Below are 140,815 nucleotides of genomic sequence, written 5' to 3'. Positions count from 1 at the left end.
CACGATCAACCGAAATTGCCTTCGTAAATAGGAACCGCTGTTTATTTGCCACTTACCTCTGTCTTGTTCCGCTTAAATACTGAGGGGAAACCCGGACCATTAAGGTCAGGAGAAAGTACGCAGCGTCGCTGTGGGTGGGTGAAAATGATATTAGAGACTGGGGGAGGGGGGGCAGGAAAAAAATAAATAGAGGAAGAAAGGAGGGTGGAGAGAGGAGGAAAAACTGCCTTGCACCAACAGAGCATGAAATAAAATAAAATTAAATAAAAATCTGTTTGGTGGGTGGGGAATCTTCGTCCCAGGAAATATGGGTGGAGTTTGAGGGAGGGGAGACTTGGGGAGTTGTTTGCAAAGCCAGCCCAGGGAGACTGTAAATTCTGATTTCTGTTTTCTGGACGGATTAGAGAACGGTTCCGACCGATTCTCTTTCCTCTCGGTCACCAGGAAACGGGCCCAGGGAGGAGACAAAAGCCCAAAGCAACCATCGCCCCCACCCTAGGGGGTCTCTCCCCCTACCTCCCTGGTCTTGGATTGTCCCTGCCCCGAGGGGCTTCACACCCCGAAGCGGCCTCCTGCCTCTCCTCCAGCCCCCACCCCCTGGCGGCATTAATTGGAGGCGAGAGAAGTACCACATTTATTACCTCCCCTCCTGCTCCACACTAAATCTTGTGGCAATGCTTCTAAAAGTCAATAAAACGAGAAGGAAGATGCGATAAAATTAAGGTGGAAAGTGCGATGGGGAGAGGAAATGGGAATCTTCTTTTTAATTTAGCTTTAATTTTAATTTTTTGTCACCTCTCCAAACAGCCTCCTTGCTGCCGCAGCAGAGGGGAACTGGGGGAGGGGCCGGCCTCGCTTTTTAGAGACTGGAGAGGGCTGCACACTGGGCCGGGTCTTGGGGAGCCACGTCTTGGGGGAACCACAGCTGGGAGAGCTTGGGGTGGGGTCTGGCGCTGCCTGTTAAAACCCAATCCCCCAGAAGGAAGTGCTCTCTTCTTGGGGCGCCCAGAGCACACTGTCCAGACCTGAGGGCCTTCCTGCACCAGATTTTGCACTCCCTGAAAGTAGGATCTGTGTCTTAGGCTTCTTAGTCATTTTTTTTTAATTAAATTAAATTAAATTTATTTATGTATTTATTTGAGAAAAAGAGCATGAGCAGGGGGAAGGGCAGAGGGAGAGAGAAGCAGACTCCTCACTGAGCAGGGACACCCTCACCCCCACCCCCCCAGATGCAGGACTCTATCCCAGAACCCTAGGATCATGGCCTAGGTTAAGCCAAAAGTAGAGGCTTAACCAACTGAGCCACCCAGGAACCCCTCCCCCCTTTTAAAAGATTTTATTAGTAAGTAAAATTTGCACCCACCTGGGGTTCAAACTCACAATCCAGAGATCAAGAGTTGCAGGCTCTATGGAGTGAGCCTGCCAGGTGCCCCATCCTAGTCATCTCTTTATCCACAGTGCCAGACACAGAACAGAAATAGCAGTGATGATAATAGCTAATAGTTATTGAGCACTATTCTGCTCAATAACAGAACACAAGCCCTGTTCTAAGCACACTTTATAGTTACCATTTCATCTTATTCCTCCCATCAGTATTATGAGATACATACCATTATAATAGCCCCATTTTACAGGTGAGGTCATTTAGAATCGAGAGGTGAAGTGTCTTGCACCTGGCCACAGGGCCAATAGGACGTGAGAATGATACTCATGAAATAGATAGCAGATAGCAGATGACTCTCATTTATGGATTGGATGAATAATGGATGAAAATTGCATAAGAATTCTAACAAATTGCCGAGGATTCATAGGAGTGGTCCTGTGGTGTTCCTTTCCTTCCATCCTCAAATGATGGGGTGCGGGGGTGCCAAGCAGTGCAAAGGTAGAGGTAGATGGCTTCAGAGCTCTGGGAAGCTAAGCTTCTTGGTACTGGTGGGAAAGCCCTTGAGGTCAGGCCAACATCTATTGTCACGTACTTTCCCATTTTTAGGAAGGGTGAACTAACAGTCTCTCATCTCCATCAAACCAGAAGATGTGCTTTCCCCAGTGGCCCAAATCATGAGGCAGAGTCTGTGGCTCCACTTGTAAGCTTCTTCTCAATAACAGGACCCCTAGGCAGCAGCATTATTGACCCTCCGTCACCTGGACACCAGCCGGGTGTCTGGAAGCTTCCGAGCAGGGCCCCATGTGGCCTACTAGAGGAGGTTGGAGTTCAGAAGTGGAAGCTCTAAGGATACCAGATCTGCCAAGTATAGCTCTACAACCTACACATGAGCAAAGTCAGCCCCCTGAGGAGGCTGTACTCCTCCCAAGCCACCTAGGTGGGCAACTTCCCTATAACCCAGAGATTCACTTTCTTTCATGGGACCCCCATGTTCACTGTTCTTCAAATTCCTGAGTGGACTCACATCTGTCCTTGGTGATAGCCATCGGGAGGTGGGCAAGAGATAAAGGGCTGATTCTTCTACATACAGAGAAAGCTCAAAAGGTTTTGTAGTTTTTCCAAGACCATGTACTAACACTGGCACTGGGCCCTGTGAAGGTGCAATGAAGGATCTGGCTGTTGTCTATCAGTATGAAAAAAATATTGTATGTTTTCAGAAGATACTTTCCTCCTCCCCACTCAAGTTCTGACATGGCACTACCCCCTTCTTTGCCCACTTCCTGTTCCACAGGGACCCAGTGAGCTACTTTGCCTCATAGTATTTCCCTCCCATAGTCCTGAAGATCCCCAGCCTCTCCAACTAGAGGAGGCAGGGAAGGATATAATTCCTTTCAGATGGGCTCCTTCTTACCCAAAATATTGTTCCCCTCATTAAAAAAAAATCATATTCTCAAGGACTAATCCCATGGAGAAGTACACATGCATATTTGTAAGTCAAAAAAAAAAAAAAAAGCAAGTTACTAAATGCCATGCAGCATATAATCCAATTGTGTTTTGTTCTGTTTTATTTTTATTTTTAGATTTTATTTATTTATTCATGAAAGACACAAAGAGAGAAGTAGAGACATAGGCAGAGGGAGAAGCAGGCTCCATGCAGGGAGCCCGATATGGGACTCAATCCTGGGACTCCCGGATCATGCCCTGAGCTGAAGGCAGATGCTCAACCGCTGAGCCACCCAGGTGTCCCATAGATGCATTTTACTCTTTTTTTTTTTTTTTTTCTTAAGTAGGCTCCCTGCACAGTGTGGGGCTTGAACTCATGACCTTGAGTGTTCTGTTTCAAAAAATAGTTTATGGGGCAGCCCGGGTGGCTCAGTGGTTTAGCGCCACCTTCAGCCCAGGGTGTGATCCTGGAGACTGGGGATCAAGTCCCACGTTGGGCTTCCTGCATGGAGCCTGCTTCTCCCTCTGCCTGTGTCTCTGCCTCTCTCTCTCTCTCTCTGTGTCTCTCATGAATAAATAAATAAAATCTTAAAGAAATAGTTTATGGCAATATTTATGCATGCACAGATTAGAAGAATATACATCAAGCTATTTATACTGGTTTTTGTTTCCGTCCTTGGCATTTCTGTATTTTCCAAATTTTCTGCTGGGAACACATGTCCTTTTATATTATATAAAAGGAAATTATAAATGAATTTTAAAATTATGCCTTATTAGGTCCCATTTTTTAAAAATATTGATACCCCTTTAGCTTGCTGGCTTTGCAGACTCATAGCAGCAGCCAAGAACAGTTCACATGTGACTATGTGTGTGTGTGTGTGTGTGTCGGGGGGTCCCAACTCCCCCACCCTCTCCCAGTGACTGCTGTTCATCATAACCAGGACAATTAACCATCCCCTTATTATTCACACGTCATGATTACTAATCACCCTTATTAATATCCATGCTTTGCAAAACCAGGAGGCAGCTTGGCTCAGATGCTTGGAACTCCACAGGAATCCATTCCTGACCCCAGACGCATCCCATCCTGCTCTGTGCTTTCACTTCTCCCTGGATTGGGAAAATCTGCCCCTTCCTCATCCCTCCACAGTGACCAATGTCCTCTGCTTCCCTCCTTTGCCTGCTCATAAGAGCCTCACGCACCAGAGGTGTTCGCATCCCCGTTTGCCACCTGAACCACAAACCTCCCTTCCACTGGAAGTGAAATAAGGGTCTCTTCCTATAGTTGATCCCTTTTCTCAAATTACCCACATTGTTCATAAAATCCACACTTTACACTAAACAGATGTTATGGCTAAAGACTGAACTCTATGGTTATACCATTTAACCATGTTCAGTCTCTAAATCTTGTTACCTGTTTTGGGAAATGCATTAGTAGTTCCGTGTTAAGCCAGCTATTGATACATTGGCCATTCAGCTAATGTTAAATTTCCTGGCCAATGTTTAAGGCAGATTTATACCCTGGGTCACTTCAGCCCTTGGTTTTTAATGTGGTGGTGGCTCCGAGAAATGCCGAGATGAGCTGTGTTATTATCGGTGAAGTGGGTCCAGGCTCTGCCACATGTGCACAGAATATACACTGCACCGCCATACCAGGTCCTAAAGAGGTGGCTGTAACCTCTTCTGGGTGGAGGTGACGATGCCATAAGAGGTGGCTGCCAGTCGTCTCTGCATTAAGCACACTCTGGGTCAAGACACTAAGCACTGGTCACTATCCCAACCCTAGTTGAGAGGCAGAGCCCATGCCAGTCCTGAACCTACTCATGGAACATATGGGGGATGGTGAAAACAATGGATGTAATTTTAAAAGGTATAGCAGTTGTATCTATTAACAAGAAATTAGACACCTCTTGGGGCACCTGGGTGGCTCAATCTGTTAGACGTTTACCTTTGGCTCAGGTCATGATCCCAGGGTCCTGGAATCCAGCCCCACATCATGGTCAGGCTACCTGCTCAACGGGGAGCCTGCTTCTCCCTCTCTCTGCCCCTCTCCTTGCTTGTGCTCTCTCTCTCTCTCTCTCTCTCAAATAAATAAATAAAATATTTTTTAAAAAAAGCAATTAGGCACCTCTCACCCAATGAGAGTGACTAAAGTAATAATCCTGCAACATGATGGGACACCGTGTGGCCATTAAAATGACAAGACAGTGGGCTCGAACCCTGAAAATGTCCGTGTGTGGATGTTAGGGGAAAGCAGGAAACCCAGATGGAGGGCAGGCAGGGCATGCAGCCCCAGGGAAAGAGGCTGACACCAGAGAAGGGAAGAACTGTGTTCAAATCCAGACTTGGTTGTTAATGTTGTTCGTGAGCCGCAGTCCTTCCACTTGTAAAGGGAGACAAACACCCCGGCTCCCAGTGCGGTGAAACGGCTAAATCAGATCTCAGTGCTTAGGACCTTGCAGGTACTCATTAACACAGATGCCACTGAAGGTAATGATACCTCAGAAAGAACTGATCCGAATGTGAACATGTAGCAATTAAAGTTCTTTAGATCCTTTTGGACATGGCTTGGGAGGAGCGGCTTGAAGATTCCCCATAGAGGACTGGTGGCCCATCCAAGACCAACCAGGCTCTGGAAGAGAGAAATGTGGGCTCTCTACCCAGCCTGGGTCCCCCCACAAAGAGGACCAAAGCGACACTCCGTACCTGGGCACTAAAAATCCCAAGCTCAGGCACAAAATCATACCCACCCTGTGCAACTCAAGGGAAGCACGGGGGAGGCAAGGAGGTCTTAGGAATCCCCTGGGAATTTGCCCTGTGAATCAGAGACGCAGAGACAGAGGGAGATGGAGCCAGAAGCAGGGAGGGGAAAGAGCTCAAGCTCTCTTTTCCTTCAGCCCACGTCCTGCCTGCTGCCTGCTGTGGGCTGGGGACAGGCTCTGCCAGCCTGCTCCAGGAACAGGAAAAATAAAGCAGGCAGTTCTGCCGGGGCTCCTGCTCCTGGCGCCGCCTCGCCTCCTCCCCCCTCCTCCTCTCCCTCCTCCTCTCCCTCCTCCTCTCTCTCCTCCTCTCCCTCCTCTCTCCCCCTCCTTCCACTTCTGCTACCCAAACTCCAACCCCTTCCTTTGGCATCGTGGAAAGAATGAAGAGTGTGTGAGCCCTGTTTAATGTAAATTATCTGACATGAGTATTTCTGGCGGAGAAAAGGATTCTTCCCCCCACGTATGTGCCTTCAGGGACCCATGAAAAGTCGCGCAATATGCGGCTCTGACACCTCCAACCCAAGGCCATCCCTCCTCATTATCTAAGGACAGTTTGGGGACCACCTATCTCCAGCCTCCCCCCACCCCCCCGCCCCGCCACAATCTTCCTCCTATACCACCTTCTTTCTTGGAGGAGTGGGAATGGGATTAAGGACACACTGGGAGGCTGAGGGAGAGGAGGAAGAAGAGATTTTTAAAAACCTGTTATTCTGGAGGGAAAGGAAAAAGGAGGTGGGCTACCTTGAGAGAGCAGAGCAGATCCAGGGATTCAAAAGAACATTTCAGTAATTATCTAAATAATTCAGCCTCCTACACTCTTCCCTGTCACCTTGCACTTTTGTTTTAAGAACCCAGGAATGTGCAACAACTCTCTTTCAGTTTCATGTCACTTACACTCTGCTCTAGGAGAGCAGCCTGTTTGCAGCTTTGTGCCTGTGGCCCCAGGTTTTCCACCTGCCAGGCAGCTGGAGCCATCTGAGAAACGCTCCCTCTTTAATGAGACCGTCTTGGTCTCTCACCAGACAGAAAAGCTCTATTTTTTTCTATGCTGTCCTGGAAAGGCAGTATACTCTGGGATTTTCTGCTCACATCCTATCCCCCAACTGCAGAACACCTTGCTGGGTCCCTGTGATGCCTTTCACCTAATCGATCAGCCAATGAGCTGAGAAAAGCAGCTGGAATAGGGGGATGGGAAGCCACAAATTTGCCCAAATTCCAGTTAAGTGACCCTAACGACAAGGATGCTTGAATTCATTCTAAGGCACCTCACTTTGGTGATCTCGGGCAAGTTGTGTATCCACCATCCAGAGTGAGTCCCATTACCACTCATCCTGCCTGAAACACCCACAGCTAGTAGAGACCGGAACCCAGTCTCACTGACCTTGCAGCCCAGGCTCTCCCCACGCTGCCTCCTATAGCTCATTTCTCCAGAAACAAGGGGCCGCCCCCAATCCTAGTTCTCCCAGATGGGTGTCTCGCCTTTGGATTCTTTGCTTCTTCAGCTCCAATCCAAGCTGAACCCAGGCAAGTGCCATCACTCAGCCACCTGGGTGGGCAGGTGGGGTAGGTAGGAGTTGGGGAGCCCCAGGCACTAGTACACACTCAAAGAGGTGACAGGCACCTTCTCATCTTCGTGAGTAGCTGGGCAGCAAACATCAAAAATCTCTGGGATAGAGCCCACCACATTATTTTTCCTTGGGCTGTTCTGTAACTAGGCAGCAGGAATTTGGCCTGCCAGGGAAGGGTCCATGGAGAAAAGGATACCCACAGGGGGAGAGAGGACCCCCTGACCTCAGCAGACAGTCCTGCCCAGCTTTTAGCCCGAGTTGGGGTGGGGGAAGGGTTGATCCCATCTCAAGATCCCATTCTCTGAGATTTATTTCTTGACTTCCCTAGGCTTTTGGGGAAATGCTGCAAATTCTCAGGCTGCCTCTCATCGCCATACCTCCACCAGGGCCTCAGTTCCAGCCCTGGAATTCTAGGAACAGACGTCCTGACATGAACTGCCAGGGCTTGGCACATCCATCTGACAGCTCTACTGGCTCAGGCATCCTGCAGAACAGACAGAGCACAAATGCTGGGGGTCTTCAATACACTCACACAATTTAAATGGACCCTTCCCACGCATTCTCCCACTTGGTTTAAGCCCCACAATGGGGTCCTGTGAGGTGGGCAGGGCAGATATTATGAACCCTTTTCTTTTTTTAAAGACTTTGTTTATTCATGAAAGACACACAGAGAGAGGCAGAAACATAGGCAGAGGGAGAAGCAGGCTCCCTTCAGGGAGCCCGATGTGGGACTTGATCCTAGGACCCTGGGATCGCGCCCTAAGTCGAAGGCAGACGCTCAACCATTAAGCCACCCAGGTGCCCCATGAACCCTTTTCTTAAATGAGGAACCTCGATTTCAAGGAAGGTGAGCAACTTACTCAAGGTCACATTCTCCAGAGCTAGTGACCACAGTAACACTGACAAGATGCACAGCGGTTCCCAGTCATTAAATGCCAAGCCCTGTGCTAAGTACCTTCCACGCGCCTAACATCCACAACCATCCCAAGAGGAAGACATTTTATCTCCATTTTACAGATGATGAAACAGGGACTTAGGGATGGCTGGTGTTTGGGGGAAGCTGCCTGGAGTCAAGCCTCAAGCAGCCTGATTCCTCGGACCTTCCCCCAGGGTGCAGACTTTGTCAGCTGGGTCCTCTGAATCCCCAGCACCTACAGGCATGCCCGGCCCACATCAGGTGTCTCACTGAACATTTGCAGAATGTTTTTCCACGAATAAATCCATCCCCACTGCCCTTGCCCTTGACTTACTACTCCCAGACTGTTCTTGTCCTTTCTCCTAACACCTCGCTGGTCCCAGGCCAACCATTTGACACCTCTTTCCTGGGAGTTTAGGGTTAAGACCCCTCAACCCCCCACCAAAGTTCCCCAAAGAGGCTAGGGAATCCTACCAGCATTTGAGGATTTGTGGTTTGTCTCCATGGTTCCCCCTTGCCTCAGTTTCCCCACCTATACCAGTTAAGAGGAAGTAGGTAAGCAGAACCCTGGAAAAGAGGCCCAGAGGCAAGTCTGCCCCTTTCCTTCCTACTCCCAGGGGTTGCAGGGGTGAGGGGTAGATACCATGGAGCTGGAGCCTCAGACACAGGCAGAGTGGTGCCTGCAGGGGGAGAGGGAGACGCAGGACAGGTACTAGAGCCAGCAGGCCCTGCCCTACCATGCATATTTCCTTGCAGGGAAAATGGGAAAATCTGAGAGCAGGGGTCTCTGGAAGATGGTCTCCCGCAGGGTGAGGTTTTAAAGCCCCTCTGGAACACTGGCAGCTCCAGCTAACCAGTCAATGTCACTGAGAATTGACCAGGCCTGCAGGCAACGAGGAAGCCAAGGCGCCACTTGGGCAAATCCATGGGACCAGAAAGGTACCCCACTCTGGGCGCTCTGGGCACCTCTGTGTGTGACCTCATTCCAGCATCCTAGCAACTTGGAGAGGTACACCCATGTTGCAGAGAACGAAGCAGGGATCTGAGACTTGCCCATGGTCACAAGGACCAGGACAGAGCTCAAGGGGGACAGGAATCCAGGGGTTTGGGGCCTGGGCCAGTGGATTCCTTCAATAGTAGCTGGAGGCTCACATAGACTCACCTCCCCAGCCTCTTAATCTGGCCCCCAGGTCCAAGGGCAGGCGGCATGGGCAAGTCTCACCTCCAAAGGGCCCTGGGTTTAGAAGCCTGGGTTTTAGGGGCCAGTGAGAGGACAGCCTTCCCCGTGCCCTCACTGGCTCAAGGTCACCCACACGCCGCTGGGCTGCTCCTCCCTCACCACCCCCCTCTACCTATGTGCCTCCCTCTGCAGCCCATCTGGTCTCCCTCTGTCCCTCCCACTGCTACTGGTCCAGCCTCACTATTTGGGGCCCCAGGAATGACCTGACTGGGAGGAACAGTGCTCCCAACCCCCAGCCTGTCTTCTGACCTCTCCAGTACCTCTTCACCCAGCCTCGTCCCTGGTGTTAGGTCCAGTGTAAGGGACTTCTGCTCAGCCCACCGGCCACAGCCCAGCCAGGCTTGCAGAAGATTGACCAATATCAGAGCGCCACCTAGTGTGCCCTGTCCCCCCGCCGGCCCCTGCCGGTCGTTCACTTTGGGGGCATCGCCTCTAGGGGGTCAGGGCTGAAGAGGAAGAAGGGTTTCCAGCCCCGGACTCAATCACACAGACCAAGGGCCTCAAATCCAGACTGCTGACACTATTCCTAGCTACATTTTTGTTACCCGTCTTTGGCGAGTATTTCTAACAAGAGCCTAAAATAACGAACAGTGACTAAAAGCATCAATCAGTCGCTGTCCAAGAGGCCACATCAGGGTATGGAGACTGTGCTCCCTGCCTTGCTCAGCCTGTTTTGTTGTTCTCTATCCCTCCCTGTCCTTCCCTCTCCCTCTCTGTCTCCTTTCCAGACCTGGAAGGTCGCCTGATAAAGAGAAACAAGCACTGAGCATGGGCAGGGAGGCCAAGCAAATCTAGGTTCAAATCCTCGCTCTTTACCAGGTGTGTGACCTTGAAAAATTCACCTAAGCTTTCCGAGCCTTACTTTTCTCATCTGTAAAATAGGCTTGTGAGGAGCATCATGTAAGATAACAAACAAGATAACTGCACTCAGCAAAGTGGCAGCTTACCATAGGCTCTCTATCTGCCAATCTTGTCCTTCCTGTCCCCATCAGGGCCTCTCTTGTGACATATGCTTCCACGGCACCCTGAGCTGGGTCTCTATCACTTTCCTGCTCTCTGAGCACTGGTCACGATGCATCCTGCATCACCATGTTCTGTGGATAGGTGTCTCTCCCCACCAACTTTCTGGAAGCCCGGCCTAGTGGGGGGCCAGTGTGAGTGTGTATCTGCCAGTGGCTGAATCAAATGTTCTCAGGCCAGTGGCCACACCACATTAGAAGAGCCCATTCTCCAGCCCAGAGGCTTGACCAGGTTTCTGGCCCTGTCAAAACATTTTCTATGGACTTCCAGTTATGGAATGAATAAGTCACAGGGATGAAAGGTCCAGCATGGGGAATAGAGTCAGTGGTGTGATAATAGTGTTATGTGCTGACAGATGGTAGACACACTTGTGGTGAGCACAGCATAACATACAAGGATGTCAAATGACTGTGCCGTACACCTGAAACTAATGTAATATTGTGTGCCAACTGTACTCCAATTTAAAAACAAACAAAATTTTTTAAGAAACATTCTCTCTTCCAGAACCTCAGTCTTCTCCTCTGTCAAGTGGCATTGAAGTTCCTGACTCGCCCAGCTGTTACAGGGATTAAGGAGAGGACATTTGTGAAAGCACTTGTAAAGGTTGTAGCACACAGCAGGCCCAGAATAAGTAGAATTTGTTATTGTGATAGCTTGGGAGGCCCAGTGGGTGCTCAAAGCCATGCCGAAGGAACACGGAAGAGTCGGATTCTCTCAATTGTACAACTTCAACAAAGACATAGGGCAAGGATGCAGAAAGCAAAATGGGGAGGGTGGGAGGTGGTTAAAATTGGCAAAAATTAAAACCCAGTCAAGATCTCAGTCAACAACTTATTTAAGAGGCACCCCACAGGCCAAGGGTGATTGGGTGGGGGAGGCTTCTCCTTCTCCCCAGGGTGGGGATGGGGAACAGGCCAAGAGGGGTGGGGGATGAGGGGGCGAACAGCCTCTTTATTAACACAATTATTTTATTTGCCGAAAGGTAATCATCCTAAGTGAGGTCAAGGCGGCTGGCGCAGGAAGGCTCTGCAGGCGGCTGGCCCACGTTGCCATGGAGACGGAGCCTGAGCACTTCTAGCAGCTGCAAGGGCTGGAGGTTCCTGAGAAAGGAGCTCCCCTATTTCTCTTCTTCCCCCCAGAGAAAAGCTGAACAGGACCTACGGGGATTTGCATTCCCCTCCCAGCTCCAAGTGATAGACCTAGAGTCCTGGGGGAGGGGGGAAGTGATGTCCAGCCCAGGTTTGCAGGGAGCCCATCCCAGGGGAGAAGGGTCTCTGCATCCATCATCTCTTTTCATCCATAATCACCATGCAAAGAAAGGACTAAGCATCACCTGATCATTTCCCAGAAAGCAGTGGCTCAAAGGAGCTAGTGATCTATCCACAGACACACAACCCCTGAGGATTTACAAACTGGATTCTGAAGACTGAGGCCCTTTGCAGTTGCCTCAGAGCCAGGGGCAGGTGACAATGATGGGGAGGGAAGAGACCAGGGTCTCGATTAATCAGAAAAACTGGGGCAGAGGAAATGTTGCTACCCTAGAAGTCAGGGAAACCTGGGCTTGAGTCCCAGCTCCCTCCTCACAAGCCACTTCACCCTTGGCAAATTGGCTCCAAGCATTGGTTTATCCAAAGCTTTCTGTACCTGTGACTTACCAGTCCTGCAAGAGTAAGCAATGACCAAGACACATTTCCCTATCTGCAAAATGGGCCAAGTAAGCCTTGTGCCAGGGCCCCGGGATGGCGGTGGTGACTGGTAAGCTTGCTGCAGTGCACCACCATGAGAAGCTTGTTTTTTTAATTTTCACCCAAATCTCAAAGAGTGTTATCTGTGCAGAGCAGGGAATAAAAGACTCCCTGACCTCAAATCCTCTAGCCCTCCCTCGAGTCCAGGAGACAGCACAGCAGAGGCAGGTCCCAGGAGGATGCTGCCAATGCTGGGGTCCATTTCCCTTGTGCCCACAGCATCTACCGCCCTCTGGTGGACGAGTCTGACACAGCCACAGGGACACTGGGCAAGTCACAGAATTCTGAGGGGACTGAAGGGAGGGGAGCTGGGGGCGGGAGTGGGCAGAAGAAGGAGAGGGGAAGCGGGGAGAGAGTCCCCTTTACTAAAGGCCTGCTCAGCTCCTAGCCCTTTGCCGGAGTTCCTGGTAACTCTGGGGACCAGTGCCCTGAAGTAAACATCCCTGATCCACAAGAAGGAAATCAAGACTTGGTATGGTTAGGAACAGCCCAGGACTCCCACAGCCAGGACACAAGCTCGGGGGCTGACCTCAAAACCTCTCAGACCACAAGCAGGAAGAGAAACTAAGGCCCTGGAACACCTAGGTGGCTCAGCAGTTGAGCATCGGCCTTCTGGCCTTCCGCTCAGGGTGTGATCTCAAGGTTCTGGGATCAAGTCCCGAGTGGGGCTCCCCGCAGGGAGTCTGCTTCTAACCCTAACCCTATGCCTATGCCTCTCCTTTCTATGGGTGTCTCTTATTAATAAATAAATAAAATATTTAAAAGAAAAGAAACTAAGGCCCCCAGGAACCCATGATCCCTTCTCCCAGGAGTAGGACCACTCTGGCCCAGACACCATGGGGAAGCATTCTGGAGGCCCCTGCCGTCTTCCTGTGCCCCCTTCCAGCTGTCTTCTCTCCTAGCCACATCAAGTCCCCAGTCTCCCGTGACACACACACTCACACTCGTGCTTTTAGAGTTCTGGTGTACCGAAGACATTCACAAAGAACAGTTCACCTAATTTCCCATTTTAAGATTCACTCACCTCCTCTGCAGCTGCAATCTGGAGTCCCTGTCCTTTGCCAAATGACATGATCAAAGGCAGGAGATGAAAGGGGGATTGCTTAGGGGACGGTCCATGTACATGGCCGGCAGGCACCACCCGCCCTGGTGGATCCCAGGTGAGAGACTCGACTGTCAGGGGAACCTCTTAGCAAAAGGTGGGCAGTGGAGAGAGTTCCTCTTCTCCCAACTAGTCACACAGAGACCTCTCCCAGGGTGGGCTCATGAGGGGGACAAGGTCATCAGGTTTGAGGGAGTTTTCAGGGTCATAAGGCAGAAAGAAATAGAGACAAGGTGAGAGACAGGCAGAGGAAAGGGATGGTTCTAGCATCACAGCTGGACCTGGCAGCAATGCCCAGGGTCCTGGCCACACTCCAGCTGGGTAATAGCACCTGTGCAGCCCTAAACTTTAATCAGTGGATCTAAGGCTTGGCCACAAACAGCAGCAAGGAAGATTAGCAGAGACCTGGCAGGGAAAGAGGAGGGGGGCACGTTTGGCCAAGGAAGGGTTGTATGGATCTCTCTTGGATCAGAGTCAAGTGCTTTCAGTACCCCTTCCCAAGAGGTGTGGAGTGAAAGGCTGAGCTACATCAACAGCGAGGGAACAAATCTGACCCACTGAGGCTCAGCTAGAACCCCAAATTCAGCCCCAACTCAGTCTTCCCCAGTCCCAACAAGCTTCAGTGAGACCCCAGGATGTCGGAACAGGGGCAGCTCAAGATGTTCATGCCATGCCTAGTTGGTAGGAGGGGGTGTCTCAGCAAAGGAGCTGTGGCACCCCGTTCTCCCCTCCAGGCCAGGCTGCACAGAGGGATGGATGGAATGGGCCACATCCCCACCCCCAGTGTGCTGGGGAGAGGGTGGAAAGTAGGAGGCGACAAATGGTATCAGCTGCCCAGCATAACTTATTAGCATCCAGGCGAGATTAATCAAGCCCAGAAACCTCGAGCAGACCCCTAATTAGTTGCTGCTGATAACTATATTTGTCATGCTCTCCAATTATTCCACTGTAAATTTCAGAGTTTAATTGCACCTTGTTCTTCATTGAAGTGTCACTGTTTGCACACGCTCCCCTAATTCTTTAGCAAATTTGACAAAATTCAGCATTAAATATAGATTATCTTTAGATTTCCATAATTAACACAACCAAACTGTCTCAGGCCTAAATATTTCTCCCAGTGCCATAAATCTGGCCTGTCCCCAGAACCCAGAGAGCTGCTCCCAGCTCCCCGGCAGAGGTCTCTGGGAGAACACGCATGAACATGACAGGCCTTTCAGGGCTGGGGTAGGGGTGGTAGGTGAGGCTTCATTGAGGGCATAAACCCAAGGATCACCCTAGCCCCAAATTTACAGAAGGCTTTATCAAGGCTTCTCCCTGGGGTAGCTCAGCTGGTTCCCAGAGTTTAGAAGGCCAGTCTGGCACCATGGCTGACCTCTGGCCCTGGCAGGTGGGTTAGAGGCAAGAGAGCCAGCCTACTGCCAGCCCGAAAGTCATTTCACCTCACAAAAGCCAAAGGGCCCTTGTTTATGACTTTTTTCCCCATTAAAGCCCACCTTGGTGTTTGACATGCTAGGAACACAACCCAGACAGACAGGAATGCGCTCCATGCCACAAACCCTTCCTGGCACCCTCACTGCCAGTCTTCTCTCCAACCTACTCTCTCCAGACTCACCAGGTGAATATATATGTCCAGTCAATTCTAAACACACTCAGATGGGACTCTTAGTTCGGATTGGAGACGGAGGGCGGGGGAAAATTTATGCCCACCTCCAGCATTAGGTTGTGAATCTTTTCCATCAGCCCCCAAATTCCAAACTTAATAATGTAACAAAGTCAGCAAGGTGCCCCATTTCCAAGATGGCAAAGGGACAGTAGGGGTGAGTGGGAGAAGGCAGAGAACCCCTCCAGAGCCCTACCCAGCCCTTGGCCCCTGGTAAGAGAAATATATGTTGAGTTTATTTTATTTATTTTTTTAAAGATTTTTTACTTATTTATTAATGAGAGACACACACACAGAGAGAGAGGCAGAGACACAGGCAGAGGGAGAAGCAGGCTCCCTGCAGGGAGCTCAACAGGGGACTTGATCCCGGGTTTCCAGGATCACACCCTGGGCAGAAGGCGGCGCTAAACCGCTGAGCCACCAGGGGTATCCCATATGTTGGGTTTATCCCAAGTCAAGTCCCTGCTCCTTCCCCAAACTGGCTTTTTCATGGGCAGCATAGCATCCAGAGCTCAACTGCAACCCAAGACCACCCCCACCGCATTCATGCAAATACACACAAACTCACAGACACACACACACACAGATAAATACAGGTGCATAGAGACACACTACTGACACCCATGGACACACATACAGACACACAAAATCACATACCAACACACAACATACACACACAGAAACACATACCTGTCTGCCTAAGCCAGGGAGCAGTCAGGCAGGGAAATACTCTCTCCCCAGAAACCAGTGCCATCCCAGAGTCTTGCTGTGCCCTAGGGCCAGAGTGGGCTGGGGACTCCAGCCGACAGCACCTGCAGGCCTCGCGCCCTCCCTATGGCCTGCCAGCGCAGCACTCCTCAGTTTCCCTGAGGAAGCTATGGTGGTGGTTGAGGGGCTGAAGGTGGGAGCCGGCAGTAATATTGAGAAGCCTCAAAGTGTACTCACAGCAAATTTGGAGGAAAATCAATGGCCTTTAATGAGATTTGATTTTTCTCCATGATGGGCCGGGCTGGGGGTAACGTGGGGGAAATTTCTGGGCACAACATGGGAGATGAGCCAGGACACAGGATGCAGGACTGGGCAGCCAGAGTAAGAAGCTCCAGGCCCAGGAGCCACAGGGACAGGCAGAGACAGAAGACGAATAGATAGGATATCGGGCTGCCATCCAGCACCTCCCAGACAGGGCCCCTGGTCCGGCTTGGGTATCTGCCATGGCTGAGCTGGGTTCTGGATCCATGAGTCTGGATAGACTGCCCTCAGGCTATGAAGCGCTGGCCAAGGCCATGAACAGTGGAAGTGGTCACCAGAGGGTAAGGAGTATGTAGCCCATTTGGGGTCACTGGCTTTGAAAGATGGTGGGAGGCAATTATCTGGGATTAACCCTGGTCACTGTAGTTTACTGAGCACCTGTCAGGCTCCAAGCTCCTGTTATTGCCATTCTGTCAACCCTGTAAGAGAGGTGACAGCCCCTTGCTCAGATGAGGAAGACGAGAGTCAGAAAAGTGAAAGAAATTGCCTGAAGTCAGGCAGCTGGAGAGTGCCTCAGGCAGTACATGGATCAAGGTCTGCCAGGCTCTGCAGGCTCTGTATCATGCATTGTGCTCACAAGCAGCCCCTTGCAGAAGAGGAAGGAGCCACATCTTTCTCTCTCTTCTCTTCTCTCATCTCTTCTCTCTCTTCTCTTCCAGCCCCAGGCTCCAAGATCCTCGGGCCATCTGGGTCAGAGCTTGGGTCGAAGCTCCAGGCTGATACGAACTCAGGAAATCTCCATAGATAGACCCCAATACAAGACTTCCCCAGGCACAGAGGAAGGTACACCTGTCACCTGCAATCCTGCCCACCCCACCCCCCACCTCACTGGCTAAAGTTTTGAGTTCCCAATCCTTCCTTACTGAATCATAGAAGTAATCAGAGGCCATCAATCCAACCTTAATATCCTCTCCCTGAAGTTCCTGTGCAACATCCTACCTGAATGGTCATCTGAGTGCTTATACTCCTCCAGTGACAGGGAATTCATTACCTCTAAAGTACTCCGTTCAACCTCTGGAATCCTGTTAGATTGAGCTGCTGTCTCCCTGAGCTTCCCACTGGTTCTAGTCCTGATGTCTGAGTCACTGCCCCACCCAATGAGCTAAAGATGTTGACAGAATTGCTGACAGTGGAGAGAAGCAACCATTTTGGATGGATTCAGTGATGATTTCTTGGATTTGATACCAAAAGCACAGGCAACAAAAGAAAAAATAGATAAATGAAACTAAATCAAAATTTAAAACTTCTGGGCATTAGAGGACACCTTCAATGGAGTGAAGAAGTACTTCTCCCTCTGCCTGTGTCTCTCTCTCTCTGTGTCTCTCATGAATAAATAAATAAAATCTTTAAAAAAAGAAACAAAACATACAAGCAAAGGGAAAAAAATGAGAAAGAGGCAAATCAAGAAATAGACTATTTTTAAAAAGGTTTTATTTATTTGACAGAGGGAGAGAACAAGCAGGGGGAGCAGCAGGCAGAGAGGCAGGGAGAAGCAGGCTTCCTGCTGAGCGGAGTCTGATGTGGGGCTCCAATCCAGGACCCTGGGATCATGACCTGCGCCGAAGGTAGATGCTCAACTGAGCCCCCCAGATGCTCAAGAAACTGACTCTTAATTATAGAGAACAAACTGATGGTGACCAGAGAGGAGGGAAGTGGGGGATGGGGAGAATAGGTGATGGGAGTTAAGGAGGGCACTTGTCATGATGAACACCAGGTGATGTATGGAAATGTTGAATCCCTATATTGTACACCTGAACTTAATATAACAGTGTATATTAACTATACTGTAATTAAAAGAAAAAAAATTGGGCAAAGGACTGGAATAAACATGTCTCTAAGGATAATACACACTTGGCCAACAAACATAGGAAAATATGCTCTGTATCACTAGTCATTAAGGAAATTAAACCCACAATGAGATATCACTTCACATCCATTAAGATGACTATGCTAAAAAAAAAAAAAACAACAGAAAGTAGTAAATGTTGAGGCACCTGGGTGACTCAGTCAGGTGCCCGACTCTTGGTTTCGGCACAGGTCGTGATCTCACGGTCGTGAGATCAGGCTCCGAGCTGGGTGTGGAGCTTCCTTAAAATTCTCTCCCTACCCCTCTCTCTGTCCCTCCAACACTTGCTGTCTCTCAAAAAAAAAAAAAAAAGTAGCAAGTGTTGGCAAGGATGTGGAAAAATTGGAGCCCTTGTGTGTTGGTGGGAGGATGTAATGGTTACAGCTGCTATGGAAAACAGTTATGGAGATTCCTAAAAAATTAAAAATAGAACTACCCTATGATTCAGCAATCCCACTTTTAGATGTATATCTGAAAGAACTGAAAACACGATATCAAAGAGATATTTGTACACCCACGTTCATTGCCGCATTATTCAAGGCAAGCCAAGAGATGGAAGCCACCCAAGTGTCTATCATTCCATAAATGGATAAGTAAAATGTGATATACATACTGTGGAATATTATTCAGCCTTAAAAAGGAGCAAAACCTTGTCACATGCCACATGGATGAACCTTGAAGGCATTAGGCTAAATGAAATAAGCCAGTCATAAAAAGACAAATATTGTATGATTCCACTTATATGAGTCTCTAAAGTTGTCATGTACATAGATACATGGAAAATAGAATGGTGGGGATCCCTGGGTGGCTCAGCGGTTTAGTGCCTGCCTTCACCCCAGGGCGTGATCCTGGAGTCCCGGGATTGAGTCTCGTGTCAGGCTCCCTGCATGGAGCCTGCTTCTCCTGCCTGTGTCTCTGCCTCTCTCTCTCTCTCTCTCTCTCTCTCTCTCTCTCTCTCTGTGTGTGTGTGTGTGTGTGTGTGTCTCATGAATTAATGAATAAAATCTTAAAAAAAAAAAAAAAGAATGGTGGTTGTCAGGGCTGGGTGAGGGGAACAGGGAGTTAGAATTTGATGGGTATAGAGTTTCAGTTCAGTTTCAGATGGAGCAGCTCTGCTGCACCACAGTGTGAATAAACTTCACCATACACTTAAAAATGGTTAAGGAGCACCTGAGTGGCTCAGTTGGTTGAGCATCTGACTCTTGGTTTAGGCTCAGGTCATGATCTCAGAGTCATGAGATTGAGCCCCAATCAACTCTGCTTGGGATTCCTTCTCCCTCTCCTCCCCCTCTGCTCCTCCCCACCCCCCTCTGCTTGCCCGCACATGCGCACTCACACACACACACACTCTCTCTCTCTCTCTCTCTCAAATAAATAAAATCTTTTTAAAAAATGGTTGAGGGACACCTGGGGGTGCTCAGCAATTGAGCATCTGCCTTTGACTCAGGGCGTAATCCTGGAGTTTGGAGATCGAGTCCCACGTTGGGCTCCCTGCGTGGAGCCTGCTTCTCCTCCCTCTACCTGTGTCTCTCTGCCTGTGTCTCTCATGAATAAATAAATAAAATATTTAAGAAAATAATAAAAATAATAAATAATAAAAAAAATGGTTAAGATGGTAACCAAAAAAAAAGGGGGGGGGACAGAAAAGCAATGGTTTTGGAGGCAGACAAAACTGGGCTTGAATCCCAGCCCTGCCATTTCCTGTGTGTCCTGGGGCAAGTTGCCAAATATCTCTGAGCCTCATTGTCCTCAACTATACAACAGAGAGTGAGAGAATCTAACTGGGTTGCTGTGAGCATTAGCTCACTGGCAAAGCAGTGAAGGGCCTGGGACATTGGTGTGAAACTCTAGGCATGGAGTTGCAGAAGCAGCAGAACCATGTTCTGGAAGCTACCCTAGTAGAAGCTGCCTAGGCCTCTCAGATTGGAGTTGGGGCAGCTATCAGCCCAGGACTGACCATCCATCCCAAGCCCCAGACAGCCCCTGGCCCCATTCCTTCTCCCACCCATTCTCTCCTTTTCTCCTTATTCCTCACCTCCCCCCCACAACCACACTGGCCCCCCTGGGAGCCTAGAGCACACAAAGCATCACCCCCCACCCCCTGCCAGACAGTCTTTGCACTTACCTGATGTTTTCACTGCCCAGAATGCCCTCCAATGGCCCAGTCCCTCATTCTCTTCGGGTCTTGACTTAAAGGTCACCTTTTCAAAGAACCTCATCCTTCATGAGCCTATTTACAATGTCACCTCCCCTCAATCACTGCACTTCCATCCCTTTTTCCTGCTCTATTTCTTACATAACACATTATAGAATTTTACTTATTGATTTTTTACTTGCTTACTGCTGTATTCCCAGCTGGCACATAGTAGGTGCTCAACAAATCTTGTTAACCCACAGCATAAGCCAAGCCTTGGCCTTCTGTCTTCAGAGGCCCTCTGCCCCATCCTCTACACCCATCCTAGTGGCAGGGTCTGCAGCTTTAAGGACTCCCACTCCCTGGTCCTGGCAAGGGAGGGGGGGAGCCCCACTTCCCCTGCAGCCCCAGGCTCCCCAGCTGCCACTCCATGCAGCCTGGGCACCAATCCTGTCCATCAATATCGGCCTCCAGCAGCCACAGTTGGACGCCCACCCCAATCGATAACCAGCGGCTGCCATCGATCAGCCCCCAGGGTATCAGGAGCCGGAGGAGAGGCAAGAAGAGGGACAGACAGGTTGTGGAGACACAGCCCTAGAGAGGGAGCAGCAACAGGGAGCCCCCAGGGACAGGCAGACAGGACAGAGATCATCAGAAAACAGGCAGAGCTGAGAGAGAGGCACCAGACCCCAAAGCTAGGAAGGGCAAGGAGGCAGACACAGAGGGAGGTCCCTGAGAAAGAAGGAAGAGGCCAACAAGGAAGAGTTCTTGAAGTCCTACCATGTGCCACGGGCATCTTTTCTCGAACCTCAGCACAACCCTGGCAGAAATGTCATTGGTGCTATTTTACTTTATTTTAAATATTTTATTTATTCATGAGAGACACACGAAGAGAGGCAGAGACACAGGCAGAGGGAGAAGCAGGCTCCCCACAGGGAGCCTGATGCGGGACTCTATCCCCAGGCCCCGGGATCACGCCCTGAGCCCAAGACCAATGCTCAACCACTGAGCCACCCAAGTGTCCCACTAATGCTATTTTATAGGGAGGAAAACAAGCACAGAGGTTGAGAAACTTGACCGAAATCTGAGCCTTTATTTGGGAGCAGGGCCAGGATTTAAACCTAAATTTGGCTGTCTCTGGGAGTCCAGGCTCTTTTGCTGCATCCCACAATAGATAGCTCTGAGCCCTCTATGCTGGCCTCCCAGCCTGGGTACACCACCTAGCTGAGTGGGGAGCTGGTGGAAAGTGGCCCTCACCCCGCGCTGCTGGGATGCCCTGCTTACAGATTGTCAGGAAGGTTCAGGAGAGCTGGAGTTAGGAGAGAGCTAGGGGTACTGTGTGGGGGCAGGATTGGTGTGGTAGGGGTGTGGGGAGGGTGGCTGTGTGCAGATTTGGCTTGGCCTCCTTAGCCACAGGCATCCTAGCTGATGCTTGAGCTGGAGGCTCTCTCCTTCCAAGCCTAACTCCCCACCCTCCATCCCTGACCCCCTATAAACCCTTTTAATTGCCACAGCATGGGCTTAGGCAAGGTACTCAACCTCTCTGGGCCCCAGCTTCCTATCTATGAACCAAAGGTAATAGTGCCTATCCCAAGGTGTCATGAGGATTAAATGAGATGAAGCACGTAAAACCGTTTAGCACAAGCTAAGTATATAATGAACGTTAGTACCATCACCGTCATCCTCATCACCCTGCTCCAAGCACACGGCTTCAGGGGCCCTTCCCCGCCATAGTGAGACTGTATTAAGTACGTGTGTTGCTCTCAGGGCTGATTCAACCAAGATCCAGCCCCTTGCCATGCCTGACCCAAGGCTAGTATAGTCCCCCCATTTACGGGAAGGGCATCTGTGCGAGGCCGGGATGCACATGGGTCTCAGCAAGGCCGAAGGCTGAGATGTTCTACAGAGCATCGCCTTGCTCTCAATGAGCTCCTTTGTCTCAGAGAATCCAGAGCAGCTGTGGCTAGGACTCATTTGTGTCTTGCCTTCTCTGAAAGTGGAAGGGGATAGCCAGCTGGAATTGTGGGGCGATTTGCCCCCAGCTGACAACAGAGAAGAGGGGGAGGCAGGTAGTCTCCAAACTCAGGGCCTGCTTGCATGTTCATTTGTGATTGTTAAATACCCAGTATGTGCCTGGCCCTGGGCAGGGACCAGGGACTATAAAATGAGGAAAGAGGGACACCTGGGTGGCTCAGCGGTTGGGCGCCTGCCTTGGGCTTAGGTTGTGATCGGGGCTCTGGGATCGAGTCCCACATCAGGCTTCCTGCAAGCCTGCTTCTCCCTCTGCCTGTGTCTCTCACGAATAAATAAATAAATCTTTTTAAAAAATGAATAAATAAATAAAATGAGGAAAGCTCATTCCTGCCCCTTTCCTATAAAGGGGGGGGGGTCCTAAAGGTAGGAGGGGCTGCAGAGGCTATGGAAGCAAGGGGCTTACTGGAAGGTACCAAGCCCACCGTCTTGCTGCCCCCCTCATTTGGGAATTTGTGCCTTGGTTTCTTCTCTCTAGAGGAAACTGCTCAGCTCACTGACATTTTTTTGAGACTATGGCTCAATCACAAAAGGGGACACTTCACAGAGTCTCTCTTCTGACACCCACAAACCTCAGCAAAAAAGCCCCAAGTCTGAGAGGAAGAGGAGGTGCAGAGGTGGCAGGAGAAAGCAGGGTAGACCAAATTCAGCTGGCTGCAGGGCTGGGACAGGGAGAGGCCCAGGGCCAGCTCCTCCTTCCCGGCCCACAGCTGGTGAAGGGTGTCCTCCGAAATGAAATATTGTGACTGAGGGGGCACAGCTGGGGTGAGGGGCAGGCATTTCCATAAGAATCCTTCTTCTTTAAGTGTCTGGAGGGGAACGTGGTTTAGAAGCATCCTTCCCAGAGCCCAAGATCTAAATCTCCAAGTCCTAATTCATGGATCAGCCCCACTCCTTTTCCCAGTCTGGGGAAGAAACTGGGACAATTAACTGGGGCAGAGCTTATGCCCTTTCCTGTTTCTCTAACTGTGGCTGCTCCCCCACCCCACCCCCACCTGCAGCCAGCTAAACAAGGTTCTGCAATTTAAAAAGATAATTCAGGGAGCAGTTGTGTCTGCAAAATAACAGTGGCTGCCATTATTGAGAGCTTAGTTTTCTGGGCCCTGCGCTACCCTACCATAGGGAGGCTATCCCGGTTTTACAGAAGCAAGTGCACGTCCTAGAGAATAAGTGACTTGCCTTAGATCAAGGTAGATCAGGATTAGAACCCAAGACCATGCTGCTCACATCGAGTCACAGATTTGAAAGGAAGAAAGTGTCCAGATTGGGATGCAGTGGGGCTGAGAGACTAGAATTTACCAATGAGAGATTGAGGGGGGGTAGAGAGAAAAAGAGGCCAGTCCCAGGTACTACGTCCCCTGACCAGGCCTCCAGGACCCTGGAGTAGCAGACAGCGACAGCCTCCTGTCCAGTGGCCCCCTGTCACATAAAACCCTCTCCATGTGCATCTCAGTCCAGACCTAGGAGCAGGGCCACATTGAGCTCTGGCTGAGTAGGGGGCAGTTAGAACTTTCTGGAGCACCTCCCCCAGTAGGATGAGCTGAAGACCACCAGGGAGGTGTTAATGAAACAGGGAAGCTGTGAACAGACCCAGGAGTGATTCTAATCTGACACCTCCACCCTAGCCCCCACCAGTAATGAGCTGGGACCTGCCCTTCTCCCCAGAGAGGAGGGTGCGGGGGAGAAGAGGAAATCCTTGGGTATCTTTGTAGCCTCGGATGCCTCCTTTCTTCCTCAGCATCACCATCACCACCATCATCATTTTCACTGCAATAAAAAGCTCACATTATTAAGTACCTACTGTGTCCCTTACACTGTGCTAAGTCCATTTCCTAAATCCAATAATGAATTGTCACCACGAAGTATGTGGTAGGTACTATCCTTGTCTCCATTTTACAGGTGAAGAAACTGAGGCTCAGTTAAGTGATTGGCCTGAGGCAGACCCAATGTTTGGACCCAGGCCTGTCACACTCAGAAGTCTCCGTTCCTTTTTTTTTTTTTGGTAATAATAAATTTATTTTTTATTGGTGTCCAATTTGCCAACATACAGAATAACATCCAGTGCTCATCCCGTCAAGTGCCCCCCTCAGTGCCCGCCACCCAGTCACCCTCACCCCCCACCCTCCTCCCCTTCCACCACCCCTAGTTCGTTTCCCAGAGTTAGGAGTCTTCCATGTTCTGTCTCCCAGAAGTCTCCGTTCCTAATGCTTTTACTACCGTGCCTCATAGCATGGCCCCACCAAATTCCTCAGCAGGAAGGTAGATGGAGTGGGAATGCTCCCCCGTCTGGAGACAGGCAGAGGAGCTGGACTGTTGGGACACTGTGGGTGGGCTCACAGCACCATGCTGGGAGGCCTATACGTGTGGCCGCAGAGCTGGAGCTGGTGTGGTACAAGAAAGGCAGCAAGCCCACCCGGCATCCAGAGATTCCAGAACTAGAGAGAGAAAGGGAAGAAGAGGATCCTAGCCCTATCACTGAGCCTCATACTGTCCCTATGTGCTCTTCCGGTCTTCTTTCCATATGTGTGCAAAGAGAGTTGGGTGAGGGGACTCCAGGGAGGGACCTCCAGCTCTACCCACTGCCTGGGGAAAGGGATGGAGAGGGTCATTGGCCGCGTGTGTGTGTGTGTGTGTGTGTGTGTGTGTGTGTGTGTGTAGAGGGGGTGCTGTTAGAAGACTCCTCCCTCCTGGTCCTGGAGGGAGGGGTTGAGCAGCTCTGTGAGTGGAGTCCCATGTTTGTAAACATCATTAATCAGGGATTAGCAGATGGGCATGCTAATTGCACCTGTGGAAGTCGGAGACCTCAAGGTTGATTACATTTACAAACTGTGGGGATCCCTGGCGCCTGGCCCTGCAAGAGTGATGGGGGAGGGTCTAATTTAGGACCTCAGCCTGGGGGAGGGAGCTGGCAATTTAACCTCCTGCCAAAAAAAATTGCAGCCCCGGAGGGGGCTGGGGTGCTGGCCACAATTTAGCTATTCTGGAATACCAGCCTTCTGGGATCCTTCCCCTCTTGGCTGGGGAGCCCTGACAAAGGAGGGGCTTGCCAATGTCATTCCAACCCCCTCCCTCTCCAGCTCCCTCCAGCTGCTCTCAGAGGTAAATCGCATGTTGCAGCTGAAATAGGCCCTAGTCTATGGGGAAATTGAGGCCAGGTTGGTAGGACGGCAGAGCCCATGCCCTCAGATGCTGCAAGAACAGCTGCCATGCTCCTCCAGGACTGGGCTGAGGGCTTTACATGCATGAGCTCATTTGATCTGCACCCCGACCCTCTGAAGTGGAGGCTATTGGAAAAGTTAAGGGATCTGTCCCTATTTATACTACGAGCAAGTCTGAGTTGGAACTCAAAGCAAGGACTACTTCACGGCCAGGTCATGTTCTTAACCACCACTGCTCCTCTCTGGCTTCATTCTGACCCTGCCCTGCAGGGGATGGACCCCAACCAGCCCGCCTTCATACCCACAGCCACGGCCACCCCGGGTCCCGTGTACTCAATCATGCTTGCTGAGCAGCCTCTGTACCAGGCACTGCCCTGTGTCAGCGACCAGAGGCCACCCCAAGGAAATCCAGACTTCTCCTTCACCTTAGGCTCTCAGGTGCTTTCTCTGTGTCTTAATGCCTGGTTTGCGTCACATAATTACATACCTATGTGTGCTTGGCAGGTAATCACGGCCTCAATCCCCTTTGGTTCAAGTGATCCTGACTTCCCAGAGGCCAGACAGCCTGCTGCCCAAGGGATGAAGCAGGGAGGAGCCCCCTGTGCTTGGCTCTTAGCCCCCAGAGTGGCACTTTAGAGAGTGGCCCTCTAGATGGCCCAGACTCTTGGGATCTGGAAAAGTGATGAACACCGTGCCCAAAGCAGGGTAGATTAGGTTCCAGACACTACATGAGAGTCCGTGGGCAGGAGAACAGCCTCTGAACCCCGAGTACCCCCAACCACAGCTTCCAGGTTCCATGCTGGGTTTGGTCCTAGAGAGCAGAGCTCAATTCTGTACTGCCGCATGGAGGGAACACCAGGACATCTCAGTTAATTTCCATCAAGTCTACAAATCTGGATTCTCCAGAGACACAGAACCAACAGGTGATGTATATCCATATCCCTATCTGTATACACATGTATACACATTTGCTTATTATGAAGACTTGGCTCACGTGATTATAAGACTGGCATGTCCCAGCTCTGCAGGGTTGAGGGAGCAAGCTGGAAGCCCGGGAGAGCTGATGACACAGTTCCCATCTGAAGGCCACCAGCAGGCTCAAGACCAGAAAAGAGCCCATGTTTCGGTTCCAAAAGGCAGGAAGAATTCTTATCAGGGGAGTGTCAGTCTTCCCCCCGCCACCCCCTTCAGGCCTTTGATTGAGGCCTGCCCACACTGGAAAGGGCGCTCTCTTCCTTACTCAGTATACCAATTTAAAGTTTATTAGTGATCTATTTATTAATAATCTCTACACCCAACGTGGGGCTCGAACTTACAACCCCAAGGTCAAGAGTCACATGTTCTTCAGACTGAGCCAGCCAGGCGCCCCTCAGTCTACCAATTTAAATGTTCATCTCATCCAAAAAACACCTTCACAGAAACACTTGGAATAAGGTTTGGCCAAATAGCTGGGTATCCCATGGCCCAGGCAACTTGATACCTAAACTGAGCTGTTACAGCCACGTCTGTATTATCACATGCTAGTCCTGGGGTGCGCAACACTTAGGTTTACAGAATGTTTTTGCTGATACTCTCTTTTTATTCTTACAAATCCTTGTCGGGGAGCGGGTACTGGGGCAGGTGCTGAAGGCACTGTCCCTATTTTACAGATGAGGAGGCTGGGAAGCTATCCAGGCCAAAAGCTGTGGAGCCAGGGCTGGATGCAGCACCTTCTAAGAACCTTTAGGCACAGATGAAAGGTTAACTGGCCCAAGCTTTCAGACATGCACTCAAAAGCGTGGGTGTGGGGACACCTGGGTGGCTCAGTGGTTGAGCATCTGCCTTTGGCTCACGGTGTGATCCTGGGGTCCTGAGATCGAGTCCCGCACTGGGCTCTCCACAGGGAGCCTGCTTCTCCCTCTGCCTCTGTGTTGCTCATGAGTAAATAAATAAGATCTTAAAAAAAAAAAGCACAGGTGTGAATGATTTAGAAGCGGTTTTTTGGACATGAGAACGTGGTTTCAAAGACCAGTGATTCTCGAACCTGGTGACACAGTGGCGTCAACTGGGGAGCCCTAAGAAACATGGGACCAGTCTCCTTCCCCAGAGATTCTGATCTAATCAGCTTGATACCTCTGGGCATCTGGAATATTAAAGCTGTTACCACCACCACATACATCCTCAACCCTGATCTATGGAGTTTTATGAAAGGGTTTCTTCTTCTTTCTCTTTTAAAAAGACTTTATTTATTCATGAGAGACAGAGAGAGAGAGAGAGAGAGAGAGAGAAAGGCAGAGACACAGGCTGAGAGAGAAGCAGGCTCCTCACCAGGATCCCAGCCCCCCCGGGATCATGACCTGAGCCAAAGGCAAGACGCTCAACCGCTGAGCCACCCAGGTGTCCCTCTTCCTCTTTCTTGAGAGGAAAAACCTTTAGAGGCATCTTAGACCCTCCTAATGTCTTTCTAAATTGGCATCCCCACCAAAATTCCAAGATCAATTCATTCCAAAGAGAAAAGAGTGGTACTATTTATCGAGCACCACCGTGTGGGAGGCGCCCAGCTCACGTTGCCCTATCGTCCCACAACTTGGAAAGGTAGGATGATCCCCATTCTCCAACGAGGAGATGGGGGCTCCAGTGGGAAAGGAACCTGCCTACGATCACACAGCAATCAGGACTTGAACTTAGGTTGCTGTCCTCCAGATCCATGCTCCAGAGCAGTGCTTCCCAACTAGGGGCAATTGTCTTCCAGGGGACCTTTGGCAATGTCGGGAGGCATTTTTGGTTGTCACAACAAGGGACAGGGGTGCTACTGGCATCCAGTGGGGTAGAAGCCAGGGATGTTGCTGAACATCCTACACTGCACAGGCCAAGCCGTCACACCAGAAAGCTATCTGGCCCAGGGTGTCACTACTGAGGTCCAGAAACCTTGCTCCAGTGGTTCTCAGCCTGGGCTATGCCTCAGACTCATTTGGGGGGCTTTAAGAATCCTGATACCCAGGCTGCCCCCTGACCATTTACACCAGAGTCTCTGGGGTTGGTCCCCAGTGTTAGTTGTTTTTGAGTTTACCAGATGGTTCCAATGTGCAGCCAGGACTGCTCTAAACTACTTATACTGGGGGCTTCTGCTCCATTTGTGGGGCCCTGTGGGAGGAGGACCAAACCTATCTGGGTTGTACAGTAAACAGCAACACTCTGCTTGACCAGGACTCTGATTCATCAGTTCCTTTCTTGGAGATGCACTGACTAATGAGTGGCTGGTGAGGGGTTCTGGAGGGCCAGTGAGGTAAGAGCTGCTGGCTAATCTTTCCCTCACCTCTCTGGGGGCCACCACCAAGAATCTCCCCCAGGTGGCTGTAAAAGCTTCCAGAAGACTGTGGCTCAAAGAGCGAGGCTGCCACCTAGTGGAGAAATGGGACAGGATGGTCCAGGTGATTTTATTTGATTCTCACAAAGAGCCCTGGGGAGGGAGGTGCCAACAAGGGCTCCAAGGCCCAGAAGGATGGAGCCATGTGCTCAAGGTCCCCACTGGGACAGGGTTTGAGCCTGGATTTGCACCCATCTAGTCCACAAGAGGAACCCGGGCCTTCCTCTACATTCTCACACGGGTTCCAGAGGAACAGGACCCCTGGACTTGGCTGCCTGATTCCCTTCTTGTCTTCCAGGCAGGGCCCAGGAGCAGAGACCCTCTCTCCCAGCACATCTTAGAGATTTTTTTTTTTTTCATCTTAGAGATTATTAACAAGCTGCCCCCTCTAACTATAAGCCCAAAATTAAAATAGGAAACAGCTCTCCTCTGGTCTCTACTACAGAGCTCGCTGCACTCCAAGACAGTGGTTAAAAAACAGGGGCCTAGGGACACCTAGGCAGCTCAGTGGTTGAGCACCTGCCTACAGCTCAGGGCATGATTCAGGGTCTGAGGATTGCGTCCCATATTGGGCTCCCTGTGAAGAGCTTGTTTCTCCCCCTGTGTCTCTGTCTTTCTCCGTGTGTCTCTCACGAGTAAATAAATAAAATCTTAAAAAAAAAAAAATACCAGGGGCCTGGCTGCACACTGACGCAAGAGACTTCAGCACATTCAAGCATGTGGGTATGCATGCCCTCCGGCACACACAGCTCAGTCCAAGTCCGCTCCCATTTTGTTTCTCTCATTCTGATCCTGAGGACAGTCCGGGGTGCTGTGCCAGCCCAGGCCCTTCTGATGTGGCTGAGGGTTCCGGGGGGTCTTGGAGCAGGTGTTCCCTCTTCCTCCCCATAGGGAAATCTTTCCTCTGGCAGCAAATGGAGTGAAGAAGAATTCCTGTGCCGATAGACAAAAGGATAAGGGAAAGGGGAAGATAGAGAAGAGGAAGGACCACATGCCAGCCACGCCCTCATCCTACTGCAAGAGGACGCATTTCCCCCATCTGGCACATACACTGACGGAGACAGAGAAAGCCAGAGAAACTTGCCTGAGGTAGAAGAGCTGCATGATCAGAGGGCAGGAGGTCGGGCAATAGTAGACTCACCTGCAGCCACGGAGACATTCAAGGACTCGAGTCCAGGAGGCAGCTGCCGGCCGGGCAGGATGGTAAGGAGTAGCTGGCAGGATGCCTGCACCGCCTGGGACAGACCAGAGCCCTCGTTACCTGCAGGGCACAGAGGGAGAGGGTTAGGGATGCCCCAGCTACACATGTACATCTGGACAAGGAAAAGCAGGGATGTCTACCTACCCAGCACTAGGAGAGTAGGCTGGTCCCAGAGGAACTCCAAGCAGCTAGTGATGGGGATCTCAGAGGATGGGGACATCTCAGGCCTTGGGCAGCCCACTGTGCCAGCCACGAGCCAGCCCTGCTGGGCTTTGGCCTAAAGAGAAGAAATCCAGTTCCGGCTCACTAAACCTTCCTCGGGCAAGGAGCTGGCCTTGCCCATATAGTCAGTTACTCCCTCACTGATCCATCAATTCAGGCAATAGTTATTAAGCCCCTAGAACAGGCAGGCTCTGTCCTAGGACTTAGGACAGACAGGGCAGAGAACAAAACGGGCTAAAATCCCAGCCATCCAGCGGAAGGGTGATTGAGGAGGGTCTCACTGAGGTGAGCCTGGAGGATAGAGTATTGTGTAGGCTTTTGGGAGAAGAAGAATCTAGGGAGAGATGAGCAAGTGCAAAGGCTGAGAGGCTGCTGCTTATGCGACACGTGTGAGGAATGGTGGCCCCATGGGAAGGGAGCCACTGAGATGGAGAGGGAACAAAAAGCCACCTAAGGCAGGACCTCAAAGGCCACTGAAAGACTCTGGCTTTTATTCTGGGAGAGCTGTATATGTTTTTTTTTTTTTTTTTTTTTTTTTAAGATTTCATTTATTTATTTGAGAGAGAGAGAGAAAGAGCAAGTGTGCACACACAAGCAGGGACAGTGGCAGAGGCAGGGGGACAAGCAGACTCCCTGCTGAGCAGGTAACCCAATGCAAGGGTTGATCCCAGAACCCTGAGATCATAACCCAAGCCAAAGGCAGATGGCCAACTGACTGCACCACCCAGGCGCCCTGCAGTAAAGGCTTTGAGCAAAGAAGTAAGATGTTTCAACAGAATCACTCTGCCAGCTATGTAGAGGGCCAACAGGAGACTGGTTAGGACATTTCCACAACACTGCAGGCAAGAGATGATGGTGGCCTGCACCAGGGTGGGAGCTGCAGAGATGGTGAAGATTGCTAGGAACACAAAAATAACTTCAAGGTAAAACTGAAAGAATCTGCTGATAGGTGTGGGCCATAGGCTATGAGAGCAGGAAGAAGGATCAAGGCCACCACAGCGTTGGGCCTAAACAAAGGGATGCAGTTGCCACTGGCTGAGCTGGGTAAGTCTACACAAGGAAGTGCTCAGCTTTGGAAATGTGAAGTTTGAAATGCCCCTCAGACCACAAAAGAAGCTGTTGAATCTGGGCCTCCCGAGTAAGATCCAGGCTAGGATATACATTTGGGAGCCATCCAAGTGTAGATGGTATTTAAAGCCTTGAGACTGGATGAAACTAAGAAATGAACCCAGAATAGAGGGGGGGCGAATAGTCAGAGGAGTAGCCAAATGCAAAGCAAGACTGCCCCCTTGTGTCTAGCAAGAGAAGCACAGCCGAAGACAGAAACCTGGACCAGGAGAGGGTTTTCCTTCGGTTTACCCCTTCCTGGATATCAAAGTTGTTTGGTGGTGGTGGTTTGTCTGGGTTTTTGGTTTTTTCCTGGGTGGGGGTGGGGGGATGGGGAAGGCATAGATTAGTCCTTGCTCAGAGAGTCTTTCAAGCTGTGCCCCTACTCAGAACACATGACTCCTGCCACCCAGCTTCTCAAAGCTCAGCAAAGGTTTACTGAAAACCTACTGAGAGTGAGGCTCTGAGGTACACTAACTAGCCTCCAGGGCAAAGAGCTATGTATGCCTGGGGAAGGCACGAAGTAAAGGGAATGAAGCCAGAAAGTTTCTGACTTCAGATTCTGTTCAACTAAACCCCTTCCTAAAGGGATTTAGAAGGACGTAGGGAACGATCCTACATCCTCCTCTTCCTCCATCAGGTGGCTGCAGAGACTGGGCTTGGTTCCCTTCTGCTCCTTTCCCCACCGCCCCCCTCCACGCCGTTACCTGTAGAAAGCCGGCCAGGTCCTCGGTGGAGAACACGTCCATCACCTCCATAGCCCCTGCGCTGGCCTTGCTGACTACCGGAGTGAGCGGGCAGCTGCAAATGGCCCCATGCTCTGCATTAAGGTGGGTAAACTCAAACCCGGCGCCCTCCCCTCCGCCCCGGCTTCCAAGGGTTAAAGGTGTGAGTTCTGACGATGGGAAGCCCTGGCTGAGGGACCCCGGGTCAGGTGCTTAGAGACTCGGCTGCGCCCCAAACCAGGGCACATGGGGACTGAGGGACATCGTGCCTGTTTCTCCCGCTGGTGATGACTTTATCCACTCCGAGGAAGTGAGCAGAACGCAGCACGGCCCCAAGATTCCGGGGATCCTGGAGCCTCTCGAGGACGAGCCACAGCCGCCGGGGGTCGTCGCCCGGCCTCGCCTCTTCGACCTCAGTCCAAGGCCGAGGCTTCAGCGGGCTCACCTCCATGCACACGCCCTGGTGCACCTGATGGCGGCACAGGGCGTCCAGCTTCTGCCGTCTGGGCCGCAGAACTGGGATGTCCCGCGCCTCTGCCTCCCGGAGCAGCTCGGCCCGCTCCCCTTGCAACCCGGATCTGCCGGCCTGGAGCAGGAGCCTGGCCACCCGGCGACGGGCGGCCCGCAAGGCCAGGAGACAAGGGGACAGGCCAAACAGAAGCTCCAGTCCCCCCGAAGACCGCGAGGTCGGCGCCAGGTCATCCAGGAGCAGGCGGCTCAGCTCCTCCCCGCCCGGCCGCTGCCCACGCCGCGCCGCGTGGGAGAAATGACAGGCGAAGAGGCGACCGGGACAACGCCAGGTCGCGCCCCCAACGGCCCCGGGCAGCGACATGGCCAATGGCGCTGCAGCGCTATCAGGAGCGCTCACCCCGCTCCCGAGGCCCCAACACGGATGAGGGGGACGAGCGCCCCGGGCGCCCCGCGGACTCCCCGGACCAGCGGCCAGCCGCGGCCGCCCCTCCCCCGCCGCCCACGTGGGCCGCCCCGCTTCCGGGTTCGGGCGGCCGGCCCCGGCCCGCCCACGCACTGCGCATGCCCGGCCGCCCGCGCCCGCCCACAGCGCCCCCCGCAGGGCTGGCTGAGCCGCGGCCTTCTCTGTCGCGCCGCCGGCTGCGCCTCCCCTGCCAGCCGCTTCATTCTGCGCCCTTCCAGGTCCCAAGAGGTGTCCGGAGGCCACATTCACCCAGGCCCCGGCAAACGCCACTTTAAGGGCGTGTGTTCAACCGGGTCAGTCGTGGTGACTCCCTCCCCACATCCAGTCCACCGGCCGGTGCAGAAACTTCCGCGTCCAGCCCTTCCTCGGCACCTCCACCAGGCCCGTCGGATCCTCAGGATCCTCTGCAGGATCCCAGCAGCCACTTCCTGTCCCGCGGCGGCTCGGCTCTCTGGGCGCTGTGCCTATCCCTCACCTGCTCACAAGCCACCTGATGCGCTTGGCCCACAGGTGCTGGGCAGACTCCTTGCTCGCACTCAGACCTGCGTGATCCAGGCAGGAGCTTCCTTTGCAGCCGCATCTCACCCCCGCGCTATGTTCTGTGCTGCTGCCACAACACTGGCTGCTCATTCACTTATTCAGCCTCCCACCCTTGTATCCACTGGTGCCCTCTTTCCTGACTGGCAAACTCCTACCAATTTTCAAGACCCAACCCAAACCCACATCTGCTTTCTAAGGTAATCCACACTCCTGGAGCGATGCCCCAAATCTACCCACCTTCCCCATCACCTGGAGGAAATTCTGAGGCACAACTGCCTTGATCACAGAAAAGGAGGAAGAACCTGAAAGACACTCCCAAAGCCAAGGTAGGTTGTTGCAATTTTTCTTTTTTAATTGTCACAGTGAAATTCACTTGGGAGGCAGGCCCTAGTAGTCAGCGGCCATTGTCAGTGTGGAGTGATGACCCCAATAGGAGCCAAGAAGCCAAGCCTGGGCTGGAGAACTATGATGGGGGAAGAGAAAGGGCAATGGGGGCAGTAGGGCAGGGAGAGGAAGAAGCCTGGAGCCTTGGATAATCATTCAGATAGAAGGTGAGGGCTTCTCTCTGCCACTTCCTCCCTGAGGGACAGGGCATGGGATGCAAGAAGACAGGGAAAGCCCCCCCTCTGGCCCACAGTCCCTTCCCCAGGTCAAAAGGGAGAGACCAAAGAGAGCAAACAAACACCAAGGAGCCTAAGAAGGGGACCAAGAATGAGTTAACACGTGAAATTATCAGGTATACCACCTCCTCTCCCCAACCCACTGTTCATATTTGTGGTGGAAACAGTCTGATAAGATATAAAAACTTCAAACAAATTTTCTAGCCCCTGGTGGGATAGGGAGAGGAAACAGAATCCAGGAGTCCAGAAATCAACACCTAAAATCCAGAGGCAGGAGCCAAGCCGTGAGGGGTGGGGAGGGAAGGCAGAGGTCCCCACAGGAAGCTAGATCACCTGCTCCGTGGGCCTCATCTGGATGTCTCCGATCTGCTGGAAGGCACAAGGCTTGAGGCAGCCAGGACGTTCTTCCCACCCCCTAAGGCCTCCCTGCGGTCCTCCTCTGAGGATGGCTGGGCTCTTCCAAGGGGTGGGCAGTCAAGGCCAGACTCACCTGGACATGTGGAGGTGTACTGAGGACATAGATGACAGCCTCGGCCACATCCTCAGGCTTGAGACACTGGGGAGCACCAGAGGAAAGGGGTGAAGCGAGGGAAGAACAGACTTCCTACCTCTAACGTCCTCTCCAGCATCCTCATCCCCACCCCAGCCCTCCAGGAGGGGTGACAGGCTGGCTAGAGGGGTGCAGTCTAAAGGCCAGGGTTCCCTCTGCCTTTACATAGGGAGTAAGTGGCTCACCCCATCCCAGGGGGAGGCCCCACCTTTATGCGTTCATAGGTGGCAGCTGCCTTCTCAGGGTCCTTGTCATGGAGTTTGAAGGCGAATTGTGTTTCCACCACTTCTGGAGAGATGCACTGGACCAACAGAGACGGACTACTCAGGGGCCGAGCAGAGCCCTGCCTCCACCCTAATCAGAGGCCGAGGCTTGGGGGGACAGGATGGAGACCTGGGGCGGGGGTACTGCTTCACAGTGATGGCCCCCCAGTGTCCAGCAGCCACCTGGTCCTCCTATGGCTGCGATGCTCACAATAACACCTACCACCTTCTGAGCCCTTATCAGGTCAGTGTTTTATGACAGTGCCCCTTAAAACGTTATAACCAAGTAGGTGTCGTCGTCTCCATTTTACAAGTGCGAAGAGTGACAGTTGGAGGGGTCACATGAGCTGCCCAGGGTCACGCGGCCTCCAGGAAAGAGCCCAGAGCCCAGCTTCCAGCCATGCTTTCCCACGCTCCTTGCTTTCTCTCAGCCTCACCCACTGTGTTCCCTTCTGGTCAGCCCCCTCCCATCTCAAAGTCAAGGACCAGGCAGGGGCACGCAAGCAGCAGGAGAGCCCAGGAGCTCTGTGCCCCTCACACTCCTGGCAGCACAGCCTGGACAGTGTGCGTGTGGGGTGGGGAGGGCCTGTGCCTACCCTGTCCCCACCAGGGCCAGGCTGCATCCTCACCGTGGCTCGGATGTGGGTCTGGGCCTCCCGAAGCTCTTGCCTCAGTCCCTCTGTAAGTGCGGTGACGGCATACTTGGTAGCACTATAGAAATGGATCACGGAGTGGGGTGACACTTGGTGACCAGACATGCTGGAGGAAGGAGGAAAGGGGAAAGAAGAGTGAAGCTGCTGAGAGAGCAGCCGCGCCTCCTGCTGCACCAGCCAGCCCCACCGCCTAGATGCCACAGGAAGCCTGCTCAAGGGGACTTCTGGAGGCCATTCTAGGGGCCCACTAAGGTAGCTTTCGTGGTTCAAGCAGCTCCTGCAAGCTCTGCACTCCCCAGAAGTCCACCTAGGGGCTGGCACTTGATAACACTATTCTTTCCCTCACCACAATTGTGCCATCTGGCTGTTAACTGGGTATTAAGTCCCTATTTTACCACCAATGAAACGGATGCTCAAAAAGGTCAAATGAGCTGCAACAGATCACTCAGCTTGGTGGGAGAGTGGTGACCTGAGACGTTGCCCTCCACCACCTGCCTCACCTGCTGATGTTAATGATATGCCCATCATCCACCTTGCGTTCCTTCATGGACTGGTAGGCTTCCCGGGTGCAAATGCTGAGCGCCAGCACATTCACCTGCAGGCCAGGGAAGGCAATGGGGTGTCCCCAGCATGGGCCCATCGGAGCAGGTAATAGAGCCAAAGTACGCCCCCACACCCTGGGAGAGTGGCATTCCAAACAGTGTCCAGGTCCTACCAGAGACCAACAATGGTTCCAGCGTAACTTGCCTCCCCCTAAAACCACAAGCCCCAGGTGACAGCAGTAGTAGCTCTCCTCCCAGGGTGAAATCCCCCCCCCCCCCCGTTTCTACAAACAGGAATGGAAAACCCCCAAACCCATCCATGATCCTGGATCCTCCCTGTCTTGGCTGTCTCCTCTGCAAACAATAGAATGCCTGCCTTAGAGAACCATCTCCTTTTCTTCCCCAAACACCCTACTCCTCTCTTCTCTGGGTCAGTGTCCCTGGCCCTGCTCACTCTAAAAAAAACCTAAAAATCTTTCCTAAGATTGCTTTAAAAATCTCTCTCCTCAAGCACAGACCCTAGCCTCTCCCCACCCTTCGGAGTACTCTCTACTCCCTTCCTGTCCTCTCCCCTCCCCTGTGACTACAAGCAGAGACGGCCTGACCTTCCTTCCCCTGCTTTCCATCTACAAGACTAGGTGTGGAGACTCTTTAGAGAGTGGAGTAACTGGTCATAGGATGGCAGAGGAGCTCCCAAGCACATGGGGGTTTTCTGTCTTCCTCGGCCTCTGCCAAAGGTGGCCCCAAGTCCCCACCTTTCATGGAACAAAGGCCTGAAGAAGTATCTCAGCTCTAAAGCTCCTGCCAAGCCCCACCCTTCCCCCATGAGGATAAGCAGAGATAAAGCTTTCAGCAGGTCCTCACTCTCTCTTCCTGAGAGAAGAAACAAGACCTGCCAGGACATTAGATGTTTCTCTTTATCAGGTGTCAGAGCCAGGCATGGGGGACAGAACACTCTCGGTGTGAACCTGCCTCAGCACACATGGCAGAAGGGCACGAGAAGCTTTGAGCCCTGTTTCTGGTCCTCTCGGTAATGTATGTTTGTGAGGCAGAGAACTCAAATCTGAGGACAGATGGAGTAGGAGAAACAGGTCCCCTAGGACCAAGGGAGTTGATTCTCCTAAGTCTGGTGGTATGGGGTGGCTGGAGATGTCTCAGAAGACAATCCTAATAGGATTTTATAATGCTGAATGAAGCTGAAAGGGTCTTAAAGATTTGAGATAAGTCCCTCATTTTACAGATGAGGAAGTTGAGGTCCAGGTTTAGAGACTCACTTAACTGCAGGTGAGGACCGCAACTCAGACCTCTCAGAAAGCTTTCTGGGGATAGGGGATAGTGCTTCATTCTCATGGTTCATTGTTTCAGTGTTCATTGTTCATTTCTAGGCCCAAGCACCATTTAGGTGCCAAGTCAATTGTGGGGAAAGATGGATCCCCATGGACACACAGCTTTTAATTTCTCGGGATACTTTTATACCCTAATATTGCCCCATAATATAGTCTATAAGTTGAAAACCCATGTCCTGAAGGCTGTGTTTGGTCTATACAAAATTTTAAAACACTTTTAGTTCACTCCCAATGTGTACTGGGAGGTTTCATTCACTCCACAAATACTGAGCATCTACTGAATATCTATTATGGGCAGAGAATAAGCCAGACAAAAATCCTTGCCTTGGGAGCACCTGAGTGGCTTAGTGGTTGAGCATTTGCCTTTGGCTTGAGTTGTGATCCCAGGACTCAGGTTCTGCCCACGTTGGGCACCCTGCTCAGTGGGGAGTCTGCTTCTCCCTCTCCCTCTGCCCCTCCCTCCTGCTCATGCTCTCACTCACTCTCTCTGTCTCTCTCAAATGAATAAAAAAAATCGTTATTAAAAAAATCTTTGCCCTTGGGCAGTCCTGGTGGCCCAGGGGTTTAGCACCACCTTCAGCCCAGGGTGTGATCCTGGAGACCTGGGATCGAGTCCCGCGTCAGGCTCCCTGCATGGAGCCTGCTTCTCCCTCTGCCTGTGTCTCCGCCTCTCTCTCTCTCTCTCTCTCTCTCTCTCTGTGTGTGTGTGTCTCATGAATAAATAAAATCTTAAAAAAAAAATCCTTGCCCTTGGAGCAGAGGTTTTGGTCAATGGGAGGGGTGGGATGTCACATAAAAACCCAGGCTCTCTGCTCCTCTCAAAGAAATCATTGATCTGACCACACTGGACCCACACTGCACTAGGGTCAAGATGCTGGACTTCAGCAGCCACCCTTGTACTTGGCCGTGTGCTCCCCCATTGACAGCAGACTCCATCTGACCTACCTCACTCATTTAGGCATTTACCTGGCCCCAGGAGAGTTTGTGGCCCTGGACATCAATGATATAGGTGTGTTCACCCCAGTTAAATGTGACAAGACTGGAGCTCAAAGAGGGTGGCCGGCCACCTGCTTGAAGCCACACAGTGACTGACAGGGCTTAATGAGAATCTCATCTCCTGTCTCTTGGCTCCTTTGCTTCTGAAAGACCACATTCCCAAGCATGTAGCGTGGTACTGACACACAGGGGCATTCAATAAACAGCAGTTCTCTCCCTACCAGTCTTTCTTCCAGGAGAAAGAAATCAGCCTGGACTTTAAAAACGGCCCCTTTTGGGGGCTCAAAGGAAAGAACAGAAAAGATGTGGCCATTCATCTCACTGTGCCTTTGGTAGAGAAAGAAACAAGGGTAGAGTCAAAGTGCCCCAGGTAGGAACCCAAAGCACCCTCTGCTTTGCTGTCCTACCCCAAGCCGCACCCTGGTTCACAGAGCCCTGGCTCCCCACTCTCCTCCCAAGCCCTCCATCCAAGCCAGCAGCCCTTACGTTGAACATGTCCTTCCAGCCGCTGGTACTGCCTGAGAGCAGGGTGTCAGGCCGGGCCAAGCCAGCATTATTGATGCAGATGTCTATACCGCTATGCTGAGAGCGGACGGCCGAGAACATGGAGAGGATGTCCTCCTCGCTGGACAGGTCACATCTGTGGGGGATCAAAGTCCCAGGATAGCCTGCACTCTTACATTCGGCAGCCAGCTCCTATGGAACCCAACAGGGAGCTAACTGGGGTGAGCTGCTCACTCCCACACCTTCCCACCCAAGACAGTCTTCCTCCACTGTCACTCCTCAGAGAACTCTCTCCTTTGGTAGCCACCTTCCAGCCACGTAGATATTGGGGCTACTTGTCCTCTTTGGTCAAAATCCAGGAGATGATGAGCATTCCCTGAGTGAGGGGGGCCCAGGGGAGTTGAGATCGTCAATGGAGGAACCTCATGATAAACTCGAGTTTTTGGTTTCGAGAAGGGAAAAGGGAGCCAGGGGTCCTAGACAGTGTGGTCTCTCTTCGTTCTGCCTCTCCTCAAGCAGGAGCCCTTCTCTGCTCACAGGTAAGCTGCATCTCTCACCCCACTCCTTGTGTCCTCCACCAGTACCAGGAGTCACTGAGCTGGTTACTCAGGGATTCTCTCCTCTCCTGTTGCCTCATCCAGTCCCTACCAGAGGGCCTATGTCTGAACTGTCACCTTCCCTCCACAGAGTGCAGCCAGCTGGCTTTCAGATTGAGCCCAACTGCCAGTCTCCCCTCGCCCTACCTATAAAGACAGGTGAGGAAGTCAAGACAGATTCTTTTCCTCTGTCCCACAGTGTACTGTCCTCTACCCCTAAACTTCTCGGGTTATGATAAGACAAGTCAGGTGGCAGGTGACACCGGGCAGCCCCAATGTATCAACACGGACCTCAGGACGCTGAGGAGCCCTGAGAGAGACAGACCCGAGAAGGCAGAGCCACTGCGAGGTAGCTGTGAGGGACGCAGACATTCAGAAGCAGGAAGAAACCAAGCCATGTGGCCTCAAGGCCAGAGACTGGGCACCTGAGGCTCGTGAAGGTGACCATACATGTGTGGGAGGGAGAGCGTTATGGGGTAGGAGGTGCCCTAGAGGAAGGCCAACTTGGACACCAACTGCCCTGGCCTTGAACCCCTTCTTCCCCAAATCAAGATGGGAATAAAGGGTTGGATCAGGGGACCTAGAGATTCTTTTTCTGCTTTAACTTCCCAAGAGTTCTAAAGGTATAGTCCTCTGGGACTTCGAAAGCCCCCTTTACCCCATTTCATCTACTCACAGCCACAGGACAGGGCTTCTCTCTGTTGGAGGCCAGAACTCAAACTCTGTTTTAATATCAATAAACACAAATATGGCAGGGATCCTCCCTTCCCCTGGCATACAACTTCTCCCTTCCACCTCCAGACTCAAATCCCCACAGGAAAACCAAATTGGAGGACTTGGGGACATAGAGCTCCCTGACATTGCCTTCTCATGTCCCACCTGTCCTCATCTATCCTCAGAAATGACCTGAAATTATGTCTATCCCCTCCCAGCACAGGCATTTCCCCCTCACTAAAGGAGTCATCCTGGGGCTGGATGAGTAGCCTGAAGATCCCCGTGGAGCTCAGGGACCCCTTTCCTGGCTAGTTTGCGTTGGCAGGGGATAGTGGTGGGGAGTAGGAAGAGAAGGCAACAATGGCTTTAGAATTAAGGAATCCATGGGTCTAAACCCTGGTCTGATGGTCTAGGCTCCAAGGCTGGGGCTGGGCCCTGAGCTCCTCAGGACAGGAGAAACGGAGGGGTGGAGTAGGGCAAGGATATAGCTGGGTGACCTTGGGACTATCTAGATAGCTATAAAGTGTACCTTTGGCCAGCAGCAGGGAAGGGGACAGCCCTCCTTCGGTACACCTTCTCCCTTTGTCCCCACCCAAAGCCTCCTTATGTTGGGACTTTGACCAATGGTGAAGATAAAGCCCTGCAGCTAAGCACTAGCCCAAACCCCGAGAGTGATCTTGCCAGGAACAAATCCAAAGATGACCTATGATGGAAATTTCTCGTTGTCTTCCTTCCTGTTACAACATGGCCAACTTCATTTCATTTTACTCTGGGCTCTTGTTGCTCACATCTTGGGGCTCCAAACCCCAGGTTAAGAAAAAAATAAGAAGTTTCGGTTCCACATTGCTTTGTCTCCTCAGGGCTCACATATTCCATGCCCTATTTCACCTACTCAGTCCCACCTAGGACAGTGAAATTGGAGAAAGGTCTATCTGTAAATATCCCACTGGGGTCGGGGTTAACCCTCAAATTTGGGAGTGAGTCTCTTCTGGAAAGCTCCACTCCCACCCCAACCACATCTTCAGTCCTGGGTAAAAAAGTATCCTGATCAAAAACCTGTAGCCCCTGTTCATCTGGCTGGCCAGTCACTTCGCTTGGCTTTGTGGGCAAGGAGGTCTGGGGACTAGAGGGAGAAATCCAGTAGCCAACTTAGCCACTGAGGCCAGTAAGTTTTCTTTCCGTCTCCCTAGCTGCCTAGCTAGCCCTGATCTCTGGCTTCCCCTTTCCTCAGCCTACCTGGGCAGGTAGGTAGGCAGGGAGAAAGATGCCAAGGAGTCAGAGAACTGCAGTACACTGCAGTAGAGGCTGTCAGGAGTAGGAGCTCCTTAAAAGACGGGACTTTATAACAGGTAAGACAGAGGCCTGTCCTACTAGGCATCCATCCCTCCCCCTCTGACCCCCTTGCAAATGGCCTTAGGGTGGCGGACAGGGGAGGACAGGTTCACCCCGCCTCCCCCACCCAGACCGGACCCGGCTGGAAACGACGCCTCCCAGAACGACCCTCCCCCCGGCGGGGACTTACCTCGATGTTGCCCACGGTGCGGGCACAACCCACTACCTTCAGTCCCTGCTGGACCAGGGCCCGGGCCACGGCCGCGCCGATGCCCCCCGAAGCTCCCGTCACCAGGGCCAGCCGGTCACGCCACCGCTCCATGCCAGCCCTGGCAGTGGTCCCGAGCCGCCCGCCCACCTCGCTCCACGAGCCGGACATTTGGATCGCGGAGCCCCGCCCCGAGCCTCGCCCGAACCCGCCTCCCTTCCGCCCGGCCCCCGGCTGCGGCCCGACCCTCCGCTCCCCCGCCACCCGCCTCCTCCCAGCGGGAGGCCCGCCCTGGCCTGGCCGCCCCGCCCCCGCGCCGGCCGGCCCCGCCCCTGCCTGGCGGGAGCTGGGAAACCGCGCTTCCCGCCGCGCTGCCGGGCGTGGGGGGGCCGCGGGATGTCGCGGGCCGGGCTCCCACAGCGCCAGGGAAGCCGAGGTTTGACGGGGGGCTCGCTCCAGGCCCGAGGCCGCACGTACCCCCTCCCCGTGTTCAGTCTCCCTTCCCAATGTCCTGAGCCCTAAGGCTGGGAGGAGAAATTAAGGGCGCTTAGGTGACTCCAACGCCCCCGGTGGCTGATGGGAAGAGTTCGGCCCAGAAAAGGCTGTCTCAGCAGCGATCACCGCCTAGTTACCTTGAAGAGGCTCTTAAACCCACCTGAATCCTCGGCGTTACTAGAATGAGAAAAGTCAAAAATGGAAATACCCCCAAGTACACGTTTATTGGCCCACTGTCTCCAACGGTCCTAACCCTCCCAACTCCCATTGAAACAAATCTATCACTATGCATATCAAAGATTAAAGCAATAGCTAATATTTATTAAGCACTTACTGTGTAATAGGTACTTTTAAAGCACTTTTAATATATTAATATGCAGAGCAGCCCTATGAGATAACTACTTCCTGGTCTTCATTTTATAGATGACTATCCTGAGAAGGTGAAGCATGGTTTGGACTTCAAGCTGTCCAGTCTTAGGCCAGAGGGTGTGCTCCTAAACTGGGTTCCACTCCATTCTCCCCTTTGTCTCTTCTTGGGTTGTTGGGTTTGCTCAGAGTAGAGCTCACTTTGCTCTCTGACCACACAGGATGTTCCATCAAAGCTCTGGAAACTGCCTTCCTTACGTCTGCATTCCTAATATAACCATCCTTTCACAGAAAAAAACACCTCTGCCTAAGGAACTCCTCCACTGCAAGCAATGGTATAAGCAGTAAATGTGGCTGGTTTATTCATTCACCAAGTACCATGTTTGGCCCAGAAAGAAAGATTAAAATAAAATAAAACCAGGGATGCCTGGGGGGCTCAGTGGTTGAGCATCTGCCTTCAGCTCAGGGCATAATCTGGGGGTCCAGGAATTCAGTTCCACGCCGCTCCCTGCAGGGAGCCTGCTTCTCCCTTTGCCTTTGTCTCTCATGAATAAATAAAAATCTTAAAAAAAATAAAGCCAGCCCTTCTTTTACGGATCTCAAGAGAAAACCTGACTGCAAAGGCAGTGAAGAGAGCTTTAGGGCTGTGGGGGACCCTTAGTTATTTTTTCTGGATTCCAGGATGAAAGTGAACAAAGGTCAGAGAGACTCATTTTATCTCTGCCCCACCCATCCTTATACAACTGAGGGGGTATATCAAAGAAATGCCACCATTTATAAAAATTAAATCTAAGCTTCTGCTGTTGTCCCCGCTGAAGTCTGATTAAGTGGTAGAAAGCCCCTAAAACTCACTCCATCCTCACTCCAAAGAGGTATTGACTGTCCCACTATTTTACTGCTGCCCACCAAGTATTATCAACATGCAAACACAAAGCTCTAAGCACACGTTTACTGAACTGACTCAACCTTTTAAATGGCAGCCAAATGCTACTCCAGGGGGAATCGCTCTCCTTTGGTGCTCTCAGACAGCTTATGGAAGCAGTAAACTGTAATGCCATAGTGACTTTATTGTTGGAAACCAGACAAGGAGCATGCACTTACAGACTGCAATGTGGTTAGCCTTGGGTGCAGCCCTCCAGTCCCAGGTTTATGCGCTTGCTAGAGTACTTACTTCTCAGGCCACCCTTGGTAGAAATTCTGGTTTCATTCTTCTAGTTCGATATGAATCTCTGAATTTAAGGTGCTTTATGTTAGGTATCAGGGAATTTTTAATAACAGCAATTAACAATGTCATGAGAAAGATGCTAGCTAGCCAGTATTTAAAGGTACTGAAGCAAATTTCTTTCAAGACTGGAAACTGCTTTTCTTGGTTGTTGACTCTGGTCAAGGGAAGAATTTTGCCCTCAACGATCTGTATCTCTATCCTAACATCAACAATGGCTAAGTACCAAGTTCACAAGTGGCAAATATTAAAATACTGCCACACATTAAGTAGAAACATGTACACCAACTTTTACTATGCGTATTAATAAATATTCTTTATTTTAAATTTTGCACATTGCGCTTTAACATTACATCCAAACATTTTGCAAGTGGATGTCTACTTTGTAAAACCATATATTCAGCTCATTGTCATTTCTGTACAGAAGTATAAGTACAACATTACTTTTTGCCACTAGGTTGCTTTAGTAAGTCTCACAGGAAGAGAAACATTTAATGAAGAGAGATGGCTTAAATCATATGGCAGGCCTGCGCAGCCACGCAACTAAAGACACAAGCCTGAAGAAAGAACAAACTAATGAGGTTACCTCCACCGTCTCCCAAAACAAGAAAGAATCACATTGATTTAAGATAAAATTTTGCCATAAGTCACTAAATTAAGTTTTTTGAAAGAGAAGGCGCAGTAGTCATCTTGAGTGTTTCATTGAAAGACAGAGCTATTTTATTTATTTAATTTGCTCCAGCCGTTGTCAACCAGCCACTACAAATGGGCCTCTTGTGATCATTTAAGCGGCAGTATTTATTAAATTTCTCCTTCAGATGCTGTCGGTATTGTTCTCTATTGCTGTAGAAAGACTGGTTATTAGCCATAAATGACTGTATTTCGTCTTGTGAGATAAAGATTTCCTCATCTGAAGTACATTCAGACTCATCCTGCAAATAAAAGCAGTAGTTAAGATTATGAGTTAAACTAAGAATGCAAAATACTATGCTGATGGAGGACAACTAAAAATTAAGGCAGGTTAGCCTTTTGATTTCAATTGAGTCACAAAAGGTCTTTGATTGGACTGTTTACAGAACAAGCATCATGTCATTCTGTCTCAGAAAGTACTAAGTAAGGATATAATCCAACTCCACTCAGTTTGAAATTCTGAATCTATAATTTGTCCTAGAAGACCTGTAAGCCTGACAGAGTACCAACATGCCTTTGCCTTAAAAAAATGACTAGAGGGGAGCCCCAGTGGCGCAGCGGTTTAGCGCCGCCTGCCTGCAGCCCAGGGTGTGATCCTGGAGACCCGGGATCGAGTCCCACATCAGGCTCCCTGCATGGAGCCTGCTTCTCTCTCTGCCTTGTCTCTGCCTCTCTCTCTCTCTCTGTGTCTCTATGAGTGAATAAATAAAATCTTAAAAAAAAAAAAATGACTAGAGATGGTTATAGCTCGCTACCAAACTCTAAATAACCAGACTGATCTGGTTTTTAACTGGCTGGTCCTATGCTGAAACTTTTAGCTCTAACAAATTAAGTAAAATATAACCTTTTTAAAACTTAGGAAACTGGGGATCCCTGGGTGGCGCAGCGGTTTGGCGCCTGCCTTTGGCCCAGGGCGCGATCCTGGAGACCCGGGATCGAATCCCACATCGGGCTCCCGGTGCATGGAGCCTGCTTCTCCCTCTGCCTGTGTCTCTCTGCCTCTCTCTCTCTCTCTCTGTGACTATCATAAATAAAAATTAAAAAAAAAAAAAATTTAAAACTTAGGAAACTTAACCACCATGTAAAAAAAAAAAAATTCTAAAGGATTTGGTTCCATTAACAGCCTAACTACTATACAAAAGATATATCACCCACCTCTTTTCTTCCCCCTCCTCTAAGCTCCACACAAACTATGTACTACTGGGTTGCTTGCAATCATGCATAATTCACCTAAAGTATCAAGACTTGGGAATCAATATAAAAGATTTTCCAGGTTCAGTTATGCTCTGATCCTACATGAACCTAAAGGACAGAACCTAGAAAAGTGGGCTCTAGTTCAGATTCTACATATTTTCCTGGTCTGGAAGGCTAGCCACCATAAATTGCCACTGAGAAAGGCAGTTTGCTTACAAATAACCCTCTTCAAAGAGGCAGACTCCTGGACATAATGCTAACTCTATCCCCTTCTCCCAACTATTCTCTCCTACCTCTGAGACAAAGGAAGACAAGGAAATGTGCTCTAGAGCAATTGCATAACCCATGACTGGAAGAGCAGAAATGAAATCACCAAAAATAATGAGACTGCCCTTAATGTCCCCCAGTCCCAAGTTTAAATTCTCAAATATTGTCCCCTTCCACATCGACCCCATGAGCAATCAGTTATTCACAGTAAGATATCCTTACTTACAAGGAGTTCAACTAAGCTCTTGGCACCTTTACCGGAATCAGGACCAAATGACGGTTCTGTAGGTTCTGCAAACTGTGGTACATTTTTCCTATGCTCAAACCAAGGCAGTGGCTGCCCACCCTTTTCAGAACTGCAACAGCTTTCAGGATGTGCATCTTTGGTCTTGTCACGGTGAAACACTGTGTGCACGGTATTTCCTGAGGTCTCTCGATTACCTGGATCTGTAATACAGCTTCCAAGCTTTTGGATCTGAAACCACAGCAAAGGATATCCCAGATAAAAAGGCAGGAAATAATAGCAATTACTCTTTAAAGAAAGAAAAAAAAAAGGTCCTAATGACGTGTTAACTTTTTAGAAGGAATGCTGAATAACAGCAGCAGCTGGCAGTTAGTAGGCACTTACTACATAACAGATGCTATGTTAACTCATCAATATCACCTCATTTCATCTTCACAGAACTTAATCTGATAGGGACCATTATCTCCTTAAAAATGGAACAACGGGATGCCTCGGTGGTTCAGTGGTTGAGTGTCTGCCTTTGGCTCAGACTGTGATCCTGGGGTCTGGGGATCGAGTCCCACACATCAGGCTCACCACAGGGAGCCTGCTTCTCCCTCTGCCTAGTCTCTGCCTCCCTGTCTCTCTCAAGAATAAATAAAATCTTTAAAAACAAACAAAAACAAAAAAACCAAATGGGACAACATCAAGCAAACTGCTCAAGATTACATAGCTAATTCATTTAAAACTATTATGAAGGGACGCCTGGGTGGCTCAGTGATTAGAGCGTCTGCCTTTGGCTCAGGTCATGATCCTGGAGTCCTGGGACTGAGTCCCACATTAGGCTCCCTGCAGGGAGCCTGCTTCTCCCTCTGCCTATGTCTCTGCCTCTCTCTCTCTATCCCTAATGAATAAACAAAACTTAAAAAAAAAAAAACTATTATGAAAAATGGGGTGTAGGATCCCTGGGTGGCTCAGGGGTTGAGTGTCTGCTTTCAGCCCAGGGCGTGATCCTGGAAACCCGGGATCAAATCCCACATCAGGGTCCCTGCATGGAGCCTGCTTCTCCCTCTGCTGTGTCTCTGCCTTTCTCTCTGTCTCTCTCATGAATAAATAAAATCTTAAAAGAAAAAAAAAAAAAGAAAAAGAAAAATGGGGTGCCTGGATGATTCAGTCAGCTAAACATCTGCCTTCAGCTCAGATCATGATCCTGGGGTTCTGAGATCAGGCCCCACAGAGCTCCCTGCTTTGTAGCGAGCCTGCTTCTCCCTCTGCCCTTCACTTGCGTTTTCACTCTCTCTCAAATAAATGAATATTAAAAAAATGTATTATGAAAAGAATGAACTGGATTTATGACTCACATGGCCTGCTGGTCAAATGACTACATCAGACACACACACACATACAAGATGAGCAACCAATGGAACTGCATTCTAAAGGTACTCCTTCTCAAATAATAATAAATACTAAGAACTAAGCTGCAGACTTGCCACTCCTAAGGAAAATAGGCTGTTCTCCCCTCAACAGCAAAGATTTTAAAATTATAACATTTACATGTTCATCACATTTCAACATCTTGGCTTTCTTTTTCTTCTTTTTATTTTTTCCTTTGGTGTTGTTCTCTTCAGAATTTGCCCAACATTCAACACAGCTATCTCCATCATCCTCTTTGTCTTCACAGTGATGAACACAGGAGTCGTCACCTGCAGAAATCAATAATCTCTTATTTATGTGCTTAAATCAGCCATGTAGTAGAAATAATTGGGAGGTTTAATCTGAACCTACCGTGTTCATCATGATTACAAATGCCTTCAGTGCAGGCAACATCTGAACCCTCCCGAGAACCTGTTTCACTCCCTTCCATGCTAGATGAATATCCACAATCACTACCATTACAGTGTGGTGATAAGCCTGAAAATAAAGCAGTTGAGAGATACAATTAACATACCAATACATATATTAGTACAAAGAATGAACTGGAGACTACAGAAAAATTTCAAAATTGATAGCCTACTGAAAATAAAAAATTAAGTAATGAAAACATAATTAGGGATTTACAGTTTTTGGTTTTCATCAAATAATAACAAATCAAACACCATAAAGAAAAAGGGACTAGTGTCTTAAGTTACAGGATCTCTAAAACCTCTCACATTTTTTTTTATTTTTAAAATTTAAGTTTTTTTATTATTTATTTATTTTTAAATATTTTATTTATTTATTCACGAGACGAGAGAGAGAGAGAGAGAGAGAGGCACAGACATAGGCAGAGGGAGAAGCAGGATCCATGCATGGAGCCTGACATGGGACTCAATCCCACGTCTCCAGGATCACACCCTGGGCTGAAGGTGGTGCTAAACCACTGAGCCACCCGGGCTGCCCTTAAAGTTGTTTTTAAAAAGTAATTTCTTTCCTCAATGTGGGGCTTAAACTGACGACCCTGAGATCAAGAGTTACATTCTCTATTGACTGAGCCAGCCAGGTACCTCCAAAAACCTCTTACATCTAAAAGAAAGAATATGAGGCATCTGGGTGGTGCTGTGGGTTAAGTGTGACTCTCAGTGTAGGCTCAGGTAATGATCTCAGGGTCCTGGGATTGAGCCCTAGGTCAGGCTCTGTGCTCAGCTCAGAGTCTGCTTGAGACTGTCTCTCCCTCTCCCTCCTCCTGCTCATGTGCACATTCTCTCCCTCAAATAAATAAATACATCTTTAATAAATAAATAAGCTTGAGACAATTTAAAAAAAAAAACTGTAGAGGGAATACTTGGGTGGCTCGGTCAGTTGAGCATCCAACTCTTGGTTTCGGCTCAGGCCACAATCTCAGAATCATGAGATGGAACCCCCCACATCAAGGCCCCTATTGGGCTCTGCTCTCAGTGCATTATGTTTCAGATTCTTTCTCGCTTCCTTTCCCTCCCCCTCTGCCCCTACACTGCCCCCTCCCCCCATCTTGTTAGAGTACACTCTCTCCAAAATAAATAAATAGAATCTTTTTTTTTTTTAAAGATTTTATTTATTTATTCATAGAGACACACAGAGAGAGAGGCAGAGACACAGGCAGAGGGAGAAGCAGGCTCCATGCAGGGAGCCTGACGTGGGACTCGATTCCAGGTCTCCAGGATCACACCCCGGGCTGCAGGTGGCACTAAACCGCTGTACCACTGGGGCTGCCCAATAAATAGAATCTTAAAAAAAAAAGAAAAGGAAACTGTAGAGGCGCTTGGGTGGCTCAGTCAGTTGAGCAGCTGACTTTTTTTTTTTTTTTTTAAGATTTTATTTATTAATTCATGACAGAGAGAGAGAGAGAGAGAGAGGCAAAGACACAGGCAGAGAGAGAAGCAGGCTCCATGCAGGGAGCCCGATGTGGGACTCGATCCCAGGACTCCAGGATCACGCCCTGGGCCGAAGGCAGGTGCTAAACCCCTGAGCCACCCAGGGATCCCCTCCAAAATAAATCTTAAAATAAAAAAAGAGAGACAGAGACAGAGAAAGAGAGAGAGAGAAAAAAGAAAAAGAAAAAGAAAAAGAAAAGAAAAAGAAAAGAAAAGAAAAGAAAGAAAGAGAGAGAGAGAGAAAGAAAAAACTAAACTGTATTTGGTTACCTTTCTTTATTTTAGGGGACCCCAAGAGATTGCCGCTGCTAGGACAGGTACAGGACGTATTTTCATTGGTAACGATGACTTCTACACAACCATTACCATCTTCAGTGCTGCCACAGGCTTTGCAGCTGTTTTCTATGAAGTCTGTTTCCTTTAAAGATCAATCAATAGTAAGAGATAGTAAAAAGTCTTACCTTCAAAATGGCTACATTTTAATTTCCTTAACAGCAACCAATTAGATAGGAACTAGAAGGTTAACAAATGAAAAAATTATTCTCATGAAAGAAAATCACTAACCCACAGATCAAGACTATGACAACTAAAAAAGCAAATTAACAGTTAATGGTATCAGGAAAGTTTAGGAGAGCAGTTTTCAAAGTATAGTCTGCTGACTCCCTAAGTCAAAACTATTTTCATCAGAATACTAAGATGTGATGCCTTTTTCACTGTATTGACACTTACACTGATGGTACAAAAGCAATGGTGGGGAAAGTTGCTGGTACTTAGCACAAATCAAACCAGCAGCAATCAAAGTGCACTAACAGTCACTATATTCTTTATTTGTCAAGTACTCTTAGGAAATCAGTAGGTAGAGGCCCCTCTTAAGAATGTCTTCCATGAAGCAGTAAAAATATTTTTATTAAGTATCACCTCATGGGTAGATGCCTTTTTAATAGTCTATGTGACAAACAGGAAGTATGCTTAAAGTACTTTTGCTGCATACCAAAATACTTTGGTTGTCTCAAGGAAGAGCACTTGAGCAACTACTTGAGTTATAAGATGAACTAGATGTGTTTTTATCCCGAAACATCAATTTTGCTTGACAGAATGATAGACAAACCATGGTTATTCAGACTGGGACCCTTAAAAAGCACTTTCTCAAAAACGAAGTCAGACTATCACCTCCAAGAAAACAATGGACAGTATTTAGTATCAGTGGTAAAGTTCAAACTTTCAAAACACAATCAAAATTTTGAAAATTTCTATACATAAGCATAATGAGCTTGAAGCTTCCCAATACTTAAAGTCCTTTCTGATGAGATTAGTAGTGGTTTTAACATGATTATGTGATGTTATGTAATGAAATCATATCTGGCAAGATCTGCATAACTCAGTAAACCAGTATCTTTCAAATGACCAATGCATGATGTTACAAAATCATGCATGAGTAAAAGATCTATTCAAAGTGCAAGACTGACTAATAGATTTTAATTTAACTGAGTTATGAAAAAGTCACTGATAGGTGCCAGGTTCCACATCATAACTAATCTTTAAGATTTAAACTACCACTTGTTGAGTTGCAATGCCAAAGAATAGCCACAACTATCTGAAAAAGTTTATATTAAAATATTTCTCCCTTTTCTATTTGAGGCCAGACTTTCTTCATATGCTTCAACCAAACACCATAAGGAACTGGACTAAATGCAGAAGCAGATATGAGAATCCATCTAATTCCTTTTATTTATTTATTTTTTCATCTAATTCCTTTTAAACCAAATATTAAAAAGAGCTGCAAAACTATGAAATAATACCAACTCTTCTCACTTCTTTTTTTGGGGGGGGAGGGGGAACATTTTCCCAAAACTGTTATTCATGTTAATATATAATAGGTTTTTTTATTTTCTTAGAATTAATAATTTTTAAATTTCTCCATCTTAATTTCTAATACAGCAAATTTTAAAAAGTATAATCCACATAAACAAAAAGCACATTGGGCAATATAATTTTTAAGAACGCAAAGGAGTCCTGAGACCAAAAAGAACAGCTCTAGGTCATGCAAAGACTTAACTTTCCAAATTTGGAACTTTGATCTAATCAATGTACTAAGAACAGGTAAAAAGATAACCATTAAACAATATAAAATAAATACATGACATTAAAAATTTTGGCTTTTACCAATTTTAGTAGGAAAAAAGCCAATATACAAGCTGCAACTTCTCATATTCTGGAAAAGCACAGCAAAAATGCCAAGATCTAGCAAAAAAGCAATACTACATGAGTCGAAATTAAGAAATACTACCTTCTCTTGGCTTACTTCCTTTTCATCTGCTGCTTGTAAGGGAGTAGGAATATCACATACACATTTATTTTTTCGTCTATTCTTCCGTTTTTGGCGTTTCTTTTCTTGCTTGAGTTCTCTTACTCGTTCTTCCTCTGAAAATTCTTCACAAAGTTGTTCTAATCGGCTAATACCCTGTACTTTTTCCACAGTCATCTATTATAAAAACAAAGTTAAGAGTGAAGACTGCTCAAAACTTCATTTATTTTCCAAGGAAATTCTCATTTGCTAATTCTGTCTATCTATCTATCTATTTGGGCTCCACACAGCATGGAGCCCAACATGGGGCTTCAACTCACCACCTTGACTGAGATTGAGAGTCGGGTGTTTAACCAACTGAGTCACCCAGGTGCCCTTCATTTACTAATTTTAAATGATACCACACACAGACAGGTAATTCATGTTGCAATTTTACAGGGCATCCCCACAAAGAATCTTAAATTTTAATACTTTAAATGAAGACATCTTAAATCTACAAGAAGTGAATATACTACTAATCCCTACAGGAAAGGCAAACTTATATATACTCCTATTCCAAACCAGCAATATTCTAGTTTCAAATTTCAAAATTTTAATGCAGCAGAGTAAATACTCATTTTTTTCACACAATGAGAAGACTATTTAAACTGATTAGATGATCTAGTTTCTGAAGTCACAAACATACAAAGAGAAAAGGAAACAGAAATGTGTTCAGCAAGAACTAGTACAAATCTCCTCAGACTCCCCAGGACAATGTTTAAAGCTCATGGATGGGCTTTCATACTATTCTTAAAAGATCTGTGACCCAGTTAAAGGGTTACAACCATTCTCTAGAATGTAACAAAATGTTCACTAGCCAATATTCTATGTGTTAAGAGTGGAACCCGCCCCCCCAAAGAAAGTTACCAAATCACCAGCATTAAACTCAATACCAGCAATATAAAAAGGCTACACATCTGCAGGCAAGCTGAGCCTCATTAGAAGTTTCTACTTTTGTTCCTTATTTTGGGGGCTGCTTTTAAATTTTCATTAGATATATTTAATAGCAACATCTTGCTAAATAATCACCAACTTCAGTTTTCTACTCTGAGAAGATTTAAAAGCCAAAGCCAGCAGAATAACAAGATTAAAAAAACAGAAAAATCTACAAACTTCTAAATTCTAATTCCCCTCCCTGAATCCCCCTAAATCCATGACACCCATCAGTGGATCACAGGCCTGTGAGGCAAAATCAGACTGGTGGCTTATAGCAATATTCAGTCTAATAATGTGACTAAGCAATCTTAGACACTGAAGCAGCCCACTATTTTTACCTCAAAACTTTTTTTTTTAAAGATTTTATGTATTTATTCATGAGAGACACAGAGAGAGAGAGAGAGAGAGGAAGGCAGAGGCACAGGCAGAGGGAGAAGCAGGCTCCACACAGGGAGCCCAACGTGGGACTCGATCCTGGGACTCCGGGATCACGCCCCAGGCCAAAGGCAGGCACTAAACCGCTGGGCCACCTGGGCTGCCCATTACCTCAAAACTCTTGCGTAAAGCATCAACACCAAGATAGAAAAGCATCTGCCATGTTTGCTCTTCTGCTCGTAGTTTTTGCCAGATTCGATGCAGTCTTTCATAAAGATGAATTCCCAAGCAGGTCAGAACTTCCTCTTGAGCTATATCTATTGTCTTTGCATGCCTTTCTCTTCGCCTGTAAAGGAGAATAAATCACATAATTCCTAATACCCTTTATCAAAACAGTAAAAGACAGATTAAGACATCTGCAAGTTCAGGTTTTAAACACAATTTGCGTATCTAATAACAAGCCAATTATATATTCAAATTCAATATACATATAAACATACAAGCACACATGTACATAACCAATGAGAAATACACATGCAGGCAAAACTCAGTCCTAATATTGCTAAAAATTAGATAATTCAGGAACTGGCCCTAAAGAGATGGTTTTGTGGGGCACAGAGAAATCATATATGTGTCCAGCTCAAGGTAAACAAGGTAAGTACGACAGCTCCTTTCACCTTCCAATTGTAACAAACGCCTACTTGGTTTTTGTTTCTTTTTGGAATGGAGAAAAGTAATGCCAATGTGATTCAATCATGGACCAAAGCCTTCCAGGCTAGTTTTCAATAGAAGTATTCATAAAGTTTCCGTGATAATTCTTCATGTTCTAAATGCCTAGCATAAAGTAGGCAAATGAGAGCTGATATACAAAACAAAAAGGAAAATGGGTTCAATTTATTCTAGAACTTTCTCTGATTTTATGTGCACAATAAAGCCAAAGTTAAAATTTTAGGTTCTTATACAATCCAATAATAATAATACACACAGTTCATGAATTACTATCAGTATTTAACCCCTTGCTTCAAAGACCTTTCTTCCTATGCAAAAACCATCATTATGAACAAAATTTAAACATGGAAATGCATGGGTGGAGGGGGAAAATCCCTTCTAATCATTTTCAAATGAAAATGATAATCTATAATAATGAAGCCAAAAAAAGCCTGTCTACTTCGAGCAACAAGGAGCAGAGGGCTGAAATGAATACCACAGAAAAGTTTTTCTCTCTTTTTACTCAATTAAGTAATGCGTACTTTAAAGAAAGCAAAATCTTTACAGGCACACTTTAATTTATACATATATCACATGTACTGAGGCAAAAGATGATGGAAATAAACTTTCAGTAATAAAATGAAGCAAAGCGCTAGATAGCCCATTCTAGCAAATTACATACTCATACCCTCCTGCGAACTCTGGCTCAGCACGACCCAAGAGATGTGCAATGAAGTCTGTTTCACAGCAAACATGTATGTGCCGTTCGTGTGGACAGCACCGCAAACCTTCATAAAGTGCAGCACAGTAGCCCTTCTCTTTGCTGCAATCAAGTTCACCAATAAGGATATTGTATGCTCGGAGGACTTTATTTTTGCAATCAGTGCAAAACCTGTTGAAAAGAAAAGCTTCAAAATTAAGAACTAGCTGCATAATTATTTCACGAAACATGTTACACCGTACTAATGACATTCCTCTCCTATATGGAGTGTTAAAAAAAAAATCCTCCAAAAACACGTTTAAAACATACACATGTAAGAGAAATACAAATTTGCGGATTAGAAGAGTAGAGCTGGATCTCCATTTGCAAATGATTCTTTTTTTTTTTTTTTTGCAAATGATTCTTAAATGAGACACATGGACCCAAAAGAATGAGATGGATATATACCTGTTTGTTCACAAAATACACGTATAAAAAAAAATTTGCCAAGGACAAGCATATCTCCATTTCAAGAGCTACTTACTTGTACAAGTCCAAAATAAAACAAAAGGCTACAAACCAGTGACTCAAAGAATCCCTTCTTTCAGCCTCTGAAAATAGTTGCTATCTTCGGTCAGTAAACCTGAGTCCATACTTTGCTACAACATTTTAACATCTCATTAGCTAAACACTGGGAAGAGGGTGGGGGCAAGAAGAACAGGAAAGTGGCACATGGTAGATTTAGTTATTTCCAAAATGTCAAATTTCTTCTTCTTACAAAAAAAAAGCATGTTTTCAAACACAATCATAATATTGACAACACATACACAGAACTGTTGTCTAAACTTCAGTGGCAATAGTGTAGAAGAGGGAAAAAAAGCACAAAACAGAGTGTGAATGTAGAGGATGATGACATTTTCTTTTAGACACCAAACATTCAATTTTTAATTCAAAAATTAAAAATTGGGAAAAAAACAAAAATTAAAAATTGGGCAGTGAAAGAAAAAAAAAATAGAGCCTCATTTCTTTAGCTTTGATATCCTGAAATAAGGAAGAACTGGTCTGATAAAAAAGCCAGGCTCATAATATTAGTAACTGCCTCTCTGAGAAGATTAGCTGTGGTGGAATCAGAAAATTTTGATCTCTTTAATTTTATCTCCCTAGGTGACGTATTCTATTTCAATGGCTTCAGCCAACATGTATACCTCTCACCTCTACAGCTCTTGTTAAGTGTCTGCCCTTGCCTGGGGGACAAACCCACACTGAAAAATGGGGGACACCACAGATGTACAATAGACATGTTAAACTTTCTCTCCAAAACCAAGGGCAACACAAGTGTTCCCTTCTAAACTTAAGAACATCATTCATATAGTCACCCAGGAAGAAAACCTCAGTTAACTCCCAACTTTTTCTCTGGTCTTCTTTTAGGGGTGGAGCCAACTGGTATCAATGATTTCTTACATCTCCCTAGGCTTCTTTCCAATTTCCCCTAACCTGTTTTCAACTGCCTAAACAATTTTTTTTAATGCTTTTTTACTTCTCTGTTTGCATTCTTTCTAGCTTCAATGCATCTCTCGTAAGAAAATATTTTTTTAAAAAGACTTTATTCATTTATTTGAGAGAGAGAGAGAGACAGTAAGAGACAGCATGAGCAGGGAAGAGAGGGAGAAGCAGGCTCCCTGCTGAGCAGGTGGGCTCAATCCCAGGACCTTGAGATCATGACCTGAGCCAAAGGCAGATGCCCAACCAACTGATCCACCCAGGCACTCAGTAACAAAATAATTTTTGAAAATAAATCTGATTATCTCACTCAGCTTAAAGACCTCTCCACTATAAAGTTTCAACTTTTTATTAAGCCCTTCACGGACTTTCTTATCCCACCTCTTTCCAGCCACACGTCCCAAGACTCACCTCTCCCTCATCTTCTCCCCACTCTACCCTGTCCTGTACACACACCACACAGACAATGGACTATTGTGAACATAGCATATGTGTCCCTACTTCTAAGTCTTGTTTCTTCTGCTTTTTCTCCATCCCTCTCCACTTCTTTCTCCATTTGCCTAAATTGTGTCCATTCTTAAAGACATGCCCTTCTGCAATTGCCATACTAGAATTCAGACTTCCTCTGCGTTCCAATATTTGCATTTACACTTCTTACTGTACTTACCCTTACACTGCCACACATCAGCTGTACAAATCTTTCTAAGTACGTTTCTTGAAATGAATACTTGTTAAAATAGAGGCGCTGAGTCTCTAGGGCCATTTAGTAAGTAAGTATAGGCAATAATGTTGACTAGTAAAAATAAAATCACTGTATCACTAATGCTTCGAAAAACAAAGAAATGTACAAAAATTAACACAAAATGGACTAAAGACCTAAACATTAAGACCTGAAAGTACAGGCAGCCCGGGTGGCTCAGCGGTTTAGTGCCGCCTTCAGCCCAGGGCATGATCCTGGAGACCCGGGATCGCGTCCCATGTCAGGCTCCCTGCATGGAGCCTGCTTCTCCCTCTGCCTGTGTTTCTGCCTCTCTCTCTCCCTCTCTCTGTGTCTCTCATGAATAAATAGAAGCTTTAAAAAAAATAAAATTAAAAATAAAAAATTTTAAAAAAAGACCTGAGTACAAAACTCCTAGAAGAAAACACAGGAAGAAAAATTTCATGACACAAAACAGGTGATTTTTTGGATAGGACATCAAAAGCACAGAAAACAAAAGCAAGTAACAAATGAGACTGTATCAAACTTAAAAACTTCTGTGTAGCAAAGGAAAGAAGAGAGTGAAAGACAACCACAGAGAAAATATTTGCAAAACACATACTAGATAAGGGATTAATATCCAGAATATATGAAGAACTCCTACAACATAACAGTAACAAAAAAATTGAAAATTGGGCAAAAGACATGAATAGACATTTCTCTAAAGAAGACAGGCTAACAAATGGCTAACAAGCATATGAAAAGTTGCTCCACATCATCATCAAGGAAATGCAAATTACACATGGTACTATCTTATACTCGTTAGTATAGCCATTATCAAAAAAATAGAAAACAGCATGTGTTGGCAAAGATGTAGAGAAACTGGAACCCTTGACACTACTGTTGCTGAAACTATAAAACAGTGCTATCAATAATGGCAAACAGTATGGCATTTCCTTAAAAAATTAAAAACAGAACTACCGTATGATCCAGAAATACCATTTTTGAATATATATCCAAAGGAACTGAAAACAGGATCTCAAAGATATTTGCACATTCATGTTCATCATGGCATTATTAGAAACAACTACGACATAGGGGCAACAACCTAAATGTCCACCGACAGAGATGAGCGTGGTACACACACAAATGGACTGTTATGCAGCCTTAAAAAAGAAGGAAATTCTGCATCATATGCTACAGCATGGATGAACCCATGAGGACATTGTGTGAAGTGAAATAAGCCAGTCACAAAAAGACCAATACCGAGAATGATTCCGCATATATGAGTTATCTAAAAAAAATCAAATTCATAAAAACAGAAAACAGAACCCTGGTTGCCAGGGATTGGGAGAAGGTTAAGTAAATGGGGAATTATTGTTCAATGGATGTAGTTCCAATCATGTCAGATGAAAAATTCTAGAGATCTACTGTACAACAATGTACATATAATTAACAATACTGTAACGTTCACTTAAAAACTGTTTAAAAAGTAAATTTATGTGTTTTTTTTAACCACAATAAAAAAAAAGTCTTCCCCTTGATGGGGAGAATAGACTTATTGCAGAAATAACAAGTACTTCCATGTTTCCAGATTATAAAAGATAAGGTTATTTTTTCAGGTAAATAAATAAATAGATGTAATACAGCAGCAGTAATAAATCTTAAAATACTATCCCCTTATTTTACTGCTTTAAATCGTCATAGTTTAATGTATCTTTGTGAATAATCCTAAGTATCAAAAGCATAGATAGGGATCCCTGGGTGGCGCAGCGGTTTAGCGCCTGCCTTTGGCCCGGGGCACGATCCTGGAGGCCTGGGATCGAATCCCACGTCGGGCTCCCGGTGCATGGAGCCTGCTTCTCCCTCCCTCTCTCTCTCTGTGTGACTATCATAAATAAATAAAAATTAAAAAAAAAAAAGCATAGATAAATAGCAATTTTAAGAATAAAAGTGATTTTTTCCTGTTTTCAAAAGTAACCTTGCACAAATATTTCTTAAGGCAGAGGCTTCAGTTTCTTAACATCTTATTTCCAATAATGTACTACCATAATACTTAACTGGCTAGTGTTATCAAATCTTTACTTAATAACCCAGTGTGGAGCCCAACATGGGGCTTGAACTCACACCTGAGATCAAGACCTGAGCTGAGATCAAGAGTAGGACACTTAACAGACTGAGCCACCCTGGCGCCCCATCAAATCTTTATTATAAAGTGCTCAGAAAAGTCCACTAAATAATGTGACTGGCTTATTTCACATACCTCAAAAACTCAAACTGTACCTAAAACAATAACTAGATACATAGGAATAACAAGGACCTTGCAAATCTGGCGTGCAAAATTCCTTAATGTGCTTACTATGTGCTAGATACTGTTCTAAGTAAGTATGACTATGTATTGTCCATCCCTGTGACAAATTTAACCCTCCAATTAATTAGTACTATCAATTATTTTTAAGAAAAAAATGGAGGCACAGAAAAGTAACTTGTACAAAGTTATAAAAAAACAAAACAAAACAAAAACCAAAGTTATAATCAGTAGATTATAAAAAAGCAATCTCTCTTAATTGTACTTCTCTCTACCCTTCAGATATTTATCAAACAAACTCCACCTTCTTATAGACAAAAAATATTGCCATTCAAGTACTGGAAGTATCTAGGAACCATTACAGGAAACTCCGAAACAGTAGCTCTTACAACTAGTAATTTATCACTGCAAAAAGCTCTCTTTTGGTGGACCAATTAACATTGAATATAGGGATCAATTCATATTGAAAGAGGAAGGAATCTATAATGGACCTATCTATATAAATATATTTTGTGTCTATATAATTCCTCTTCAACAAAACTGCAAATATTTAACATATCCTCTATTCTCTTGGGTATAATCAACCAAAAAAGGCAAATAAACAAGAAAGTTTGTAACTGAAAATAGAAAAACATCTAATGAACTTAGTATGCAGGTTAAGTCATTACCTCATTCCCATATAAATACCAATCTTGATAACGCGTTTTTATATTCACGTGTTTTCTAGAAGTGTCCCCAAAGTAAGTATGTATATATGTTCCAGGTCAAAGAACAAACAACCACACACCAAATATATGATGTATTTATATTAAAAGAATACAACTCCCTCCAAGAACACCATCTCTAGATGGCTCCCTCACCAGTTTCCTTTCCTACTGCACTCTCCCTCCCTATGAATTTCCAAATGTTAATGACACTTAGAAAATTCCTTTGTAAAGTAGTATTCTGTTTTGTTTTGTTTTTTTTTTAATTTTTATTTATTTATGATAGTCACAGAGAGAGAGAGAGAGGCAGAGACACAGGCGGAGGGAGAAGCAGGCTCCATGCACCGGAAGCCCGATGTGGGATTCGATCCCGGGTCCCCAGGATCGCGCCCTGGGCCAAAGGCAGGCGCCAAACCGCTGCGCCACCCAGGGATCCCTATAAAGTAGTATTCTAAAAAGAATAATGGGGATCCCTGGGTGGCGCAGAGGTTTGGCGCCTGCCTTTGGCCCAGGGCGCGATCCTGGGGACCCGGGATCGAATCCCACATCGGGCTCCCGGTGCATGGAGCCTGCTTCTCCCTCCGCCTGTGTCTCTGCCTCTCTCTCTCTCTCTGTGACTATCATAAATAAATAAAAAAAATTTTTTTAAAAAAATAAAAATAAAAATAAAAAATAAAAAAATAAAAAGAATAATGAAGTTACTTTTTTAGTACATGAACCAGACAAATCCTATTTTTAGGTCTTGACAAACAATTATAGAAGAAATAATTTAAAATATTACTAAATGAAAGCTAATTTAAACTTGAATTTTGAAAATGACAATATGAAATGCTTCTATCATAATAACAAAGAATACTAGAATTTCCAAAGTGAATAAGTAGACTTTACTCAATTAAGTATACTTTATTGGCCTGGAACCAACAGGTAAAAATTACAAAAAGAGGAGATACTGGCTCAACTCAAGAAGGATAATACTGAGAGTCATCCCATAAAGGAACTGCTTATCCTAACATTAAGCTCTGCCTAGCACCAGGTATCAATGGCAAAAATGGAGTGCTATTATATGAAGGAGATGACAGTCAATATGGATGACTCAGAGAGTACTAGGTCACCTTCCAACTATACTGTGATGACATGACCTTTAGACTTACCTGTGTTTTCGCAGATATGTTTCTAGTGTTTCTAAAAGACAACTGGAGTCAATTAAAACTACTTCATCCCTGCATTCTTGGGACATTAGTTCCCATACGTCCATCCAACAACCTCTGCAGAAAGAAACAGGTATTAGAGAAAGAAGGAATATATAAGGGTAAAACATTAAAAAAGGCAGAGTAAATGATTGCTTGATTTTACCTGGCTGTTCCCTGGAAAGGTCCATAATGGAAAATGATCCTACACTTGCTGTCCTTCCTGTGGTCTTCACTACTTCTCTTATCTGTACTTAACTTCTCTGAACTGACACTGCTACTGCTCCCTTCACTGTAGTACAGTATAGTACAAAGCTTAGTGACACTGAGATAATCTGAAGAGATAATTTCTATAGTCTAAATTAAAATCATAAAGTATTTAATACATTTATATTAGTAGAATAAGTTTACAAATTGGTATATAATTACATATTCATTTTAATTATATTAAAATATTACTTAAACATATGCTCATATCTTTATATAAAAATATCTGTTCAACTATTAAGTTTATCTGACACAATTTAACAACATTTACATTTATCAAGATACTTATTAAGATATTAAGCATTTTATGAGCAAACCTACTTGGAATGCTTTAAAGTCAACAGGGCTAAAAAATATTTTTACCTATAAACATGGATCAATCTTCCACAAATTGAAAATTCTAACAAGTTTTGATCTACTTAATGTGGTTTTATATCTAACCCATGGCAACAAAACTGTTATCTACCTTCACATTTATAAGTAGCTAAGAAAAAAAGACACAGTTTAATCAAATCATAGTAAACAAATTTTTACATTTATTAAAACAAAGACAACACACTAAGACGAACACCTTACACAGCCTGTATCAGTAATAAGGACTATATAAATAACTTTTAGAAAACTTATTAAAAACTTCCCAGACTCTCCCTCCCCCATAGGGTTTCAAAGTACTGCTCATGCATTTTGCTTTGTTGCAGATGTGCATTCCAAGATAAATGTGTGTCTATATGCCATTTAATGATATTCTTGGTATGTCATGATTCTGAACACCTGGCTTCTGCCTGTTCTTCTGCAGTCTCACTACAATCTTAGAAATGTGTTAGTTATCTTGGATGCTTGAGATGGAGAAATCTCTGAATCTTTACTTAACCTGCTCTATATAGCTAAGTACCTATTTCTCAACTCCCTGCCACCACTACAGTTCATCTGTACAATTCAGTTCCATATTCCCTGTTACAAGAGCTCAGGTAAGGTATAGCACTCTAATTTGAAACAAAAACCTCAACTACTGCTCTGTCTTCCATGTTCTATCTTCCTACTCTCAACTCCTATATTTCCTTTTTTTCTAATTATACCTCCGTGATCTATAATCTCCTAAAACTGATGAACTCTCAAACTCAAGTTCTCACAATTGAGGAAAAAGTTCATGAAATCAGAGCTAGGGGATGATTATTGTATCATCGGAACATAAGAGCATTAATACTTTTTAAAAAATGCTACAACTCAAATCAAGATTTTATCCACAACCTCTCTAGACTGAACATTTTCATATCACTCCTTCCTTTCAAATGAAGCTTTCTGAAAAAGAAGTCTTTCCACTCCATACTTTCCCTCATAGCTTAATCCACTATGACCTTAGATTGCATTCTCTTTTCTACCCATTCTGATCTGGATTATTTCCACTCAACCACATATTTACTCATCAAGATCACCAATTATCACAGTGTTGCTATATCCACTGAACACTTCTGGGTCCATGATGACTTCAGCAGCATTAAATACAGCTGACCAGACTCCCTTGAAACACTCTTTCCCCTTGGCTTCCTCCTACCTCTCTGGCCACTCTCTCAAATTTCTCTACTGGCTTCTTTTCTACCAATTAACTGAATCCCTCAGCATTCTTCTCTCTACTCTCTCCCTGGGTAGACCTTATACACTATTCTCTAAGATAATCTTCAGTCATCAGCTACAGGCCTATAACTGTAGCCTAGATTTTTCTTCTGGATCTCAAACTTACTCCCAGGCAGCCAATAACTTGGGGTTACTTGCATGAATACAAGAACACTCTCAGGAAGGCTGACCTGGATTGTTGCCATTGAGTAGGTTGAAACCTAATCAATTGTTAACATTTCCCTAGAGAAAGTCTAAACAGCAAAAGGGAGGGAATAACAGTGGGAATATGTAAAATGGAGTGTCAAAGTATCATACGATGGCAGGGACAATCCAATGTGGAGGAGAGGGAGTCTTGGCTAAGCACACTACTCCTTGGTCTGCTATCCATATGGCTTGTGGGAATAACTGCAGCTACCTTAGGAAACAGTGCTCAAGATCAACTCATACTGATTTCCTAACTCAGCAAACAACCTTCTAAAACATTTGGCAAAAAAAAAAAAAAAAAAAAAAAAAAAAACCATTTGGCTTCCCATGTGGTGGAGCTATAGCTGAAAGGGAATGTGAAGTCTGTGGAGGTTTGTTTTTTGTTTTTAAACGGAAAGATAGGAAAACACAGTTGTATGCCAATTTAACAAAAGCAGATAATTGATAAAGCAAGTCAATGAGAACAAGAGGAGAAGGAACCTGGAGCAAAAGTAGAACTGGTCTTTGAAGGAAGGTACCAATGAGCAGATGTGTAAGATATTGAGATATGTTGCTCTTTGGTTCCACAATGAAGATTATTCATAACAAGAAAACCAGAAGGCAAATTTTTTATACTACTACTCTGTGACTTTAGCCAACAGTCATTTAGGTGAACATTACCGTCTAATGAAAAAACTAGACTGAATTTTACATTCAGAAAGTCAGAACTCTAAAGATAATGGTAAATCAGGTATGTAAAATAACAATTTTCTTTCGATATCCACTTTAATAGAGCGTTACTGAAGTGTTCTCACATTTAGGTATCATATATTTTGTGGGTTTTGTCTAGATTCTGATTCTAACAAATCCATGTAAAAAAAAAGACACTTTTAGAGATAACTAAGAAAATCCGAACTGTGTATTAGATTATTATAGTTGATTCTGTTAAGTGTTGTAATGGCACTGTCATTATGAAAGAAAATGTCCATGTATTTGGAGATAAATGTGGAAATATGTAGAAGTAAAAAAGTGGGACTTGTTTTAAAATACTTCAGCAAATTAAAAAGATGGATAAATAAAATGAATGTGATAAATCTTGATACTACTACTGAATCTGAATGAAGATATTTGGGGGGGGGCAGGGGCAGTTCTTGAATAGTCTCTCTACTTTCCTATGTGTTTGGCAGTTTTCACAAAATTTTTAAAAAATTTTGTTCCTGACTATAGGAAAACAAACTTGTTAATAGATTATTAATATACCACCACTCAGTCATTCAAGTCTTTTATCAGGAAGGAAAAGGTCTATACAATAATGGTATCAACACTACTAATTAGATATTAAAAAACTGACTTTTAAAAGTAATCCAGTATTATTTCATATCATTTCATTCTCTTTATTTTTTATTTTTTTATTTTTAAATTTTTTTTCATCTCATTCTCCTTAAAACACAAGTTACTTCTTAGAACCACTCCCCTTCAAATTCCATGGCTTTTCCTTACTACCCCCTAACCTCAAGCAATTTTGTAGGGGGGGGGCAAAGGTAACAATATGCTGGGAGATGAGGACAAAAGCAGCCTTGGGCATTGTACCACACCTAACCAGAACAAAACTGCAAATTAGTTACATAAATACACATTGCTACAACTGATCCAAGACCTTTTTTAAATCCCTGATAAATTATTAGGGAGACCTAGAGATAAGAAAAACAGGAAAAATAATTTATACATTAAAACTATTATACAGATCAAAGAATGATATCACTACTTTGAAAAACTTAATATTGTCTAAATAAATTTCCATAAAGATCTCAACTTCCTTCCTCTGAAACATATTGAATATAAGAAAAAAAAACTTCAAAAGAAAAATCAAATCTATATTGAGACACTACACAGTCTCTATGCAAAAAGGCCTCATAGAATCAGGACAGATTTATTTTAACCTATGTTATAGTGTAACTAATTAATAAAATAAAACTAGCAATGTTTTTTTTTTCTTTTTACTAAATACGATCAACATTTATAATCTTAACAATTACAAAGCATCTTGTCGATTCTACTTACCCCAAAGGTTTTGGTTTGTGCGTATCTAAGGAGTGCAACTGACATCTCTTGTTCTTTTTACTTTTTGGAATAGCATCTATCATGTCATTTAGTTTGGACCTAAACAACAACAAAAAAATCATTACAAGTTTGTTTAATATTTCTTTTTCTTTAGAATTTTCAAAATCTCTATTTACTACCTTTTAGTGTGAAGTGTAAAGTATTACAGACCTATCACCTATCTTGAAAATTTCTCATCAAACAAATTCTAACCGAGAAGAATCTGTACACCTGTCTTCTCCCATTCCATTTTCAGTCTGTCAATGTTTGAAAGAGACCTGTTCTATTCAACATACTCATTTCCCTAGACTGCATCTGTCTCATTCATCCCTATATCTGTACTACATCTAGCAGTGTGCCTGACACTCAAATATTTTATGACTGATTTGCTACCTCTCAGCCATCTTCCCCGGTTCCAACAATATCTAAATAAACACTATCCTCGGGCAGCCTGGGTGGCTCAGCAGTTTAGCACCGCCCTCAGTCCAGGGTGTGATCCTGGAGACCTGGGATCAAGTCCCATGTTGGGCTCCCTGCATGGAGCCTGCTTCTCTGCCTCTCTCTCTGTGTCTCTCATGAATAAATAAATAAAATCTTAAAATAAATAAATAAATAAATAAACTTTATCCTTGATGATGAGGAGCCATTAACAGAAATTGTATGCAAATATAGAAATGCGTACAGCTAATATCCACACCCTATATCCAATCAGCAAAGCCTGTCAACTCTAACTTTTGAATATGTCCAGAATTATATCACTTATCACCTCCACCATTACCATCCATGTCCAACTCGCCTCTCTAGCTTAACCAAGTGCAATCGTTGATCTCCCAGATGGTTTCTTTGCTTCCCACCCTTTGCCTTTACATTTTAGGCTTCACTCAGCAGCTAAAATGATCTTTTCAAAACAAAAATCACATTATGCTCTCTGTCCAAAAATCTTCCAAGGTTTTTCTCAGGCAGAGTAAAAATCCTACGTTTCTATCACCACCTCTAAACAGAAAATCCGAGGGTTTGGTCTTTAGACCCCTTCTCTTTTCCTATTTATATTTAGTCTTTGTGTGTATACATATAATTTATACATAGTTCAGATACTATATACGTGCTGATGACATGAATTTTTATCTCTAGAGCAGACCTCCTTGAACTACACCTGGATGCCCAATTGGTATCTCAAACCTTAACACATCCAAAAGCGTGTTCAGCAAAACTGCTCTTCCCATACTTACCCAACTCAATAAATGGAAACCACTGGTCTTATTCTTTAGATCCCAAATCTGAGAATCATCTTTGATGTCCTCCTCTATATCCAATCTATCCAAAATCTGAGTGGCTCATTCCTCAAAATATACCCAGGATCCAACCATTTCTTATTATCTATGACCACAATACTAGTCATCATTATCTCCTGCATGGATTATTAAATACTCTTTCTCTCCCCTTCCACTTAGTCTCAACACAGAGGTCAAAGTAAGCCAAACTTTAAGTCAGACCATGTCACCCCTCTGCTCACAACACTTCAAAATCTTCCAATCTTACTCAAAAAAAAAAAAAAAGTTCAGGATGGCACTACATAAGTAGGACTTTTATTATTCCTCTGATCTCATTTTGCTTTTTGTTTTTTTTAAAAAAGATTTTATTTATTTACTCATGAGAGACATAGAGAGAGGCAGAGACACAGGCAGAGAGAGAAGCAGGCTCTATGCAGGGAGCCTGACATGGGACTTGATCCCGGGTTTCCAGGATCAGGCCCTGGGCCGAAGGCAGCGCTAAACCTCACTGAGCCACCCGGGCTGCCCTGATCTCATCTTTTATTAGTGTTCCCTTCAATCACCTGGCTCCAGCCACATGGCTTCCCTACCGTTCTTCAAACATGCCAGGCAAATTTCAACCTCTAAACCTTTACACTTGCTCTTCCTTCTCTGCCTTCTCCCAGATATCTACAGTTTGCTTATTCACTGCAAGTCTATACTCAATGTCATTTTATCAGAGAAGCCTTCCTTGACCATCCATCCTCCATATTAATTCCACCCATCCATTCTCATCTCCCTTACTTGTAACTTACCTGAAAAATCATATATTTGTCTACTGCCTGCCTCTTTCCATATCAGAACAAAATGTATAGTCACTGGCACACAGAAGATATTCAATAAAATTACTGATTTTGAACGCAAGCTTCATCCCATCAAATTTAGTAAAAGAGCTACCACTGTCACGAAGTTTAAAAAAATTTAACAGTCATCTTCCCATTGATTAAACTTACCCATGTACATAAAATAAGGTATAAAGCTTCTTTGCATCAGTCATGCAGCTTCGAGTTACAGATAGGACTCCTTTGGGCCCTACTGTCAGGGGTTCAAGTGCGGGATTTCCAGACTCTACAAGCTGGGAAAAGAGGCGCTCCACACTGCGACGACAACCAACACATGGGACAAGCTGAGAAAGTGCACTCAATACTTCACGTGATGTCACCACCATGGCAATACTTAGATCTTGCTGCTTAAGCATGCTATGTCGCTGAGAAAGAGGGAAAGAAAAATGAAGAACAATCCTTAAGAAAGACATAAAATTTCTCTTCATTACTACTTCTGGTTCCTGTCTTTGTGTAGTAAGTACAATCTGGGCAGGGCTTACCATCTATCTATCTGCAATTGACTTAGAAAAACAAGTTGGCCTTGCTTGCACTGTACTGAGTTTACTCCACAAAGCCCTCTATTCTAGCATCTAAGGTATCAAAAACTCTGCTTAGGATGTCAGGGCTAAGCAGTACGTGCCCCAGCATAGCAAAAAGCAGCCCTGCTTCAGGAAATTTAGTGTTTGTTCAATGAGTACTAAGCTTAGTACACTCTCTTGAAATAAAAAATTTTAAACAAAGAAAAAAATAAAGATGGTATGCAGCTTTACCACGTCTTCCTCTCAATTTTTAACAACACACAATGGTTAGCTACAGGAATCAAGTTAGGATGGTGATAATATAGAGCAGCAATTCTCAACCTGGAGGTATGGACAGGTGGGTTACGGATTAGTGGGAGAGAACAAGGCCTATCTTACCTATGTAGAAGCCTGCAGTGAGTAACTAATATGGTGGTACATATGAATGTTATCTGTTGTCTATGACAAGTAGAAAAATGACTGAGAACCACAGCTGTAGAGAAATGGGCAAAACTCTAGTAAATAATTTCTATCTAGATGAAGTTATAGTTATACTACAAATAGTGTTTCCAGCTTTACAAAAAAATATGGGTAAGTAAAATACTCCCAAGAATTCTCTCACATTTACCATTAACCTTTCATTCAAAGTTTTCTACAAAAGTAGAAATAGAATTTTGAAGTAAAGTTAACAATTTACCTTCAATTATCTTGATTACATACAGGGTTTTATAAAGTATCATACTGCTTAAAAAATTAAATAAAAATCATGGAGTTCACAGTATAGTTTTTTTAGTTTTTGTTTTTTTTACTTGAACAATCTCTACAGAAGAAAACCAACAAGTTCTCAATGAAAAGCTGTATACCCTATCTTTTAAAAATAAGGAAAGATAGCTTGGTGAAATTAAAGCTGTAGGGACATGTAAAATGATAACCCCACCAAATCTCTTTTTTTAAAAAAGATTTTATTTATTTATTCACGAGAGACACAGAGAGAGAGGCAGAGATATAGGCAGAGGGAGAAGCAGGCTCCATGCAGGGAGCCCAATGTGGGACCCGATCCCGGGACCGCAGGACAGGCGCCCAACTGCTGGGCCACCCAGGAGTCCCACCACCAAATCTCTTTCACATAACAGGCACATAAATGCATTCACTGTAGCAGGGTGCCTGAGTAGCTCAGTCAGTTAAGCATCTGTCTCCGAGTTGGCCTCCCTGCTCAGTGAGAAGTCTGCTTCTCCTCCCTCTGTGCATGCTCTCTCAAATAAATAAATCTTTTTAAAAAATGTATATATTCACTGTAGCAATAGTAAAAGAAAGCAATTTCAGGGCAATCTTAAGATCTAAAGAGCCCTAGGTAAAATGAAATTAATATTTAAAGCTAAAATTTTAAATGACTCTTCAACATACACACACACACACATTTAAAACATTGATTTTTAAAAATATTACCTGAATAAACTGCTTTAGTTGTGCACCATTATTTTGATGCCCATCAAGATTTAACACATTGTCAGGAAATTCCATCACCATCTTAATATGCAAAAGAATGAAAATCAATTATTTTATTTTCTTTGAACACATGCTACAGACTATTTTATAAACCCCTAGGACAGAAATAGGTCCCTAAAGCAGGATTTGCACATCCCAGTCCCACCCCCTGTTGAAAGAAGTTAAAACTACCACCACCACCACCGTCCAAGTTATACAAGTTTCTAAAGCCAGAAATGGTATAGTCATTAGAAGCAAGGACACTGAAGTCAGGGAAACAAGAGTTCAAATCCCAGTTCCACTACTTATAATCTACATCAGAAGTCTGGGCAAGTTACTTAACCTGTTTGACTTTCAGCTTCTTCATTTGTAAACAGAGATTAAGTAATAATGTTTAATATCTCTCAGAGTAGGTTGTGAAGATTAAATTATGTTTAAAAGTGTTTGTTGCAGTGGCCCATAATATTTAATAAGTAAAATAACCTGATATTTTATATTAAACATACATACTTTTAGTTATTCCTCTTAATTATGGAATACAGTAAATTTTATATTGCAAATGGCCATATGCATATGGCTAAATATGGCAATATATGACAATATATGACATACTCAGACATCTATGAACTACTCAGAATAGTACCTGGCACATACTAAATGTTTGCTCTAATTAGGAACAAAAACAGAGCTATTTATTCAATTATCAAAATTCCCTTGGGTGCCTGGTGGCTCAGTTAAACATCTGCCTTTGGCTCGGGTCATGATCCCAGGGTCCTGGGATCAAGTCCTGCATTGGGCTTCCTGCTCAGCGGGGAGTATGCTTCTCCCTCTACCCCTTCCCCCTGCTCGTGTGCGCTCCCGCGCGCTCTCTCTCTCTCTCTCTTTCATACTCTCTGTCAGATCAATCAATACCTTAAAAAAAAAAAAATCCCTACCAGAGGAAGAGGGATATAAAATTCAAGGATGTTTCTGCATATCAGATAATAGGGAATTACTAATTAGCACATTACTGATCTGTGACACCACTGATTTTAGAAAAGTACAGTGGTTACATACCACTAGGAAAGAGCCTTTATAACTGTTAGATGTCACCAAATAAAAGAAACATTCCAATTTCAAAGATGTTAAAATGTGAGGGCAAAAACAGTATGCCCTTCAAAACAATGAAATAAAGTAACACATTTATATCTTAACTAAAAACATTGTTAAAAGTATTAAACATACTGTGCTAGGACAAACTTCTATTTCCAGATGACAAGGACCAAAAACTCCTACATACCCAAAGAGTGAAGTCATGATAAAGAGACCCATTTGAGGCAAAAACACAACACTAAAAATACCCCAACCAGTTGAATATGATCTTAAAAAAATTCCTTCTTCACTAACCGGCACCACAAAGACCTTCTTTTTTTTTAATAGAAGTGATCATTCTTTTTCCTCCACATTATAAATGACAGCTCTTATACATGCTTGCTCTAACAATAAACTAAGGACTGGACAACAAATACAAGTAATAGATCTTTCCTTGATTTGATAAGGGGGGAATACAGGATGTGTGAAGTAGAGAGAAGGAAATACCAGAATGGATAATGATGCAAATATCAACTCAACAATCTAGGACTCCACTGTATTACACAGAACCAAAAACTGCATGTACAAAATGATTCAAATGTTTCTATTTGTGTATTTTCTTAGAGAAAAAGATAATACAAGATATATTAGATGTAGCCTATCTCTGGGCAGTGAAAAGAAAAAGGACTTTTTCCATTATGTGTTCCTACCTTTCCCAAATTAATTACAATGCACATATACTATTTATGACCAGAGAAAAGTTAGTGTTCCCTGCTTCCAATTCTATACTCATTATACCATATTCAGATACATGTTTCCACCTCAAGAGTTTTTATTATTCTGGAAGTTTCTTCTTCCATACACATAGACTATTATGTCCAAATCTCATAGATTTAAGGATCAATTACCCAGTTTTCAGGTTTACTGACTTCTCTCTAGTCTTCCCTCTTATAGTCTTACTAATATCTCTAAAGACTGGTAGTAGTAATAATAAAGATATTTAGTGTAGCTTTATATATACGTGTTGTTCTAAGCACTTTCATATGTTAACCTTAACAACCTGGTCACTGGTCTGCTTTAACAAGGTGGCTCTAAATGAACTGGTGAGGATGACAGAAATAAATGGGCAAAAAATCTAATGATCCATACTGTCCATTGTCCTTATATTTAACAGTCTACTCAGATTTTTCTTAAAAATTAATAATCCCAATATTAGAAGTCCTGGTCTATGAAAACTGATAAGAGATAAAAGTAGTTAATAGTACTTTACAGTTAATTCACTTTTTTTTTTTTGTCATCACTACATGGTTTAAAACACAAAGAAATCGAACTGTCAAGTCAGAAAAAAGTGTAGGATAAACTTTTAAAGCCATTAACTCAACAGAATACTGTAAACCACTCCAAATCTACCATTTAAGCAACTACCATCTTGATTTGCATTCTCACTTGTTTGATACAAATGTATACCACTTTAGTACATATTGATTGCCACCATAAAAAAAAAATTAAGATAATTACCTATTTTTAAATTAAAGCTACCAATTTAAGGAACACTCAAAGAAAGCTTCTCATTTAACCAAATCAAGGTCTCTCCAGTCTGGTTCATAGGGGAAATCCTAAATTCTGACTCTGTGTAATAATGAATTATTTTTATTTTCAACTATGTTTTATTGTTTGAATAATTAAAGTGGAGGTCAAAGAACAAATTTAACATATTGAGACCTAACAGCTGACATTTAAAATGTATATAAATTTAATGGATAAAAACTAGGAATCATTTCTAAAAGGTACCAACAGGAGGACAGGGTTAAAAAATTTTTTTAAACTCCTCATTTCAGATCATTTGATTTTCACCTAACCAGGTGAAATGTCAAGATCAGGTCTATTACTGTGTCTTTCCTAGGTTTCACTGGCCTACATAATACTAAATTTTTTCTTGTAACTTACTCTACACCACCCTGGTTACAAACTCTGCACTCACACTAAATAATTATTCTGTCCTTGCCTTTCAAACACTTAGGACAACAGCTTTTTACCTTGCTGTTTTCTGGTCAATCATTATATACTCTTTAATGTTGAGAGAAGACAGTAAGAAAAAAGGAAAGAGGGAAGAGAAAGAAAAGGGAAACACTACTTTTCCCATTCTTTAAAACCACCTCCCTGACTTAATCTTCAGATTCTAGGTTCCCCAAAGGAAGACACTCATGTAAAGTATTTCAGGTGTGGTTTCACAGAGGACTCATTAGTGTTCTGCTTCATGATGAGGTTGCCTTTCCCTAGCCGACCAAAAATAGAACCAGTCATTGTCCTGCAGTTACTGCTTTATAAAGTTTATTGAATCCATTACCCACTTTCACTCTTAAATACCTGTCCTGGTTTCTCCTGACCACAAATAATCTGTTTTTAGCACAAGCTCTAACCAACAGTATTAAATTTGTATTTATTAAAAGTCATTGTCACTTTAGCTTTACTTTTTTACTTCATCCTCATAGCTATTTGTAACATCTATCACCTTTGGTAAAATCAATTAAACACTTAAGAGTCAAAACATTAAATACTAAATTTAACAAACGATAAACACCTAATCCCCAAGTGAATACAGTACCATTTACTATCTTTTAATGTCTCATTAAAAACCATTATCTGAGATGCCTGGGTGGCTCAGCAGTTGAGTGTCTGCCTTCGGCTCAGGGCATGATCCCAGAGTCCAGGGATCAAGTCCCGCGTCGGGCTCCCTGCAAGGAGCCTGCTTCTCCCTCTGCCTGTGTCTCTGCCTCTCTCTCTGTATCTCATGAATTAAACAAACAAACAAACAAACAAACAAAAAAAACCCACATTATCAGAGTCTCTAGTCCATTTAGATTAGTTGATTAGGAGGGTAAACTGCTTCCCAGCAATACTGTAGCAATGTGACACTATGTATCAAGAACTCTACAAAAAGGTTCTTATCCTTTGATCCAGTAACTATACTTCCAAAGCCTGAGAAAAAAATTTTAATGCAGATTTATGTGTTATTTATAATCTTATCATAGATAATCAAAAGCAGAATCACCTCTATATCCACAAAGGAGGAATGATTAAATTATGGAATGTTACAAAACAAATTATTATATGGCCAATAAAGCTGATTAAAAATGACAAGAATATTCTCAGCATTACATTTAGTGGAAAAAAAGAAAGCCAAATATAAAATGCTACAGTAAACAATACATCTCAACTCTCCACCTAAGTGTGTTTCTATGACCAGAGTTACAGCAAATGTTGCTATCTTCTTAGTTATCTCTCGGAAGTAGGATTAAGGTTAATTTTTTTTCTTTGTTATACAGTTATTTTTCAAGACTATTTTATAAAGAGTATAAATTTTGACTCTTTTAAAGAAAACTACCTACTTAAAAATTATAATTCTTCAAAAATATTTCTAAGGTAAAATATGTATTCTGCCCATTTGCTATTTTACAATTCTAGTTAATACCAAAAGTATTTTGGCCACATAGCATACCACTCTCCTAAATATTCCACCAGCTTACCTCTTTGGGATTTTCTAAAATACACCTAGATCAGCACTATACTCAAGGATTCAAACCCACTAAATTACCAAATGGGTCTTAATGTGTATTTAATATACCACATAAAAGAGGCAGCTACTTCCTCACATACAAGCTTCTCAGTTTCATTTTACAAACCCAACCTAAAATCACCAGTAGAATTAAGGCTAGAAGTTTCAACTTGTTATTAAAATGATACATTTGTAACTGAGTTGTGAAAGCTGTAACCAGACTTAACATCTAGGTGCCAACAAGATTCTAAGACAACTTGAAATAAAGACCACACAAAGTTTTTTCAATGCATTATGTATAAACCCTAAGAACAAAGACCAGACCAAATGTTAACTTCAGGGATACACTGCCATCAAATTATCAGTAAGCCAGTGCAGAGCATAAACTTCTGCTACAGGCGTCTTCCCTCCCTCTTCCAACAGGTGCTTGCTCTGCATTCTTCTTTTAAATAGTATTTGATAAAATAGTTCTGAAAGAAAGTTGTTTCCCAAAATATAATGCATCCCTGACAAGAATTTTCACTAAGCAGCACTCAATGACTATGCACAAGTTCCAAGACAAAGCAATAAATCGTCCCACTCATTACTAGTGATAAAAACCCTTCTAAAGCCAAGAAAAACTGCATCTTTTCCTAAACAGAATGCTATTTTGAGGTATTTAAATTAAATGACCCTAAATTTTATTTGCCTTGGTGACAAATTCACAATACAACATAAGCAAAACTCAACCACCAGGTTCAATCCAATCCCAACTTCTCTGGAGAAATAAGTACAATAATGTATCATAGTGCAAGGTTACATCTTTTTCTGTGGAAAGTTTTAGAAATTAAAATCCTTGTACAGAGAACAGAGTATAAAAACACTCACTGTTTTAAAGTGCTATATGACAGATGTGTCAATGCTGCACTCACAAGGTGGTTATGTGAGCGTGTTAGTGCCTTTTAAAATGTTGTAAATATTCAAATTTATGTTGATTTCCCGTTTTGATACTATACACTCAAAAGTAACCTTATGTTTAAACCCACTGGATTTTTTTAAACTTCAAAGGCATTCTGGGACAATAATCATAGAAAGTTCATACTAAATTATGTGCTCTAGAAAAGTGTTTGCGTTAGAAGTGGGAGAAAGAAAGTAACAAATCAACTCACATTAGGAGTTTTCAAATGGAGAAATGCATCATTTAATTTGACCAGAGTGCTATTATTTTTTTAACTTAAAATACAATTCCATTATACTTTTAATGTAAAAAATACAGAAATCATAACCAAGGAATACAAACACTTTCTAATGCATCAACACAAACTCTATTTACCCTATGTCAGGCCAAATCACTCTTATCTTCCTCCACACACACACACACAAAAAAAACTTTCTTTTCATGAAAAAAAAAAAAAAAGATGCTTTCACTTAAATAGTTCTAACCAATTAAGTCACCAAAAAGCTCCTCTAGTCCTTTTAAAAGTACTGCAGCTCAATCAAATCTTGAGACTGGCAAACAGAAAGGCATAGAGTGGCAGCTCTACAATGACTTGCATTTTATACAAAAATTGAAAAAACTTCAATGGATATTTGCAAAAGAAAATTCAAGAACAGAACTGCCTCTTAAAAGCAAAAAGGCAAAGGTAATACAATGAAGAGACTGAGTTACACCTATCAAAATAGGGAAACGTATAATCCAAAGCTCCAACATCATCAAAATGCAGGTTTCAAGATATTCAGAAAAGGCTAATTTCATGTCTTAAGAAATAGTGGCAAGCAACTGCACTCATTTCCTGTTCAGATTCAATTCAAATTTCTGCCATTTCCTTTCAAAGGAAATAGTACAGCAACATAGGGCAAAGGATCAGTAATGCTGTACTACCATCAACTCTAAAAAAGAAAACTACCCATAAATGGGTTTTGACACTTGAGATGAGCAATCACCTCTTTATAATGCTCTTGCACATTCACTAATTTTGCTTCATTAAAAAAAAGAAAAAAAAAGGTTAACTGTAAACTAAAAGATAACTATTGCCAAGAAAACCCATTTTGAAGAGTCATGGCCTACCAATACAATCATTTCAAAGAGTTTTAATGTACTAGGCAATATGACACTATTTACAATGAAACCAAATCATTTTTGTGGAATCTTTACTGTGCGAGAGCATGTCACTTTGCCCTAAGTAATTAAGCTTCTGTTGTGAGCTATACAGTATTGAGAGAGAAAATATACAGGTAGCAGTGCAGCTGCGACATTTCCAGATAATTAAGCCTCCCCGAAGGGTAGGTGCATTCTGTAAAGGATAGGCCCTAAACGCCCAAGATCCTTCAACCCCTCTCCGAGGCGCGTGCTTTGGCAAAAGCAGCGTCTCCTAAAGGGACAGGAGAAAGGAAGAGGGTTCAAAAAGGAAGGAAAATCTGGAGAGAGGGGCTCGAAATGCTTACGAAGCGCTGGGTTAGGGCCCCGCAAGGATTACCGTGCGACACACTGCAAAGGCGAGTTTGTGGGGCCTGCCGGAGAGAAGGCCTCGCCTAGGAGTTGCAACACACTCTTTCTCCAGTGCGCAGCGCTCGGCCTGGGGGAGGGGGAGGAGGGGAAACAGCTGCCAGGGGAGCGGCGAGCCCGGCCCGGCCCGGCCCGCTCACCGTGAGGGTGTCGTCTATGTAGAGGGGAATCTGCCTCCTCTCGAAGGGGAACTCCTCCTCCCCGTCCCTGCACACTGCCACCAGTCGCGCCATCGTCCCCGACGCTGCCGTTGCCACCGTCACCACCTCCTCCCAGCTGCCGCCGCCGCTGCTGCTCCTGCCGCTGCCGCTGCCGCCTCCTCCCAGCTCCTGCCTGCAACAGCCAAACCCCGCGAGCGTAAGCACCCGCCGCCGCGCAGCACTTTCGCCACGGGGGGGAGGGAGAGGAGCAGGAGGGCACGGGAGAGACGGGCTGCGTTTCCCATCACCCGATTCCACACGCGCTCAGCCAATCAGCGACGAGCAGCGCCGGGACCCGCCCCCTCGCGCCGCTCGCCCTCCCCAGCCCCCACCCCCGCCGGCCTCCAGTCAGGGTCCAAAGGAGAGGCGGAAGGGACCCGCCAGCCCCGGGGCTTCCCCAGCCCGTCACCGGAGTCCCAGCTCCAGGACCCCACCCACGGCCTCAGCTTCAGAGCCCACCGCCTGCTTCCCGCCGCCGGGGCGCCCTCAGCCCCCAGCTGACCCCTTCCTCCCCTTTCTTGGCGCGCCCCGCCCAGTCCGTCCCCAGGGCTGCAGTTGCCCAGCGCGACCCCGCCCCTGGGAGGGGTCGACCCCGCCTCAGCTCTGCGGAGTCTGTGAGAGGGAGGCTCAGACCCTTTCCTCACCCTTCTCGGAGGAGGCCTCTCGGTTCTGACCTTCACCGTTTTCGTGGTCGCCTCCCTGACCCCCACCTCTGCTCCCCGTTACCGGCTGACGAGGCCCGCGTCAGGGCCGGCCTGGGCGGGAGCGCGGCTCCGAACGCCGTTTCCTCTCCAGGCTCAGTCAGCCGCTCGCGCCACGGGGAGTGGGGGAGGGAGGGCGGGGGACGTGAGGAGGGTGGGGCAGGGAGGGGCCGAGAACTCCGGGCGGGGCCCCGCCTTCTCTCGCGAGACTGTAGACCGTCGCTCTCTGGTCGCCTCTTTCGAAACCCTGGTGGAGGGGGTGGGGGTGCTCCCTCGGGTATCTCGAACGCGTGACCGACCCCTCCCCCGAGTCTGGCTACCCAAATAAATCCGAGATAGGGCTGCCAGGAAGAGTGAACAGGCCCGAGCCTCCGTGGCCCTGCGGCGCGGGCCCGGGAACCGCTCTCCCGAGGTCCGGAGGGTGCAGAGCCGAGCTGACGCAGGGCCCACCTGAGGGGTCAAGGCCCTGGGAGGACTTAGGTAAGTGGGGGGGAGGTGAGGCTTTCCAAGTCAGTGGGAGCGGAAAAGCGGGAGTGAGGGAAGGGGAGACGAGCGTCTGGAGGGTGAGCGAGAAACTCGGGGCTTGGTTTCCAGGAACTTGACGCCGCTTTCCCTGAACACCCCGACTGACCGAGAGCCCGCCGCATCACCGCTTCCCCGACAGAGACTGCGTCAGGATCCCGCCCGGGGGAGCTACTGATGTGCTGACAGTTGTGCGTTGTAGTTGCTACAGTAGAGGCAGATAGAAGACGACGTGGGGAGAGGCTCGTAAACGCCCTGGCCAGAGAAACGTCTTGGGCCGGGTTAATATTAACTTAGAGACTCAGGACACGGGTTCCCCTGGGCAAAGTACTGGTACGGGCCAAAGGCCCTTCCCTTTCCTCTGTGAAGGCAAGGTACCTGGTACCTATACCCTGCGTGCCACCGTGTCCTCCTTTCCTACCTTGAAGGCTTTGGAGGGCTGCTGGAAAGCCGAAACAGTTGTTGGGAAGTATTTTGCCTATGAAAGTCTTGACGGTTGTAAGGACAAGTCCATTTGCTGCTTCTAAAACTAATCCAGATGACAGTATTTCCTGGTAGAATAGGCTAAAGCAATGATACCGGTCTTTTAAAAAGTATTTTGGTCATCACCAGAAACCTTAGAGACTCAGAACAACAAAAAACCCCATAGTGCATCTTTAGCCACATGTTGACTTATGACATTGTGTTGTCACTGTTAGGTTAGGTGACATAATAAATTGGAAGAACCATTGCTCAGTCCCAAAGGTGTGATTATCCAGTATTTATTATTCCTGTCTTTTGGCCATGTTAGGAGAGCAGAACAATGGGATCGTTAGCTTAGATCCAACAGGCATATAGGATGAGTATGCAGCTTCTGACAGGTTAGACTACAGAGCCAGACTTTGGACTTTTGAGAGAGTCTTGTGTTTTATGTATAAACACTCCTCTAAGGAAAAAAGAATACTGTGGTTTTTAAGACCTAAAGGTGCTCTTATAAAGACTATATTAATGAATGTACCTATTTTAAGTTTAAACTTCTTTTGGATTGTGGTTGGTAAAGGACATTGAAAATGACAAGCTCAACATAAAGGTGCTAATTTTAATGACTTTGGTTATTGAGTACACACTGGGTACTAGCAAAGAACAGAGTATTCACCTGGGGATTTAAATCTTAAGTTAGAAAGGGCGTTAAAACCCAGATGTAAAACAGAATGGTACTACAACAGTCTCTTTCCATCTGAGGTTACATTCCCTGATTTGGATTTGTCTTTTATTACATAATCTCTACACCCTACGTGGGGCTCAAACTCACAACCCTGGGATCAAGAGTTGTATACTCTACCAACTGAGCCAGCTAGGCACCCCTGGATTTGTCCTTTAAGTTTCCTGAGCTTGCTGCTTAGTATCTTTGGACAATGTTTCACATACCATTGATACTCAATAAAAAGATGGATAATTTGCAAGATATAAGTTGTTAGGGAGGTAAGGTGATAGTCTGGGTGCTCCAAATATAATAAAATAAATATTTGAGGAGGAATGCTTAGAAAATTATTTCACTAGAAAACAACTTTTAGAAATTGTAGCTACGTCAAGCACTCATGGTCACTATTGGTCTAGCTTCTGCCAAAACCAATACTGCTACAGCAAATATTTCATAACTAAGTATCTGCATTTAGAGAGGTTAAAGCTAATTGACAAAATGAGTTACTGCTTACCCAAAAAAAGCTACCTGTTGTCTATTTTTAAATTTTAATGTAGGCATTGTGAAAGGCAAGGTTGAAGGATTTGAGAGACCAGGAGAAAGCAACCAACCACGGAAGACCTTCTGCTGATACCTGGTAACAATTGGAGTGATGGAGAGATAATTATCAACAAAATGCTGTTCTTTTTCTTGTTCCCAGTTTGTGAGACCCAGCCACAAAACTCCAGCACAAATGAGATAGGATTATTTTCCAAGCAACCTAGATTTAAAAGAAATGAAGAGTACTGATTTATTCCTTGTGTTGTTTTCTATATTCATAGACTATACATAAACTCTTAGGAAGCAAAATAAGATTTTGTACGATTTATACATCATATTGGATATCAATGCTCAAAAATAAGATGTCATCTTCTAAACACAAGCTGTTGATACATATTGGTAGATATATACAGTTTAAATTGTGTAAAATTAAAGTCATAGGTATGAGTCACTTCCTGAAGGTCATCAATAGTCACAGACCAGATTATATTTTTCCCTTCTCTTTCCCCCTCAGTTCTCTGTCCTCAAAAATTGATAGTTGAGAGATGCCTGGTTGGCTCAGTTAGTGTAGCATGTAACTCTTGATCTCAGGACAGTGAGTTTGAGTCCCACTTTGGGTGTAGAGATTGCTTAAAATCTTAAAAAAAAAAAAAAAATTGTTGAAAAGAAAATTATCCAATTAGAATACTTTTTGTTTTCACTATAACCATGTTGTTTAGTGTGGTAGTAAAATCAGTAGCAGAATGTTCATTAAATTAAATTACCGTGGTGATCCAAACCTCCTGAGATTCTGTGAGTTTGGTTTTCTTTTTCATGAGCTGATAATGGGAAGTTTTGTTGTCTGTTAAAAATAGGGACATACTAAAAAAAAAAAGAAGAAGAAGAAAAAAAAAGACATACTTTGACCATTTAAATTTTTTTCAGAGGGGAAAAAAAAAATTTAAGGGAAAATAATGTCCACAAGTTAAAATGTAAGCCCCTTGAAGGCAGGGACTTTATTTTCTATTGTTTCTCTAGCACCTATACCTGGTATATTGGAGCTCAGTAAATCTGTGTTGAATGATCTCTTTTGTCCTGTAAACTAGAACCAAGTCAGAATGGTCTTTACTAATTCTTCTGTGCTTAATGAATACTATTTCATTAGCTTTCTCTTAAATGACTTTCATAATTGGAGATGGAAAAAACACAGAGTACGCTTTGCTCTTTTAAGTTATGATTTAGTATCCATAATTGTGACACATAAACTTGCTGAGAGATATTTAAGACCTAGTAAAGATGCAGCAGTTACCAACAAGCAGCAGCCAGTTAGACAACATGTTCTTTCAGTCATCTAATAATTTACTTTTTTAAAAATGAGAGAACAATATGTTTACAGTCCTATTGGCCCTCTGAATGTTTTAATTAGATAAGTTGTGGGGTATTAGACTATGACATAGCAAGAAAACCCATCACCTTTCCTACTCATGCTTAATTTACATGCTATAATCTTACTGGTTAAATTTCAAAATTTTTTTTAATTGAAAATAGAATTTGATTTTTGTTTTTATAGCTGTGTAACTGCTCAACATGCTGATTTCTTCAGGGAAAAAATTCCTTTCAATAATAGAGTAACTCCAAATATCATTGATTATAGTTGGCAAAAATGCCACATAACTACTAAATTAGCCAACATCAGTGTAACAAATTGAAGTAAACTAATTAGTGTAATAATCTGCCTATGTTTAACAAAGTAGGGAATAAAATAAAATAAATAAAATAAATTTTAACTAATTTAGAGGCAAATAGCAAATCCAATTTTTTTTTTTCTTAGCAAATCCAAAATTTAATGTTAGAGGAGGCTCTACCTACACTATACAAATGATCGAGTCCTTACCAAATATAAAATTAACGGGCATTCTGACCCTTGACTATTTCTGCAAAGATTTTTGCTTGAAAATGAAACACAACTAAAAATTTTAGTTGAGTAGGCACTACGTCCAGCATGAAGCCCAATGCCAGCCCAAACTTAAAACCCTGAGATCAAGATCTGAGCCCAAATCAAGAGTTGGATGCTTAACCTACTAAACCACCCAGGCACCCTTTTTTTGCCCACTTTAAACAATTTACAGGAAACATTATAATCGGAAACTAAGGATTTTGTTTTTTAAATCTTAAGATTTTGAATAGCCAATTCGAAGGTCTGCTTATAACTTTTAAAGGACTCAAATTGCCAGTAGGATATTAAACTTTAATATAGCCATCATTGTATTAAATCAGCCTACTACTTCACTTTCTCACTGGTTCTTTCCCTTTAACATGGTAGATGAGATGAGGTATGTCTGATATGGCCCCTGCCTGCCTCTCTAGCTTATTACCCACCCTCTCCCTTTTTCTGAGCTCCAGCCTTGATTTCCAGGATGTGCTATTTTCCCAACTCAGGACTTTTGCCTTGCCTCCCAGAGGATTCATTCTACCTAGAATGCTGTTTACCCCTTCCCTTACCACATTTTAACTTCTCATCCCATCCATCAGCTCTAGCTCAGAGAAATACCATTTGGGAGTGTGTGCCTGGGTGGCAAAGTCGGTTGAGTGAGACTCTTGACCTCAGCTCAGGTCTTGATCTCAACAGTCTGAGTTTGAGCCCCACCTTCCTCCCCAACCCCCATGCTGGTTGTGGAGACTACCTGGCTGGCTCAGTCTGCAGAGCATGCGACTTTTTTAAGATTTTATTTATTCATGAGAAACAGGCAGACATAGGCAGAGGGAGAAGCAGGCTCCCCCCACAGGAGTCCTAGGATCACACCTGAGCTGAAGGCAGACGCTCAACCACTGAACTACCCAGGTGCCTAAGCACGTGACTTGATCTTGGGATTATGAGTTCAAGCCCCATGTTGCAGTAGAGATTGCTTAAAAATAAATTTTTTTAAAAAATACCATTTGTGAGTAAAACTTTGACTCTACTAGATCAGTTAGTTCTTCATGACACTCTTGGTAACCTATACTTCATGACTTAACAGTTTATAATAGTTGTTCAGTGTCTGTTTCCCCACTGGATTACAAGTTCCAAGATATCAGAAAACCTGCTTATCATCCCTAGAGCACAGTGTTGGCTAAAGAAATTAGTCCCAAAGTAAAACTACTGTCTCATAATTACTAGGCATGTAAACTACGTAGTACAATTCAGTCCATTCTTTGCAGCATTTGTTTCCTGACTTAATAGTATATAAGTATTTAATTGTAAACGTTTGCTTTCTTAGTCTTTTTTAAAAGGTTAAAACTGAGCAATAAAGTGTTGACAATTTCACAATCACACTGAGAAATTTTAATGTAAATTTTATTATAAAAGTCATACAATAAAAAAATACAGAATGGTTTCTGATATAAGATGGAAAGTAAAAATCCTCCTTTCTACCATCTAATTTTTCAGTGTCACGACTCTAGTTTCTTTAAAATAGTGAAATTTAATAAATATTCTAACAAGTCACAAGGCTCTGTCTATTCTCTATTGGTTTGTTTTACATAGTGTTGAGATACATTGGAACAGTAAGCATCACTACTATTACAGAGGATTGAAACTCAATTCTATAATAATAACACTGGGTTGCCAAAAGCCCATTTTCTTCACATTTAATGCTTCTCCTCATTAAGATAATAGTTCTGTAACACAAGTACTTTGTACCTATACTGATCACCAAAATTTTATAGTCTTATCTTGCAAGTGTAACACAAATATAATTAAACAGTTGGTAAACATATAGAGATTGAGCACAATTAAGGCCCACAAAGTACTGCTGTGTAATGTATCTACCATCAGGTTGATGAGACCAGTAGTTATATTTGATAGCAAGAAAAACACTAACTGGTTTCTGTTCATAGCTGTGATTAAACAAAGACTGGGTTCCTTTCTTTCAGCTTCGGAGACTAGAGATTCTGAATGCTTTTTACTGGTAGCAGATGGCTGGACTGGTTTCCAAGAACAGGGTACGATAGCCCCTTTAGTTAGAAATTTGGCAAAACTCAAAATTATATCACCTAGTAATAAACTACTAAGAAGGATCAGGCTGGAAGCAACTATCCAAATACAAAAGGCTAAATTGGCCATTCTCCGAGATACAACTTCTACATTTACCTGAACTATGTAAAGAGATATGAAGAGGCTAATTGCTGTCAGCAGAATACAGTATGTTACTTTTATCCAGTCTTTGACATGTGATCTTTTTTTAAACATATATGACCCTGTTTGCACACCAGCCATATGAATTGCCACATACCCCAAAGTAGAGATTATTCCTTCTCGGTTGGCATTTAGTAAACCAATCCTTGTGCCACTACCATCAGTGCCATACAAAATTAACCTTTTCAATGGGGTAAAGTCCAGGGCTAGTTGGTATAACACAATAATGCTGATGGCCACAATCCAGGATTTATTTAGAGGAAAAATAATCAACAGCAATGATGTTATAAGTTTCACAACCATTAAGGTAAAGAAAAAGTTCCAGTGAACTCCATACTCCGTTAAATGTTCCTGATAGCCTATGGATTTTATAATTACTAATCGTCCTATTCCTAGGAAGACTAATGGCCAAACAGAGTACAATGACTTTGTAAGATAATAAAATCTGGACCCTTCTGCGTATTTTCTCCTAACCTCTGGACAAACCATTGCAGTCCCAAAAATAAAACCTCCTACTCCAAAATCCATTGCTCCTGTCCCATAGAGCTCAGTTTTGGCAAATCTTCTGGGAAAAAGTGGGAAGTCTACAGCCAAAATGGCAACAGCAGTAAATGCACTGTTAATTACACGGAAACAAGAGATGGCTGGAACATATTCTGATTCTAGACTGATTTTCAAGAATTTTTCAAGTATTTTCTGGACAGGTATTCTAGCATAGTAAGTTCTTCTGCAGTATATTTGATAGAATAGCCCTGCCCCAAGGATAATTACAGCAAGGTGCTCAAGGAGGACAAAAGAAGACAAAATGGTCAAAGTTGCCACCAGGGGAACTATTAAGAAAACAAAGTCAATGAATAGCCTAGTCCTCCAGGTATGTGAAGAACACAAGTACTGTGAGAGAATGATCAGGAGCCCTCTGCACAGGATACAGAATGCAGGTAAGCACAGGCCTTGGGTGACTTCTAGCACACTGGTTCCATTGTGGTTACTGACAAAAGCTTCCTTCATCTGCTTTTGAGACATTTTTTTCTTCCTGTGAAAATAAGAGCAAAAGGATGCATTGGAAAAGCAATGTTCTTTTGGAATAGACATATATATGTATGTGACCTGATTTTACTTTTTTAAAAAGAGTTTACTTGAGAGAGAGCATGTTTGGGGAGGGATACAGGGAGAAGGGAGAAACTTAACAGACTTAACAGACTCCTCAATGAACTCAGAGAGCCCAACACAAAGCTTGATTTCAAGACCCTGAGATCATGACCTGAGCTGAAACCAAGAGTCTGACACTGAGAACTGACTGCACCACCCAGGGCCCCAATTTTACTCTTATTCCTAGATTTCACAGCAGAACTTTAGCCCCTAGTGATCTCAAATCAGGGCAGAAATTAGAATTTGTGATTCCCCTTCCAAGGATCGTGGGAAGAAGCCTAACACATCAGGATAAGAATGTCAGGGCATCTGGGTGGTACACCCAGTTAAGCATCCTATTCTTGGTTTCAAGACCAGGTCTTGATCTCAGGGATCAAGCCTGAGGATCGGCTCCACGCTTAGCACAGTCTACTTGAGATTCTCCCTCACCCTCTTCTGCTGGTGCTCATTCACTCTCGCTCTCTAAAATAAATCTTTAAAATACCGTCGGGGGGGGGGGGGGGCGGGGGGAGAGGGGGGTGCCTGGGTGGCTCAGTCAATCGTCTGTCTTGAGTTCAGGTCAGGATTTTGGTGTCCTAGGATCCAGCCCCACCTCTGGCTCTCTGCGACACGGGGAGTCGGCTTCTGCCTCCTTATCTATGCTCTCTCTCGCTCTCTCTCTCAGGTAAGTAAGTAAAATCTTAACAAAAAAAAAAAAAAAAAAAGGATAAGAATGTCTTGCTAATGGTATGAAATCATTGGTTAAAAAGCTGCAGCTATTCTCAGTATAAGGCAGACTGACAAACTTAATTTGGGATATAAACCCTGAAAATGGACTCACAGAAATTCCTATTACAAAGCATAGGATATGTTATTAAAATTTTGTGATGGAAATTGAATACATTTAACTGATGACTTCAAGTCAAGTCAGAGACGGACGGGGAGAGAGATGGTAGTTAAATGCACCCTGGAGTTGGGGACCTTGGTTTGTGTGAAAAGTCCCTCTGAAGCCATTGCCTCACTAGTACAAAATACTAGTCCTCTAGGGACATCCTGAGCCCCAGGCTGCTTCCTATCTCATTCACAGCCACGCTTTCAGGTTAAGGTGTAGATGGGGCAGAATGGATGCTAGTCATGGGGGAACGCGCGGGACGGGGGAGGCGTGGGCGTATCGCACACGCTAGTGTTCGTGGTTTCAAAAGGATGTAAAACACCTCTATCATATTTCAATGTCTGAAAAGTGGCACACAGAACACTTCTGTTGGCCAGACCACAGCCGCGTGGAACAAACGAATGAATGCACGCCCGCCTGACGGCCTGTCTGGACAAGCAACAATTCCTCACGATAACAAACCGATCGTAATCGACTGGCCTTTAAAAATGACGGAGTCCTTTTCCTGACTGACACGCGCCACGGCCGCGCCGGCCCTTGCACCTCACGTGCCTCCGGTGTCCCGGCGCCCCGGCAGGCGGCCTCCTACGGGAGCCCGGCAGCGCGGCCCCCACCGCAGCCGCAGAGCCACGCGGGAGCAAGCCGCTTCCGCCTCCCGAGCCGCGCTTCCGGCCGACGTGGGGCGGCCGAGGCTTCCGGGCGGGGGCTCCGCGCGCGCGTGCGCCCCGCCCAGGGCCCGAGCTCGCTCTCCGGCCCCGCGGGCTCCCCTCCCGGCTCTTGCCTGTGGTGGGCCTGCCGCGCGCCCAGGTCCGTCAGAGGAGTCCGGAGCGGAGCGGACGCGGCCCACGCCTCACCGCCACTCTCGAGCCCACGACGAGTCTCTCAGAGTGGCGGGATCAGAGGGCCCGGCTCAGTGTTCGACCACGGCGTCCTCTACTGAAGGACGGGGCCCCGTGAGGCCTTGGCTCCCGCGCCTCTCCCCCGGAACACGGGACGCCGGCGCCTCATCCCTCTCAGCCCGGTTCGCCAAGCGCTTTGTCCCAGCTGCAGCCCCTCACTCCCACCCGGCGTCCAGAGCGGGCCACGTGCGCCCCGCGCCCAGTGCGCGCCCCGCCCCGCCCCGGGGGAGGAGCCGCGGGGCTCCGGGCCACTGTGCCGGAGCGGGTAGCCGGCCGGTGCGCCCCGCGGTCCCGGCTTCCCGTCCTGCCCGGCTCGCTCCCGCCCCTCCTCTTCCCGCCGACTCTCCCAGCCCGCCCGCCTGCCTTTTCAGTCGGGCCTGGCGGGGCCGCGCGCGCAGCGGCTCGGGCCGTGGGACCGGTGAGTGACACCCCCAGCCCAGGTCCGAAGCGCTTGGTGACCCCGAAAGGGTAGAGAGGCCGGTTTGCCGCCGGAGAACCGCCGCTGAAGACCCGGGGCATCGTCCTCTCCTTTTTCCAAAGCCCCGTTTGCCCACCCTTTCCCATTTCCTCTTTGACCGTCTCGTGTCCGCAGTGGGTAGCCCGGCGCTTGGCCCTAGCCCAGAACCCTCCACCTCTCCACCTTGCTGCAGGAGGCGCCCCGGGGTCGGGCAGAGGCCCCAGCTGGGAGGCCGAGTCCCGTCTCCTGCCCCTCCTCTCGCGCTCCTAGGGACCAGGGAAGGGGCGGCTGGCCCCGGGAAGCGTCAAGGGCAGCCGCGCCCTTGGCTGGGGTCACATCCACCTTCCTGGGAAGGGCATACCCTCGCCGTGCCAGGTGCTTCCGGAGCGGCATCCAAGCCCCAGTCCCAGCGGGCACCTCGTCCCGAGAGGGAGTCCCGGTTCCCGCCGGCAACCTGGGGGCGGGCCCCGCGGTGTTCCCAGGACCCTTACCCAGCTTTTCTCGTCTGCCCTCCCACTGTCCTCCGAACGGAGGACAAACCTGAGGCTGGGTAGGAGGAGGAGCTAGTGATCAGGTTGCCTCTTGCCTTGATCTAGTGTTTCATCTGTTCATTACCGTCTCCCTTCTGCCCACAGTGGTCACACCCTTTCCAGAAATTCCTGGCTGGTAACCCGCGAAGCTGGGGGAAAGCGAGAGCTGGGAGAACTGGAGAAGACTGCTCTAATCTGACTTGACTCTGGCTGGGAACAGACGCATCATCATAATAACCAAGATTTGCAAAGCGTTCTCTAGAGGTACTAGCCCATTTGATCCTTAACTCAGTATTTTGAGGTGTAGGTATTAGTATTCCTTTTTGCAAACGAGTAAACAGAATAAGGCTTAGAGAGCGCTTATGATCTGCCTTGGAGGAGTTGGAGCTTTGGTTTCTAACTCCACAACCTATTATGCTCCCCCTCTGATTCTGTCTCTTAAAATGAGCTTCCAGTTTTGGGAGCTTTGTTCTTCTTGACTCTCTGGGTGTCCTCTCCATGGCTGTCCCTTGGACAGCATATGGTCTGTATCTGTGGTGAATGTGGCCAACACATTCCTGATGCCCTTCTCTGTCCTTTTTCCAGTTTGTATGAATTCCCTGTCCCTGAATTCTTTCACGTGCTAGATATATTCGGAACCCCAAACAAGACTCCACCAGGGTTAATCCATTACAGACACCCTTCATCTTCATCCCTCCTTGCTAGGAAAGTGTGAGGCCTGGGAAATTCTGAGTCTTAGGGTCACTTACAGTTTTTCAGAGATTGGCCCTGGTACAGCCTCACAACACTCCGTCTCTCAGATTTTCCTCCTCTGAAATCTTTGCCTTCTTAAAGATGACACTGGACTGTTCTGATTAGTGTCCCCAAGTGGATTATCCATCCTTAGTAGTCCTTATTAGTAATAACAATATCCCTCCTCTGAGTGAATATTCAGATTTGTACTCCTTGACATCATTGACCTTCACAACCACTCCTCATGAGGTAAATTTACTATACCCATTTTCAAGATGAGGGATCAAGGTGGGCCAGGAAGGTGATGTGGCTTTCCTGTGAATAAGCTATGATTTTGCTCCCACACAGCAACCTTCTGAGAGCATCAAGAATTGACTCCAGACTCCCTGTTCCATCAATCACTGGCTATACAAAAAATAGAATATTTCTGTCTAGTAGAGAGGATAGGGCAAGAGACTTCTCTGTCTCCCAGTGTCTCCATTCTCCATGGCACATTGACTCAGAACATACGTAGCCCCACCCCAAACCCCTATAGTAAAACTGGCTCTCAAGAGCCTGGGGAGCCTCTGGAGGCCCTCCTAAAATTTTCCCCTCTTCCCTAATGCAGGAGGTAGGACCGACTTTCCCTCTCTGCTCAGGCTCGCCCTGATTCTCATTTTGGTTCCTCTTGCTTGGCGGACGGAGCAGGAGTGAGTCACCCTGAAGAAGCCCTCACCTGTTTGGCTCTTACCTTCTCTCTCATGTCATATGCTCTGAGGTGACTCATTCACATTCCTCCAGAACCGAGCCTTTTGCTGGACCCATGTTCCTGCCCGTGCTCCCATGAAGGGGTGGATAGCACTGCTTGTGCCTGTGACCCAGAACCCTGGCTGACCACATTGAAGCAGGATGCTCCAGCAGGTAAAACGTCACCCTTAGGTAACCTAGGCCCTGAAGCATCTAAGGCACTTTCCCATCTGTCACTTGGCTGAAGAAGAGTCCACTTACCCTGACCTGGAAGGAAGGGAAGGATCCCTTAAAGGTCTTTTCTCTCTTCATGTAGTCACTCCAGTGCCTTTTACCTGTCATTGAGAAGCTTTTCCTGATGCCTAATTTGAATCTTTCCTATTGGGGTCTTTAGCTCTTTTTCCTGGGATGAATATGATGAGATTGATAAGATGGGATGGGTAGGGGAATCCTTACGGCTCTTTGATGACTTCACAAGCCTGAACCAGTGAGTGAGTCCAGAGAGATGTCCCAGCCTGAACTGTTGAAGTACAGTGGAAGCTTAGGGCTTCCAAGAGGAGGTGTTCTTTGAAGATGAACCTTAAAGAATATGTAGGAATTAGCCAGGTGAAGAAGGGAAGTAAGCAGTCCAAGCAAAGAGGTCAGCCTGTGCAAAAAATATGGGTGAAGATGCCTATGCTGAAATATAGAAGTCTGATGAATGGATCATGAAGCGCATAGTGAAGGGTTGGGACATAAAACCTACCCTTACTCCAGGTGTCTGACTATCTAAAAAGGCTACTGTGGCCCCAGGCCTGTGGGATTCCAAATCACCCATCCCCTATTTGTATCATCCTTTACATGCAGCTCTCCATCCAAAGAGAATGCTAGTAGATAGGTATTTGCTGAATTTTTATTTACAAAATGTTGCTATGCACTGGGCTGAGGCAGATGTTCAAGATGGGGTGCCTGGGTGGTTCAGTTGTTTAAGCATCTACGTTCTGCTCAGGTCATGATCCCAAGGGCCTGGAATCGAACCCCACATTGGGCTCCCTGCTTTTCCCTCTTCTTCTGCCTCTGCCTCCCTTCCCCACCTCGTTCATGCAGTCTTTGTCTCGCTCTTGTTCTCAAAATAAATAAATAAAAATCTTTAAAAAAAAAAATGATACTTGCTCTTCAGGAGCTCACAATCCAGTGGAGTTCTAGGCAGGTAAGTGCCTGAGACTTATTAGGATCACCAAGTGGAAAGCCAGCCAGCCTCAAGGGAGCCCTGGTGGACAAAACTGCTTGATCATTTTCCAGACTTTTATCTTATGCAATGAGCTTGAGACTAGAGAGAAGCAGGCAGGACAATTGTCTGCTCTGGGCCTTTTTGTTTGTTTGTTTTCAGCTTTTTTTTTTCTTATTAAAAAAGCAGTAACATCCATCATAACCATACCAGCAGCTGCACTGTGTTGAGCCCTACGTAAGTAGTAGGTATTCTAAGCATTTTACATGTATAGTTTTGTTTAGTCCTCGAGCAAGTTATAGTGTTACATGTACAGTGCTACTATATCCCCATTTTGGAGATAAAACTCAGAGAGGTTATGTGACTTATTCAAGGTCACATTCACTGTAAGCAATGTAAAAAATATAAGCAAAAAAAAAAAAAAAAACATTAAAGTTACCCATAATTACACTATCTAGAGTTAAGATTTTTTAAAAATCCTATATTTTCCTAAAGATATAAATATATATTTTTAAAGATTTTACTTATTTATTCATGAGAGACACAGAGGCAGAGACATAGGCAAAGGGAGAAGGAGGTTCCCCATAGGGAGCCCAATGCGGAACTCGATCCCTGGACTCCAGGATCACGCCCTGAGCTAAAGGCAGACACTCAAGGGCTGAACCAGCCAGGTGTCCCTCCTGAAGATATATTTTTTTTTAACTATTTGAAGTTATACTTTTTTTTTATCCTGCTTTATTCTGTTGTGAGGATATACTATAAATTGTCCACCATTTGGACATATCAGTTGTTTTCAATGTTTTTTGCAATTACAAATAGCTTAATATATGGTGAATAAGAAGGTAATATTCTTATGGCCCTTCTTCTAAAAGAATTGCAGGCTTAAGAGGCATGTATGGTTTTTAGGCTTTGATATATCATTGTCTAATTAAAGAAGAGCTGTTTTGGTTTTTTTGTTTTGTTTTGTTTTTAAAGATTATATTTATTTATTCATGAGAGACAGAGAGGGGGAGGAAAAGCAGCCTTCATGCAAGGAGCCCAATGCAGGACTCGATCCTAGGACTCTGGGATCATGCCCTGAGCCAAAGGCAGATGCTCAACCACTGAACCACCCAGGCGTCCCAAAGAAGAGCTATTTTTAAAAGAATAATGATACCTAACTTAGGGTGCATATACCAGGTGCCTTCTCTAAATACTTGATGTGCTTATTAGTGTCTGAAGTTGCTGCTACCAGCATTCCCATTTTATAAGTGAGGAAAATTGAGGCATAGAGAGATTAAGTAATTTATAAAACATTGTACAACTAGTAAGTGGTAGAATCAGGATTCAAATCCAGACAATCTGCATTCAGATCTAGGCTCTTGAACATTACACTCATCTACTTCCCTGGTTGTATTAGAGCTGATCATAAAATATGGCTCAGATTGTGATTGTTCTTCCACCCAGTCCCCCAAGAGAAGAAGGATTTGCATGAATCTAACTGTGCTCTGACCTCAGCATCAGGGATGGGCCAGGGTCAAGGAGAAACCTCTTTTTTTCCCTTTGGTGCCTATTCTTAACCTCATCCAACTTCCAAACCAGGCTCCCTCTCAAGTAGACCCAGGGCAGAGGAAAATAACTAAATAGACTAAATCTAAGCCCTAAGAACCAGGTGATGAAGGTGTGGAGCTACCTCACAGCTGGTTTTTCATCACAAACTAAATGGTTTCTTTCAAAAAAGGCCCAAACCATGGTTCATCTGTGTGTGTGTGTGTGTGTGTGTGTGAGAGAGAGAAAGAGAGAAAGAGAGAAAGAGAAAGAGAAAGAGAGAGAGAGAGAGAGAGAGAGAAGTGATCGATCCCCTGTAGCAGACCTCCATGTTAGGCCCCACCCCTCCCAGTCCCAGTAGGCTGGAGCTCATTAAGAGGAGAGGGAATAGCATTTATTCATTTATTGAGTACACACTGTGTGCCAGGCACTGTGTGCTTTGTATATCTCTTATTTTTCTGTCCAGTAGTCCTGCAAACTGGTTTTATTTTCCTTTATTTACAAATAAAGAAGCTGTGGCTCAGAGAAGTTAAGTAACTTATCCAAGCTCACAGTAAATGGCAGAACTGAAATTCGAACCCACCCAGACTATGATACTAGAGCCCTGTTCTTTTTGCTATTCAGGCCCCCACCCCTACATTGCTGCCACCTGGTCTCAGTCCCAGCTTTCATGGCCCTTTCCTCATGGCCTCTTAGGTTAATGGCCACAGTTCAGGCTCTGATACCCAAGGCGGGGGATTCCTCAGAGAAGACCTGCAGGAGTTCCTGAGTGGGGAAGCCCCACTGCACCAGCTGGATGACCTCACCAAGGTGAATCCTGTGACACTGGAGACAGGTATGGGCCTCCCTTTCCTCCAGAATGCTGTCTCCAAAGCACCCGTTGGTGCCTGGCTGGCTCAGTTAGTGGAACATGCAATTCTTGATCTCGGGGCTGTGGGGTCCAACCTCACATTGGGTGTAGAGATTACTTAAAAATAAAATCTTAAAAAAAAAAAAAAAAGTGCCATCTTCAGAAGGGTGGAGGTGTGATGCGGGTAGTTCACACAGCTTCCCCTGGCCAGACCAAGGCAGGCAGGACTCCTGATCGCCAAATGGGCTGCTCCAGACCTCTGCCTGGCAGCTGCACCCAGGCTCCAGGGCAGACTTTGCTCCAGATTTGGGGCTCATCTTAATTAGATCTTGTGCCTATTCAGCAGGGAGTTGCTGGGATCTAAAGACACTTGGCTAATTGCAAAGGTAGCACAGTTAGGCCAGTGTTTGTGTGGGCAGTTGTGTCTACATGTGAGCCAGAGTTTGCTAAAGGTGCCTCTGCCTCAGTCCTGAGGTGTTTGCAGGCTCGGTACGCAGCAGACACGTTCTACACCAATGCTGGCTGCACCTTGGTGGCTCTGAACCCCTTCAAGCCCATCCCTCAGCTCTACTCAACAGCACTGATGAGAGAGTACCATGCTGCTCCTCAGCCCCAGGTAAGGCTCCGCCACTTCCTGGGCCTCAGGGCTCTGCCATATTCATCTGGGCCTTCTTGCAGCTTCCCCATCATTGTCTATTCACCAGCCATGTAGTCATTCAGAGTCTGCCGGTGCCAGGGCGACCGAAATATTTTGGACACGTGACAGCAGGTACAAAGTAAGAGTCAAATAAATATTTGTTTAACTGAGTTTGGAACCTAAAATAAGGACATAGGACAATGGATTTTTTTTTTTCTTGTTTGTGACTTTATTAAAGGGAAGGATTTACAAAGGTATATTTGTATATTTAATAAACCACTTTTTTGGGGAAAGAATAAAATAACATATGATAAGGAGTGCTCTAGAAAATTCAGCATGTGTTCCTTTCCACTGAGAGGAATGAGACAAATTCTTATGGGGTTGGAGGTGGTACAGGCAGGGAGTAGGCTAGTTGGTGTTTAAGTGCGTGATGTCTTCAGGGAGAGGCAAGAGCAAACTTGCCGGCAGGAGAGGTGCTGTCAAGGAGAGAGGAAGTAGATGAGATGGGAGGATGACATAAGCCAGAGCTGCTGGCAAAGGGTCTGAAGCCCCACAGCAGGCAAAGTGAATCCATAGTGCTGTTTCCCTGGGGATAGAGGGACTGACTGGAGCCCACCGTGGGGATCATTACTCTGCAAGTTGGGGAGTCAGGTTCAGGAAGGTAAAACAGGATGTAGGGAAAACAGTCGGAGGCTCTTAACAGTTCAGGCAAGAGGCAGCTGGGGCATAAACAGGTGCAGGGAGGGATGGCTCTGATAGTATCCACAACAGTATGTTCTCTCTCCAGGAAGCGGTGGGTAGGTGATCATTGCTAGGTAGGCAGTGCTGGGCTGACCCTTTAGAAGCTCATGCATGGTTAAGTGTCCAGGTCTTCCTTGAGAGCCCATATCTCACTGACTGACAGCCTCTTCAAAGGCAAAAACCATGTCATGATTCCCTGTTTCCCCAGTGCCCAGTTTAATGCCCAGCACATTGAGGATAATTAATATTTGTTGATGGAAAGGAGAACAGTGGCCTTAGAATTCAAATCATGTGGTCACATTTACCTGATGAGTAGACTGGGGAAGGTAATTTAACCCCTCCAAACCTCAAATACCTCATGTATAAAATAGGATTAGCTATCTAAGTAATGCACAGATTTTTTTAGCCAGTAGCTTGTAGGAATGTTCTTTGTATGCTGCAAAGTACAGTAATGTAAAATAATAAGTAGAATAAGACTATTAAGGTAAGATAAAATGGGAGGACAAAGTGTTAAGGTCATAGACTGGTCAAGGCCAGCGCTGCTTCTATCCTGAGAGAAGATGAGTGGATATAGCCACCATAGGGGTCCCACAGTTGGGTCTAACACTGTTATATCCAGGAGATTTTGCTAGAGGAAGTTTCCTGGCACTGCTGTTGGCAGCCTCCCAATCTCAGCCATCACTGGATTAACTACTCCTTGGAGACAAGCATTCCCTCACGTGACCTTTCACCCCTTGATATTTTAGAAATTGAAGCCCCACATCTTCACGGTGGGTGAACAGACGTACAGGAATGTCAAGAGCCTGATTGAGCCAGTCAACCAGTCTATCATCGTCAGTGGAGAGAGTGGTGCTGGAAAGGTAGGAGGGCCTCTTTCCCACCATGTCAACTTCGTGACTGGTGGGATGGGCAGAGAAGAAGGAGGTCATTCTTGTGGACTTGTTTGCTGCCTAGTCATTTCCAGATAGTCTGGCTCAAACAGGAAGTCAGTGTGTGGTGGTGAGCAGCACTGGTCAGGAAATCAAGAGATAGACAGGGTTCTAGTCCAGGCTCTTCCAAGTAAACCTGGGTTAAGTAATTTTTCTCTCAGCCTTCATTTTCTCCTCAAAGGTCTCAGCTCTGACGCCATTGGAAACAAAAGTCAGCTATTGGGGATTCCAAAATATGGTTAAGAGCACATCATAAAAGTATTTAGGCTCTGCAAACATGAATTCTTTCATTTGTAAGATGACAAGAACAGGAGGCCCAACATGTAAGTCATGGGACACCTATAAGAGTTAAATAAACCAGTGCACATAGGTGCTTGGTGGCATGCTTGGCACATGGCAGCACTACTCTAGAAGTAGCTGGGGTTACTTGTGGGAAAGGATTTATTGGAGTAGCCTACCTACATTCTCTGGGTTGCCCTTGATGGCAAGGACAGGGCATTGGGCCAGAAGCATTTGATGCGGTCATGTGGTCCTCTAGGTGCCAGAACCACAACAGATGAGACAGAATGTTGCACAAGGATGGTCAGAGGAGGCTACCAGGCCAGTCCTCACCACCTTCCTGCCAAGGCTCACTGAGTCACCCCACCCTTTCCACAATACTTTTACTCTCACAAGGGATTCTTCAGACCATGAACTGCCTTTGCCTATACTTATATATGAGAGAAATGCTGAGCACTGAGTACCTGCCAGCTTCTAGGCCATGGGCTAGCTACTGAAGAGTGGCAGGGGGAGGAACAGAGATGAAAAATGCAGCATAAGGCTTGCAGGGGGCTCTTAGTCCACTGGGAAAGACAGACAAGGACACAGGTGAAGAGTGTAAGGCTGTAGGGATGACACCTTGGACTTCGGTATAGAGAGGATCTTCAAGAACTCTTTCAAAGTGACCAGTGCGGGATCCCTGGGTGGCGCAGCAGTTTGGCGCCTGCCTTTGGCCCAGGGCGCGATCCTGGAGACCCGGGATCGAATCCCACATCGGGCTCCTGGTGCATGGAGCCTGCTTCTCCCTCTGCCTGTGTCTCTCTCTCTCTCTCTCTCTCTCTGTGTGTGTGTGACTATCATAAATAATAAATAAAAAAACATTAAAAAAAAAAAAACAAAGTGACCAGTGCAATAGCTAACATCCAGCTCCTAGAGGAAGCCCATTGTCCTCCAGAATTGCTCTGGGGAGCTGAAACTAGACCTGGCTTGAAATCTATGCATCTGGAGCTCAATAACCCTTTTTTGAGCAGCTACTATGTTCTTTTGCTAGGTCTGTATGTTTTTTTAATTTATTTTTAATAAGTGGTAGCATAATTAACATAGTTCAAAAACAATACTGAATGGCTTACAAAGAAAAACAATGACAGCCCGACCCCTATCTATCAAGACTATTCCTTCTCTACAGAGGCAACTACTTACATATCTTCTAGCAGTTTATTTGGGTGGTGTTTGTATCCATATTTCTAAACAACATCCTTATATTGTTATTAATTTTTCAGTTTTTGACCTTATTCGTTCATTTCCTACTATGTTAAGGATTTAGCCCTCTTTCTCTACCCCCAAATACATATATAATTGTATGACGATTTCTTTTTTCTTTTTTTTTTTTTTTAAGATTTTATTTGTATTCATGAGAGACACACAGAGAGAGAGAGGCAGAGACACAGGCAGAGGGAGACGCAGGCTCCACGCAGGGAGCCCAATGCAGGACTCGGTCCTGGAACTCCAGGATCATGCCCTGGGCCGAAGGCAGACACTAAACCTCTGAGCCATCTAGGAATCCCCACGATTTCTAATTAATATGCAGTATTACAACCATGTATATATTGTTCAGAGCAGTATACTGCATACAGAGAAATATACTGTCCTTTCTTACATAATTTTTACTTTCCCTCTACTTAATAATTACCCTGTTTTTTCACTTGTTTTAGTTTCTGTATACCTATTGTTTATTATAAACTTGTCGCCAAAGCTGGATAACACCTATCCAATGGCAAGTATCTCAGGTCCTTTTTTTTCTTTTGTGATGTTCTTCCCAGAGCTCCCACATCTCTGTCTCCCACCTAAACTGGTGGCTGCCAAGGGCTGTTGCCACACAGTTATTACCTGAGAGCTTCTCTGCCTCACTCGGGATCCCCTCATTGCCCTCTGTCCTAAGACAAACTCTCTCTCCCCCACTCCCTCATCTCCTGGTGTTGGTCCCCATGGTTTCAACTTCTTAACTGCCTTGTTTTTATGGCGCACATTCTTTAGTAACTTCCTGAAAAAGGTACATAGAGGGCAGATTTTTTAGTTGTTGTGCACCTGAAAATATTTATTTTGCCTCAAATTTTATATGTTGGCTGGATTTTATAATTCCAGGTTGGAAATCATTTTCTTTCCAAATTTATAAGATTTTTTTTTCTTCTATATTTTTTGAATTAACATTATGATAGTCCCAGTCCATAATGGTGATTTGTTTTTCTTTCCAAAAGCTTTTACAGTCTTCGTTTTTATCCATGGGTATTAAAACTCACAATGCTGTGTCTTGGCATGATTGTTTTGGGTTTTTTTCACTTGCTGTGCTGGATATTTTGTGGGGTTCTTTTTAACCTGAAACTCATGTTCTTTTGTTTGGGGTAAATTTGTTTGTATTATAGCTAATAATTTAATAATCTCCTCCCCTCTCTTTTATCTTTCTAGAAGTTAGTGTTATTAGTAGGAAGTTTGTTTAATTGTCTATATTCTTATTTTTGTCACTTATTCTTCCATCTCTTAACATTTTGTTTGACTTCCTGGCAGATATTCTCTACCTTCCAATTTTTTTGAATTTTGAATTTTTGTTAGGTTAATTCTACGAGTTCTCTCTTGTTCTTTGAATATTATTCCCCACCACCTCCCACCATCCTGGTCTGATTTCATAGTCAGTATCTTATTTTTGAGAATACTTCATAATTTTTATTTATCTTCTTCTCCTTGCATTGACTCTGTTTTCTTCTAATTCCTTTTCCTTCATTTATTGTGATATTTGTCAGTCGTAAAAGAGGTTTATTATAGTTGATGATCACTAAGTTTCTATTCATATTTAATGCCTCATTAAGCAACTGATTAGAATCTTTGTTTATGGATAGGATTGTCAACCAAGGATCCTTACTAGAGGTAGGTTTTTAAACTTGTGGGACCCTGAATGCTCATATCTTTTCTCACGAGCTTATCAGTATCTCCAGAGAAGATTCTTTAGCAGAGATACGGAAACTATAAAGAATTAAATGAAAATGATAAAAATTAAAAATATAACAAATAATTCCTCATCCTTATCAACAGACCAGACATGCAGATAAATACATCAGTGAATTTTGACAGTAAATCAATAGAAATAATTTAAATTGAGAAACAAAGGGCAGCCCTGATGGCCCAGCGGTTTAGCACGGCCTTCAGCCCAGGGCCTGATCCTAGAGACCCAGGATCGAGTCCCATGTCAGGCTTCCTGCACGAAGCCTGCTTCTCCCTCTGCCTGTATCTCTGCCTCTCTCTCTCTCTGTGTGTCTGTCATGAATAAATAAATAAAATCTTTAAGAAAAAAAAGAAGAGAAACAAAGAGAAAAGCACATCTGAGAGCTATGGTACAATATCACATGGTCTACCATATTTGTTATTGCTATACTAGGAGAAAGAGAACACGTGGATCAGAGGTGTTATCTTACACAATGAACAAAAGATGGCAAGCACAGATCCAAGAAGTTCAGGAAATAATAAGCAAATAAATACAAAGAAACATACCTAGGCACATTATAGTCAAATTGCTGAAAACCGAACAAAGAGAAAACTTTTGTGGGAACCAGAAAAACAAAGAAATATTACAAAAAGAGCAACAAAGATAAGAGTGGCAACAGGCGGGAACCCTGGGTGGCGCAGCGGTTTAGCGCCTGCCTTTGGCCCAGGGCGCGATCCTGGAGACCCGGGATCAAGTCCCACGTCGGGCTCCCCGTGCATGGAGCCTGCTTCTCCCTTTGCCTGTGTCTCTGCCTCTCTCTCTCTCTGTGACTATCATAAATAAATTTTTTAAAAAAAAGAGTGGCAACAGGCATCTGTCAAAAACTACAAGCCCAGGGTTATGCAGTCAATTGATCATCCAACTTTTGGTTTCAGCTCAGGTCATGATCTCAGGGTCATGGGATCAGGCCCTGCATCGGGCTCCATGCTCAGCACAGAATCTGCTTCAGATTCTCTCTCTCCCGTGCCCCTCATGCTCATTCTCTCTCTCTCTCTCTCTCTCAAAAAACAAATAAATCTTTTTTTTTTTAAGATTTATTTATTTATTTATGATAGAGAGAGAGAGAGAGGCAGAGAGACACAGGAGGAGGGAGATGCAGGCTCCATGCCGGGAGCCTGACATGGGACTCGATCCCGGGACTCCAGTATCATGCCCTGGGCCAAAGGCAGGCGCCAAACCACTGAGCCACCCAGGGATCCCTAAATAAATCTTTAAAACAAAAACAAAACAAAAACTGCAAGCCCAAAGTAATAGCAACATCTTTAAAGTGCTGAAAGAAAATATCTGTTGGGACACCTGGCTGGTTCAATCGGTAGAGCATGTAACTCCATCTCAAGGGTTGTGACTTTGAGCTCCACTTTGGTCATAAAGATTGCTTAATTTAAAAAGTTTTTTTTTTTCTTAAGATTTTATTTATTCATGAGAGACAGAGAGAGAGAGAGAGAGAGAGAGAGAGAGGGAGGGAGAGATATAGGCAGAGGGAGAAGCAAGCTCCATGCAGGGAGCCTGATGCGGGACTCGATCCCGGGATCATGCCCTGAGCTGAAGACAGACGCTCGACCACTGAGCTACCCAGGAATCCTTGTTTGTTTTTTTAAAGAAAGTCTCTATCAATCTAGAATTCAATTACCAGCAAAAATGTCAAATATCTTTATAAAAATGAAAACAAGGGATGCCTGGTTGGCTTAGTCAGTAGAGCATACAGCTCTTGATCTCAGGGTTGTTAGTTCAAGCCCCACATTGGACATGGAGATTATTTCACTCTAAAGTAAAGACTTTCGGGCAAAAGTTGAAGGAATTCTTTGCTAACAGACCTATACTACAGGAAACATTAAAGGAAGTTCTTTAGACCAAAGGAAGATGAAACTAGGTGAATATTTGGATTGATACAAAGGAGTAAAGAGCATTGGGATGTGATATCTTATTTTTAATCTTTTTTTTTTAATCTCTAAAAGATAATTCACTTCAGGGGGACTGGGTGGCTCAGTTGGTTGGGAATCTGACTTTTGATTTCAGCTCAGGTCATTATCTCATGGTTGTGAGATTGAGCCCCATGTCTGGCTCCACACTGGGAATAGAGCCTTCTTAAGAGTCTCTCTCTCTGCCCCACCCCCAACTTTCTCTCACTATCTTTAAAAAAAAAAAAATCTTTAAGATAATTCACTCTAAAGCAAAAGATAGTAACAATTTACTGTGGAGATACAATCATAAAAGTACTAAACTCAGCCGTAAAAGAAGAAAAAAGTAGCAAAGATCACGTGAAACAAATCACAAAGAAATAAGACAGTTGGGACGCCTGGGTGGCTCAGGAGTTGAGCACCTGCCTTTGGCTCAGGGTATGGTTGCTGTGTCTCTCATGAATAAATAAATAAAATCTTTAAAAAGAAATAAGATAGTAGACTTAAACCTAGCTATAGTGATTATTACATTAAATGACAATAGACTAAACACTCCAATTAAAAGACAAAGAATGTCAGATTGGATTTCTTTTTCTTTTTTTTTTTTTTTTAAGATTTTATTTATTTATTCACGAGAGAGAGAGGCAGAGACCGAGGCAGAGGGAGAAGCAGGCTTCCTGTGGGGAGCCCAATGCAGGACTCTGTCCCATGACCCCAGGATCATGACCACAGCCAAAGGCAGACACTCAACCACTGAGCCACCTAGGCGTCCCTTGGATTACTTTTTTTTTTTTTTTTTTGGATTACTTTTTTTTAAAGGCAAGACTCAAGTTGTAAGTCTTCAAGAAACCCACTATAATTATATGGTAGGTTCATAGTAAAAGAATGGGAAGAGATACATTCCAACACTAATCAAAGGAAAGCTGAAGCAGTTATATTGGTATGGAACAAAGAACATTTTAGGGGTAGGTGCTTAGTCAGAAAGAACATGTGACTCTTGATCTTGGGGTTATGAGTTCAAGCCCCATGTTAGCTGTAGAAATTACTGAAAAAAAATAACACTTTAAAAAAAGAAGATAATACTAACTGTGTACGATTTCAAAATAACATGAAGCAAAAATTGGGATTGAAAGAATTGATAAAATCAAAATTATAGTTTGAGATTTCAGCATTTTTTTCAAGTACACGTGATCCACTCACCAACAGACCACATTCTGAGCCATTAAATCTCAATTTGAAAAGATTAAAATCATGCAAACTGTGTTCTCTATCCTGCGTAGAACTGAGCTAAAAATAAGTAATAAAGATACCTGGAAAATATCCAAAGCATTTGGAAATTAACACTCTTCTAAATAGCTTATGGGCAAAGATAAACAAAGAATGTTAGAAAATACTGTGAACTGAATGAAAAGGAAAATAGGACATATCAAAATCTTTAGAAACAATAGCAGTGCTTAGAGGGAAATTTGTAGCATTAAATGCTTAATTAGGGAAGAATAAAGAACTCTAATGATCTGAACTTCCACTTTAAACAAGTAGGAGAAAAAAGAATAAACCCAAAATAAGGAGATAAAAGAAACCAATATTGCACTGTATGTTAACTACCTAAAATTTAAATTAAAAGAAAATAGATGTGATGTGTATATATGCAATGGAATATTACTCAGCCATCAAGAAGGATGAAATCTTAGCCATTTGCAATGACAAGGAAGGAGCTGGAGTATATTGTGCTAAGTAAAATAAGTCAATCAGGGAAAGACAAACACCATGTCATTTCACCCATGTGGAATTTAAGGAACAAAACAACATATGGGAGAGGTGTGGGAAGAGAGGGAAACAAACTATAAGAGACTCTTGAAGGTAGAGAAAAAACAGGGTTGATGGAGGGAGGTGGGGGGACACTTGTTATGATGAGCACTGGGTATTGTAAGTAAATGAATTCTACTGAAACCAGTAGAATTCTACCCCTGAAACCAACATTGAACTGTCACCTGATAAGTATTTAAATTAAAAATAAAAATAAAAATAGAAGGAAATAAAGTGAAAAATCAATAAAATAGGAAACAAAAATAACATAATAAATGAAGTCAAAGGCCATTTCTTTTTTTTTTTTTTTTTTTTAAGATTTTTATTTATTTATTCATGAGAGACACAGAGAGAGAGAGACACACACAGGCAGAGGGAAAAACAGGCTCCATGCAGGAGCCAGACGTGGGACTCGATCCTGGGTCTCCAGGATCACACCCTGGGCTGCAGGCGGCGCTAAACCGCTGCGCCACCAGGGCTGCCCTCAAAGGCCATTTCTTTAAAAGATTAATAAAATTGATAACATCCTAGTCAAACTTTAAAAAATGAAAAATTCACAAGTTACCAATATTAGGAATCAAAGAATTAGGTATTAGGGGATCCCTGGGTGGCTCAGCAGTTTAGCGCCTGCCTTCGGCCCAGGGTGTGATCCTGGAGTCCCGGGATCAGGTCCTGCATCAGGCTCCATGCATGGAGCCTGCTTCTCCCTCTGCCTGTGTCTCTGCCTCTCTCTCTCTATCTCTCCCTCTCCTCCCTCTCCCTCTCCCCCCACCTCATGAATAAATAAATAAAATCTTAAAAAAAAAAAGACAATAGATATCACTATAGATCCTATAGATTGATGAGAGATTATTTATTCCAATAAATGCTACAATTTAGTTGAAATGAGAAATCTTTCGGAAGACACAAACTTCCAGAGCTCACACAAGAAGAAATATATAGGCCTTTATCTATGAAAGGTGCTGAAGTCATAATAATAAACCTGGTCACAAAGACAGCCCCAGGCCCAGGTGGCTTACTTGTGAATTCTATCAAGTATTTAAGGAGGTAATGTCACCAGTTCTACACAGTCTTTCAGAAAATAGAAGGGAACATCTCCTACCTCATAAAAAGACCTGAAAGTTTACAAAAGTTACTACAACTTAAAAGCACACAGGGTTAAGCAAAGTAATAGGTTACAAAGTCAGTATGTAAAAATCTATTTTATTTCTGTGTTCTGGCAACAAACAATTGGAAATGAAAATGTGCCTCATTTCAACTGATTAAAAATAAAAAAAAATTGAGAATTTTCTAATTAGATTGGGTATAAATCAGAACTGTGTCATTTACTAGATGTATGGTCTTCAATGAATTAAAATTTTTTCTTTGCCTCAGTTTCATTTTGAAGACAGGTATGTCCTGGCACCTGCATCAATAGGTGTAGTAAGAAAATGCGCAGAAAGCATCCTTATTAGCTCAGTGTCTGCCACAGAGTAGTCATTATTTCCTGTGAGCCCTCAGAGACACTGAGTAGCCTGCCCAGGTCAAGATGGGTTGTCTCTTTTCTATCCCAGCTTCCTTCATTTTTTAAAGGTGTCCTCTGGAACTAGGAGCAGCAAAAGTGAGCAAACCCCCCATACTCCATTTCACAGATGGGGGAAGTGCCTTGTCCAAGGACACAGTTGAAAACATCCCCCCAGGTGGGCAGCAGTGTGCCTGGTGAAGAAGAGGGGTCTAGTGGGTACCATATCCTGAGGTGTGGTGGGAGAAAACGGGGACACTGCTCCCACATGGCTGTTTCTTTCTTTTTTTTTTTTTTTTTTAATTTTTATTTATTTATGATAGTCACAGAGAGAGAGAGAGAGAGAGAGAGAGAGGCAGAGACACAGGCAGAGGGAGAAGCAGGCTCCATGTACCGGGAGCCTGACGTGGGATTCAATCCTGGGTCTCCAGGATCGCGCCCTGGGCTAAACCGCTGCGCCACCCAGGGATCCCTTTCTTTTTTTTTTTTTTTTTTTTCACACGGCTGTTTCTGCTGCAGACATGGACATCCCGCTGCCTGATGAAGTTCTACGCTGTGGTGGCTGCCTCACCCACATCCTGGGAGAGCCACAAGATCGCAGAGAGGATCGAGCAGCGAATCTTAAACTCCAACCCTGTCATGGAAGCTTTTGGTGAGCTCAGTGTCCTCTGCTCAGTACCTCAATTCTATTTCCTCAGACCTCCCAGGGAGAGGGGTAGTCCTTTGAGTCCATCTCTGGGAGCTGGAGGATGAGACCTTCTCACTCACTACCTTGGACCCTCAACCTCCTCCCAGGTCCCCTTGGCCTCCTTCTATTAGAGTCATCCACTTCTCTAGCCTAGGCAGATGTAATGGTGTGCTGGAGAGGACCTCGTGGCTCACCTAGTTCAAATCCTGTTCTTATATATGGTTTTCTAATGGTTCAGAGAAGAAGGGGACTTGACTAAGAATACTCATCAGCTAGTGTCTATGTGGGACTCCAGCCTAGATGTGTCAGGCGGGGCCCACAGCTGCCCAGATGCATGCTGGAGATAGGTCTGTTGTACCTAGATGTTGTTTCACTCAGTGACAGCTGGTTGGTTTTGGTCTTTTCTCTTCAAAGAAGACATTCCCTGACAACCTAGACTTGCTTATTCCATTCATCGCCAAAAAGTTCTAACTCTCCTGAAACACGTTTGCTGAAGCCCAGGTGCCCATTCCCTAGTCCTGCCCTCTGTGACATGGAAACTCACAGAGGGGCCATTCAGTGACTTGATAGAAACATGCCCCCCCCCCCCGCCCACATTGGTCCATGAGGACCCTGTCAACATGGGGGAGTGCTATAAACATAGGTATGTGATCTGTAGGGAACGCGTGCACACTGAGGAATAACAACAGCAGTCGCTTTGGGAAGTTCATCCAGCTCCAGCTGAACAGGTAATGACTACTGCCCCTCTGGCTGATGGGAGGATGGGATGGGGAGTCTGAAAGTGGCCAGGGCAGTTTCTAGCCTGGGCTACACCTGTGGCAGAACCCTTCTCCTCTTGGCATGTGATGTTTGTGGGATAAATGAACCCGAGGGTGATTTTTGAACCTGGAGAATTCTAGCAACTCCCAGCCTTAGGGACACTGAGGCAGTGTGCTTATCATGGCCTGTGAGTTCCTCCTGGCTTCTACCCTTGCTCAGGGACTTTTAGTTAAACTACCACCTCTCTGGGCTATACCCCTGAGCTTGAACCTGGGGCTTCTGTTCTGCCTTGAGATGGGACAAAATGATAAATAGAGGGGTTGGCCCTGTCCACTGGAGCTGGTCACAGGGGAATGTTCCAGATCATCCAAGGACCTGCTGAATGGTCCCTAGTCCTCAAGACCCACTTTGGCTAAGTGGAAGAGCTTTGGAGGGAGTGGCATGGTTGCATTCTGGCAGACAGTAAGTACTTACTAAATGGCTATCTGCTTGTGCTCAGGGCCCAGCAGATGACTGGAGCTGCAGTCCAGACGTACCTCCTAGAGAAAACTCGAGTGGCCTGCCAGGCCTCCAGTGAGAGGAACTTCCACATCTTCTACCAGGTTTGTGTCAAGCTGGGCCCCCAGCTGCCCAGATTTAGGGTGGAGATGGGTCTGAGCCTCCAAACCCTCCTCTCCAGCTCCACCATGTTCCAGGCCTGCCTTGTCACTTGGCTTTTGGTGATGCCACCACATACTCCTACAGACTGTATGCAACACTTCTGCCTCACGCTGGACCTTGGCTCCCAGGATGGTTTTGACATGAAGATGCATTTGCTTTCACTATCAGACCAAAAAGTCTTTGAGACTGGGACTGTGTCACCCTCATTAGACTGAGGACTCTTAGAATGGCAACTATCTCCAACAGAATGAGGGCTTTGCTAGAGCTGTGTCTGATGTGTTTCCCATCAGACTTTGGGTCATACATAAATAGTATGTCTCCCTTCTCAGATGGGACCTGGGGGCTCCTCAAACAGAAGTCATGCTTTCTTCATCAGACCACAGGCCTCCTCAACAGGTTTTTTTTGCATCAGGTTGGAGACATTCAGAACTGTTGCTGTGGCTTTTGCCCCTGGGCCTGCCCTGGGCTCTGTTCAGGGACCTCTCAGCCTTGTGATGTCAAAGCATTTCTCCTCTCATGGCAACCCCAGGCTTATGCAGGCCTGAGCTTCCTTACACCATCACTTCAGCCACCCGCCCACCCCTCCCCACAGATCTGTAAAGGAGCCAGCACGGACGAGAGGCTCCAGTGGCACCTCCCCGAGGGAGCAGCCTTCTCTTGGCTGCCCAACCCAGAGAGGACCTTGGAAGGTAGGGGGAGCCTTGTCCAGCACCCTGGGCTGGCCCATCAGTACCCACTTACCCTCTACACAGGGCCTGCCTTCATCACCCCTCGATGCCCCTGCTGACCTCTGGTCCTGACACTGGGCTGTGACTTGGATTCCTTTTCAGAGGATTGTTTCGAGGTGACCAGAGAGGCCATGCTTCATTTGGGCATCGACAACCCCACTCAGAACAACATCTTTCAGGTTAGAAGAAAAGACACACCTCTTCTATTTATTTGGCAGAGGTGACAAATGGGCAGCCACTTTCATAGTTCCCTTTTCTGAACTCTGTAGATCTAGGACTTTAATCCCCACTGTCTAATCTCTAGGGAGTCAACTGCCCCCTGTGCCTCTGAGCCTGGACAGGGCATCACGGCAGACAGGGCATAGAGGACAGTGATTGAGTATACAGTGCTGTGGTACAAAACCTCACACAGTGTGGGGGGCAGGGGGCAAGTGCCCAAGTCAGTTATTAATGCAGTGATCAGACTAGAGAAGCAATGCTATCACAGGTTTGTCTAGTGTATTCAGATTTTGAAATCATGTTCATACCTCTTAGTCCATTTGGTTTTTTCAATAGTCCTGCATGTATGGAGATTTTTCCCATTCTTATAATTTAGAAAACTAAGAGGTAAAGTGACCTCAAGGTCAGACATCACTAAGTGACAGTTTGTACCAAATGTAGTAATTTCGACTTCGAACTTTTCCCTCCTCTTGGGTAGAATACTGACCCGGGTGAGCTGGGCCCCTCTTATCCCACTGGTGGCCTCCCTTCCCCCTTCTGTCTTTGCTGACAGGGCTGACTACCTCCCTGCCCCATCACCTCCTTACCCACCAGAGCACCAGGAGGGGATATAGAGGATAGGCTGGCAGCAGACACAGGGAAGCCTCTGCAGGAAGATGGCTGTGCTGTGCAAAGTGACCTCTACCTCTAGATGGGGGCTGCCCAGGCATGGAGGGGATCATGTCCAGTAGAGGCACCATCAGGTCAGAGCTTGGCCAGAGGGATAGCGCATGGGGACAAGGCCAGGGCAAGTGGACAACACTAGGGTTCTGGACAGCAGTGTTGGTTTGGCAGTGTCCTGACCCTCCACCCATTAGGCATAGCAGTCTTCTGCCAAGGTAAGTTGTGGCAAAGCTGATAGCATGTAAAGACACCCTGCCTGAGACCAGACAGGAATGGTAGGAGAGGCCCTGCTCTCTTGATAAAGGTCTAAGGGTTTTCAGGCTGCTGGACCTATGAGTCTTGCTTTACAGCCCCAGGGGACTCAACCATGTGGATCAGTGAGTGCAGAGTCCGCTGTACAATGTGGACTGACAGAGAACCACTGTACAGAGACCAAAATCACAGATCCTACCCCAGGCTGAGCTGTCAGAAGCCCAATAGTGCTGAGAAAAAGCCAGAGGGAGCCAGGGCCAAACCCCCACTGGCCACACAGAAGTGATCCTGGCCCATAGGTAGTAACAGGAGTGGTGTTCTCAGTCTGCTCCTAGAGAAGGGGAGGTACAGGGACGGTCATTGGGTGACTTAGGAGCCCCACTGGCTGCCCTGGGAGGCATCTGAAATCAGACTTCCTGGGTTCTTTTTTTTTTTTTTTTTTTTTTTTTAAGATTTTATTTATTTATTCATGAGACACACAGAGAGAGGCAGAGACACAGGCAGAGGGAGAAGAAGGCTCCATGCAAGGAGCTTGATGTAGGACGCAATCCCGGGTCTCCAGGATCACGCCTCGGGCCGAAGGTGGCACTAAACTGCTGAGCCACCCAGGCTGCCCTACTTCCTGGGTTTTTACCCTGCTTTTGTCTTTTTTTTTTTTTTTTAAGATTTTATTTATTTATTCATGAGACACAGAGAGAGAGAGGCAGAGACACAGGCAGAGGGCGAAGCAGGCTCCACGCAGGGAGCCCGACGTGGGATTCGATCCCGGGTCTCCAGGATTAGGCCCTGGGCCGAAGGCAGCGCCAAATCGCTGAGCCACCTGGGCTGCCCCCTGCTTTTGTCTTTAACCAAGTCTGTAGCCTATAGGCTTGTGATTTAAAGATTTTATTTATTTACTTATTTTTTAAGTAATCTCTACCCACTGTGGGGCTCGAACTCATAACCCCAAGATTGAGGGTCACATGCTTCACTGAGCCAGCCAGGACCCCTGTAGGCTTATGATTTAACTACCTTTGTCACCTCTGTCATAGGCATCATTACAGCACATTCCTCACTGACTATTGAAAAGATTAAACAAAGTGATGCATGTAACTTGTCTAGAATTGTGCCTGGCAGAGTGCTGTAGTAAATGGGCATCAGTTAGGAGCTTCTATTATTATTCTGTTAATCGTGATTATATTCAGCAAGAGAGGGGCCCTTCCCGGGCTAGGCTCCAGCCCTTAAGAAAGAGCTTACATCGTGTCTGTCCTCTCCCGCCCGCTCAGGTCCTGGCTGGACTGCTGCACCTCGGCAACATCCGGTTTGCTGACTCTGAGGATGAAGCCCAGCCCTGCCAGCTGATGGGTGATGCCAAGTGTGAGGATAGGGTGGGGGCCTGTGTCTCAGGCTTTGATCACACACCCAGGGAGCAGGGCACACCCCGTTTGGAAAAAGGCCGACATTGGTGGGTCTGGGTGGCCAGAGGGTGAAATTTGGAGTGCAATGCCCTTGATGAAACCATGGATGTTACTACTCACCCCCATCTCTGGTGAGGCAAACAGCAGCATCTGTGTTTTGCAGTTGAGAATAAGAGGGTTTATAAAATTATTTGTCCCACATGTAGCAGTATGGACTGGTATGTAGAAGGCCTGGGTTCAAGTCCTGCCTCTACCTTGGGCAAGTCTAATGCACCAGAACCTAGGTTTATTCAGTCCCGTTGGATAGGTCATGGTTCCAGTGATGACTTTACATTGTCTTGTGAAGAGGGCTCTTTGGATGGAGGGTGATTTGTCCCTCTCAGGCTCTATCAGGACATCAGCCTCACTGCTGCAGCTTCCAGAAGACCCACTGCTAGAGACACTGCAGATTAGAACCATCAGGGCGGGCAGACAGCAGCAAGTGTTCCGGAAGCCCTGCTCCCGAGCTGAGTGTGACACACGCAGGGACTGTCTGGCCAAACTAGTCTATGCACGGTGAGCACTCTGGGCCCTGCCCTCCTTCCAGGTTCTCCCCCCATCTGGTGTTGGTCCAGATAGCATCAGGCAGTAGGCCCAGACTCATGGCGAAGGCTTTGAGATAAAGCAGATGCATTTCTCTCCCTGCTTCCCAGACCTTTGGGGATAGCAGGGAGTGGCTCCTGGGTTTTCCTTGAGCAAGGCCTCTGATCTTAATTCCAGAGTACACTGCATGGGGAGGTTGCCACATTCTGGGCTAGATTTGGCTCATTATTAACGTATAGGAGTCTGCCTTGCCCTTGGCAATGAGTGAGGAAAGCCTGCCTAGCTCTCCACTGGCAGAGCAGACCCCAAAGGTGATCTGAGGCCCTCAGAGTTCCAGGTTTAGACCTGTAGGTGAATAGGCTTCTCTGTCTCTATGTGTCTTTGTACTTCATCTCTTTATGTTACCTGGGGAAATTGATAGAACTAGAAGCTTGGCCCACAGTCTTGGACAACACAGTGTGCAGCAAGTGGGAGCCCAAAGTGGGGGTCCTGGGTTTTTCCTGGTCAGTTACTTGATTATCTCCATACTCTGGCCATGTGGGGTGATTTCTCACCATGGGTTCTGAGAACCTTCAGGGTACCAACTAAAGGTGTCAGGTGGCTCACAATCCTTCAAAACTATGGGACAGAACACATGTATGTGTGTGCATGTGCTTATGGGAATTTGGGCACTGGGGAGAGGGGGTCCCCCTGCTTTCATGAATTGCTTGAAGAGCCAAGAGCCTGAGAGGCACTACTGAGGGAATAAAATCACTGAGATGAAAATGGCCCAGGGCAGCTGGGCTCAGACTGGCCCCAGCTCAGCAAGAAACTCCGTTCCCATTGCCTCAAAGCTGAATTCAAGCCAAAGATTTTTAAAGCCTTTGTGTCAAGTCACTGCTAAATAAGCAGATAAAATAAAATATGACGACCACAGGCAGAGTGAGCCTGTCTGTGTGAAGCAGAACGTTTCATACGGGATAGACATCGGGTCACTGTATCACTTGTGTTTAGTACCTCACATGGATTCTTGAAGCCCCTGTGGCAAAACAGAAACCAGCAACTGGGTTGCAGTAAGTTCCAGAACAGTCACGCTAAGAAAAGCTATAAGAGATTCCTTAGGAAAAAAAAAAAAAGATTCCTTAGGGCAGCCCAGGTGGCTCAGCAGTTTAGCGCCGCCTTCAGCCTAGGGCGTGATCCTGGAGACCTGGGATCAAGTCCCACATTGGGCTTCCTGCATGGAGCCTGCTTCTCCCTCTCTCTCTCTCTCTCTCTCTCTCTCTCTCTCTCTCTCATGAATAAATAAATAAAATTTAAAAAAAAAAGATTCCTTAATGGTACTGTACATGTCCCCAGGAAAGTGACCTCATCTTCTCAGGGTGGGGATGGCCCAGAGCACAGGATGCCACCTGCCCTCAAGTGACTCGGAGCCCACTTCTATGGGACTGAGTGGGGGGATGTGGCAGGGTCTTGAGCTCTAGGTACCACAGGTCTACTTTTGCAGGGGAGTCTAATGAACTTGGCTTTACAGCCCCCGCTCAGACCTGCTCATCAGCCCCTTTCCTTCTAGTCAAGACACCAGCTGGGTGTCCAGCCAATTGGAGACCTACTCCCTATCTAGCCCCACAGTCCAGTCCGGTGTTCTGTCTTGCTGAAAAGACAGGTCAGGTTTATGTATACCTAGAAACAGGCACAGCCATAGTCTGCATTTGTAGTAGGGCAAGCCAGGATGGGCAGGGAAACCATGGGAAAGGGTTTGACCCTTTGGGATACAGGCTGTTCAGTGTGGCACCCTTGCTGGAGGAGCAATCTTGCCACCCTCAGGCTCAGCTGACCTCTCACCAGAGTCCTCTCTCCCTCTATTCCCACCCCAACAGGCTTTTTGACTGGCTGGTATCCGTGATCAATAGCAGCATCTGTGCAGACCCTGACTCCTGGACCACTTTCATAGGTAGCAGGGGCTCACCTTTCCGGGAGCACTCCTTCAGAAAAAGAACAGTGGAGTCCACTGTGTGACTTCAGGCAGCTCTTTTCCCCTCTCTGCACCCCCATCTCCTCATCTACCAGTGTTTGGGCAGAACATCTCTGTGCTTTTGGTCTGCCTGAGTCCAGGCCAACTCAGATGGTGCCTTGTCTGTGAGGGCCCATCCTCTCTCCTGACACCCATCTCCAGCCTCAGAAGAGCAGTAGGGGGATAGGCAAAATAGGCTGGTAGAACATGCTAACATGGTTGGAATTAGGGTGGGATAGTCAGGTAGGGGAGGAAGTAAAGCTCAGAGATGTGAAGTTGACTCAAGGGACAGTGGAATGCTAGATACCAGCTGGGCTGGTAAGATCAAGGCCCTCCAAACTGAATTGGACACAGAAAATGTTCCCTAGGCTGCCCCTCAAACCTCATTCAGCTCTTCCTGCTCTTTGCAAAGTAGAGATGGGCCCCACCCCAAGGCGGGGTGTATGCTGTGCTCAGTGCTGGGGATCACACTCATTCAGCTTCATCTCCAGGCTGCTAAGTGTGAGGCTTTGCCCTGGGCTCCTGGAGTCCCCTCCAGTAGTTCCATGGGCTCTCCCCCATCCTCTCAGGCCTGCTGGATGTGTACGGATTTGAGTCCTTTCCCAACAACAGCCTGGAACAGTTGTGCATCAACTATGCCAACGAGAAGCTGCAGCAGCACTTCGTGGCTCACTACCTAAAGGCTCAACAGGTGAGAAGTGGAATGCTCCTTCCCAGACCTTATCAGGAGCCTTTAGTTCCTTCTTTGATGTCTTTCTGGAATATGCTGTGGTACTGAGGCCCAGCCATGGATGAGCCATCTGGGCCTCAGTTCACAGTTGCCTTCTCCTGCCACCCAACCCCCACTTTTGTCCCCTAGGAGGAATACACAGTTGAGGGCCTGGAGTGGTCATTTGTCAACTACCAGGACAACCAGACCTGCTTGGATCTCATCGAGGGGAGCCCCATAAGCATCTGCTCCCTTATAAATGAGGTGGGGTCAGCTAGTATGCTGAGCACCAGAGTTGGGCCTTTCTGGGGCCTTGGAGGCTATACTGTGCCCTCTGTGCCTCTGTCTTTCCATCTGCCAAATGGGCTTGCTAATCCCTATGATCCTTCCCTCTTAGGGTCACTGTGATGCCTGTATGGCAGCTCTGCTGCCAGAGGGGACTACAGGGTGTGGGGACTGTGAGGGTTGTGGTGAGCGTGTCTCACTGTGTGGCTGACTCCATCCCATCCCACACAGGAATGCCGCCTTAATCGGCCAAGCAGTGCAGCCCAGCTCCAGACACGCATCGAGAGAGCCCTGGCAGGCAACCCCTGCCTAGGCCACAACAAGCTAAGCCAGGAGCCCAGCTTCATTGTGGTACATTATGCAGGGCCGGTGCAGTACCACACCGCAGGCCTGGTAGAGAAGAACAAGGTGAGGGCTGGGCCGTGGTTTGTAGGGGCTTGCATGGAATGAGGTGTTGACTCATTGCTGCCCATACATGGAAGTTTCCAGTCGTGCATTCTCTCTCTCCTGAACATCTTCCCAGAATCCAGAGTCACCTCTTGGGCCTACCTGCCTGAGGTGCTTGCTAATCAGGCATGAGCTGCTCAGAAATGACTCCTGTCACAGTTGGGCTACCATAGAAGCCATCTTGTGGAGGCCTGGTGGGCAGGGCTGGCAGACTTTCCGACAGCCCTGGGTAACACTCCACCTGGCCTTGCCTTACCTGCAGCCCTTGTCCTTGTCCAATAGGACCCTGTCCCCCCTGAGCTGAACAGGCTCCTCCAGCAATCCTGGGACCCCCTGCTCAAGGTGCTGTTTCCTACTGATCCCGAGGAGCAGCCCTCTGGCCAGAGCAGAGCCCCTGTGTTGACCGTCGTGTCCAAGTTCAAGGTGGGCCTGGGGGGCACTGGTATAACATGCTTGGCTCACTCACCAATCTCAAACATTTACTGAGCACCTCCCAGGATCGGTACTGTGCCAGGGAACAGACAGGTCAAGTAGACATGGTCCCAGTCTGCATGCGGTTGATAGTCTCACATGGAAGACTGAGACAGGAGACTGACAGATAATTAACATGATTGGAAGCCTAGGGGTTTGGGTGGGGGGAGACAGTGAGGGCCTCTCACCCACTGCTGATAGTGTGATCACGGAAGAGCAGTAATTATGTGAACCTCTGTGTCCTGGTCCATTCCCAGTTCGACAACTTCCTGCTCAAGCTGTCCTTGGCTAGCAGATTTGTCACCTCCTTAGCATCTTATGCTTTCTGCCATCTCAGCCCTTGCACATTCTGCTCTACCTTCCTGGGATGCCCCTTCCCTGCCTCTGCCTCTCTCCCCTGCACTCCCACCCTCCACAACCCTTGTCCTAGCTGATGCCTTCTCCTCCTTCAGACCTCAGCTGAATCATCACCTGGAGGAAGCACTTTTGTTGGAGCCTAGATTTTGTGGGCACTTTCCTGCCTAGCCTCAGACACACCATTCAGGGGGCCAACCCCACGTCTGGCCCATCAGACCCTGGGCTTGGAGCAGCAGACTCACCATGTCCTTGTCCTGGCACATAGGGTGGTCTTAATGAGAACAACTGTTGCCTGAATGAATGGCAGTGGCTTCTGAGATTATTCTCCTCTAGGAAGATTGCTTCAGTGAGAGTGGGGGAAGGGGAGCAGAGAGCAACCAGGTGTAGGATCACAGGTCAAGAAGGTCCCTGGAGGTGGAAGTGAGGAGCAGTAGGAGGGCAGGCCAGGAGGTGCTCAAACTCAGTGAGCACCTCCCATAATCATCCCAGAGCCTGGGAGGATCCCCATCTCAGGGCTGTGAGGACTGCCTCAGATGTCTGATGCAGTCAGTCACTGGGGCCCAGCTGATGCCCACAGGCATCCCCAATCTGCCTGACCCCAGTCTCCCCACAACAGGCCTCCCTGGAGCAGCTTCTACAGGTTCTGCATAGCACCACGCCCCACTACATTCGCTGTATCAAGCCCAACAGCCAGGGCCAGGCGCACATCTTTCTCCAGGAGCAGGTAATTCACTGGACCAAAGCTGGGAGCTCCATCTGGCCAAGGCCCTGAAGGGGTGAAAGATAGAACATTATCCTTCATATGGAGTGACCAGAACGTATCTCCTGGGTTGCGTCTCACATTAGGGCATCTTGTGTCCCCTGCTTTGGTAGGACAGTCAGATATGGTCTGTGGTCTGTGCATGGCACAGTGAACCATCCAAGAAGGCTCCACTGCATCTTGCGCTCTATTCACCAAACCATGTTCCCTGATGAGACTAAAGCTGCCCCAAGGAATGGGTGACCTTTGTGATTAGCTGAAAGCCTGTATCGCCTTACAGTTTGTGCACAGTGCAGCCATTTCTGACCAGAGGTAGAGTTTTTTCTAATTTGCACAAAAGCAGCCAGTGGCCAGCAGCTGCCCTTTGGGTACTGGGCTCTGAGATGTGAATGAGGTATGAGTGTTGCCCAATGCTTGGAGAGTATCCCCTGGCCTGAGGGTTTATGGCCAGGATCTCTCCATTCAGGGCCTGAAGAATCTTTACAATATAACCTCTTCTCCCTCTCAGCTATGATTTACTCTGTTGTCCACAGAAAATAAATAAAAAACAAATTGGGTTGGGCTGCATGGTGAGGCAGAGCCTCTGCACTACTGGGAGTGGTGAGATAAAAGCAGGACCAGCACTTGTCTCAGCTGTATCAGAAGCCAGGCATCAGAAAAAGGAACCTAGGGCCACCAGAACCCTTTCTAGAAGGGAGATGTTCTTGAGGTCCCAAAGGGTATATCCCCATTAGCCAAGCCTCTGGACAGCCTGCAGGTTCATACTGACCAGGGCCACAGTATGGCCTCAGAAAGGGCAGAAGGAGTGGTATATCTGGCCTGCTGGCCCCATGCCACAGGTGCCTACCCTGTCTCCCACACTTGCAGGTCCTGAGCCAGCTGGAGGCGTGTGGCCTTGTGGAGACCATCCATATCAGTGCTGCTGGCTTCCCTATCCGGTGAGTGGGCTGAGCCTACATGGGGCAGGGCCAGTCCTGGGATTCAGGTGTGATGAGAGCTGCCCAGCCCAGAGCAGGAAGTGGAGGTGAAGAGAAAGAGGCAGGTCCACAGAGGTCAACCTGGAACTCGAGAGGCTTCACTTGTTCATTTATCCATTCTCTTTCATATACTGTTTTGTACCGGGCACTGCTTTTAGCCTCAATGAATAAGGAAGGTGAGCCTCTGCCTCTTGGAGCATATGTTCCTATGGGAACAAGTATAAGAAGTATAAAGTTAGGGATCCCTGGGTGGCGCAGCGGTTTGGCGCCTGCCTTTGGCCCAGGGCATGATCCTGGAGACCCGGGATCGAATCCCACGTCAGGCTCCGGTGCATGGAGCCTGCTTCTCTGTCTGCCTATGTCTCTACCCCTCTCTCTCTCTGTGTGTGACTATCATAAATTAAAAAAAAAAAAAAAGTACAAAGCTATACAGTGCTACAAAAGAAACAACGCTGCTCCATAGACTAATGGGGGAAGAGGATCTTTGGGCTGGACAGGGAGGGGCCCCTTTAAGCAGCTCAGGTCTCTGGGAAGGGAAGGTTTGGGGGAAGAAACAGCAAGCACACAGCTCCCAACTTAGGAACTAAGATGCTAAAGTGACTGGAGTTTAGAGACCTGGGGAAGGGGGGCTGCACAGGAGGAAGCAAGGGAGGCTGTGGTGTCAGAGAAACCAGAGATGTGGCTGATTGTATGCAGCAGGAGCCATCCAGATGGGGAGAAGCCTGCAAGCCCCTTTGGAAGCAACCCGCAAATCCCCTAGGAAAAGGGCAAGCCCTTTGTTTGGGTAGCCCATGGCTGCAGGAAGAGCAAACCCAGTTTAAAATGGTCTCTACTGGCTTCCCATGAGTGATTGTAGTAGTCCCTCCAGAACCACCACTTCATCCATTCAGTGGACACAGGGCAGCGCCTCACCTGGCTGCTGAGTAGATTACAGAGAGGAACTCCCTGTGGCCCCAAGCTCTGTGCCAGCCCATAGATGAAGTCACTTCATTGTCTTCTACCTCCTTTGGCTTTCAGGATCTCTCATCAGAACTTCGTGGAACGATATGAATTACTGAGAAGGCTCCGTGCTCGCACATCCTCTGGCCCCCACAGCCCATCTCCTGATGAACGGCACTCAGGTGAGTGGGGCCCATTTGATACTCATTTGTTCAAGCACAGTTAACTGAGCACCTGTCCTGGGCCATCTCAGAGCTAGGAGCAGGGCATTCAGAGCAGAGTAAAACATGGCCCTAGCCTCATGGTTCTTGGTTCAGTGGAGGAAACAGACTAAAAGAAGACAAACGGTGGGGGAAGTAGAAAGGCAGAGGTAGGAACAGAATGCCGTGGGGAGTGCTGGGGAGGTGTGAATCAGGGAAGGCTTCCTAGAGGAAGTGGTGTCTGAGGACAGATGATATTGACCAGGTGAAGGGCATTCCACAAGACAGGTAATTGAACAGAGGCCTGTAGGCAGGAAACAACACTGTGTGTGAGGCACTCCAGGCCAATTTTGCCTGCCCATAAGGGCAGAGAACAGTTGGAGGTGAGCCTGGGGTGATAGGCAGGCCATATCAGAGAAGCGAATTCTCTGAACAGATGGAGGCATCTCAGAGGAGGAAGGGAGTGATGTTAGCCTTGTGCTTTCTGGAGACCACTGTGGGGCCCCCATAGCAGACCATGGGAGTGAGGCTATTATGTTGGCCAAAGTCAAGAGAAGCTAGAGATGTGGCTATAGTGGGCAGTGTTGAGAAGAAACTGGCCAGACTGTGCCCGGCCTATGGGGAAGAGAGGTTTGGGGGAAGTTGCTAACTTGAACTCCAGGTCCCTGGAGTCATCCGATGGAGAGGTCTTCAAGACACTCGGCAAACTCTAATCAAGGGAAAGGTCTGGCACGTGGCCCCAGTTTGGAGGTTGTCAGCTGGTAGGATAAGACCCCTCCCCCTCCACACAGGTGGAGGAAGAGGCCAAGGACTGGGTGTGAGGCCTCTGCTCAGCAGGATCCCACCCCAGCAGTAGGTGCTCCCACACACACAACCTTACCCTGGAGCCTGTCAGACCTGGGACAGTTCTGCTTCCCCTCCTCTCTCAGGCACAGTTTTGTCACTTTCATTCTTTCTCCCACCTCTTTCCTCCCCTTCTCTTCTGATCTGCTCTACTGCACTGTCTCGTCCCCAAAGCCCCCTTCGCCCCTGGTTGATTTTGCGGTTTCTCGTCTACGGCGTCTTCTTTGGCAGCCTCTGTCCCCAGAGAGGCACTGGGCAACAAAAGGTGGTCAGAGCCCTCAGGTAAATCCTCTACAGGAGCCAGTCCTGCATGCCGCGGGAGGTCAAGCAAGGGGACCTGCTGGGCCTCCCTGGGACTGGGATTTGTTCTCCCTTTTCTCCTACATGGCAGGGAGTTAAGGGGTCATGGGCAAAGGGAATGGCCCATCTGCCCTGCTTGGCCCTCAGCATGTTGGGGCCTTGGAACAAAGGCTGGCTGAGTAGCTTGGGTTTCCAGATTGGAGTCCTGCCACCAAGTGCCCTTTGCCAGCTTGCCCAGGGGACCCATGGGAATGGAGGCTGCAGGCCAGCCCAGGGCACAGTCACAAGTGGGGATTCCAGTGTTCCTCAGAATAGCCAAGACCTGAGGAACAACAGAGGGGTCACCTATGGCTTCCCCAAAAAAGGATGAAGGAAGTGGTTAGAGGCAAGAACAGCAGCAAAGAAGCCTGTGGAGTATTGGGGAGACCAGAACCAATTTCTTAAGTCTGTAGAAGTGTGCAGATGACCAAGAGCTGATGGGACCTCTGTCTCCCATCCTACAGAAGGGTCTCTGTGCACGGAGGCGGCCACACTGCAACCTCTCCTCCAGGACATCCTCCACACTCTACCAGCTCTGTCTCAGGCTGCAGCCACACTCGGTGACCCAGCTGAGGCCACACCAGCCCCAGTTTGTTGTGGCAGAACCAAGGTGTTCATGACTGACTCCATGGTAAGCTGGTTTGTGCTAAGGAGGGGAATTCACACAAGCCAGCCTCGTGCTCCTCAGCAGGACATAGTATAGGACCACTTCAGGGCAGTGGGAAGAGAGGCCAAGGACCTCAGTGGATACTCCTCCTTCCAGCTGGAGCTTCTGGAACATGGACGTGCCCAGGTGCTGGAACAATGTGCCCGCTGCATCCAGCGTGGCTGGAGGCGACACTGGCACCGCAAGCAGGAGAGGCAGAGGCAGGCCGCTGTGCTCATCCAGGCAGGTAGGAGGGGCAGGGCTCTGGGCACACAGCCACAGTTCCAGGCCAGCAGACAGGCCTGCGTGTAGCCACTGTCAGCTGCCGCAGATCCCATATGATACAGATTTCCTTTGAAATGGTGCTCTTTGAGACCCCATATGCCAAGGGTGTGTCCCAGCCTCAAGACATTGACAGCACGACCTTATGGTGCACTGGGATTCAAATTCTGATATACCTCACCCAGAGTGTCTCTCCAATTCAGTGGAAACTAGGTCACACCACAAATAAGTGTGCTCTGTAGGTAGCAGAGGCTAAAAATTTGCCTTGAATTCCCAGACCTAGAGAGCAGTTTTTGCCATCTTCCTTTTTTTCTATGACAAATCATTACCTATTGCGTCCAGGGCTCGTAATGAGTTTGAGAAGGCAAAAATTAACAAGATTTGATTCATCAAAGGAAGAGATATAGGAACCATGTTCATGGTAGTCATATTTTGAAAATAAAAATACGAGAAACAATCCACGTATCTGATAGTGGTAAAGCCACGGCTATATTATGGACTATCCTTATGATGCAGCTAGGAAGTCATTCTGAAGAGTGTTTTAAATTTAATGGAAAACCACTTCCAATATGATATTCAAACCAGGATGCCAAACTGCACATCAGGGGTGATGTTACCTTCCTTAAATGTGTTTCTGTGTGTATAGACATAAAAAATCATATAAGGAAGCATTATAGAACTGTGAGGGTTGGTGGGACACCAAGGTGGCTCAGCGGTTGAATGTCTGCCTTTGGCTCAGGGTGTGATCTCGGAGTCCCAACCCCAAGTCCCACATTGGGCTACCTGCATGGAGCCTGCTTCTCCCCCTCTGCCTGTGTCTCTGCCTCTCTGTGTCTCTCATGAATAAATAAATAAAATTCTTAAAAAAAAAAACAAAAAAAAAACTGTAAGCGTTGGTGAAATAACAGGATTTGGATCTGTCTTTAAACTTTTTAGTTTTCTAGAATCCAAATGTGTTAATATTGAACGGAATAGCCCCTTTTCTGAATGCAGTTGTACCAAAAAGAACCAGAAAATGCTGAAATTGCAAGAGAAGGAAATGAAAACTGCCACATGATCAGTCTACCATCCAGTAGTTCTCCCATTTACCAACATGTGGGTGCACAGTGGGGTCACTGTTTGTGAATTCATAAAGCCAGTAAGCAAATTCAACTGAAGATTTCCCAGAAAAGAGAACCCTTCTGTTCCCTGGGCATTGCCCCAGACAGACCCTAACGCAGGAGGTGAGTGTGCTCCCCCCTGCCCCTGTCATGCGAGGTCTCTCCCAGCCTAATGGTCTGAGAGAGATCTTTCAGAGCCAGGGTTCCTTCAGAACTGACTTTAGTTCCCTATCTTATGTAGTGGCACAGGGTAGCATTCATGGAAAAGGCACCTATTCCAAACTTCTTCAGCACCAAGTTAACAATAGTTCTAATGAACTATTGTCTAATGACTTCCTTTGTTTCTGGGCAAATCCCTTAGCCATCCGTTCCTGGTTAACTCGGAAACACGTCCAGAGACTGCACACAGCTGCCACAGTCATCAAGCGTGCATGGAAGAGATGGAGAGTGAGTATGTGACTCAAGTAGTCAGGATGGATGGACAGCTTGGTACCAGATGGCCCAGGGTTGGAATGCTGGCCCTGCCACTGCACACTGGATGGCCTGATCCTCGTGCAGGAAATACCACCTGTCCCGTAGGGTGGCTGGGACATACAAAAGGTGGTGTAAACAACTCCAGGAGTATAGTAAAAACCATGAAATTGGGCAGCCCCGGTGGCACAGCAGTTTAGTGCCGCCTGCGGCCCAGGGTGTGATCCTGGAGACCCGGGATTGAGTCCCATGTTGGGCTCCTTCCGTGGAGCCTGCTTCTCCCTCTGCCTGTGTCTCTACATCTCTCTCTCTCTCTCTCTCTCATGAATAAATAAAATATTCAAAAATAAATAAAAGTAAATAAAATAAAAACCATGAAATTATTTAAAGGGGTGAATTTTATGAAAGATCAATTAGATTTCAATAAGGCTATCATATAAAAAATAAGGCTATCTTTAAAGTGGCATACATCAGGCCTAAGTACAGTTGCCTTGGGTAAAAAGTTCAGCCACATGGTGCCAATCTAGTTGAAGGCATCCAACTGTTCAACAGTCAGGTGCCCTTCAGTTAACCTCATTAAGCTGTATCATTAAAGATAGTTTTGGTTTCCATTAAGAGCTAATAAATTGAGAACTATAAAGTAGCTTTTTTTTTTTTTTTTTTTAAAGATTGGAATGGCCTTCCTTACTTCTAAAGAACTGGATGGTGTGGAGGAAAAATACGTGTCTCCAGTTCCCCTTTCCACGGGCTCCTGCCTGCTGCCACAGACACAGAGCAGCCTCCTGGCAGCAATAATCCGCCTCTGGCCCCTGGGACTGGTCCTTGCCAATGCATCGGTGGGTGTCCAGGGCTTTCGGAGGAAGCTGGTGGTCTGGGCCTGCCTCCAGCTACCCACGGGGAGCCACAGCAGCTACAAGGTCCAGACAGCACAGGAACAAGCTGGCATCACATCCATCCGAGCACTGCCTCAGGTAAGCTGTGGACAGGATGGCCATCCTGCCCAAGATGGCTCTGAGCCCCTCATGTCCCTGTAGAAGGCAAGAGGCTGGGAAAAGGGCTGTGCTGCCCCTGCTCTGCCCCTGCTCGGACAGAACTCTCTGCTTCCCAACTGGCTGCGAGTCTGGGTTGTTTCCATCACTACAACTAGGAATTTTCTAGAGCCTTTTCACTTTTTAAAAACTGCCTCTGACTGTTCTGGCATCTCCTCTGAATCTCCATAATTAGTCTCACTTTTTAAAAGTTTAGGTTGTGGGCAGCCCCGGTGGCGCAGCGGTTTAGCGCTGCCTGCAGCCCAGGGTGTGGTCCTGGAGACCCGGGATCGAGTCCCACGTCGGGCTTCCTGCAGGAAGCCTGCTTCTCCCTCTGCCTGTGTCTCTGCCTCTCTCTTCGCTCTCTCTGAATGAATGAATAAATAAATCTTTAAAAAAATAAAAATAATAAAAATTTAGGTTGTGATGACAGCTTATACTCTCAAATAGCACTGAATTTAGCATATTTTCCTCCAATTATTACTTGGTTTATCTCCCGTTCCAGCTGTACAAATGACAAGCAGGTAAGTCAGTGGTCCCAGAACTCTTTTTATATTATGGGCTCACGCTCAACCTCTTACATGGGGTCACAGCAAGGATTAAGGGACACAAGTCAAAAGGAAGGAAACAGTGGGTTTCCATACCAAAAGAAGGGATGTAATCTGGATAAAGTCTCCTATGACAACAAACAGGCTAGCCAGAGTATAAACAGAAGTGTAATTGTTTGCTCTTCCAGTTTTAAGCAGTCTTAACACTGTGACAGGTAATACTCTTAGGGGAGAGCTCCTTCACCCATCACACCGAATGGATGTGAAATTTTATATTTTAATACTGCTTTGGATTTTGCCACTGGTTTAGAATGAGAAAAAAGCATTAACTCAATCCTGCTCTTGCTGTGACTCTCATACCAGTACTTGTCCACACCTCTGCATTTCTAGCATTTGCTCTGTGAGGCACCTGGAGGCTGGCACTCCTGGGAGCTGGAGTTAAGCTCTTATCTCTCCCTAGGGCTCAATCAAGTTCCACTGCAGAAAGTCTCCACTGCCATATGCTGACATCTGCCCTGAACCGTCACCCTATAGTGTTACTGGCTTTAATCAGATTCTGCTGGAAAGACACAACCTGGGCCACGTGTGATGTCTTCTCACCTCTCAGCCTCACCTGGCTGGGCAATCCCTTGGTGCCTTTGTGTCTACGAGGGCTTTTCCTGCCAGCTGCCTTGCCAAAGACATTTAATCCACACAAAGCTGCCAAACTACTCCCACAGCAACTCCAAGCACCTGAGAGCGAGTAAAGGCTGCCGCAGCCCTACACAAGGGACCTGGGGCTCCCATCGACATCTCCGAGCCCTGACAGGGGTCAGGGGTTGGTTACCAAATCAGGGCTAAGAAACCTCAGGGCCACAGAGCACTACTTCCCACATTTTACTACCCTCATAGATCCAACTTGGCAGTGGAATCTGTCACTACAGTGGGGCTTCCCTGATTCCCTACAAACAGAACAGACGTCGGCTTGAAATTAGCTCTAAAATTTCAACTGGGATATTTACAGGAACAAAACCCTACTATTTAATACATTGATTTATTTAATGTAATTTCAAGCAATTATGAATTAAGGATGAACAAAGCAATTTACCATCAAATCACTGTATCATGATTTTATTTAACAACATTAAGCAAGTTTTAACTCAAATGAGTATGAAACTTGACAAATTATGTGTGATGTCTAAACTGCACCAAAATTAAAACATTTAAAGACAACTATCTGTATGTTAAGTTCTCCCTCCAATAAAGGGTTTACCACCTCGAGTATCCTCATCTTGCCTGAAACACACACCCTTTGTGCGGCACATCCTTGCTGAGGGCCCCACGCTAGCTCTTCTGGGGGGAGGAGGCAGGTTCTTAGAGTCATGCACACGTGTTCGAGTGAGCAGGACAATAGTCCATCTTAGGAATCCTCATCCTGGGATGGTTCCACAATCCGTAAACAACAGTCTGCAAACTCCACAAACAAGGGCTCCTGCATGCAGGCTCGCATGAGCTTCGCCTTGTTGTCGCCCTGATCGAGGCTGACCATCAGCTGTCTAAGGTGTGGGTTGAGCAGCAGGCTTCTTAATGCTGCAGACTCCCCTTAAAAATGAACAAGCAAGCCAGAGTGAGTTCAAGTGGAAACAGGTGATAGCTAAAAGCTAAATGTGTCCAGTGTAGTACACATCAAGGGTGCTGCATCCCCGTAACCTTTAAACCCAAGAACGGGACCAATGCTCCACATAAACAGGATGAGGTCAGCATATCAGATGATCTCCAAGTTAAATGCCATCACAAGTTCTTATTCTTGGGATCTCTGTAAATAATTTAATTTTATGCCATTTCAACTAGGACAAAATCTCAGCACCAATACAGAGGACAGCAGCAAGTTGCTGGCATGCTCTGTTCTTAGGCCTGAAGGGTCTCACTGGTGAGGAGACCTACCAAATACTCTGGATGCTGCTGACGCCAGCACATGACCCTTGCACAGCAGCCTCAGAACAGATACTGACATCTGCATGGTGCTTTATAGTTTACAAAACTTCACACCTGCCCTCAGGCTTATCATTGCTGTGGGACTGGGTGCACAGCAGGGTGGGCCCGATGATGAGACGGAAACAATGAAACCTCCCATGTTCAGGAACTGCACTGACCTGTTAATCACACATCATAGAGCTGCCACAGGACTGACCGCACAGGCCTACAACAACACTGGACATTATTAACACCCCAGTCCCTCTAAAAACCCAAATCCAGGGATTACCATCTGTTGTGATGGCCAGACCGCACACTGAGCCCGGGGTAGGTGGGAATAAATGCCAGCCCCTGCCCTATAGACTGGTGGGGGAGAGAGATTATACATAAAATACGACGGGTATATTTCAAGGCCCTTTGGGAAGGTGAAAAGTGCTTACTTCCGAGAAAGACAAAAGTTCAGGAAGGGTAACCTGAACCAAGCCTTGAGGGAGAATTTTGCCAACCCACCAAACCAGTAGGATTCCAGGCCAAGGGAGTTGTAGGGAGGCTGGGAGGTGTGGAAGCCCTGAGTGTTTACAGAATTGTGTGGCTAAAGGACTCTGCATGCCATCCTCAAGGACAGGGGACCCTTAACACAGGTTTGAGCTGCACGGGCCCACTTATATACAAGGTTTCTTCCCCACAAATACAGTGCTATAAATGTATTTTCTCCTCCTCGTGATTTTAACATTTTCTTTGCTTTCATTCACTTTATTGTAAAAATGCAGCATATAATACATAAAACATACAGAACACATGTTAATCAACTGTGCTATCAGTAAGGTTTCCAGTCAACAGGAGGCTATTAGTAGTTGTTTTGGGGAGTCTAAAGTTATACACACATTTTCAACTGCAGGGTGGTTGGGCAGGAGCCCTACCCCTGCACTATTGGGTCACCTGTATTTAATAACTTAAAAAAAAAAAAAAAAAACACTTTCTATACATTGGATTAAATGTAGCAGTGGTTGATAAAGAAGCACAGCACAGACTTACCTAAATTCTTTAAATTCTGTAAAGAAACTCTGTCCTCTTCCTCATCGCTATTGAGAAAATCAGCTACAGAGTCCTCATCATCATCTGAGGAATACAGAACACAAGTAATTATGATTAGAAACAAAACCTAAATGCCAGAGTCTAACAACTACTCCAACAGATTAAAAATGTGCACACCAGTGACAGTAGTAGGGGTAAGCAGGTATTGACAAAACAAAGTGATCTTTTCTAGGATTTGTGACTATACCAACATTCCTCTTTTTGGGAAGGAAGGTGAAGCAAAGAACTGGGGAGTTTAATAAATGCTTACTCTATGTGTTTTCTCTGTGCTCTTCGAGCCAGGAGGCTGATTTTCCAATTCCTATTTTAGTATATGTGCTGCCGAAGTGAGCACTGATTTTTCCAATTCCTAATCTCTCCAGCTCACTATAGCTCCAACCCTGTCAGGGGCTGAAAAACTAGGTGCTCTGTAAAAGCCTATGAATACTTTGTGCTTTCAGCATGGCCAGAAATTTCTGACACAGCCTGAACCCAACAACAACCCAACTATTTCTCAAAGGGCAGAAATAGGTTACTGGCACCCAGAAGGGGCTGCTTTCAGAGCCTGGCATGGTACATGGAGATATTGAAGTCTGGAGAGATGGATGGGATGACAGCCCACTCCCACAGTAAGCTGTGAGGAGCGCCCAGCAGCCAGAAGGTGACTGGGGCCAAAGGCAGCATCCTGCATCCTGCCTGAGCCTAGCTCCGGTAAACGGACAGCTCCAGCCAGGCCTGGGGAGGGAGGAAGACCTGAAGCCATGACTGGGGAGAAGACTCCTGCCACCAGAGTCCACCCCTCACCCCCACACCACAGCCACCCGCCTCTTGCCCTCTTATTTCTTGTCCTTAACAATGCCCTGAGGCTGCTCTAAAATACACAACAGGTGCCTCCACTCTTGGTGCTCTGGGCTAATAAGGAAGCTGTTGCTCCTTAATGAAGCATCGTTCCTGACTCCCTGTCCCAGTCCACATCTCCTTTCAGCCTTTTCTATTTAAAACCCTTTCCTAGGTTGGTTTCTTTGAAGTCAACCAACCCACCTTTGTTTTCTGTAAGCTTTATAGTTTTTGCTGTAACAGCTGACCTTATCTTTTTCTCAGTAGGACGAGTTTCAGGGTTGCATTGCTCTGAAAGAGACAAAAATCAGATGCACGTGTCACTTCTGCTTTAGTGACAAGGCCGCACTTCCCCACCAAGCCAGCATCTAGGTGGGAAACATGTATAGGGTAAGGGATGTGAGTAGGGACAGGGATGGATGCAAAGGAAGCGAGGAATCCAATCAAAGGGCAGCATCCAGAAAATGAGTAACCATGAGCAGAGGATGGAAGAAGCAGCCCTCATGCACCCTGAAGGGTTGTCCTCACCCTCCTTATCCCACCTAACCACAGGGCTCTCACCAAGGTTAAGTGGCACACTGACTTCAATTAGCAAACTAATTTCTCAGCAGTTTCAGATGCCAAATCTGCATGTACCACATGCCACTGGGATTACAATGATGAAAGTCATGAGGCCCGCTCCAAAGGGTTGAGCCTTAGGGATGACAGCTAGACATGAGTAAGCAGAGTCTGATCTACATCACCTGAAAGGACTGGGAGACAAAGGGGAAACGCTGCCAGGTGGAAAAAGCATTCCTGGGAGAAAGGTCTACAGCTGGAAGGTCAGACCCCCTGGAAGACTAGGGTCAGGGTGCAAGGACAACTCCCAGCTGATGGACAGGGCAGGCCCAGCGGGTGGCTGGGGCTCAAGTGGAGAAAGGAGGAGAAGAATGCCACATTTTGGCCTTTCCTCCCCAAACCAGTGTCTCTCATCAAAGGCACAGGTAGTTTTCAGGGTAGAAAGGTCTTTAATGGTGTGACATAGTCTCACATGCCACAGACGTTTATCTGCATCAATACCAATTACCATAAGTGCCCCCAACCCCCTTCAGCTGTGACAACAGAAACATTGTCACAATGTGTCTCCCTCGGGAGAGCAACAAGGCTAAGAACCACTGACTGCTACAGAGGCTGGAGTTGAGTGAATTACTCAAATGTGTATTTCAGGAGAAACCCTGGCAGCAGCAGGGCCACACAATTAAGAGCTCCAGATTACCTCAAAATGCCCTACGGGGTTCATAGAGGTGTCACCCAAGGCTGCACAGCCAGAGCAAAGCTAACCAACGCGGCTTCCCAACCCTATTTCCAGCAAAAACAGTACTACTACTTTCCTATCTTGAACTGAAAAGTTTCCTTTGAAAATGCTCCAGAGATATTAGGATAAAAAAAGAGCCAAGGGAGCAATGCAGCTTGAAATATACCTCTAAGTCGGACACCTCAGAGGATGACACTAGATACATAAAATCAATAAGGAACTTTAACCAAAGAGTCAACCCAGCATGAGGTCCTGGGCAAGAGTCCCTGAGGACTGAGGAGACGCCCAGGATTGGCGTTAAAATGTAGATGTAGCAGCACTAATCACTACCTCGTTGTTTCTTTCTTTCTTTTTAAATATTTATTTATTTATTTATTTAATGATAGACACAGAGAGAGAGAGAGAGGCAGAGACACAGGCAGAGGGAGAAGCAGGCTCCATGCCGGGAGCCCGACGTGGGCCTCGATCCCGGGACTCCAGGACCGGGCCGTGGGCCAAAGGCAGGCGCTAAACCGCTGAGCCACGCAGGGATCCCCTACCTCGTTTCTGTTCATGGTTTTTTTTTTTTAATTTTTATTTATTTATGATAGTCACACACACACAGAGAGAGAGAGAGAGGCAGAGACACAGGCAGAGGGAGAAGCAGGCTCCACGCAGCGAGCCCGACGCGGGACTCGATCCCGGGTCTCCAGGGTCACACCCCGGGCTGCAGGCGGCGCTAAACCGCTGAGCCACCCACCGGCGCTGCTCCGCTGTCCCTCATTTTTATTTATTTATTTTTTTTGTCCCACATTTTTAGGGGGGGGGGGGGGGCCGGTCTGAACGACGAAAGGTAGAGAAATTTTTGACTTCAAAATCCGGGAAGGCATTCACAGAGGTCCCCCGGGAGCTCCGAAGGGAGGGAGCGAGGCAAGGTCAGGAGGGAGTGCGGCGGGACGCGGGGCCTGCCCGGGGGAGGGGAGACGGCGGAGGCGGGGGGGGGGGGGGGGAGTCTTCTTACCTTTGTGTTTCCGGAAGCAGGTCACCGAGCAGCTGTAACAACAGAGGCCACGGGCCGCGTCAACCCGAAAGGCCTCGCGGGCTCTCCCGGGGACCCCGCCGCCCCGCCCGGCCCCCCGCCGCCCCTCCCGCCCCTCCTCCCCACGACCCCCTCGCTCACTAAGGCACGCGGCAGGCGGGGCAGCGGTATTTGGGTTTCTCCAAGCAAATCACGCAGACGACGGCGCTGCAATTGAGCGACGCCATGGTCGCTGGCGGCCTCGCTCCCACGGGACGTGCCGGGCTCCGGCCGAAGGTTCCACGCTGCTCGCGTTTTTTCCCCCGTTTCCTTAACCGGGACCAATCGGCGCGCGGCACTCCCTGGCAGTCAGAAGCAATGGATCGATCCTGCTCCTTGCTCCAGTCCTGAGGAGTAGAAAGTCGATGCACTCGATGCGCATCCTGTAGCGGCTCTGGCGTCCCGGATTCCATCACGCTGTCGCCGGAGAATTTGTTATGTAGCCCCGTCCCTGTCCCTAGGGAACTCTGTGACTTGGACCAAGTCATCGTCACTCTCCAGTTCTGTTGCCCCACAGGTAAAAAGAATGTGGGACTAGGGCAGCCCGGGTGGCTCAGTGTTTGGGCGCCGCCTTCAGCCCAGGCCTGATCCTGGAGACTGAGTCCCGCCTCGGGCTCCCCGCGTGGAGCCTGCTTCTCCCTCTGCCTGTGTCTCTGCCTCTGCCTCTCTCTCTCTCTCTCTCTCTCCCTCCCTCCCTCCCTCTCATTAATAAATAAATAAATAAAAAGAATGAAAAAAAAATGAAATTTTTTTTTAAATGAAAAAAAAAAAAAGAATATGGGACTAAATGCCCTTTACCTCTGACTTGGAATTTCTGAATCTTGCCAGGGCACTGGGTTTTCTTCCCCCTCGACACTCCATTTACTTATATCTAGCAAATGAGAAGTCCAGACCCTGGCCAAACCAGAATCGGTTAGACTGAGTGACATACACGTGCTCTTCCCTACTTAAGCCCCTTTTATCTCAGGAAAGAAAGATGAGGCTTAACCACTGACAAATGTTTATTGAACTCCAGGTGACAGCACTGCCCTGCTCAGAGGCTGGGCTGGGGACACCCAGGCAATAGTAGGCACAGTCTCTGTCCTCTAGGAGCCCAAAGCTTAGAGTAAAGGCAAAAGGGGGAAGGGAGACAGACTCTGTCTTAGGTCCTGCCGATGCTAGCCTGCACTTGCTCAGCCCTGAGAGTGCCTCTTCAAATTTTGCACCCTAGCCTCCTCACTTGACTCACCCTAGTCCCAGCCCTTGGTGAGATAGCTTGGTCAGGGGACAGATGAGTGAGCTCTGGCCTGGAGGTGGGGATCCCGGCCTAATGAGTCCAGATGGATGAACTGTGACGGGCCTTGAGTGGCACCTCAGGCTTTAGGAACAATTACGTTTAACTGGCAGCCTGTGCCTCCTTGAAGCCGTAAGCACTGCCCAGCCTAACCAGGGCTCCCATCCCACATGTCCGGTGCCCCACCTAGGGTCATAAGTCATTCTCACTCCCAAGTGCCTCCTCCTTTGTGTTGAGCCTATCAGCCCTCAGGATCCCACTACAATAAGGGCCCCACATGAGTATAATTGTTTTTGTGGATAAATCTGCTATGCCCAAGGCAACTGTTTGAGTCTTGGCTCAAACCCCTCCATGGCTATGTGACTTTTACCTTCTCTGAGGTACCTCACCTATTGGTATGGATGTGCACGCCTGCTTCCCTGAGCTGTTGAGAAGCAGAAGACTGTGTAAAAATGTTTGTAATTTGAGCAGAGCTGGAGACTCAGTGCTTGTGGGCCAGTGGCCACTGGGCCACATGGAGGGGCCGCTGCAGGTGGGGATGTCTCTCTGCACAACTTCAGTGGGAGACTGTGGAAGCAGATCATCCATTTCCATGTCATGCAGCTGAGACTCACTCTTCCTATGGGTGTGAGCCACGCCGCACCTGCGCAACCTCACAATGACCATGTGCAACCGCTACGATTCCATCCCCGTGTCTACCTCCCTCCTTGGAGACACTTCTAACATGACCTCCATTGGCTTCACCCAGCGCTTAGCCAGAAAGACCAACAAACAGGTGTTTGTCAGCTATAACTTTCAAAATACAGACAGTAACTTTCCATTACTGGTACAGAACAGGATCAAGGAAGAAATGAAGGCTTTTCAGGAAAATTTCTGGCACAGTGGCAGAAGTGAGGATTTTTAACTTATGTAAAATATACATGTGAGTAAACAGGGATGCCTGGGTGGCTCAGAAGTTGAGCGTCTGACTTAGGCTCAGGGCATGATCCTGAGGTCTGGGTATCAAGTCCCACATCAGGCTCCGTGTAAGGAGCCTGCTTCTCCTTCTGCCTATGTCGCTGCCTCTCTCTCTGTGTCTCTCATGAATGAAAATATAAAATCTTTAAAAAAGAAAATACGTGTAAGTAAATGGATTGAATTTTTTTTTTGGATTGAATTTTTTAAAAAATTTTGTAATTTGAAGCACTACAAAGCATTGACACCCAGAGTCTGTAACTCCTGGAGCTCAGGTCCCAAACCTATGTGTGCAGATGTCAGGCCCTAAGTCCCTCAAGGCTGGGGTCCTGAAGCTCAGGCCCCTCCAAAAGGGTTCTGCCATCAGCCTCTATGGTCCACACTCAGGGAGCATAAACCACTATACATCCCTGCTTTGGCTTTGCCAAACTGTCCTGAGGATGCTGTCCAGTTCCTAGTGCTGAAGTGGCATGGATTCCCTACCTGCCCAGCACGCAGCTGCCCTTGTGTAAACCAGCACCGGCCTGAAATCTAAGACATGTCCACAATGACCCCCAAATCAGCAGCATTCCCTGTATTCTTTTGTTTAAGATTTTATTTATTTATTCATGAGAGACACAGAGAAAGAGAGGCAGAGACACAGGCAGAGAGAAGCAGGCTCCATGCAGGGAGCCCAATGTGGGACTCGATCCTGGGACTCCAGGATAATAACCTGAGCCAAAGTCAGATGCTCAACCTCTGAGCCACCCAGGCATCTCCATTTCCTTTATTCTTCAACAGCTGTGACCATCCTAGAGCCATCTCAGTAGGCCCATACTTACCTGGGAAGGCCAAAGGTTAGTGATTTGTCTAGGCCATACTTGATTCCTGTGCCCTGACTGGCACCCACTAGAAATTTGCTATGTACAGCACCACTATCCACTCCAGATTTTTCCTGTGGTTGTTTGGAGGCTGAGATCTGAAAGTCTCTATAATTTTCAAGGCTCGACACCCCCCTCACCCACATCCAAACCATGCTGATTCCTCTACCTTTGGGTCCAGAGATGTTGATATAAGCAGAAAGAAGTTTCTGGAATTCCTCTCATGCACATTCCACACAGTAAAGACAGCCTTCCCTCTACTCTGGGAGACCCCCCAACTTCCCCAGACAGCTGCACCCCTCCTGCTCCTGCTCCAATGTCCAGTGAAGGAGGTGGCTCAGCTGTGGTGGCGATGAGGTTGAGGGACACCAAAAGGCTGAGCAAGCCCAGTATAGATCTTCTTGGCAGTGACCAGTTCAGAGAAAAATGACAGGCATGACTCCAGGCCCAGCAACTACATGTCCACACTGATGTAGCCACCCTTAGCAGCACCCTGGTTCTCCCTGGACCCCCGCCAAACCCATCCTAGCAGTTGTTGCACCTCCCCCAGCCGGACCAAGAGAGGGGTGAGGTAATAATCAAGGCAGAATGATTTTCAGAGCTCCGCCACCTTGCCGGCGCTGTCCAGCGCATTCTGGGGACCAACCCCAAAGCCCGGCGCTGTGCGTGGAGGGCCCGGCCCGGCGTCCAACGCCGCCAGAGGGCGCTCCAGGTCCAGATTGGCCCTGGTGTAGCGGAGCTCGAACTGGATTGGAGTCAACTCCACCCCACCCGCTGTGGGAGCCAAGGCTGTCTCACTGAGCAGGGAGGCGGAAATCCAGGCGCTGGCCGGTACCTCCAACATTGCCAAGTGGCAGGAAGGGAGTGGAAAGATCGGTGCTGAAGCCGGCGACCGGATGGGCAGGAGTGTCTCCTCCACGAAAGCAAGAGGACTCCAATTGCAACTGGCAGTCTGGGGACAACTCCCCGACTCCTATAGTCCTATGCTTCCTGGCATTCCCAGGGGGAGGAGAGCCAGCTGCAAGCTGGCCACCCACATTAGCTGATAAAAGTTTAGCCATACTTCAGGAGCATAGGATTACTAACTAGGGCCTGAGCCACTTCTCTGCACCTTCCCCGGTGGGCAGAGGGATCTAGTCACCCAACCTGAGCCACATGTTGCAGTTATCAGAGACAGGGATTCATTAGGTTGGGCTCTCAGCTTTTTGCTGCAGCCCTAACACATTTATCCACACACATACACATACCCTCCGCCAGGCCATAGGGGGACCCAGAGCCAACACCAAAAGAAGTGTCCAAAATTGGGGTTTTTAGGGGACCTACTGCCTCATTCTCTTCTGCTCCCCCACCCCTATCTCTCACTGTCCTCTGGTGTCTAAGTAGTTTAGGTGTTCAGGTGATTGAGGTTGCTGGTGAGAATCAAATTAAGGAGGCCTGAGGTCCAGGTGAAGTGGAGTAATCAGTTTCTAACTCTGCGTGTTATTTTATAGCAGTGAAGTTATATTCATTCCCAAATTCTAGACAATAACAGGCTGACCTACAATCAGGCTTCAAGAACTTCCAAACAGCAAAAGGGATAAAGAATAATTGCATTATTCCTGGTCCCATAGCTTTTGGGAGAGCACAGACAAAAGAAGCCACCATTGTTTCATGAACACACTCATCCTACTACCCAAACCCCACACTTCTTTTCACACCCTGTCCCACTTGCAAATCCACATGGATCTCACCTTATATTGCCTGGGACAAAAGAGACCAAAGGAATCAGAACTTCCCAGCCAGATTCTCCAAGAAGCCTTTCAGGGTCCCAGGTGGACAGGGAGGGGATCCGGGGCTTTACACAAACCTCTTAACCATGTGGTAGTGGTGCATAGGAACTCTGCTCTGTGAGGAACAGGTAGGAGGAACTGAGACCCCAAATTATCTTCCCCCTCTCTTAAAACTAAAGACAAAATAAAGACTCCAGACAAACAAAAACCATGAGAATTCTTCACTAGTAGATCTGTACCAGAAAGTTATGCAGGCCAAAAGAAAATGGTATCAGATAGAAATGATACCACTACATGCTGTGTAGAATGACTACAATTAAAAAGACTGGCAATACCAAGGGCTGGCAAGCAAAGAGGCTGCTTATGGTCTGAATATTTGTGTCCCCCTAAATTCATACATTGAAATCCTAACCCCCAATGTGATGGTATTGGGAGATAAGGTTTTGTGGGGTGATAAGTTCATGAGAATGCAGCCCTCTTGAGCAGAACTGTACCTTTGTAAAAAAAAAAAAAAAAAAAAAAAAAGACCCCAGACAGAGAGCTTCTTGCCCTATTGCCACAAAAATACCAGGCACCCCCATCTGGTATTTTTGTTATAGCATCCCAAATGGACTAAGACAGAATTGGTACCAAGAAGCAGGGTGATGCTGTAACAAATACCTAAAAATGTGAAAGGAACTTTGGAAACGGGCAATTGAGACCAGGAGAGTTTTGAAATGCCTGTGAGAAAATGAGATACTTTCATCATTGCTGAGAATGCGCCTTAACGGGCAATTCTGGTGAGGGCTCAGAAAGGAAAAGAAGAGAGCTGTAGAGAAAACCTCTATCTTCTTAGGGAAGCCCTAAGAGTTCAGAATGGAAAGTTGGTAGGAATTGGACAGCATGGGCTATTCTGGTGAGGTCGCACAGAGAAAAGGAATATGTTATTGGACACTGGAAGAAGGTGGGCCCTGTTGTAAAGAGGTGAAGAACTTGGCTGCACTGTGTGTACCAGTATTTTGTGAAAGGTGAATCTTGCAAGTGATGAAACTGGATGTTTAGGGGCACCCGGGTGGCTCAGTCGGTTAAGTGTCTGCCTTTGGCTCAGGTCATGATCCCAGCATCCTGGGATCCAGCCCCCACATCAGGCTTCCTACTCAGTGGGGAGCATACTTCTCCCTCTGCCTCTGCTTGCCGCTCCCCCTGCTTATACGTTTTCTGTGTGTCAAATAATAAATAAAATCTTAAAAAAGAAAGAAAGATCCAGTTTAGCTGAAGAGATTTCTAAACGAAGTGTTGAAGGGGCGGCTTGGCTCCCCCTAGCAGTTTATGGTGAAATGTGAAAAGAAAGAAATGACTTAAAGGTGGAATTGCCAAGCAGAAAAAAGCTGAACCTAACGATTCTCAGCCTACACACACTGCAAAAAATGATACACTAGTGAGTCAGCCAAGTAACCATTGGACCAGGAGGTTAGTGTGGATCAGTCATCTCAATAGAAGCCAGGGACTCTTCTTCAAAAACCAATGGGACAACAGAAACATGGCCCCAGACATGATTCAGAGGTCAGCAGGCTGCCATGCCCACCATGGGCCCAGAGGACACAGCCCGTAGAACACTTTCCAAAGGGTGGGACTGCCTCGCTAGTATTGAGGAAGGACCTTTCCTGGTTGTCATGTCCAGGATGCCCCCAGCCAGTGCCCCAGGGTGCCCCATACCCCCTACCCCCACAGAGAGCCTCAGGCAGAGCATCAGCCAAAGGGTTTATTCTCAAGTCTTAAAGTTTAATGTTAGCCCTATTAGATTTTATACTTTCTTGGGATCTGTCACCCCTTCTTTCCTATTTCTCCCAGTCTCTTTGATCTTACGGTCTTCCTTACACTGGCCCTGGTTTTAATTTTTTTTTAAGACTTTATTTATTTATTCATGAGAGAGAGAGAGGCAGAGACACAGGCAGAGGGAGAAGCAGACTCCATGCAGGAAGCCTGACGTGGGACTCAATCCTGGGTCTCCAGGATCACACCCTGGGCTGAAGGCGGTGCTAAACCACTGAGCCACCCGGGGTTGCCCCTTGATTTTAATTTTTGATACTCTTCCACATTCATTCCCCCAGACACGTGCTTCTCACCTAGATGCTGGTGGTGAAGAAGCACAGCCTTGTCGCTAACAAGGACGTAACATGTGCCTAAGATCCATGTCTCTTTCAGAGCAGTGCAACCCTAAAACTCCTCCTCTTGAGAAAAAAGTAAGCTTGGATGTTACTACAAAAACTCAGCTACCTTAGCATTCCTTTTCAAGGCCCATCTCTCCCTGTTGAGTTTGCAATGGATAGCGAGTGATAGCACCTGACAGCTCTCCCTGCCAGACTCCCCACTCCATTCTTTTTTATTTATGTATTCATTCATGAGAGAAACAAAGAGAGAGGCAGAGACACAGGCAGAGGGAGAAGAAGGCTCCCTGCAGGGAGCCTAATGGGGGACTCGATCCCAGAGCCCCAAGATCACAACCTGAGCCAAAGGCAGATGCTCAACTACTGAGCCACCCAGGTGCCCCTTGTTTCCCCTCTTTTGATCAACAACTTTCTTCAAAAGCACCCCTGATCAAGAAGTTTCTCCATATTTAGTGGTTTGCCCCTCAGCACCAGGAAGGAGCTTTCCTGGTTGTCACGTCCTCTATATCAGTGGGAAAGTGCATAGCAGTTGGAAACTACTTCAGGCCACATTTGAGTAACTAACAAGGAAGATTAGGAGAGAGAACTCTCAAGTAAGTCCCATCTGAACTCAGTATCTTCTCAAGATTATAAGTGTCAGAGATCATCTTGAAGCACTGAGCCAGCATCATCCTACCGGTTACATTGTTGTTGTTTTTACAGTTCAACAGGCAACAAAATACAAAACTTGAAATAATTATATGTAACAGAGGAAGTAGCATAACAATTCCAAATTGTATCTTGGTTCTTTCTTTCTTTATTTATTTTTGTATCCTGGTTCTGAACCAGGACTCTAGGTCTGAAAGTAACCAACTGAAACATTTATGGGCACTTATGCAGACTGTGGAGGCCAAGAAAAATCAAGGCCATTCCACCTAAAGTTTAGCATTAGCACAAGTACAGCCATCTTAGGCCCCTGTGAATAAGAGCTGAACTTTATAGGAAAAACTGCAGAATGTCCTCAATGTCCTCAGCAGGTAATACCATATCAGAAAGACAACAGAGCCCACACCCGTGGTAGAAAGTCCCATATTAGAATGAGAACAGAGCTCAATGCCCTTGAAAGCCCCATATCAAAATGTAAACAGAACTTGAGAAATTCCCTCCACCCCTTCTGAAAATCCTCTAGACCAGCCTATAAAAAACCCAGCTGTAACCCACTTCGGGGTCCAAGTCCCTGCTCCACTGTGTCGGGTATACTTGGACCCAAGCTCGAGCTTGTAAATAAACAAGTTTACAAACAAGTTTGTAAAAAAACTCGTGTGTTTGCATCGGTGTCGGCTCCATGGTGGTTTCTCAGATTCGCAATCTTGGGCACAACACAGACTTAAGGGGAAAGCCAACCCGGAGTCATGTATGCCTTCTGCGGTCTCTGCTTCAAGCAGCCACGACAGCAGTGAATGGCGAACAATGAGGGAACACACTGAAAAAATTAACCAAGTGCATCTGGGAAGATAGAGGGCAGATAGAAACATGGAGCAACAGCTAATGAACTTTTTTGCAAAACAACAAAGCTTCAAAAACATTTAAAAAAAACTATTGTTGGGGTACCTGGGTGGCTCAGTCCGTTAAGCATCTGCCTTTGGCTCAGGTCATGATCTCAGGGTCCTGGGATGGAGCCCCTCATCGGGCTCCCTGCTCGGTGAGAACCTCCTTCTCCCTCTCCCTCTGCCTGCTGCCCCCCCCCCCACTCTGCTCTCTCTGTCAAATAAACAAGTAAAATCTAAAAAATTAAATAACAAAACACTATTGTTATCTCAAAATAACTGTTTAGAACCAAAGGTATTATCAACAATACAGTCTGTAAATATGTAAATTTAGAAAACATGAATTTGAATAAGAATCCAGTCAGGTAATAGTTCAGATGAAAGAAGACTTTTGTAATTCAGAACCTCCTAACCCTTCAGAAAAAGCAAGTGAAAAATCCCTTTGTCACAGGATCATGATGAGACTGTCTCCAAAAGGCCACAATCACAAAAGAGGTTTCCCCTTTTTGTAAGAATTTGGGAAACATGGACAAGGGCTTTTTGTTTTTTGTTTTTGTTTTTGTTTTGTTTTGTTTTTGCCATAAAAGAGACAGAAGAAGGAAAGGTAAGAAAAAGGGAAACCCAGTGGCACAGCAGTTTATTGCCACCTGCGGCCTGGGGCGTGATCCTGGAGACCCAGGATCAGTCCCGCATTGGGCTCCCTGCATGGAGCTCACTTCTCCCTCTGCCTGTGTCTCTGCCTCTCTCTCTGTGTCTCTATTAATGAATAAGTAAGAAAAATCTTTAAAAAAAAAAAAAAGAAAGAAAGAAGAAAGAAAGAAAGAGAAAGAAGAAAGAAAGAAAGAAAGAAAGAAAGAAAGAAAGAAAGAAAGAAAGAAAGAAAGAAAGAAAGAAAGAAAAAGATGTACAGGGGCACCTCAGTGGCTCAGTCAGTTAAGCGTCTGCCTTTGGCTCAGATCATGCTCTCAGGGTCCTGGGATCAAGCCCCACATCTGGCTCCCTGCTCAGTGGAGAGCCGCTTCTCCCTCTCCCTTTCCCTCTGCCCCTCCCCTTGCTTATGTGCTCTCTCTCTCTCTCTCTCTCTCTCTCTCACCCTCTCTCTCAAATAAATAAAATCTTAAAAAAAAAAAAAAAAGTACACAGGCCTGGCTTGGACATCTTGGCAAAGTTGTGTCATCTAGTTCAATTCATCTTCACTTTCAAGTCGTCAGATGGTGTGCAGATCCAGTCAAGGTTTGGTGTTTTCTTTACACGTGTCACATGAATCCATCAGTCTGTTCCCTGGACTTTGGTGGCACAAGAGTTGGCATGCAGTTCTTGAGAAGAACCTTTCCAGTGGGGTGGAAGCCTTTCTGGAGGTATCTTTCCTCCTAATTTCTAATTGTTTTAAACAGAAACCTTTTTAAAGTAAATCCTACACCGAACGTGGGGCTCAAACTCACAATCCTGAGATCAAGAGTTTCATCTCTACCTACTGAGCCAGTCAGGAGCCCCTGGAGATACCTTGTCTAGTAGAGGAAATCCTAGGTTGCAAGGTGTGACATTTAAGCAACCCCCACCAGCAGACTGTGAAAAGATTGCTCTAGCAAAGCATGATTTGTTTGTTTGTTTTAAGTAGCTTCCATGCCCAACATGGGGCTTGAGTTCACAACCCCAAGATCAAGAGTTGCATGCTCTATACCAACTGAACCAACCAGGTGCCCCAAAGCATGCTTATTTTAATTTTTATTTATTTTTTATTTTTTTTAATTTTTATTTATTTATGATAGTCACAGAGAGAGAGAGAGAGAGAGAGGCAGAGACACAGGCAGAGGGAGAAGGAGGCTCCATGCACCGGGAGCCCGATGTAGGATTCGATCCTGGGTCTCCAGGATGGCGCCCTGGGCCAAAGGCAGGCGCCAAACCGCTGCGCCACCCAAGGATCCCCTATTTTTATTTTTTTAAGATTTTATTTATTTATTCATGAGAGACACACACACAAAGAGAGAGGCAGAGACAACCGCAGAGGGAGAAGCAGGCTCCATGCAGGGAGCCCGACGTGGGACTTGATCCAAGGTCTCCGGGATCAAGCCCTGGACTGAAGATGGCACTAAACCGCTGAGCCACCGGGTCTGCCCAACATGCTTATATTTAATAGAAGCAATTAGGACTTTACAATATTGAAGTACATCTCCTTGACCAACAGTGGGTCAAAGGACACAGGTGCCAAGGGTATTGGACATCCTGTTCCAAGGGGTAGATCTGAGATTTAGAAGGACCAATGGCAATGCTTTTGGTCAAGGTATTTGGAGGGGCTTTACAAATTTGCCAATTGAGTCTTAACAGTGCCTTTAGCATGTTCAACTAACCCTGAGGATTGAAGATGGTATGCACAATGAAAATGTTGTGGGGTGCTTGGCTGGCTCAGTCAGTAGAGCATGTGACTCTTGATCTCAGGACTCTGAGTTCAAGCCCCATGTTGGGTGTGGAGCCTACTTAAAACAAAACAAAACAAAAATATTTTATAAAACTAGCCAAATAACACAGGCTCGTCAAAGCACCTACTGGTAAAATAGGTTCCCTAATCACTATAAATTTTAAAAGGGGTTCCCCAGGTAGAGATAATCTTTTTCCAACAGAAGAAGCATTGGCCTGTCTACAAGAGAAAGCTCTAGTCCAGTGAGAATACATACAAACCCTGACTAAAACACATTTATTCAACATACTATGAAACATAGTAAGAGGGGAAGTTGTATGAAATCCATTTGTGCGAACAGGTTTTCCTGAATTATACTTTGGACAGGTGGGACAAGAAGTGGGCACTGTTTCCGGCCTTATTAACTTTTCCCCACAAATACTGGTTTATGAATTCTATCATTTTGTCAGAAGACCAATGGTTCAATGCACGTACAGTGGCAAGTAGTGGAAATTTAAGAATTTCTGGTAGGTCCAGATTGTTATTTAGTCCAAACCAGAGTTCTCTTGTATTGAACCAAAGGTTATTAAATTTCCAATTAAATTTTTCCCTCTCTGGGACAATTGTTGGGTATCTCTTGTCAGCTTTTCCAAATTATCATTTGAGAGAACATCCCTTTGAACCATGACCAGGGATTGCCTATTGGCTTCCTTGAGAGCAGCATTTTCAGTGGAAATATTAGCAAGGTACATTATTTTGGCCCCCAAGAAGTTACATCAGAAATGCCCAGGAACCTTCATAATAGCTGGAGCAGCCAGCAAAATGATGGCATCTAATAAAATTTTTTGGACATAGGAGCCATTTTTTAAATTATATTCCCATTGGAGGTAAGGATATCTTGCTTCCATAATATTCACAAGTCAGGAGCTACCCTAAAGGTATATCGATGATCAGTATAAATGTTGGCTGATCATTTTTACCCTTGGCTAAGGTAGAAGCTTGAGTAAGGGTAAATAATTCGGCCTATTGAGTGGAAGTAGCGAAGTAGTCCCTGCCTCAGTGACTTCAAAAGGAGTTACAATAGCAGACTCAGCACGAAATGCACCATTTTCATCCTTTAAATAAGAACCATCAGTATACTATGAATAATCTGCATTTGTTAGAGTTTTCTGTAAATTTCCATGGGGGGCCAAAAGGTGCTCTGTGAATGTTTAGAAGTTGTGAGGGTTTCTTCTGGGTCCAAATGTAGTCCTCGTTCCCAGATCAGACATCCTAAGTACTGAACCTGAATTTGAGCCAACTGCGTATTTTTTTTGGAGACTTTATGTCCCTTTAAGGTAAAAAGTTTTACCAGGTGGATGCTGTCTTGCGAAGAGGATTGAGGAGTGGAACAGAGAAGCAAAATCAGCTACTCACTGCAATCAATGAAAGGCTGGAGAAACCCTTCTATCATCCAAATCAGCTTTTATGATGTGTGAAAAGTAAAAAGGATTCTGTAAAAACCTGGGTCTTTACTGTCCAGGTGCATTTCCATTCTTCCCAAGTGAAAGCAGGAAGATATTGGCTCTCCTTATCAACTGGCATACTAAAAATGCACTGCACACATCAATCACAGTAAAAAAGTCTGTTTTCCATGGTAATGGATGTGAATAGCACGTGGGGTTTGGGAACCACAGGGTGCCAGGAGATAGCAATGTTATTTATTACTCAGAGGTCCTGAGCAAACCTCCATCCTTAGCCACTGGGTTTTCTCACAGGTGAAATAAGGGGTGAAGAGGGTAATGAGGCCTTGAGACTTGTAACCTTCTATTATGGGCTTGATGCCTTAAAGGACTTTGTTATTTACCGGATATTGATTAATTCTGGAGAAAGGTTTAGAGGACTCTATTTGAATCTTGATGGGAGGTGCACTGTGGATTCTGCCAATATCAGTTGAAGTTTTGAGCCTGGGTGGCTCAGCAGTTGAGCGTCTGCCTCCTGCTTAGGGTGTGATCCCAGGGTCTCAGGATCGAGTCCCACGTCGGGCTCCCTGCATGGAGCCTGCTTCTCCCTCTGCCTGTGTCTCTGCTTCTCTCTGTGTGTATCTCTCATGAATAAAATCTTAAAAAATAAAATAAAATTCTCTTGGTTAGCTATTTTGATTACTACTATCAATCTAGAATTAGTCCCTACTTTTAGGAGAAATTCTGGCGT

The 140,815-nt window shown here is 46.1% G+C and overlaps 7 protein-coding genes and 1 long non-coding RNA gene across 18 annotated transcripts; 3 read left to right on the top strand and 5 right to left on the bottom strand.

Annotated features, from left to right (window-relative positions):
- Window positions 1–26,290: 26,290 nt before the first annotated feature.
- Window positions 26,291–32,607, bottom strand: MRM1 (mitochondrial rRNA methyltransferase 1). Its single transcript, XM_025996091.2, has 5 exons — window positions 31,909–32,607; window positions 31,622–31,715; window positions 29,730–29,862; window positions 29,526–29,645; window positions 26,291–29,317 (listed from the first exon to the last, which is right to left on the bottom strand). Exons 1-5 carry the CDS (start codon window positions 32,469–32,471, stop codon window positions 29,166–29,168), a joined length of 1,062 nt encoding a protein of 353 aa, XP_025851876.2. The 5' UTR covers window positions 32,472–32,607; the 3' UTR covers window positions 26,291–29,165.
- Window positions 32,608–33,440: 833 nt separating this feature from the next.
- On the bottom strand, window positions 33,441–41,632 carry DHRS11 (dehydrogenase/reductase 11). Its single transcript, XM_025996088.2, has 7 exons — window positions 41,420–41,632; window positions 38,570–38,779; window positions 35,700–35,794; window positions 35,176–35,305; window positions 34,492–34,584; window positions 34,224–34,289; window positions 33,441–34,099 (listed from the first exon to the last, which is right to left on the bottom strand). The coding sequence occupies exons 1-7, from the start codon at window positions 41,606–41,608 to the stop codon at window positions 34,058–34,060; spliced, it is 825 nt and encodes a 274-aa protein (XP_025851873.1). The 5' UTR covers window positions 41,609–41,632; the 3' UTR covers window positions 33,441–34,057.
- A 2,177-nt stretch (window positions 41,633–43,809) lies between these two features.
- On the bottom strand, window positions 43,810–77,195 carry GGNBP2 (gametogenetin binding protein 2). Of its 5 annotated transcripts, none has more exons than XM_025996081.2 (14): window positions 76,940–77,195; window positions 76,236–76,428; window positions 68,945–69,025; window positions 67,110–67,363; window positions 64,808–64,906; window positions 60,647–60,760; window positions 54,269–54,478; window positions 53,050–53,224; window positions 51,511–51,705; window positions 49,494–49,641; window positions 47,680–47,805; window positions 47,449–47,597; window positions 45,898–46,146; window positions 43,810–44,452 (listed from the first exon to the last, which is right to left on the bottom strand). In XM_025996081.2, the coding sequence occupies exons 2-14, from the start codon at window positions 76,326–76,328 to the stop codon at window positions 44,249–44,251; spliced, it is 2,097 nt and encodes a 698-aa protein (XP_025851866.1). In that variant the 5' UTR covers window positions 76,329–76,428; window positions 76,940–77,195; the 3' UTR covers window positions 43,810–44,248. The 5 variants fall into 5 exon arrangements, with proteins under 5 accessions (XP_025851866.1, XP_072603753.1, XP_025851868.1 ...); XM_072747652.1 differs by having other exon boundaries at window positions 51,526–51,705; window positions 76,940–77,134; XM_025996083.2 differs by having other exon boundaries at window positions 54,275–54,478; window positions 76,940–77,134.
- Window positions 77,196–77,201: 6 nt separating this feature from the next.
- LOC112917962 (uncharacterized) lies at window positions 77,202–82,704 on the top strand. The gene is made up of 2 exons (XR_003234581.2): window positions 77,202–77,476; window positions 77,591–82,704. It is a non-coding gene; the product is annotated as an uncharacterized lncRNA (long non-coding RNA).
- PIGW (phosphatidylinositol glycan anchor biosynthesis class W) lies at window positions 82,535–87,273 on the bottom strand. Of its 2 annotated transcripts, none has more exons than XM_072747654.1 (2): window positions 87,129–87,273; window positions 82,535–84,424 (listed from the first exon to the last, which is right to left on the bottom strand). In XM_072747654.1, the coding sequence occupies exons 1-2, from the start codon at window positions 87,158–87,160 to the stop codon at window positions 82,906–82,908; spliced, it is 1,551 nt and encodes a 516-aa protein (XP_072603755.1). In that variant the 5' UTR covers window positions 87,161–87,273; the 3' UTR covers window positions 82,535–82,905. The 2 variants fall into 2 exon arrangements, with proteins under 2 accessions (XP_072603755.1, XP_025851869.1); XM_025996084.2 differs by lacking the exon at window positions 87,129–87,273 and adding an exon at window positions 86,193–86,279.
- On the top strand, window positions 86,484–122,743 carry MYO19 (myosin XIX). Of its 6 annotated transcripts, none has more exons than XR_011999731.1 (27): window positions 86,484–86,728; window positions 87,403–87,561; window positions 88,810–88,929; window positions 92,186–92,324; window positions 92,807–92,955; window positions 94,464–94,577; window positions 103,663–103,795; window positions 104,490–104,559; window positions 105,090–105,192; window positions 105,843–105,939; window positions 106,081–106,157; window positions 108,378–108,456; window positions 108,893–109,064; window positions 110,948–111,021; window positions 111,651–111,772; window positions 111,941–112,054; window positions 112,307–112,483; window positions 112,805–112,945; window positions 113,967–114,074; window positions 114,978–115,048; window positions 116,105–116,208; window positions 117,244–117,351; window positions 117,873–118,039; window positions 118,172–118,301; window positions 119,798–119,883; window positions 120,576–120,878; window positions 121,944–122,743. XR_011999731.1 is itself a non-coding variant. In XM_072747651.1 (26 exons), exons 3-26 carry the CDS (start codon window positions 88,918–88,920, stop codon window positions 122,070–122,072), a joined length of 2,871 nt encoding a protein of 956 aa, XP_072603752.1. In that variant the 5' UTR covers window positions 86,484–86,728; window positions 87,403–87,561; window positions 88,810–88,917; the 3' UTR covers window positions 122,073–122,743. The 6 variants fall into 6 exon arrangements, 3 of the variants coding, with proteins under 3 accessions (XP_072603752.1, XP_025851861.2, XP_025851865.2); XR_011999730.1 differs by having other exon boundaries at window positions 108,378–108,468; XM_072747651.1 differs by lacking the exon at window positions 117,244–117,351.
- Window positions 122,578–128,228, bottom strand: ZNHIT3 (zinc finger HIT-type containing 3). Its single transcript, XM_072747655.1, has 5 exons — window positions 127,801–128,228; window positions 127,642–127,673; window positions 125,552–125,638; window positions 124,472–124,555; window positions 122,578–123,064 (listed from the first exon to the last, which is right to left on the bottom strand). The coding sequence occupies exons 1-5, from the start codon at window positions 128,184–128,186 to the stop codon at window positions 122,883–122,885; spliced, it is 771 nt and encodes a 256-aa protein (XP_072603756.1). The 5' UTR covers window positions 128,187–128,228; the 3' UTR covers window positions 122,578–122,882.
- A 1,020-nt stretch (window positions 128,229–129,248) lies between these two features.
- LOC112918154 (proteasome assembly chaperone 4) lies at window positions 129,249–129,875 on the top strand. Its single transcript, XM_025996300.1, is given in 3 exon segments — window positions 129,249–129,290; window positions 129,443–129,576; window positions 129,578–129,875. Coding segments are annotated over 3 exon segments (474 nt in total).
- Window positions 129,876–140,815: the final 10,940 nt, after the last annotated feature.

Source organism: Vulpes vulpes, chromosome 2 (assembly GCF_048418805.1).
Source record: "Vulpes vulpes isolate BD-2025 chromosome 2, VulVul3, whole genome shotgun sequence".
In the NCBI taxonomy this organism is placed as follows: Eukaryota; Metazoa; Chordata; class Mammalia; order Carnivora; family Canidae; genus Vulpes; species Vulpes vulpes.
Note: the sequence above shows the minus strand (reverse complement) of the source record. Positions and strands in the feature narration are given on the sequence as shown.

Excerpts from the sequence above, each read along its gene's own strand:
- MYO19 (XM_025996076.2), top strand. Across the intron at positions 104,560-105,089 it reads ATCCAGCTCCAGCTGAACAG|GGCCCAGCAGATGACTGGAG; the intron begins GTAATGACTACT and ends GCTTGTGCTCAG. Across the intron at positions 116,209-117,872 it reads TCCTGATGAACGGCACTCAG|AAGGGTCTCTGTGCACGGAG; the intron begins GTGAGTGGGGCC and ends CCCATCCTACAG.
- DHRS11 (XM_025996088.2), bottom strand. The coding sequence starts at position 41,608 with ATGTCCGGCTCGTGGAGCGAGGTGGGCGGGCGGCTCGGGACCACTGCC. Across the intron at positions 35,795-38,569 it reads GCTGGAAGGACATGTTCAAC|GTGAATGTGCTGGCGCTCAG; the intron begins GTAAGGGCTGCT and ends CCTGGCCTGCAG. Across the intron at positions 34,100-34,223 it reads GTACACCTCCACATGTCCAG|ATCGGAGACATCCAGATGAG; the intron begins GTGAGTCTGGCC and ends GCCTTCCAGCAG.
- PIGW (XM_072747654.1), bottom strand. The coding sequence starts at position 87,160 with ATGCCGCTCCGGAAGCACCTGGCACGGCGAGG. Across the intron at positions 84,425-87,128 it reads AAGCACCTGGCACGGCGAGG|GAAGAAAAAAATGTCTCAAA; the intron begins GTATGCCCTTCC and ends TTATTTTCACAG.
- ZNHIT3 (XM_072747655.1), bottom strand. The coding sequence starts at position 128,186 with ATGACTTGGTCCAAGTCACAGAGTTCCCTAGGGACAGGGACGGGGCTA. Across the intron at positions 125,639-127,641 it reads CTGCTTCCGGAAACACAAAG|AGCAATGCAACCCTGAAACT; the intron begins GTAAGAAGACTC and ends TGTCTCTTTCAG. Across the intron at positions 123,065-124,471 it reads ACAGAATTTAAAGAATTTAG|GGGAGTCTGCAGCATTAAGA; the intron begins GTAAGTCTGTGC and ends TTCATTTTTAAG.
- GGNBP2 (XM_025996081.2), bottom strand. The coding sequence starts at position 76,328 with ATGGCGCGACTGGTGGCAGTGTGCAGGGACGGGGAGGAGGAGTTCCCC. Across the intron at positions 60,761-64,807 it reads CACAAACCAAAACCTTTGGG|AGGTTGTTGGATGGACGTAT; the intron begins GTAAGTAGAATC and ends TTCTTTCTGCAG. Across the intron at positions 44,453-45,897 it reads AGAGCTTAGTTGAACTCCTT|GATGAGTCTGAATGTACTTC; the intron begins GTAAGTAAGGAT and ends TTTTATTTGCAG.
- MRM1 (XM_025996091.2), bottom strand. The coding sequence starts at position 32,471 with ATGTCGCTGCCCGGGGCCGTTGGGGGCGCGACCTGGCGTTGTCCCGGT. Across the intron at positions 31,716-31,908 it reads ATCACCAGCGGGAGAAACAG|CTGCCCGCTCACTCCGGTAG; the intron begins GCACGATGTCCC and ends GGCCATTTGCAG. Across the intron at positions 29,318-29,525 it reads GAATGTCTCCGTGGCTGCAG|GAATTCTTCTTCACTCCATT; the intron begins GTGAGTCTACTA and ends CTATCGGCACAG.